Source organism: Scomber japonicus, chromosome 3 (assembly GCF_027409825.1).
Source record: "Scomber japonicus isolate fScoJap1 chromosome 3, fScoJap1.pri, whole genome shotgun sequence".
NCBI lineage: Eukaryota > Metazoa > Chordata > Actinopteri > Scombriformes > Scombridae > Scomber > Scomber japonicus.
The window spans coordinates 16097132-16238808 of NC_070580.1; the positions used below are offsets into that span (position 1 = coordinate 16097132).

A 141677-nucleotide genomic window follows, 5' to 3' on the forward strand; every position below is an offset into this window, starting at 1 on the left:
TCTTAAGATCAACTGTGCTGCAAACAAACTTTCCATTTCAGTATTATTAGACCTGACTGCAGCCTTTGACAATATCAATCACAACATTTTACACAGTAGATTGGAAAATTCAGTTGGCCTATCTGGCAGTGTCATTAACTGGCTCTCCACCTGTCTAACAGGCATTTTCTGTGTCTCTTGGTAACTATTTCAATTGGTAACAATTTCAGTGTCTGTTGTGGGGTCCCACAAGGCTCAGTTTTAGGTCCATTCATTTATGTATTATAATGTATATGTTTAATTTATATATGTTGTGATACAATATATCTTACCTGTCATATGTAGATGATACACAATTGTAAATTTCACTTTCCCATGTTAACGTCAGCCCTACAAATGCCCTTGTCAACTGTGTCAGTGACATTAAAGACAAAATGACCCAAAACGTTCTATAGTTAAATAAAGGCAAGACTGAGATCCTTGTGGTAGGCGAGGTACGAAACAGGAGATCTACTGATCTCACTGTCTCTGAAATCCAATGAGCAGGTTCAAAATCTAAGTGTTATCACAATACTAGCATAACTAGCATTTTCCCACCTAAAATAATTCCAAAGTTAAATTAGAAAAAAAAAAATTGGTTCATGCATTCAGTCCTGTAGGTTATACTACTGTAGTGGCTGTAGTGTCATGAAAGTAGCTGCTGAGTCATACAGATCTGTTTTACAATCCTATTCTGAGTGGTTCAAATTACAAAGCTGCACAAATCATTTGTGTACACACATCAGAACACAGCTCTGCTGTCCTGCAACTGAGAATAACACTGTTAGCTTTCTGAGAGCAAATGACAAAAACAGGGGACATCAAAATTAAATGAAGTATCCATTAATGAGCTAGTTGCATATGAAAAGATGAGAGAGTCAAGATGAAAGTGAATGGCTGATAGAAGAGTGAGAAGAGCCTCAGGAGGTAGGCCTGCTCCTGTTGTAGCAGAGACATACAGTTGACTCAATGCTTTGATAATATATTGCACTTAGCAGACACAAACATCATTACAAAGCTATGCGAGATTCACATTGTGCTACTTGTGTAATCAAACCACATGCTGTTTAAATACTAACAGCTTCTCTCTTCATCTTAATAGATGTGCTAAATATAATCTTGATTCTTCTTCCGCTTTTTTAGTGGAAAAAATTTGGCAAGCATTTCTGCACACTTTTTCTCCATCCACAGACGTTAAAGCCTGCAGTGTTGAACAGTACTTCCTGTTGCCTGCAGATTTCAGCAGCAGATGTAGAGTTTTGTTTCACCAACTGGCATGATGGAAAGACTTTGCTGGTGTCTGGAAAGGTTAAAGGTTGATTTCATATTTTTTATAAGTATATACACTGTCATCAGAGAAATCAGACATACAGGACATGTGTTTTGGTAGAACAAATAAAGACTGATTAAATACAGTTTTGCAGCTTCAGATATTTAGTCATGATACATTGTTCCTCAGTACAGTCAGTGTTGTTCCATCTGTGTTTTCTCAACTAATAAACATATTAGACCAAAACAAATTTCCAAGTAAATCTAAAAACACTGAGACAGAGGATGGGAGATTTGTTTCTATGGCAACTGTGCAGTAAGCCTTGCATAGCTTCTTGGCATGCGTGTGAGTGTGTGTGTTTCGGATCATGCATTTAGATCTATTAGGTCTTATACCAATATTAAAGATAGTCACCACTTTGTGCTTGTTATCCACCACTTTTATTCATTTCAGTTGCTTCCTAACCAGTTTAGTTGTTGCCTATGCTTCAGTAATGATGTAACAAACACTCCCTTCTTTGAGCAGGAGACTGAAAACGCCACACCTAAACTAAAAATAATGTTCTTCTTAATTACCTTTGATAACAGTCATGAACCTTATCTGAACAGTAAAGAGGCTACTCTCAAAAAGTTAGCATTAGTCAAAGTTATTGGGTGAACCACAAAATATACATGCATTTATATACTGTATATGCATTCCTATTAAAAATGTTAGAGATATTACATCCTTATATGATTTATTTGTAATCGTAAAAATAATAAAAAATAATCATGAGGCTCTCTGCTTTCCAAGATTTCCCAAAGTTTGTCCATTTAGGATTCAACCGGCTGATGCTACTTTAGGAGTTAATGTCCGTCTGTGACTGATTTGTACATTTCTGACTCTAGTGGTAGTATCGAAAAAGATTCTGGCAGCAACGCATCCCAGGGACACACTTCCAGGGTCAAATCTTTTTCTGCTAACAAAAGCATGTGTCATCACATTTTGAAAAATGATATAATCACATAAGGATTCCACAAACAGGGACTGAGTAAGGTATTGGACAACTGAAGCAGTGTGTGTGTATTTGTTCCAGCAGTAGCTACATTCACAGTCTTTCCCATTGTAGCCTTAAGTACAAAAGGCTGATAATATAAAAGCTCCTTGGGGTCTTTTTAACTGTTACATAATAAATAACATTTCTGGAACGCTATGTTCTAACAGGCAATGAATTTGAAGTACTGACATGAAATATTTACAAGCGACATGATTTCATCACTCCTGCATATTTACCTATCCTCCTGTAGGCTGAAAGTAAGACAAGCTTTTTTTGTCTCTCTTTCTCTTACTTTTTCCCCCTCAGTTCTCTCATTTAGTAGTCATTATTCTGTCTGTCTAAATGGGCTGCAAAGTTCAAGGCCAGATCTCTCTTTAGAAAACAGAGGTTCTCCTCTAAATACTTTTTCAGCCTTTTCAATCAGTTTTCATCCATCTTCTCTTCTCCCCAGCTTTTCTCAGCACCAGAGTATTTCTTGTTTTATGAGTCTGCATAATACATCCTCAAAAGCCTTGTTAAATTCCACAGACTCAGTTTAGAGTGGGGGCTGATGAGGTGCAATGCAAAGAAATAAGTGTTTTAGTGACACTTTTAAAAACTGACTGTATTAAATAGCTGTTTTGACTTTTTGGTCACTTTTGTCTTTCTCCTCTTATGTTTCTGACAAAGCAGTGAGCCGCCACGCTGCGAGCCATGAGTCCTCTACCTGTGGCCAGGATGTGAGATCGATGGTGTGACAACAAAGACCATCATTGAGCACTTCAATCTCTGTACAACCACTGCAATCAAAGTTATACAATATAAAACATGTTGGTATTGTAGAGCCAAGCTCATCTTCAAAAAGAACATACACATTTATTTTTTATTTTTCTGAAGCCACCGGAGAACACTTTCAACATTATAATCCCTTTTTATTTGGTAAGATTTTACAAATGATGACAATTAACCATCTGGCCTACCTTTCACAGTTTGCACACCTTGAAAATGTCAATATAACACACATATCTGGTCCACATGATTCATTTGAAATCCTCATAACAAACTCCTCAAGCCTTCGTCACCTCGTCTAAATCAGCTCTGTTCCCTGTGAGGATTATGAGGCCGACTTTAGTGCTTCTACGGTCACAGTGTCTCCTGTGTGTGTTTGTTAGTGTATGTGTGCCCGGGGTTGTGGGCTCGCTACCTCACACACTACCATGGCACGTCTCCTGCCCGGTGCGGTGTGTGTGTCAGATCAAGCCATGGTTCTCACCTGATTCTGTCTACCAGGAAGCTCCTACTGTGGACTGCAACAACCTGCTATTGACCAAGCTCCCGTTACCCATACCCCTAAACACACACACCTTGCGCCTGCAGAGTAACCTTATGTCTGAACTGGACACTGCAGTGCTGCATGGACTCCCCAACCTCACTGACCTTGACTTATCACAGAATCGCTTCAGCCGTGTCAGGACAATAATACAGAGTTCGTCCCTGCCTTCTCTGCTGTCTCTACACCTGGAGGAAAACCATCTTAGTCACCTCCCTGACGCTTCCTTCTCCTCACTGCCAGCTTTGCAGGAGCTCTTTCTCAGTCACAACAACTTACACTCAGTAGCACCAAGAGCCTTCACAGGCCTGGAGTCCCTACTGCGTCTGCATATTAACAACAACAGACTCACCACCATTGATCCTCAGTGGTTCATAGCTTTACCTCGCTTGGAAGTTCTCATGCTTGGGGGAAACCCTGTAGAGGCCCTGCCTGAGCAGGGTTTCCTGGCCCTAAAATCCCTCCGGAGTCTTGTCCTTGGTGGTATGGGTCTGAGGGGCTTAGCTGAAAAAGCACTGGAAGGGTTGGAGGGACTGGAGAGTCTCTCCTTCTATGATAACCTTCTGACCAAGGTCCCCACTCAGGCCCTGAGGAGAGTGCCAGGACTGAAGTTCCTTGACCTCAACAAAAACCGCATCAAACTGATCGAGACAGGAGACTTTCGAGACATGGTTCATCTGAAGGAGCTTGGCCTGAACAACATGGATGAGCTGGTGTCCATTGAGAAAGCTGCCCTGGAGAATCTTCCAGAGCTCACCAAGCTGGAGATCACCAACAACCCACTTCTGTCTTACATTCATCCACTGGCTTTCGTCCAGCTGAGGAGGTTGGAGAGTCTCATGCTCAACTCCAACTCCCTGAGTGCTCTGCACCAGAACATCATGCTCTCCCTGCCGAGTCTTCAAGAGGTCAGCTTACACTCCAACCCACTCCATTGTGACTGCCTCTTCCAGTGGGCTGCAGAGGAGGCCTCCCATCCCCATATTGATAGAGACACACAAACAGACATACAATCACCCCGTATGGTGCGTTTCATCCAACCTCAAGCCACTTTGTGCTCTGAACCCCCAGATCTGAGAGCTCGCAGGGTGAGAGAGGTGTCCACCAGGGAGATGTCAGCCTCCTGTCTCCCCATGATCACCACCAGCTCCCTCCCCTCATACGTAGGTGTAAGAGAAGGAGGAGAACTGGTTTTGCACTGCCGAGCTCTTGCAGATCCACAACCTGAACTTTACTGGGTGATTCCCTCTGGGCTGAGACTTGGTCCTGCTCCAAGCCATGCATCTAAAGGTTTATTAGCTCATTCTCCCTGCAACAGCCTGACAGCCTCTGAGGGATTCAACCACACATCTGCCACAAGCGTCTCCTCCAGCCATGCTCAAAATGATACCACCTGTAACCCTTCCAAACACTACCGGCTACTGCCTGAGGGAACTCTGGAGATCAACAAGGTCACCCTCAGTGAGGCAGGATTGTATACATGCATTGCTGAGAATGCTCTTGGAGCAGATACACGCAGTGTTACTGTGGGTGTACATGGAAGGGAAAAGAAAAGAAAGAGGGGGGTGGCTGCTAATTTTAAGGGATATCCATCACTCCAAGCAGATGCCGGGTTCGAGGTGAGGGAAGTCGGAGAACACTTTGCTATCCTGTCATGGCACAGCAGGCGCAACCTCCCCTCAACTCGCTTATCCTGGCAAGCCATATACTCAAATGCACACACACCTACATACACCACACGTATCCTGGCTGGCACACAAAGCTTTAACTTAACGCACTTGCAGGCAGAGACATTTTATCAAGTGTGTCTACATTTAGGGATGAATGAGGGCACCAAGCATGCCAGCAGGAGAGCAAGAGAAAGCAGAAAGCCTCAGTGTGTTTCATTCAGGACAAAGGATGCACCAGAGCCACAGCCTAGCCTGCAGCTTAGCCCAGAGCTGACCTCCACAGCAGTAACACTATTGCTCCTCGCACTTATACTGCTGCTGCTGGCAGGCCAGGGCTGGGACACTGAGCCCGGTGAAGAGGAAGGAAAGCACAGCAGTACCTTTCTCCAGGAAATCAAAAGTCAAAAGGCTCCAGTCATCAGCCAAAAGCCAGAAGGGTGCAACAAACATCAGCCAAAGCAGATGGCAAACTGCTATTAGATCAGAACTGCTGACTGCTAACCATTTGGGCACATTCAGATGCAGATAAAAACACTGACACACCTACACACACACACACACACACACACTCAAAATGTAAAATATACACTTTGTGAATCAGAGCTAGAAGAGTTGTAGATCAGAGCAATGGTGTAGGAAAAAAAATGTATTTATTTTATATACCTTATAAAGTATATATTTACATTGTTTCTGTGTTAAAATGTATTGTAAAGAATGCTTGTACCTTAGCCAGGGAAATTAAACTGGACAATCATACTCCTGCTGCACAACAAGTGAACAAAGGAGAAACAATTGAATCTGAGCTGCTGATGACTACTGGACTGAAACTAAAGAACACTGGATTCAATCCTGGGACCAATATTTACAGAAGAGAGCAGCTCAGACCCCCAGGGTATTTGTCATGTTTCCCATCTAGATGTTCTGCAGACTGAAAAGTACTTTATCCAAGCAGATGACACTCTGTCTTGAGGCTGATACCGAATGAAATTCCTGCTTGTTTTGGCTCTGTAAGTCAAAGTGATTGATGTAAACAACCCTTTTGCTTTGCTTTCAGTATCTTTGACTGGGTTGTCCATCTTGCAGTTGCAGTACATATATAGTATAGTCATACAAATTCCCCGCCTACTGTTCCACACTGTCTTTAAGGATAAAAGTAATCTAAAAGTGATTGTGTTAAATTCTATTTTGAGCTATTATACAATAAAATCTTTTTAATTTATACGATTTTACTGTTTTTCTCTTTTCTTACCACAAACTGTATTCAGATTATACTCAAAATACAATAATTATTTTAACCAGTAATTCAAACCAGTAGAATATAGTATATATATAATAGAGTATTTTTAAAAATTAAACACTCAAATTCATATATCACACATCCTATCTGCAGCTCAAACTTCCTATGCTTATGCAGTTGCTGTTGCTCTTCCATAAGAATCATAGCTCAGGACTACTCACACCCACTCAGTAAACACAAGACACAGTGTGTCCTCTGCTGGATAAGATCTGGAACTGAGTGGGGGCTTTAGCCAGGTTAAAGAATAGGATTTAGATATGTGCAAGTTAATCTTGGTATTTCTCACTTGCCCATTTGTATATTAAAAGAGTCACTAAAATATTTCTTACTGGAAGTTAGGAGATTTCCTCTCTTGGCATAATTAAAATCTATAATAAGAGTCAAAGTCCACATTGTAAAAAAAAATAGGTTTAGACAAATCATCTTCCAGAGGGTGTCTTTTTAGTTCAAAATACCCTCTCTTTGCTTCCTGAGGCACAAACAGGGAGTTTCATAATTTAGTAGAAAAAAAGACAGAAAATAGCCATTTAATTTGTCTAATCCAGACTGAAGCTTCTAGTGAGTTTAGGCTGAAATTTGGAGCCTGTTTGCACAGAATGAGGACTGTGGATTGTGTCCGTCATCTTTTACACACTGTAACACACTAGTAACTACAATAATCATCTTCCAGTATGAACAGGAGGAATGAGTACTGTGACCAATGGCATGTAAGTATTATATTTAAATAGACATGAAAAATGTAAATATATACTTTAAACATACCATGATAGGTACAAGTGCATTTACTTAAAATTTATACAACACAAGCTGTCTGCTTACCGTCAAGAGTGAAATGACTTGTAATGTTTAATGCAATGTATTTATTTCTTAGTGTTATAGTTCTTAAAACCTAATATGCATTAAGAGCAGAGTTGGTAAGCACAGGCAGCACCAGGGTCATGAGGAACTTGCCATTGCTCTCAAAATGATTGATGCTGTACATGGTCTAAGTTATTTTTTTCCGATGCTGTCCTTTTTTTAATTCAGTAATTCTAAATAACACCACAGTTAGTCCTACATACTAACTTATCATCTGTAAATCTAAAATGTATTCTGTTCAATTGTGTATGTGACTATACCTTACATCCATGTGGCTCTTAATACTGTTCAGTCTTTCCTATCACATTAGATAAAAAGGAGGATTGGTCAGTAAAAAAACAAGCAGCAGTAGTTAGACTTTGTATTTATTCACACAAAACATAATACGTTTTCTTCAATAAGGCAACACAATACTGTATATACATACAATAGTTTTTTTTGTTGTTACTTCTCAACTAACAACATGTCATTCTTAACTATAGCTAGCAAGTGTAAATAAATAGTTTAGCAAGTCATGTGAAAGAGTACCAGATGCAAAAACTTCAAGTCATACTGTTAGTACATCCAATGCAACAACCCTTTACTCACTGTGATGTTTTGCTGTTAATCTTCATTTTAATTTTCAGAGAGCAGCTTCAGGGTTTATGGGAAATTTAAAAAACAAACAAACTTTTAAGCAGTTAAAACCTTCAACAGCAGTTAAAAAACAAACAGAAAACATTTCAAATATATTCCTTTTCACAAACAGCATCAACAGCAATGGGATTTTCTTTAGCATTCCCATTAGCAGTATAAGATACATTAACACTGACATCATCATTAGGTGCTGGCATGGGTGTCATAACTAAAACTAAGCCGATATGAGGTGCATGTGGTTTGAAAATGTGATTGTGGCTCTAAAAAATGAATGTACTGTACAGAGTGACACAATGTGGAAATGCTGTTAGTTCAATACCCATTCTCTTCACAGCTCATAAGATTGTATAATCATTTACAAAAATATAAATCTATTCTGCATTAACAAATGACAGCAGTGATTAGTACTAGATTAATAGCTGACAGGACATTAAGTGACATTAATAAGATACTTAAAAATGTTTAAAACTAACACTGTGGGACCAAAGCAACAGTACTATCATTTATATCACTGGATACAAAGCACACAATACAGTGTGCTCATGGATAATGAGCAATACCAGATTTTCCCTATGCCCACAGGCATGGTTTTGAACTGCTTCCTATCATCTGAAAATGGTGCTTTTGGGACTTTAACTAAAATAGGCCAACAGGGCTTCTCTTTTGTCCCCTTTGCCTGTGCACAGTGTGTCAACAAGTCTTAAAAATCAAGTTCAAGCAGCAGCACCAGCAAACACACATGGAATGTAAAGGTACGTTTGTTTCAAACAAAACTACTATACTGAAGAAAAACACCACCATAACTTGTCACTATAATCTCTACAAATGTGGAAACACTTTATTCTAATCCCAACCCCAATTTATCATTTATACAAAGTATATAAACAACTAATAAATGGTTTATAACACACTGTAATGTAGTTGTAGCAAATATAAGGACATTTTAAGTCTTTATTACTGTCTTTGCGAGCAATTGTAACTCCTCCTAGGCACTCATGACTGTTGTATAAACAGTTTATGAATGTTTGATAACACATCATATATCACCATAGTTTCATAGAAGGAATTGTAAAAAAAAAAAAAAACCTTCATAAGCACTTAAAAATGTCCTTATATGTGCATTCAACTACATTATCATGTGAATAGATGTGTATATTTGTCATAAACTATCCATTTATTGTTCATATACTGCATATAAATGATAAAACTACTGTATATAGTGACTAATAAGGCAATGCAGTGACTATGATTAAACAAAAGTGGTTCAAATCATTCATTTGTTTGAATGCGTTAGATGTCAGAGCTTTGGAAATATGAAGATTGTGTCGGATTCAGAAACCATAATAATCCATAAAATTAATTTACATTATGTCTCAAACTCACACACACACACACACACACACACACACACACACACAGATACACACCCACACATACAGCCACATACGGTATGATAGGTAAGAGCGTCACAATCACAGACATTTAACAACATCATTGATGCAATGGGATGTATTTACAAACATCATAAAACAGGCTATGAAAATATGTACTGGGCCGAAAGTGATTCAAGCCACCTGAGGCAGCATGAATGTTGAGTAAACAAAAGACATGATGGATACATACTACTAATCACTTTTATAGTCAATTTACCGATAAGTCAATTGACAGACAAATAATCTGCAACGATTCTGATAATCTATAAATTGTTTGAGACATCTTTTAGAAAGAAATGCTAAGAATTCCAGCCTCTCGAATGTGAATATTTGCCATTTTTTTCCCACAAAAACAAACTGAAAATAGCTTTGGAACAGTGGTCAGACTAAACAAGCAATTTAAAAATATACACTTGGACCCAAGGAAACTGTGATGGACATTTTTTTGACTTTTTATAGGTTAAACAAATAAATTCCAGTGCCATGTTTTTTTTTCCTTCTTCACTATCAAATACTGCTAATCAGATATCTCAACATTGGGACCATGAAGGGACCAGAATGTTGAATTTCAGAGACTTTAACCGGAAATGTCAAGCCCTACTTAAGTATAGTTTAAACTCTGAGGCTCACTCACTCCACTCTGACAACAGGAGATGCAGACAATGTGATGCTTCAATGTGCATCCATCAAAGGAAACACAGTATAGAATCTGCAAAGCAAGCTACTACACCTTCTGTTGCCATGGAGACCACATAAATGGCTCAACTGAGCCACCATCTGATTACAATATATTCAAGTTAAGACTAATTTGCAGATTTGTACAGCTTTCCATCCATATTCACCATCCGGCACCATCATTCTTATCATTCTTGGCAGGTTTATACCTTTAAGTAGCAAAGAAAGGCAAGTCCAGATCAAGACGTTGCCTGGAGACTGCACTAAAAAATGAGATTCCTTCATTGAATTTACTGCTCTGTACTGGACTCTGACCGCTGACCTCTGTGTGAAGCTGTAAACAAACTTCTCCTCTTCTGACAAACCGTACAACATCACAAACACAGACAGAGGAAACTCCCCAGGATTCAGGATCCTGTCATATTACAAAAAAAAAAAACAACATAAAATAGGATTTCTGGATCACACACTTGCTGTTAAATTCATCAAAAGATGGAGAAAGGTTAACTCATTCATGACAAACACACGCATGCTTTGCCAACACGCACTCAAACACACTAGCACACATCTCAGCTGTAGTTGTAGGTGAAGTTATACGAGCTAGGCTCCTTCGGCACAGGGGGCGGGGCTTCAGGGATTGTGATGTTCTCAAGGTCGAGGAGGCGAAGCTTCATCTCCATACTGATGAGAGTATCTAGGTCACTGCGTGTCAGGTCACTACCCATCTCTCTACCCAACAGCGCACACAGTCCGTCAGTCCAGATGCAATACTAAACGCACACAAAGAAAGACAAAGGAGCAGCCATGAAAGCTGACAGCTGCAGTCAGAGTAGCTGTGTTTTGCTATGTAAAGTTGAAAGTTACATTCATTTGGACATACACATTCATGGATACATCTGAAATTAAATTTGCTTGGTTCTTCTTAAGCAGCTATATTTCCTCACCTTTGTCTCAAAGCTCTTCAGTTTAAGTTTTGTTAAGTTAAGTGTGTGATTTTTCTGTCTGCTGGGCTGTTAAACTAAAACAATGAGCTGAAAGACACACTAGCATGCTTTACAGAGTTGAGGGGTGGTGATTTTTTGTGGGTTCATCACTACTAGTCATCCCTTTCACATTAGACATATGAATTTGATCCATCCTTAATACAAATATATTGATTGGTACAGCATTAAACCTCACTGTTGCTCCACACCTTCCAGTCAACCAGAACCAGGAGATTTCAGTGGCAGTGATGAAAAAGGGTAGAATCATTCATGTAAATATATCAGCTTACCTCATACTTGTTGGGTGCAACAAAGTTGAGTGTCTCATCAGGATCGTAGAGGACAGAGAAGGCTAACTCCAGCACCTCCTGAGAAAAGCAAACAAGTCAGACAACATAATGTTCCTACACTGAATGACAGATAAGAATGAGAGAACAACTACTGTATGTCACTATAGAGACAAAGAAAAAAAATCAGTACCTTGTTTTGTTTCAGAGCACTTTTCTCTTTCATATGAGGGCAGTCCTTCCCAGTCACCACAGACTTGATATCAGAGACAGGGACTAGGAGCAATGCAAAAGAAACAATTAAATAACTTGAGCAGTTTAGTGACGTCGGCCTCCTGACAGTGATGGTGCCTTGATGTGTGCGTTACCGAAAGATCACTAGCTGAAAGAACAAACTAGCAGGAGAAATATGTCAGTTTCTTACTCTTGTCACTGAGTAGCTCAAAAGGCACTTCACCCTGAGGTGACTCATCCAAGTCTCCGTAGTGCAGCACTTTGTGATTGAGAGAGAGTCGGCAGAACCAAAACTTCTCTACAAAAGATGCAAGAAACACAATACTTAGTTCATAATCCACAGCAGCAACACTCTGTCAGCAGGAAAAGTGAAGTGATTGTGTTGATACGGTACCTTGCCTCCGGCGGTTCCCCAGCTTACGGAAACAGCTTCCCTCACACAGCCGGTTGAGTCGCTGCTGCTTGATGAGCTCCAGGATCTCAGGCTGAATTCTCTCCCGCAGCTCACTGTAGCAATAACACAGCGTGAGCAACAGGAACAAGCATGGATACACTTTGTATAATGTGTAAAACACGATTACTATAGTGCTTGAGCAGGATTTGTTTTTGAGATGGATTAAACAGTAACTTGTTAAATCCTTAGTGGCTAAGTGAGGTAATACTCTGCATATTTTGTCCAAACTACACTGCTGAATTTTACACGAAAGTCTAGAAATGAAAGAACTTGTTCAAACTATAGCAGTGGTTCAGAGACAGACTTACATGATAGGTGGAGACTGGAAGTCATCCTGGCTCATTCTTTCTGACTGTCGCAGGCGCAGAATCTCTGAATAGTTGAGGCCTCGCAGTTTATTCTTCAGCTGGTCTAGAGACGATGGCTTCATGGCCAGAGCCCTGGTGATCTGCTCACGGACCACCTGCATCACCTGGTCAGGGTTTGAGCACATACATGAGATGAGTCAGTAAAGGTGGCATAAAAACACAGCAGACTTCATAAATATATTGTGAACTACAGCCGTCCCTTTTAACTTTTTCATGACTACCTGCATTGCTTTTTAATGAACCAGTGAGTGCTGTTATTAAGTTTTAAATTAAGTTGTTAAATTGTAATTCACAGAGACATTATTTCCCCATTTAAAATCTAATTCTGTCGACAAACATCTTTCCACATCTTCAGGCATCAATATTTAAAATATATATCATATATATATTAAATGGTCACAGCTTTTTTATGACAATAGACCCCTTCTTCATTCCAATTGCTTTGAAATCAGAACATTAAGAATTTAATTGTCATGTATTATTTAATAAACCAAAAACCTTTTAGCTGTCTGCTCCAGTGGGCTGCTCAGTCTGTATGAATGCAGAGACTGACAGAGATCTCTGATCAATTTAAGGCAGCTTAATTGAAATATTTGGCTGTTTGGTTCTTACAACGATACATTTTAATGAGATGCTGACTCAGCACTCTGGCAACGCATAAACCATCACAATCTATCATCTATGTTTTACTGTTCCTGTCTTTTTCAAATAAAAGTTTACTGTGTTCTGGAGAGTGCTGCAGCAAACCCAAACTGAATTTGAGAGGAAAGGATTTTGCTCTGCAACAAAGTCAGCTCTATTTTTTTGTTATGGCTGTCATATGCACTGTTGTTGTACCGATGGAAAAATCCCATTATTTGTCCATGTATGCCACAAGCTATGTATGACACTACTAAAAATATATAGTCTGATTTAAGGGGCAAGTCACAGTGACAGTTGAGTCAAAGCAAGGAATTTTACAGTGTGTATACATTATAAAAGAATAGTAATGCGATTACTGTGAGAGACCTTATTGAAGTCCTCAGCAGTGGCCCTCATCTCCTTCCAGGTTTTATTTAGTAGTTGGATGCAGACACAGAAGAACTCCTCCCATGCCCGGTCATGGGTGAAGAACATGGGGTGATAGTCATTGCAGCCCTCATTAGCTACACAGAGGAAAATGTTTCAAAAAACAAGAAACAAAAGAACATTTGTCATATGTACACACACACACACACATATATCCTGGACTGGAGTATAGTTTTTAAAGTTTCTTCTACAGCAACAAAACCTACTCTACTTACGCAATTCTCCAACCTGGAGTATCTCACACAGCATCCGAGTGAGCTCAATGGCACATCGGCCGAACGGACATTCATGCTTATCCTCGCGGCTGCTGTTCTCCAGGACAATCTGTCATGAACGAGGAGACATGTAAGGTGTGGCTGACTTCTCTGTATCTGTGAGCTGTATGTCAAAGTCATGCCTGATGCCAAAACTAACCCTGATGTACGTGTCCTGATGAACTTTGGCCAGGTACAGCATGTTGTCCAGAGCCAGCATCCCTGGAGGAGTCTGGGTAAAATCCATGGCTGGATTCACATGGTTCTGCATACAAAAACAGAAAGGGAGCCAATTATTATTTCTTTTTAATTATGTAAAGAGCTATTTCTTAAAGTATCACAGGAGAAACTTAATTATGTAGTTGTAGACATGTAGACTCACGGTGAAACCCAGCATCTTGTAGTCCTTGGTGTACATTGCCTTTCTTTTTTCTGTACCGGTAGGATCATTTTCTCCATCAAAGGCAATCCTACGCAGCTCAAAAATGATGTCTCTCTGAGCCTGAAACACAACAAGCCAACGTGTTACAGGATATCACTCACACTTTTCACATGATATCATTATAATAGAAAACATTATTATGTGATTCTACAATCAGCAGATGGCAAAACATCATTTTTGTTGTAATGTTATTTTTGAAAAAGAACTCAGGAAAAGTTCATGGTTTTTTATTGCCCGTAGTACTTTTACAGGTTAATGTGAGACATGCAACATGTGCTTGCATATTCAAATATCACATATAAACTGTAAAGAAGAATGGATAATTGAACAAGAATTAAGTTTAAAATTAATTAAAATTAACTGATGAAATTATCACATTCAAAGCAGCTTGCATGGATGACAGTTATCCATGCAAGTGGTGTCTGATTATTATCCATTATTTTAACCAACCCACTGATTGCTTATATTTCTTTTGAGTAAAATTCTGTTCAGTTCAAACATCATCTGTTGCGGTGCACTTAGTAATGTGGGAAACAGTTTAAACTGGATTATGGTGCATTAAGGAAATGCACAATACCTTATATAACTTACTGACATTTTTACCTGATCATTAGGATCCATTTTAGTCATCATTCGTTCCTCCAAAAGGTTGAAAGTCAAAACCTGCAGCACATACAGCTGATGTGCCATTTCTGCTTTGATTGGTCGATTTCCTCTAATAACATGCTGGAAAAGAATAACCTTAAGTTTAGAGTAGAGCCACAAGTACGTTACAATTTTGTGCACCAATATCAAACCATGAAGTCATAGAACACAAAACAAATCTGCCCCTTGAGCTAAAAAGGAAGAAGCCTAATAAAATGTTTCAGAAATAAGACAGAAACTCTAATCATATTATATACTGTCCATGTAATGTTTGCAAAACATGGAAAATGGAAAATAATTTGACAGATGAGTTGATATCCTAATCATTGGAGCTGGTCTGGATGTTTCCTTGCTCCAGGAAGCAGGACTGCAGCATCTCCCTCGCTGACGTTTGCAGCCAGTTCAGTCAAGCGATTCCAGACAAGTCAGTGCCAAAAGAAATCATTTTCAGAGCAGACTTCATGCCATATCACATTTGCTGGTATTGCGTCATAGCTCTCCAAGTGAGTAAATATTTCCACTTACTGGTCTGCTGGTCTCAACCCAACAGAGGATAGTCTCAAATAAGGTTGAAGAGAAATATTTTGTATTTTGGAAAGATTTTGCATATTTTAATACGATATTTTTCTGATTTTAACAACACAGTTTACTTCCTTATCTAAGTATTCACAGTCATGTGAAGGCTTGATAACCAGTAGATAAGGGCATTAACTCTGGTGCGTATCAGGCTTCATACTCACATTGAGGATGATGGATCGCAGGTGCTTCTGGGCCAAAGTACTTGCCATTTCCTGAGAGTAAAGAAAGAGATGCATCCATCCAACACACAGCTCAGACACTTTACTACACACAGCAAGGAGGTGCACAGAAGTAACTTTGCTTGACTCAACTAACAGTCGATGGAAACTTTAGACGAAACATGAAATGCAGCAACTCTGAAGCTACATTTCCAGAACAGCTTTGGACCATTTGCCCTTCACACCTTCTGTAAAACATGATAACGCTTCAAGTCTAACTTCAATCTGTCAACACAGTCTGTCTGCTGCTGCGGCAAGCTATGGTTCTATCTTAATTTGCATGAATTATGCAATAGCTTCCCATGACACAGAAAGAACTAAAAAAGGAAGAGGAGGAGAAGGACTGTGGGGCGGAGAGGATGGTATGCGATGCTGAGGGATGTGTACTCACAGTGAGGTGCTGCTCCAGCGGGTTAGTATACTCCTCCTACAGGTTGAAGGGAGGGAGGAGGGACGTGGGTGTAGTAATGGAAACAAAGAGTGCACACACATGGACCATGAAATAAAGGGATACATCACCGGCACAGCATGCAACGAAATAAGAACATGAAACAGCATAATGTCAAATAAGAAAGTCAAGTAGTCACGACGACCACACATTTTTGGATTTATACACCTGGATTTTAAATTATTACACAAAACTAAGATTCATAAAATGTAATCCTGCCACAGAGGAACAGGTGATCTTTCAAATAGTTTTTACACATGAAAATTGCTGGGATGTCATGGTGGCCCTCCTGAATGACATGTTTATCACATAATCTTGATAACAGCTGATTAAAAACCAATTGGATTGTTGTTGTTTTTCTTTCACTATAAAAAAAACCTGTCCAATCATGAAAAACAATTAGAAAGAGAAAAAAAAACAAACAGTAAAAACAGTAACTGTGAAGATAAATAAAAGATAAATCTTCACACTAATGTACTTTAATAGGCTATAAAGTGCCATTCAGTACTGTTCAACTATCCAACATGTCCCTCTGGTGTCTTTATCTCACTCAAACTGACTCACTCCACCCTCCAGTGGCCGACAACAGCAGCTGGAGTTTTAAGTATGATGAAATGATATCTTTTTAATGAGCTGTAAGTGCCTGTCGTTCTTTAAATTATATTTCATGGCACTTACGAGACCACTACAAAATGTTAAGGGTTTAACCTGTAGGATGCAATTTTCAAACTTCTGCTGTTAAGTTTTCTATTCTCTCTATTTTCCTCCAGTTTAACTGGTGCATAGCAGGAGAATTGCTTTATAATAGAACAGTGTTACAAATGTCAGTATGTTAAATACATTAGTGTTTTAAATTAGCTTTACCTGACAAATCAAAAATGAATTAAGTACAATAAAGAAACCTCATTTAGAAACATGGCATCATACAGAGACAAGACAGTGTGTGAAACAGGATGAAACAGTGCAGTATGCTGGTGTATTATGTGATGTTACTTCTGCAGAGTGAGCAGGGCACAGACAAATGAGACATTATGACAGTGATCACTAACACGCTGCACAGGCATTCAAAGAAGCACCCGCCTCCTTTAGTTTTTGTACATTTGCCTGCGTTACAAAGATAATTCAGATTCAGAATTCATCTGTTTAGGATGTTTCTATCTGACACTGTTAAATCAAACTGGAAGATAAGAGAAGATAATGGTGTAAATATATCATTCAGATAACAGAGACCTCAACATTCATGCAACATGCTGAATAACATGTTACTTCATGATGTATTTTAGTGCATTTGGATGTATCTGAAGTATTTTTGATGTCACATCTGTGAAATTGTACACCCTGCAAAGTCATCTCAATAAGGATGTAACACTGGACAGTACCAATTCCCGTCCTTGACTTTACCAAAAAATAAATCTTTAAAATGACTGCATTATGAAAAGTGCTGGATCCTGTCCAAGCTCTCTGTCTGTTTGGCACTAACAGTCATCCTTCACTTATAGCTGGATGATTGGTCTACCTCACTACACTTGCCTAAAATAACTGCAGCATAACAAATGTGCAAACTTCAAAAGGTAAGCAAGCACTATTTTGAGTGACTGCATCATTACAGCAATGACTGCCAGAGAGAATCCCCAACATTACAGCTGGCAGACAGACGTCTACTTATGAGAGCGATTAGTAACTAACCAACAGCTACAGACATTAGCAGTCAGGGAGAAGCAATATTTGCAGCTCTCTGATACCAAAGATACAACTATCATGGATAAATGTATGTCTATCATGTATTGATGGCTTTATTTACATAATATGAGGATGAGACATTATTAGTATAGCAGTTACTGTAGGTCCATCTATAATTTCTACATGGGTGCTGTGCACTGACCTGCCGTCTGTCCTCTGGTGCCTTCAGGAAAAGAGCATTGATGAGAGCAATGGCATACGTCTGGATCTCCTGGTTTGACCTGAAGGAATATCAAGCAACGTAACAACCAGTTAGAAGCATCTTGCTCCACAAATCTCCATACAGAATTTAAACTACAAGCTAAATACTAGTCTACATTAAAATTAAAAAACTAAACTAAAAACTACAAGTTTTTGTACTTCTTTTAGTACTTCTACTAATACAAGGGGTGCGGGTGCAGGATTCTTAGACACCTCTCTTTCACACTATCAGTTTCAATTCATTGTATATAGATTAAAAAAAGACAGTTATTTCTTGTTTTGCAATATGGTCAGAAAAAGTAAGTATAGCTTAGAATATTTTTGTATCTTTCAATACATGCCATAAATAGATCAAAACAAACAATGAATTGATTCTACAGTATAAACATATTGACCAGGTGAGTCTAATATGGCTCATTCCTATCTTTCAGCTCATTCTGATCCCATACACCGTCCTACTGCCATAAATACTCACTAGAGCAACAAATGTTTATTAATCCAATGTTTGAAGTTGTATCTTAAAAAATGCAATGTTTACTACTTTTGCTAAAAACTACAGGGCCCAGCTGTTTAAGGAAATTACTGAAATTACTTTCTTCAAAAAGGACACTACACATTAATGATCCATTTTTAAGATTTACATCTTCAGAAGGAACAAATGGTACAGACAAGATGGGGAGTTAGAAAAGTATTGAGAGTTGGACTAGTGCATTGTTGGTTTTGGTCTTTTTATGGGATCTGTTGACAAGAATTAAAACAATTCAGAATAACGCCAGCTTTGGAATTTAGTTTTCTGAACATCCTGAACTCACCCTTTAAATAGCGCAACAAGGCAAATATCATGACAAATTTCACAACATTTTACTTCCTAAGTTACCCCACATGACTACATTCACTCCTCTGCCCCCCATATCAGAGTGCAGAAAGCCCCTGTGCATGTGTGTGTGCTCACACTTGCAGGTGCCCGATGAGCTGTCCAACGGTGATTTCCTGTGCTACTCGGTGGTAAAGGCTGTGGCTGTTGAGCACCATGCTCTCAAGGATGGCCAGAGAGCGCTGCAGGATGGACACATCCACCATGGGCTGGTTCACATAGCCTGCAATCTGTGTAAAGACAAAGAAGAGGCAATATTGAGGTAATAAAACATAACATTATGAACACAGACTTGTGTCTTCAACAGGTCAACGTTTTGGGAAACACATTCATGGTTTTAGCATGACTACTGTCTGTTTTTGAATTCAGTCCCCAAGCAAACATGCAATCTTCAAAAGATGAATGAAAGATTAAAACATGAAAAGTTTCAGGCTTTTTACTGGACAGCTCTTTAGTTGGTACTGTGCATCATGATGAGGGTGATGACACAGTGTTGAAAAAGCACATCTTTCTGTAAAAGAGTTCTGTAAGTTTGCTGTGAGTGACTGCAGAGGACACGTTGATGTTTTCACAAGAAAACTCACATACACAATGAGTGAGCTCAGGATAATGCGAGGAGTTGCTAGGCAACAGAAGCACCCACTCATTTCCGCCACGTAGGAAGGAAGAAAGGTTAAGTAAAGTTGAATAAAAGTGGGCAAATAAATAATAATGACCTTGAAATTTAAAACAGTGGAAATTTGTCCACTGTGGTCTCTAAGGATCTCTTAATGTTTGTGTCTGATGATTGGTTCTTTTGACGCAGGTACCTGTTTGATGAAAGAGAGGGAGATGAGGTCCCAGGACACAATGCCATGGTCCATTAACTCCAGGAAAGCAGTGAGAGTAAAAGCCAGCATTTCACCAAAGCTGAAGGAAGCAGAGAACAGTCAGTGCAGGCACTTTCACATCGTTTGACCTGATTTAACATTCCCATGTAGACATGAGAGGATTAGCCAGGCCTGGAACTTCAGAAAATACTTTTTGTCATAATGTGTGAAAAGGGAATATCAGTTTCAGAAAAAATGTGCTTACTGGGTGCCACTCTCAACAAGACGGGCCAGTGTCCCAATGCCCTCCATATTGATGAACTCTGTGGCAAAGGTCGGGTCTGCGGACAGCTTGGCTAGCTCTTTTAGAGCCTCCAGGCGAGCGTCGATACCATGGGACTGGATCCTCTCCAGGAGTTGACGAGCAGCACGAGCCTGTTAATCATGAAAAACATTAATTCAGTGACACAGTTAACCTCACCAACCTTGTCATCACAAATGTATTTGAACGTTTATGGAGCCAAAGACATCAGTATTACTGCCGAATATTGTTAAGACTATGACTTTAGGTGGTTCTGACCCATGTAAAGATATTTGAGAAAGTTTGTTCATTCTGTTGGTTCCATTTATTTGTACACTGGTGGGTTGTCTCCATATGTCATCACTGCTAAACAGCTATGATGTTAAAGTCCTAAACATAAATTAAATTTTTTTCTTTTCTTTTTCACTGTTTAAAAAGCTTAAAAAATCAATCTGGTGATTTTGCCCATCACTTCACTTTATTTGGAGATAAAACTTTAAGGCAGTGTGCTCAAAATATTGGTAATTATTGTGTGCACAGACCTTTGGTAAGGTAACTGAACGGATGATGGATGTAATTATTTTACGGTTTACCTTTATGTTTTCCTTGAAACAAGTTGAGCTTAACATGTTTGTTTGCAACATGCCTGATAGTCTGACTGCTTGTGTTTCTTGGAATGAAAACAACTACAATAAAACATTGGCATAATAAATAAAAGGCAGCCAAGTGTGCAATGCATTTGAAAGCACTTTTGGTATTTTCATGGTGGAGGACAGAAGGAGGGGGATGCACCCACAGTGCACTTAGAAGCAGGGTGGGATTGGAAACACATTATTATCATACATTATTAGTAGGTGAGAAGCTGTTGCTATCGACCGTGGTAAATCCCATAAGTTCCTCTCATTCCTTTAAAAGCAATGCTCTCCCCACCATGATATACTGACAGTTTGGTAATGGAGTCCAGACCAGCTTGTTTGAAAAGAAAATTGTCTTTTTGGTTGAAGCCACAATTCTAGATACACAAAAAGTCCAATCTGTAATCACCAAGTGCAATGATCCACACAAAGTAAGTGAAACAGCATATGCCTGCACAAAAATTAGAATCTGTTCATGTATTCAGACCTTTTCAAGTCACTACAAAATTAGATTGAGTGAATTGGGTGGAGAGTCCAAATATACATGAGTGAGTCATTGTACAAACAGACAGTTTTAAATCAATCATCCTAATGACACACACAAGAAAATAAGCAAAAGTGACTCACAGGAGAAATGGCCAATCGAAGGATGGTCCCGTTCTTGATTTCACTGCGGCTCTAAATGAGAAGAAAAAGGAATGTTGCCACATGTCCAGCACTCATTTACAATGTCATCATCATTAAAGAGAAGGAGCTGTAAGAAGGAAATAGCAAAGCTCACCTGCTCAGTGATATAAAGCTGGGGGCCATCAGCATAACGGAGGGCAAACTGCTCTGAGCCAGACAGAGACCAGCTGAGGATGGAAAGATAACATCTGATGAGAAGCAGTGCTCATTATATATAAAGATACTGACTGAAACACTTGTGTTTTTTAAAGGATATGTGGGAATGTTTTAATGCAGCATACTCTAGTATGCATGAACAAAAGGTTGCTGAAAGTCAGTTTGCTCCCTCCAGCTGCTGTATTTACACAATTGGCAAACAGAGATTGTGGAGGAGAAGTGTTCAGTAGGTGTTTACAGTAAAGTGCAAAGAACTTTCTGTTTCAAATGGAATAAAAGGAGGCAGTAGGTAGGTACAGCGACGAGGTGGATGGGTGAGAGAGAATTTGCAATATTCATCACTAAAGTAATAAACACAAAAGAGCAAATAAAAATGCAATGATACCAGTGATGCCTGAGTTAACACACAAGAAGAAATGATAACAGATAAAGTAAAAACAATCACTCAGAATGATTAAACATGTTTTTATGTGTGTGTGTGAACCACTGGAATGACAAATGTCTATAAAACTAGACCAGTGGTTAATGAACTGTGTTTTTTAGTCTTGCCATCCACACACTTGATATTAAAGTAGATTTAAGAACACTACACTTAATTGTAAGATAAAGATTGAAATCGCAATTCTTATACTACTCAAATTTTTTCATGTCAAGGACCCCTAAAAATTGACACAAATTAGACCACAGACCCCATTTGATAAGACATCGTCCAAGGGTGACATGTATTGCAGAAAATACATGAAACCCATGACCAAAACAGTCATAGATGTAAGTACAGTGAAAATAAATGATTCCCCTATTTGCTTAGTGCTTTACTTAGAACCCCCTCAAAGACCCTTGGAGGTCCCTGGAACTCCACTTTGAGAACAACTGCTTATATCCCACAACCCCCTAATTTATCAAAAACATAAAACTCTGGTTCAACTTTGACACAAAAAAACTTTTTTTTTGTTTTATCTCTGTGCTTCCTGCTGTTTTTCCTGGACCAGCATGAAGCAGAGCTCCTACTGGCGGAAACTCAAAAAGCTGGTCTGTCTCATAAACAAACAACTTGATACTGAATGTAGACCTGTTTGTGTTAATGTCTACTAACTGACAGATATAACAGCTGACAGAGTGTAATTTTTGTGTGTCTCTTGGTTGAAATCACACAAAAAAATCTTCTTTACTGATTTACAGCACAAAAAAAGAAGACTGCTTTTCTTCTTTCAAATCTATTAGCTTATTTCTGGGCTCTCACTATAACAGACTGAGTCAATAGACAACTAGATAAATCACCTCCAACATTATATGTCATTAGCAGTGGCGCCAAAGAGAAGACTCTACAAACCATAATGTACAATCTACCAATTATCTTGGCTGTGGTCTTTTGTTTACAGGAACAATGCAGAACTAATGATGCTAAAAATGCAACTCTAACCTTTTGTAAATAAGTGAGCAATATATCTTGCATTTGATAATGATCTGCTGTGCTAGTCTGTCCATCTGAACCACCAGAATGACTGAGCTGATCACAATTTTATATCATATGGTAATTAACAATATGAACATATGTAGACCATATTATGCTTACCCATCACATACTTCACGAATTATTGAGGTCAAAGGTCTTTTCTGAAAACACAAATATGCAAAATTATTTCAATAAGAATGTTGAAATGAAGCACAGATTATCAGTGTTTTCTGTGTTTGCAGCCTCTGGTGGGAGCGTACACTTTTAAAAATAGGGCTGAGCAAAATTACAATTCTTAAATTTATTCTTCATGAAAGGTTATTTGTCATGACAAGCTTTGCAGGCGCTGTCCTGTGTTACTCTCAGTATTACTCATACCCTCCATATTCAAAGATATCAAAGCAATGCGTAATGTTCCCTTTAACAATCAGACAGGCTAGCAGAGGTTATTAGAGGCAAATAGGAGACATCTTTAATGTCCTGAGGTACAGACCTGGTCCATCTCTATAAGTTGAGCATTAGCACCGGGCCATTCAATAGCCACCTTGACGATATCAGCTGGGGGTGGCATGGCTGTGTTTTAGTAGCACCCTACAAAAGGACAAAAAAAAATCCAATTTGTTATTCTTATAAAAATGTACTCGCACAGGTTGTCCAAGCACATTTTTAAAAGCACTTTTAAATTCACTTGAACAGTGAATTGCATTTAAATGAGGACATGGAAATAAATGTCACTAATGTTGTAAAGTGGGGACATTCATGTACAGTAATTGTGTTCAACTGTTAACTGTGTTTGTGATGCAGCTGAAGGCAAGTAAGAACAATCTTGAGTTTGATCATCTGTTAACGTCTGAAATAGAAGTTATACATCACCTAATGGAGAAGTGTTGATGGGGTCAGTCGCTCTCACAGCGCTGCTGTAAAAACCAGTGTCAGCTCCCCTGTGAACACAGAAACCCACACACTGGTCACGGAAAAGCAAAGCCTGTTTTCCTTAAACTCCAAGAGCTAATTTTCCCCCATCCCTGCATTTCTTCTGCTCTGAACTGAATCTGTCAGTGAACGGATCAATAGGCATGACTGTTTTACAAAACCACCCACATACACACACTCATCTTGACTGGGTCGAGGCTTTTGCTAACCAAGCTCTGGTGTTTTTATTGGGGTAGAATAAAAACGCACAATTTAATACTCAGCACAACTCTTATGGCTGGACTTTTATATAATAACTGAAGTAGTTCCCAACCAATATATCGTCATATTAGCTAATTGCAGTTATGCCCCAAAAACTGTGCACAGATGGTTACAAATGAGAACAAAATGGGAAATTGCTGTCTGGCCATCTGCTCTGAAAATATAATAATTCTAAAAATGATCATTCAATTTTTACGACTGTTTAATTTTCATATTTACATGCCAGCATTTCTGCCTATTTTATTACCTCCTTCAACTAAATTGTACCAGTGCACAACTTATTTCAATATCTGCAACGACCACTTTAAAATACAAGAGGCAGAAAAGCACAGCGGGGAACAGTCTCCGGCGAGAGAGATCCCTTTCTGCTCTGACATGAAGGGCGCATGAAAAGCTGTCTGACAGACTGTGCGGGTGACTGGAAGAAAAAGATGCCACTGTTCTCCAAATGGCTCCTTGAATTCAGGCTGAATTCATTATACAAAACACTTTGTACGGTTTAAAGCTGCTCATTTGAAAGGAAATCTTAATAATTTTTTTTTAAATGTTACGGGGTGAAACAAACCATGCTGAAACAACTGCCCCCCCTAAAGATTTACCTCATCAGTATCTTCATTTCTGCCAGTTTCCATTGACAACACCTCTGACATCTGACAACTTTATCCTTTGATCACTCATAAAATAAAGTACATTTTGTTCTCAAACATGTCTTTTTAAACAGAATCAGAGCATATTTGCACTGCTAGCTCCTTATGATGAAAACATCTTAAAATTGGAATAAAAATGTAAGCTGTAGCACTCTGAATATTAAGCACGCCTGCATCCTTTCAACTTGAACCACAGGACTCATATTGCATTTAATTCTTCAGTAACTGCATGTGATTAACATCAACTACAGCAAGTTAAAGTGAACTTGGAAAATAATACAGAGTGAAAGCTACCAATTAAACTCAGATTTCATCCAACCCTCTGATGGAGAGACAGCACCACCCCCGCACCTTCAAGCAGACTCTCCAACACATCTCATCATGTGTGATCTCTGAGGCTGCTGCCCTGCTCAAAAGTTTGTCCTTCCAACACTGGAAGAAAAGAGTTCTGGTACTAATTTGCAATTTTCAGCACCATCTAAAAGACTCACTAAATGTTAGGCAGAGTTATCTGGTTATCTACTATGCAACTCACTTCCCTGCCTGTGAGGCTGAGTATACCAAGATTACAATGCATTATGATAACAGTAAAGAATTGTTTCATTTCAGAATGCAGCTGAAATGATGAGTTTGGCTTCACAACATTATGTAAGAAATATCGAATAGACAGTTAAACAAGGTGATACAGCACATAAACAGGTAATGATATACAGGAGATCTTCATAGTATCAAGTATTTAATTTTTTATAACTTTAATGTCATAGTGTGCCCCTAAAAGTAAGCTGTCTAATATTGCAAAATAGTTTAACATTCATTTTTTATTTAAATCTAATTATTGTTATTAACATCAGACAGGACAGGGCCACACTGAAGCTCTATTAACTTACTGTATGTGTTAACTAAACTTTGAGACAACTACCAGGGGAATATTAAGCTAATTAAACAGCACCAAGTAATGTGACATTTATCAACCTCTTTCAGCCACAAGGGAAGAACAACTACAACACAATCAGGTTGTTGGTAAGGCTTACAATGGCTCATGATAGACATTAATGAACATTTTTGGAAGTGAGTCAAGGATCATAGTTTAAATCCAGAAAGATATGGCTTGTGAAGTGGTAACATATCACTGTGCAAAATAACTGAAAGCAAAATGTCTTGCTAGCCAATTATTGAAAGTCAGATATCACAGTAACTGACCAAAGACTTTATTAACCATTGTAGGCCATCACCTGGTGCACTTGGAAAAACATGGTTGGTGCACATCTGTTGGGCAGTTCTTTCTCAAGCTTAAGTTATAATTAATATCAGAAAATTAGACAACTTGGAGAAAGTTATAAATGCAAGCTTTGAATCCAAAGTATCTGAATAAAGGAGGGAAGCAGATGAATAAAACAAATAACAATTTGCATTTGCAGTTGAAAAAAACAACAACAAACTTCTGCAACAGGTACAGGTGAGGTACTTCCTCACCGCCACTAACGGCAGACACATCAGGCGACCAGAAAAACAGAATCCAGTATTGAGTCCAGTGCAATCCTACTCTAGACAAACTGATTTAATTGTGGCACTTTAGAGAGAGATTCATCAAGGTGCCTTTTGAGTCTGTACTTTTGTTTTGTGGTTGCATTGATCTGCATTATATTGTAAGGCATTTCTAACACTTCACTCACATGTAAATGAGTTGGACAAAGTATTAGAAATACTTTTAAATATAATGTATTCAGAGCACAGAGTATGCTTTCTCTGTGGCAGACATAAATATGAATCTGTCATTGCAGGAAAACTCTGGTGTATTTAACAATTTTAATAATGTCTGCAGTCTTTCAGTGTGCCAGTTCCAGGGCCTCTGGTATTCATATGCTGGCTCAGTCTGGAGTGGCTTACTGGTCACCTAATGAAACTGAGCCATCGTTAATGTTATTAGTCTGTACTTTCCCTGACGAGCCAAAATGTCTACTCTGAAAGAGGTCAACTTTAACTGAACTAAACTGAACTGAACATTTGAATTAAAGCAGTATACATTACAGGGTTTAAGACCTTATTTTATAGCTGAAATGTAGACTTGTTATAGCAGAAGTACAGGTGGAGCTGATTACATTAACAAATGCTGTTTCATTTAGGTGTACAGAATATTAGAGCTTAATATATGTAGCGCAATCTTTCCTCAATGCACTTTACCACCACTATTAAGCAGTCCTTGGCTTGGCTTTTAAGCTTGACACACAAGAATCTTAGGAGGCAGTACCTTCTGTTCATGAAAAAACTTTACTGAAAAAGTAAAAATAAAGTTACAAGATTATTCTCTATTGTATGGTCAAAAACAGTGTAGGGCTGCTTAACCTAGTCTGCTTAGGGGGCAGTGATGTCATCACCGATATACTTAAAGGAGCATTACACAATCTTTAAGGAAAAACTACTAAAACTAACAAGTATCAATATGGCTCTTACAATATATGTTATAAATATAACACACTCATGCATCATGCTTTTCCTGCTATGACATATAAAAATGTTGGCTCCATTTAATTCAGATATTCCTATTTTTCTGGTGATCCAGTGCAGTTTAATATAGATGCATGTGCTGTCGATGACAAATGCTTTAGAGGTCCCAGAAAAGTGAAGTGATGGGAACTGTTTTCTGTCCTTTGGTGCTGTTGTTTTTTCCCCTCTTTTCTGCAGCTCTGTCATGTGACCAGTATGTAAACTGGGCTCTGAGCTGCTATACTGGGAGGATTAAACCACAGACTTGTATCTTTCTATTCAGAATATGGTTTTTAACTAGACACCAGTAGCCACAGCGCTGTGGTAGCATAGCAACCACTGCTAAGGAGCTCCAGCCTGAAAAGAAAACCCACAATGAGGCCGGGGCTTCTTCTATCTGTTACCCGTCTCCACCCTAATGTTTCGGACGCAGTTTTACTATTCTTATAATGCGGTTTGGGCTTCCTCTTTAGGCTGCATCACATTTACCAAATAAATACACACACGGCTGCTGTGAAGTGCCCAACTTTCATGATAGCTACTCAAGCTAATTGAGGCGGTGCGGCGCCCCCTCTGGTTAACTTACATAACCCTCATAAAGAGATGGCTGCTCCATTTATGCAGAAAAAACTACTTTCCTTCATCATATTCGCGTCACATGATGAACTAATTATGTCTAATTTGCAGTATATTTTTGGAATGAAACGCCATAAGCTATCCTGTTGCATCCTGAGAGAAGAGCCGCTGGTTGACATGATCCAGCACTAACTTACTATTAGCTACCATCTCTCACAGTCAGACATTACTGTTATCAAAACACGGCTCTTGTATTATTGTTCTTCATTCAAAGTTATAAAATGGTTGATTAGCTGCTCATCGATCAGGCTGGATGGAGCTATGGTGACCAGAACGAGCCCTGACAGATGCAGCATCGGCGTCTTTTGCAACATTATGGTTTATTTAGCGAAATCAATCTCAACTCGTGATAACGTTGGTATGATAAACATCGGCAAACACACAGCACTAACTCTCACGGTCATTTTTTTTTAACTTAAGGTGACACTGAACAGCACACTCACTCGCTATTACAGTCAGTAGCAGCGTTATTCCTCTCAGAAGGCGGCTAATGTTATTCAGTCAGGCAGCCAGCCGCTGTCTGCTCCTCCATTGCAGTCATGATGCAGCTGCTCTCTGCTCCGGCAGTTCAGATGATGTCCTGATGCCTGCAGACTTCACTTTGACCGGCTCTGTGATTGAACTGAAGCGCTAATGTCGACGTTCTGTGTTGCTCACCCAGTGTGAATGGGCCATCGATGATGCTCTCACTACCCCCCCCTCCCCTCTTCAGATGAGATAGTTTTGGAGAGGAGACACAATTATTCCACGCCTTGGAGGCGGGACACAATGTAACATGTCACTGTCTGCAAATAAGGCAGACTCTTCATCTCTATCATTTGTGCACACTCAGACTGATATTGTCTTCATAGAGGCCCTCCAGACATGTCTTAAGATGCATATAAAACAGACATTTATATATTTTTCCACCAAAAAAGTTGAATTCCCTCGTTAAAATCCTAAAAAAAACTCCTCTCCCTCATTTGAAATACCACAATCTATGAATATGCAAGTATATGTCATTTCAGAAGTTTAGGTGCTTGACATAAGGGGTCTCCTGCTTCACTGTAAAGTTAATTATCAGCAGCTGTGCACTGCAGGTTTCAAGTGTCCATGTCACACTTGTGTAAATTGAATATTGGACTAGAATTGGCTTCAAAACTATTAGTGAGTTCAGGGCCCGTCCCCTGAATTTAGATTTTCAGTGAAAACTGAGAAACTTTCAGCAGAAAAATGTGAAAACAGCCTTTGGGTGTAAAACTGCATATTCATCATTCTGCACAGTGAAGCTCACACATTCAACAAGGAAAACACATTTTTGAATGGAGGGAGACTTCAAATGCACTCCGATATTGTACTGAGGCTGTGACTTCACTTTAGATGTCCAAGTGCTTGACTTCTGTATGAACAGTAATTGACTGTCAAATCACTGACTTGGGTGTTTCTGTGAGTTCCACACAGCACAGCTTCATTAGACAGAGATACAGTAAATGGCGGGTGTACTGGGGGAGTATTTATTTGCTAATATACAAATGTGGTTATATGTGTATTATTTTCCATCCCTGATTCATTTTCTTGATTATTTTATTCCTCTCCAAAGTGGGTTTGTATATTGCAAGCTTAAACCAACAAAATCTAAAACTGATGTCATAAGATGCCTAATCTGCAATATGTAGCCCACATGTTTTGCAGACGTGGGTCTGATTCATTTTTAAATGAGTATTTAATGATGCATAAATCTCATTCTCTTTGGTCATATTATATTATGAGACATGATTTCAAAGCTGTCAGCTGTAAAAGAAAGTCATAAGCTCCATCCATAAATAATATCCAGAGCAAATCTTGCAAACATTAAAGCCTATGTTTAATTGCAATATATATAGAGATGCATTGATATGGAATTTCAGCAAACTTAAGGTCTACTTTTTAGATTGACCATTTGTTAATTAGGTCATTGTTACAAACTCATCAAATATTTATAGTTATAATTTTCTTTTTGAAAGTATTGACAGGCAGCAATGCAATTCATTAAATTTCTACTATACAATATCCTTGTACTATAGCCTCATGCACCCTCTTTTAAAAGGATCTTTGATTCATAATACTGGAAATAGTCAGTAGTCACATGATTTTAGCAATGACATGCATGTATCTGCCTTTAACATGATTATTCGGGTGGTGTTTCTCATTTATTGGAGAGTAAAAATATCAGCCACTAATATACTGCAAACTGAAGAATGAGATTGTGCCCTACAAACTTCATCATTTAACAATTTGCTGGTGGGTGTGTATCTCTGGCTAACTAGCAACATTTTAAGCACTAATCAAAACAGAATCAGAAAGTAATGAAATGAAATCCTTAGGAAGAAATTGATAAAGTCATGAAAAATTGGAATGATACCCCAGTCAGGACTAAAACCATGTCAACATAAGCGTGTTGTGTATCATGTTTTCCTCCACATCATTTTCAATATGGGCTCCACATTCTGTACCACACAAACAGTTATAATGCTTTAACATTCACGGCACAATACAGGTTTATTTAACACAGAAACCATGTGTACAGGAAAAATATTCACAGTCTAAACTGTGTCGGTAACACTGGCACACTTCATGGGATGGTTGCTGGTGAAACTTGGAAGGGGCAAGCAGACAACCGCACTTAAAATCACTGAGGAAACGACTTCTGAAAGTTCAAAACAGCTGAATGTATTTTAGCTCCACGTTACATCTCATGCATGACATCAAAAATAGTATTTCTGACACAATAGTCATTTTAACAAACATTGACATACCCGATCTCAACAGGCACAGACACTGAGCCAAACTGCTGCTTTGAAAAGTTGAGAATTAGATGTCCCGATTCATTAATAGAAAAAAAAAAACATCACTTTATGTCAAGATCTATCGGATGCATTTCATTCAATAACACATTCAGAGATTTATCCACAAATCAAGTGTATTAGTAACCCAAACAAGACATTCACCAAAAAGGAAAGCTAATGGTTTCAAAGCTATAAGCTCTTTTACAGATTCCAGACAAGTGACTATTCAGACATTACCCTTTTTAAACTGTGTGATGTCACAGCTGTCTTCTTTTCATTTCCTGGCATTTGAAATGTTTTATGTCATGCCATCATAAAAGAAAAAAAATAATAATAATAAAGCTTCAGAGTGACAATATATCATTTGACATTATTTTAGATGATCATTTACTGACATGTACACCTCACTGCATCAGACGTACACAAGTAGACTGACATCAGAGTCAACAGAAAGCAAACACAGCTGTTTAAGGCTTTTAACACATGGCCGTACATGAACACGTGACTGCAGTTTCAGCAACACAAATGTTCCAGGAGTGATCTTTTTTTTTTCTTTTGTGAACATAAATGCATTTTCACCAAAAGAAAATAAACGACTGAATATTGTAGACCCATCCTTTGTTGCTTTGCTTAAACATACTTCTTTTAACAAAGACAAAATGGGTCACAGCAAATGAAACCTAATGAGATCTACATCAAAGCAATGCTGACATATTAAGAAACAATCATGTTCACTACTGGGTATTTGGCAGTAAACTGAACACATTTTAGAGGTAGGAAATAAGCATGGAATAAAGTTCCCAGGATATTTTATCCTGTAACAGTTAAAATCTTTAATAGTTAAATTACATTTTTTACCAACTATGAGACCCAATGAGGACCACCTATTTAAGTACAATGAATGTTAAAACACCCTAACAGACAAATATCCAGCCGTTATATTGCACTAGTGGACTGCTGTGTGTGCAGTTAATAATTGACTACTGACCATTGGTCACAGACGTCAAAGCCTTCATGAATCACATGAGTGATAAGATGTCTTCTGATATCAGTTATTTACTCCATCTTGTAATGTAAAAATTAAACCTCTGCTGGAACTGGTTCAAGTGTACTTAACTTGAGTTTGAGTGGTTTGAACCATCATGAAAACTGAGCATCGCTAGGTAACAACATGTACAAACAAATCAGACTTTATAGTATGACTAAGTTAGAGCATTTTACGTCACAGGGAATTGAAGGCCACGTCAGAAAATTAGATCTACAACTACTTCCCCAGTTCTAAACGTGAATAGCTCATTTAAAATTTAAGATAACCAGACCATCCAGCTTATGAAATGCTCAATTTCATCCTGATTACACTCCACTGATACTATCGTGTCTACAGTGAGCAATGTGCAGTAAATGCAATCTGACTGATGGATGTACAAGGTTGATTAAAATAATTCATAACAAGTATTTGAGACCATTTAAGAATTCAGCCTATGAGTCTCATTAACATTATTCCATAATTCAGATGTTAATACTCCAGTGTCAAGATACACTAGACACCAAATCCTCACAATTCATATTGACAGAGGTGCAATGACAGTTGACACAGATGAGAAGAACAGTTCATACAGTGTTACTTCATGCGTGATGAAATTTACAATGGCCCACAGAGGGTTACAGGCTCACAGGTTTGGAAGTTACAACACCATGCAATTAACAAGTCCAGTCTACAGTCCCCCATCTGTGTCCAGTTATCAAAGCACAACCTCCACACTCATATACAGTATATTATCCTGCAATGAGTGACTTTCACATGGAATTATCACTGAACTGTATAAGTGGTATTTAGACACCACTTACCTAAAATTCCCAAATGTGTTTTGGAAAAAAAGAAAATCTTAAAGAAACCACATACTGCTGATTCCAACACACATTTTTTTATAATATCACTGTTAATAATCACTATTTCTGAACATCAGCTGGATTTATAAGAGAATGCAAGTATATTAGGGGCCTGATATAACCTGAGCCTGATTTAAGTCGGTTTATACAAGTGAATATAGCATATCCTACCTGCACTTAACATTAATTTAAAGAGCACCAGCCAGCTTCAAGTTCAGAAAAAGAAACAAATACATTGTATAATATCACACCCCTATACGCTCCCTCAGTTGATCACAATCTAATGGCGGGTATTAAGTCAATTCTTCTGGATTTCATCTTGCAATTGATTCCTGGCATATTACAGCTTGACATTTTTCAATTGAAATTATCTAATTTCAAACTGTCTAACTGCAGTGAAGTAAAAAACAAAATATGGTCAATAGCAGTAAAGTAGCATAACAAAAAAGTCCTTATATGTTCTGGATGTGATTAAAAGAATACTTTAACTGCAACTGAAGTGAGTGGGAGTTAGAGAGGTCTTTAGCCCTTGTTAACAAAAGCTGGTGAAGATGAAAAAAAGTGGAACTAAATTTACAATATTGCATCAGTCAAAATGAGTGTCAAGAGCTCATCGATGTTCAAATCAAATCCAGTTTGACGATGGTTATTTGTTAATTTAAATTTTCATTTAATTTTATAACACTTTGTGACTACAGTACAGAAAATACTTTATTCTCATCAAAAATTAAATTCAAAATCTGTTTAACAAAACAAAATGTGCTGAAGGTCCAGGGACAGAATAAGTCGATATGAATGGCCGCACAGAAAAGGACATGGTTAGTGTTTAGTCAATCATACTGTATGTACAATGATTTTTATTTACAATATCCGATTTTGTAGCTCATGCATCTTTTTTTTTTTAATATAGCGAATTGAGTTCCAGTGTCACTAAAACCATTATACAGTATGATCACTGGCGGTATTAAGAATATTATACTTTGGGGGCTTGGGCAGTGATGTATGACCATATCTACACTGATTAATCTTCTTTATTTCCTGTGGTGAAGATAATTTACAGCAATATACATGACCGCAAGTCAATATAGTTTTTAAGAATATTAATTTCATCATGAGCTTGACTTAACCCAGAGCTTCATTTATTGTTTCTTGGGTGTTAGATAAATATAATTTGAATGCATTGACAGGAAGTAAGCTGAATGCAGCTCTTTCCCTGAAAGTGCAGTTGAGATGAACAGAGAGAGACACAGAGGGAAAAGGCCAGAGTGGGGAATAAAGGTGAAGAGCTGTATGGTTATGAGATCACTACCAGTCTGCATTATCCCAGGTTTCCTCAGCAGGTTTCGTGGGACTCTTCTTGGCCTTACCATCCGTGTTGTCCCAGTGGCTGTCCCAGGCTTCCCAACTCTCCTCTGTGCTGTGTTTGTTGTTGGAAGCTGCTTCGGAGCCCCAATTGTCCCAACTGTCAGAGCTCTTCTTTGCAGAATTATCTGCGATGGTCCAGCTGTCACTGCTGGGAGATTGCTTGGCCTTTAAGGAGTTGTTGCTACCAAAGGTTTCCCAGAAGTCCTTTGACACAGGCTGGGTAGAACTGCCCTGATATCCCTCAGTAGCATCCATGTTCTGATAGCTCTCTCCAGCAGACCTGAACACAATCAAAACATGAGGAAATGCTTGAATATGTCATGTTTCATATGATTAAATCACACCATAGAAGATATTTGGTATGTGGGGTTTCTAAACTGTATGAAGTTATCATTACCCATCTTCTTGTTTACCCATGAAGAGAGTACCCAATTTTGCACCTGCTCCCTGAACCTAAGGAAAGAGGAAAGAACACTTAAGTTAACATAATGCTTATACAAGTTTAACTTAATGTATGAAATATTTATTACTTTATAATAAACAAATGACTAATGCATTAAGTCTTTAAACTAAATGATAATTGCTGCAACTTTAAATATCAAACATTTAATATTAGCTACAAGTAAAGGAAAATTTCATTGCAATTTCCATCTTAGCAACGGAAATAAAAGCAGTAATAACAAAAATACAAAAGACTTATTTTTTAATATTTATGCCAATGTAGTACTCACCACCAGAATAAAAATGGCAGCAAGAAAAATGAGAGATTAAATTCAATTAGTATTCAAACATTCATCATCACAACAAAACCAGTCTCCTTTCAGGGGGACAACCACTGCACATTTGGCTGAAGAAAGTCAGGTTTACACTGGACTGTTAAATCAGAGTGGCTGTCTTTGCTTGCTCAGGAGACTGGTTTTGTACAGTATGGCAGACGTCTGCCCATCCTACCTTGTTTGCCAGCCCAGTGATGCCGACTGTCATTTCATCTAGCAATTTGCCATCTTTCACCTGGGTGAGCCAAATTGTTATCATTTAATTATCATATATATTATATTATCAAACATAATTTAAAAAAATAACCATCTTTTATAAATTAAGCTTGTTAAACAGAACATGTACTGAGCATCAATCATTTTGGTTGTGAGATAAGTGATTATGTATGTTTTTCCAAGGGCGCTGATAGAGAGTAGAAAAACTTTTTGTTAGACTAACAAAACAGAAGCTCTAAAATAACACAGCTACAACCATTTGGCAAGAAATAGAAAGAGTTAAAAAAGCACATCTATAGATACCTTCACCAATGCCAACTGTACATTAGACGACAAAAGCCAGATTTAGCTGTCTCTCTCAGTCCCTGTTTTTTTCCCTCAATCCAGCATAAAGGGTAAACCACTTTAAATGCTGAAAGACATTTGTTACTAAATAAAAAATGAGTCATGATTCATTTTATCTTCCTGTATTTTGATGAAAACCAGTTTCTCACAGCTACACACAAGAGCCAAGGCTTTTTAAAAACTCTCATTAAAAGACACATCCAGGAGCTGCTCACTTGACAGTGCGTGTTAGAGCAGTTATGTGGAAGCATTTACATATGTGGAAAACACTCACTATTACTTCAAGGACGGTGCCAAAAGGAGTAATTGTCAAGTGAAAAACTCCAAGTTGTGTCATTTTATATTTACAGACCTCCACAAGAACATTTTACCCAATGTTATTCTGCCTGAGGACAAAGACTGGCTCATTTCTTTTGCCAAGACACTTGGCTAAGATTGCTGGCCTTGGTTCAGACCTTTGTATTAAATATAGATTTCCTCCATTTGTGAAGGTGAGTGTGGGCCAGTTTTGAAGGTGCATTGAAAACTAATTTCTCAAAGGTTTAAAAGGATTACAGCATTTACTAACCCATACAAAATCCACCCATGTGATACTTCCAAAACAAATGATAACAGGAAGAACCTGACAGGAACTCAAGAGTGAAAACTGAATGCCTTGAAAGGCATCGTTCACAGAAATATTAAAATGTACTTTTAAGGCTTGTGCTGATAATTCGCACTGACTCACACCCTTTATGGAATACAGAGTATGCTTCTGCCATCACATAGTTAAGTCACAGACTGGGAGCAACAAAGGTTTAATTTTATTTATTCACTTATTTTTCCCATCCTTGAGACCATGGCTTTTGTCGTTTAGTGTTAGCTGGCATAAAGCAGATAAACTGGCACAGACAAGCGGTGCAGAAAATAGCACATTCACATCTGAAGCTGTTCTTCATCTAAAGCACTGCATCCCACCACCAAATCAACAACTTCAAACATCAATGTTACCTTTTCTTGGGTAGGTTTGATAACACTCTCATTTAATGTCTGTCCTAACTCTGTGGCCTGGTTGAAAGTCAGAGGGGAGAGTTCACTTGAATGAAACACAGTTTAACATTCACAGTAGAGCAAAACACCGAGCTGCTTGTTCTGCAGTTGCATGAAGTGACTGATCGATCCATTCGCTGTGACACTGAACAGGCACTAGAGGGTGTAATGGTTCAAAAAACTTGCATATCAGTGTGTCAGTCTTCTCTTTTGAGGCAACTCTGTATACACATTCAAGTCTGTGATTTAATTACTTTTCATTTACTAAAACTTGCCTCCTTCTGTAAAATGACAGTCTGGTGACTTTTCCTCAGCAGCCTTTTTTTGCCTTATAGCTAAGCTTCTTAAAGTCAATCCAGACCCAGCCTGTACCTCTTGTTATGAATACAAAATAATATTAAGTGTAGCATTTTCTATTTTTAAATACATTTTCTATTTCTACTTCTATTTCTCAGTTAATACACTGTTAAGGACATTGATTATACAGTGCAGACAGATATGATTTATAGCGATTCTGTCCCCAGATGAATGTGGTTCATCATTGACACTGTTGTCTTGGCGATGTCAACTGCTGGAGAGATTACTGTGTGTTGTTGCTGTCGAGTTCACACGTTAATGTTACACTGGAAAATCTGATAATTTGCTGCTGAATTGCAGACACAGAATGTGTCTCATCAGACTCATCACACATGAGCAGCCCAAAAACAAGAATGAGAGAGATGCATTGTGGCCCACTGTTGATTATGTACCACCCCCAGAACCTCTGACTTTGAAACTTTGAATAAAAAACATAAGTGCCGTATAGAGACAATAACAAAACAAACACACAAAAATTGCTAAATTTAGCTATATACTGAGTTCAAAATAAGGACTAAATGTTTGGAAGGGTGCTGATATGTTACTTTTTTTGCATACCATTACACCCCTACAGCACTGTTGGCAGTCAACACAAAAACGCATGCATGAATGGATAACCCATTATCAATTGATGTGAGTAAACAGTTCATGAAATAACATTTCTATATTAGCGGTAGGAATTATAAGTAATTCCTATCCTCTACTATAGTCCACATGATGAAAGTTTAGATTCATCAACTGTCTTCCACAGGATATCCATAAACTCAAAGTAGCACTAATACAACTTTGTTAGTGATATATATATATATATATATATATATATATATATATATATAAATATATATATATATAAATAAATAAATATAAGCAACAGCATGTGAGGATGACATCCACCATTTTGCAAAATGTTTGTTTCACCATTAAAAAAAATAAATTAATACTGGCAAACAGACATACATAATATGAATCTTAGAAAAAAAAAAGAAGAAGCATGATGCGGGAAAAGCGCCATGCACCTATTATCTGCTTTACCGGTTCTGGGGGCGCCTTATAGCCCCTTAACTACATCCAGAGTGAGCAAAGAGATATTAAAGTAGTAACAGTTATTACAGCTTGAATTTGTACATTATATGTTACGTGAATTACCAGGTAAAACTACATGAATGAATATATGTAATAGACACAAGAGGACAGAGAAAACTCAAATGTCCTGACAGAAAAAGTAACTATTATCCACAATTATATAGTCTTACCTTTAAGGTTGCTTGGTTTGCCAGTTTAGATGTCTGTATGAAAGGGAAGAAAGAGAAAAAATATAAGATATTCCTGAATAAACAAATAATAAATAAATGTGGTAAAAAAAAAAAGAAAGAAGACAATATAGCAGTTATTGTATAAGTTCACTTACATTATCTTTAGCAATAGAAGCAAACTTGCTAGCTCCAACTGCGAAACTATTCCAACCCTGAAAAAACAAAAAACAACAATCATCACATGGAAACTTTCTCCAATGAAGTGAAATACAGATCAGAAAATATATTGTGACCTACTGAATAAATTGAAGTCATGGCATTGTTCAGGAAGTCATCCTCTTTCTTCTCCGGGGTCACTGTGTTGCCAAAGCCAACGTACCGATTCTCTTGGTTCCCACTGTAACCCCCTCCACTAAAGAAGTATGAAAAAAAGAATTTTACAAGATTTTATTTAAATAAAATGACAGAACATTTCAAAACATAAGACAGCATGTGAAGAGTGTAAGGTTGTAACCTCTGATAGGAGTTCACATCGTCACTCAACCAGTCTTCAAAAGCTTTGTCTCCAGATGGTGCTGAGCTCTGTCCAGGTCCCCCAGAGCTATACAACAGAAACATGAATTCAGTGCTTTAATGGCTGTTCTCTAGTCGCCTGCATGGTGCAGTAGCTTTGAACAGGTATAAACTTTCCTTCACTCTTACCGATGAGAGGACGAAAGGCTGGTCTTGGGTTGAGGAGATGTCCAGTTTTTGGCAGAAGATGTCTCAATGGACCACTCCTTACCCTCTGCTAAAGTTGCAACCTGTCATATACAGAATCAAAAGAGGGTGAATCATTATCCAACCAGCTTAAATTTTCACAGACATAATTCCAGTAAACACACTTATTTACTGAGGGCTTTAAAAATCAAGTTCTCGCTTTGGTTCATTTTATAGTCAAAACAAAAACAAATGAAACCTTTGAAAAGGTTTTTTATGAAAAGCAGTTGGACATTAGTTACATTAGTTGGGGAAAACTAAAGTCTTGGTCTGCACTCTGCATGGAAATTGAGTATCTTTCATTAAGTATGCAGAGCTGACCTTGTCCCTGAAGAGTGCGGAAGCTCGGCTGTTGTATTTCTCCTGTAAGTTCCAGGTGGGATCATAATCATCTTGGAGTTCAAGAAACAAGCGGAATTTTCCATTTCCTCCTGCTTTCATCTTCTCAAGCTCAATATCTTTCCACTTGTCCATGGTGACTGAACGCACAAAACTGCAAACAGTCAGAAAAGATTCATCACTGAATTGACCACAGAATTAAAGAAAGAACTATACAGATTTGTGGAGGGATTTTTGATGATTTGGCAGGTAAGCTGATCTAAAAACTCAGTGTAATCCTATATATCCTAGCTATTGTAGCTACTTGTGACAATAAACGTAATAAAAACATAACACCTGAAAACATATAATCATCCTGCAAAAACTGTTATTTGAGGCAGATGAAATTAACTAATGCCAAATGTGAACATCACCAAAGTCACCAGTGTCAGGATAGATTTCAGCATTCGTACCTGAGATGAACTCCGAGGCCTCTGTGCTTGCCAGAGCACTCAAGACAAATCCAGATCCCATAGGTCACACTGACCCACTGAGGGTTGAAAGCCCCACACTCAAAGCAAAGCTGAGAAAAAAAAACAAGAAGCATTGGACCAATAATGAATTTATGTATTCATGTTTTTTAAATAATTACCAACATGGATTTTAGAGTGTCTCTACAATGAAGGTCATTTGTAGCTTGACCCTGTACTTCTAATGAAGATATTTTAAGACTGAGCTGTTACAAGATCAATTCAACCATAACAGTGTACATGAACATTTTCTACTGAATAAGTTTAGCACTTTTTAAAGACGTGTCATTTGAATAATACAGAATAATGTGTTTATTTATATAAAGCATTCATTAGAAGACATTAAATCTGTCCTACTGCTGTTGTCCCCACTCATTTTGTATGGGACTTAAGAAAGGTTACATACACATTTGCTACCTGCTGTGTGATTTGTAAGGTTGCGAAGAGCTACAATTATTTTCCCATTGAAAGCATGACCACATAATGATGCTCTGAGGACTTACATTATTCTCATCCTGGGTTCTCACTTCCTTCAAAACTCGTCTGGTCCTTGGACTCGCCATGTTGACCCACTAAAGAGAATTATATTGAAAAGAGTTATAATGGATTATCTTCCACTTATCAAGACAGATTATAGAAATATGCATTTAATGTGTTCAAATGAAATGAAACATCCTATACACAACTTCATGTTACCAATGTACATCTCCACCCTAAACTACAAGAGTCACGTTGGCAGGGTTTTTTTCATATTATATACTTGGGGCCAGTTGTGAATTTTTAACTTTCTCTCAAAATCTGAACTGCTATACAGACTGTGGTCCTGATGTCATCTACAAACACATCTATTGGCACAAATAATAGGTTAGTGAAGTGGATGTTATGAAGGATACGCCACTGGAGAATCCCATATGCTCAGTATTTTTGCTTGATAGATGTCTGAAATTATTCATCATCAAGACTGTTGTTGACTAATATTCTGTTAATAGACAAATGGATTAATTAACTAAAAGACTCGACAATAATTATGATAATAACGAATTCTAGTTTTGTATTTTAAATGGAAATTTGAGGTAATGAAGCCATAACCCTGTCCACCTGAAACGTATTCTTATCTTAAAATAAATACATTTCTGCTGCCACCTTGAGCTCATGAGGTTACTGCATACACTGGGGAGTGATTACCAGTGATGGTTTTACTGAGAGATGGGTACACATTCACAGCTGTAATCATTACCTTTTTTTTCCATTTGAGGCATCGGCCTCTTTCAATCCAAATATGTTGACGTGTAACAGGTGGAAAGGCTCAGGTGTAACTGATAATATTACTGATGGTTCTGTGTCTCAGTAAGCCATGTGACAGTGAGCCAGCATGCACAATAACAGCCATCATTCATTTTACTATTTATACCTGTGCCTTTCCCTCTGCAACATGTCAAAATGTCTTAGTCTGTAGTGTTTGCTCACAAATATACACACAAAAAGTGTCACCTATGGACATAAAGCACAAAGCATAAAGTGACATTTTATAAAAAAGACCAAATCCAAAAATGAACTGATCATATTAACACGTATTCCTGTGACTCTAAAGCTTGATATAGCTCTGTGACTTAGACTTTGATTTCAGTCCAAAAATTTATTAAAAATACTTCAGTGAGCCGCACTGCTTCACTAAGATGGCATGTTACATGAATACTGTTAGTTTGCATGAATCTCATATACAAAATCCTACTGCTGTGAATACTCACAAGAGAGCTAAATTAATTCATCCATGGCTGTAAATAGGTGCTTAATCCTGTTTGAGCAAAATTTACTAAATATCATCAGACAGCAGTTTAGGGAGTAGTTTTGTTTTGTTTTTTTTAGAAGAAAAACTAATATTTGAATAAAACATATGAAGGGTTTTTAAAGATTTACATTACTAGTTTGAACAAATGGGCATGGGGCTTAATGCCACAGACAGGGAAAGTATCAAGAGACAGAGAAATACACTGTTTGGGTATTTAATTATGAGATGACAAAAGAAAATACAAAATGATAAAGTTCATCACAATCAGCTGTTACATAGGGAAAAGGCAATAAATAATTCTGACAATAATTGTTTTATATCAGGTGAAACTGAAAAAGAACAAAGGGCAAAATAAAACCAGCCTTATTCTTTTAAATGTTGGGTATGTTTATTTATTATTTATATAGTTATCTGTCTAAATGTGAGAAAGAGACAAATATCCATTACAATGTCCCAGAGCAAAACATGACACTATCAAATTGCTGTTTCTATTTGACTAACAGTCTAAAAATCCAAATATGTTCAATTTACAACACTGTAATGATGAGAAGAGGAGGAAAGCCCCCAATCCTCATATTTGAAAAGCTAGAAACAGCTAATGTTTGTCCTTTAAGCTTGATGAATGCCTTAAAGATTATTCGACCAATGTTTGTTGATCAACTAATGATTTCAGCAATACTTTAAACACACTGCATCTACTCTCCAAAATGACGTAAACAGTGCAATACGTGGTTCCTCTTCTGTTTTAGGGTGGACTTTCTCGCAGACAAGTGAGATGTTTTCCATCATACAGCCAAGCAGAAATTTGTCTCAGTCAATTGGTATGTTTGCATTACTCAAACCTTAAACCTTTAACCTTTTTGAGCAACCAGAGGAAAAAAGATGGTAATCACCTCGACACATCTTTCAAATTTAAGGGATTCCCGGTGAAGATGTATTGATTTTAACAGATATTCTTACGCCTCAGCTGCAGCTTTGATAAGATTTTGCTGTATTATTTTTGCTCTCCAAGCAAGGCCATAATCATTAGTTAAACAACATATATTTTGTTTCTGAGGTCATGATTACTTCCATCTCTTACACAAATTGAAATCCCATTCATGTTTAGTTAAGACCAGGTTCCCACACGCACAGCTGCAGTCACATACATTATCAATATACTGATTAAACACTAATATTAATTTGCAGTGATTTGCCCTCAGAGGTGGTTTTCGTGATGGACAAACGTGAACAAGTGTTTTTATTCTTGGTGACTGGTAATGTTAGCATTAGCGGTGCACTGAGCTGGCGTTAATTGATCCGTTACCTGTTTGATTGATGAACAACGTAGACGCTGTTTCAGAGGGTCTGCCGGCTCCGCTCAGAGACTCTACAGAGACTTCTCCTTCAGCCGCAGACAAACAGAAAGTGTTATATTACTGTCACAGTCTGTGTGAGGCCGACAGAAGTGTATCGTGAAGACGGACTATTGATGCTAAACACCGGTAGCCATGTTCCTGTTTGCCTACGTTGGCAGTGCAATGCATCATGGTAGTAGGCAGTGCTTCTTCTTCGTCTGTTTTTTTCTCGATCTATTTTTGTCTCTGCTGCCTCTACTGCCTCGGAGTGTGAAGGTGGCCACTGATATCTATACATCTATACAAAGGTGAGAGACCATACCACCTCACCACTAAAATGGTTGCTTTTGAGCTGTAAACTAAAGTGACTATGCTGTAATGAGACACATCAATGTTGTTGTTTATATTGACATTGACAACAAATGTAATAAAAAAAACATCTGCTGTTTAAAATCAGCCCTGAAAAGGCAGGGCCAAGTTTCAAGAGTACCAAACTGCATACAAAAACAAAACATAAAAAAACAAAGACAAAGACATACTAAGAGAAAAATAAATAAGCTTATGACCAATGATATTATATTAGAAGATCAGAAATGAGTCCAGGATTAACTTTGGCTCTTTTATTGTAATTTATATAAATCAAACTTTAGTAAGGGATTGACAGATTAAAATCTGAATTCTTCAAACATTTTTGGGAAGATATTAAAAAGTTACTATATAGAGCATATTTGGAGTGTATTCAGAAAGGATGTTTGTCTCCCACTATGAAAACAGGTTTGATAACCTTGTTACCAAAACCCAAAAAAGACTTGTTGACTACACAGCTGGAGACCAATAACCTTATTATGCAATGACTATAAATTACTTGCTTTAGTTTATGCTAATTGCCTAAAGCAAATACTTGGAAAATTTGTAGAGGAATACCAATCAGCTTTTATTAAAGGAAGATATATTCACAACCATATTCAACTGATTCTGGGTATGATTGATTACCAATCACTTCTTCAGTCAGATAGTCTTGTGTTATTCATAGATTTCTTCAAAGCGTTCAACACTGTGGAACGTGATTTTATGTTTACAGTGCTCAAAAAATTCAGATTTGGAGAAGGGTTCTGCAAGGTTATTAAAATGTTTTATAATTATGTTTACAGTTATATCTCCCTCAACCCTGGAGTTACACCAAAAATTAAGATTTTACATGGAATCAGACAAGGCTGCCCAATTTCGCCAAAATTATTTATTTTATGTACACAAATGCTAGCATATCTAATTGTGAATCATACTCAAATTAAAGGAATTACCATTTTTGATTATGAATGTCGAATTAGTCAATTAGAAGACGACACAGTAATCTTTCTAAAGGATAAATCTATAATAGCGAAAGCCCTAGATATAATATCAATCATCTGAACTTAAACTTGAAAAAATGTGAAATATTAGCTCTTAATCCTTGTGCTGAGATAAATATAAACTCCATTCCGGTTAAAACTAAACTAAATTACCGAGGTTTAACAATGTCTAAAGATATGAATAAGAGAGAACAACTAAACATAGAAGAGAAAATAGATAGATAGATCTATCTATACTTGGCAGAATCTTGTTGACAAAAGCAGAAGTCATATCCAAACTAGTATATCCTTATAATATATATTATATATATCCTAGATAATACCTTAATTTGGCACAACCTGATTTTATATGGTTCCACATACCAAAGTGTCTATTCCAAACTGTTGGAGGGTTAGAATTTTTGTTGAGCTGTGACTTTGAAATATCTAGACTGCCAATCAAATTGTCTGACTTCCATAAACAAATGCTGTTCTACTGGAAAATGATGTTCACTCACAACTTCACACCACATGGCTCCACCTTGTGGAACAATAGAACCATCACTATTAACAGGAAGACTTTATTTAAACAGGAATGGTATGATTAAAAAAAAAAAAAAAAAAAAAAAAAGGTTATTTATGTTACTGAGTTGATGGATGAAAATGGCAATTTATTGCAATTTCATTCATTTGTATAAAAGTTTAGCTTAAAATGTTCTAATAGAGAGTTTAATCACATTTGTAGAGCTATTCCACTTCCCTTAAAGTTCATGATAAAAATATCCTTACACACTCAAATGTGTTTGTCAAACTGCCTGATTTAAAAATAGGTTAATTGAAAATTGAGGGGGAAAAGTACTTGGAAGTGTGCTAAAAGATAAGCTATTCCCTGATATCAAAAAATCAACAAAAGTAAAGATAACTGATAATGAAGCAAGATGAAGTAGAGGAAGTAGATCCTTCTGTATTCAGAACACAAAATTACTGAACATTTATTCTTTTCTTGTTCAGTCACAATGCTATTTTGGCAAGATTAAATATTGGGATCAACAATTCTTTGTTTAATAAGTTTGAGGTGATGATTTATATGGATGGACTGTCAAAGAAGATGTCCAAAACGGTCAACATAATTCCCATTATGGGAAAATATATACATAAGAATAAATGGAAGAACAGCAAACCCTTCATAGTCTGTTTTAAAAATGAAATCAATGAGAGACAAGAGAGAAGGTAATTCTGATTAAAGTGCAGTTCTTGCTCAAGGTGATGCAGTGTTAGATAATCATGGACTGTGAGGAGTTACTCTTTACCCAATACTATCACCAACTCTTATCTGATAAAAGAGAGGTATAAAAGGGATGTTGGTGAAGAGGGGGAGTCATTCGCTGGACTGTGAGTTGTTTGTCATCATGACTGCATCTACAAGTTTGAGGGTGCGCCTGCCGGTGCTGGTGGCAGTGATGCAGGCTATCATCCTAGTTCTTTTTGCTATGTTTGTCACTTACGATGACAATGCTAACGCTCAATTCCAAAACAATCAGACCAACCCGATGGATAACTCCCTATATCGTGACTACCCCTACTTTGCTGACGTGCAAGTGATGATCTTTGTTGGTTTCGGCTGCCTGCTGGCCTTCTTCCGATTCTACGGCTTCAGTGGAATGGTCTTCAACTTTCTCACAGCTACATTTTCCATCCAGTGGGCAATCCTTATTCAAGGTTACTTCCAGTTTTACCATGATGGTAAAATTCACCTGGCTGTGATCAACCTGTTGAATGCAGAGTTCGCATGCGCTGTGGTGCTCATCTCCTTTGGGGCCGTGATTGGGAAGACCAGTCCTGTGCAGCTCCTGGTGATGGCTTTGCTGGAGATCCCAATCTTTTCTGTGACAGAGTGGGCTGTATTGAAATACATTAAGATAAATGATGCAGGTGGCAGCATTCTTATTCACCTGTTTGCATGCTACTTTGGTTTAGGGGTGACATTTGTTCTGTACCGGCCAACTTTGAATCAGGGACATGCAAAAGAGATGACTAGTTACAATTCTGACATCCTCTCTGTGTTGGGAACCCTGTTTCTCTGGGTGTTCTGGCCTTCATTCAACTCTGCTCTCACCTTTAAGGGTGACGATCAACACAGAGCCATACTCCATACTTTCCTAGGTCTGAGCGCATCCACTATGACTGCCTTCGCGCTGTCAGCAGTGTTCAATAAGAGAGGCAAGCTCACCATGGCTGATATTCAGAATGTGACTTTGGCAGGTGGTGTGACTGTTGGGGCTTCAGTGGACATGATGATTTCCCCTGCAGCTGCATATGGTCTGGGCATCATGGGCTGTACTGCCTGTTACTTTGGATACAGGTACCTGACCCCCTTTTTAGCACGACGCATGAGGATCCAAGACCAGTGCGGTATTCACAATCTCCATGGGCTCACTGGACTCATATCATCCACAGCAGGGATCTGCGCTATCCTCCTAGCCACTGAGGAAACCTACGGGCCCAGCATGTACCAGATATTTTCCCATCGTGCTCCACCTGAGGGAGATCCAAAGCTCCTGGAGCTTCAGAAGCTGATTCCCGGGCTGAAGCCAGGATTGGGTCGTACTGCGCAGGAGCAAGCTCTCCAACAGGTCGCAGCTGTCTTCATCACCATAGCAGCTTCCGCTGTTGGTGGGGTGCTCACTGGGTTGGTTTTGAAGCTGCCCTTCTTGGCATCCCCGTCCGACGAGGACTGCTTTGATGATGAACTTTTCTTTGATATGCCCCCTGACTTTGCCAGTATAGAAGTGCTCAAGCCCCCTGCAAGCTGTGAAGAAAAAGGACAAACAAGCCCTATGGACACCAAGGTCTGAGTCTCCATACTTAGGCAGCCATTTCAAGCATTTTCCTAACAATCACTGTTGGTGTAAATGTATATATGAGAATTGTTGTCATCACAACTATTTCAAAAGGTATATTTGTTTTTTACCTTGATGTCCAGCAGAGGTGAAGGTTGATTAATTTTCCTATTAGGGGGATAAAATATATTTGGAATCTAAGCTGAAGGGTTCTTAAAAATTAACCAAAACTATTTATATTGTTTGTATGAATTTTACAGTTGGTATATGTATGTAAAATGGCAAAAGAATATGCAATGGGAAATGTAATGTATTATATTATATTTTATTAATTACATTTTAAATAAACTGATTTTTAAAGAAAGATCCTGATGTCTCCCATTTAATTGTTGTGGTGTATCACATTTTCCAGGTAACATATTCAGCTCATGATCACACTGGTTAATTAAATAAAATCAGTAGCTTCATTTCATTTTTCCATGTGATATATATATACTATAGAGGGCACACTGTGCTTTATTGTGCAGGCTGCTCCACCTATTTTTACACATAAGCATAACTTTTTTTTGATACTTTCTTTTTATTGTTTTTCTTTAGCAGTGTATAAATCTGAGAAATCTGAGATAGATCTGTAAAAGAACATGTTGGATCACCATGCTTCTACAGTTTGATCCTTTTTTAATGTCAATGTGATGGACCTTGTCCTGTCGTTCTTATGTATTCAGTCCATTTCTCCCACTTTCAGCAGCATTGATCCTCTTGAGTCCGTATTTCCGTAAGTCAGTTGTTCCATAATATGTATTTCGTCCATAACTTTCATCCATTCTTCCTGTGATGCTGCGTCTGTCTTGTACCATTTTCTTGTAATTGCCTTTTTACAGGCTACTAACATAATTTTCAATATGTATCTATCATCTTTCAACACAACATTTCCCGTAATGACACCAAGATATAATAATGTACAAGACTTGGATACACCATAACCCAAAATTCTGCATATAACTAAATGAACATCTTCCCAAAATGTTGTGATCTTAGGACATAGCCAGAACACATGTGAATGGTTCACATTTACCTCTCCACAGCTTCTCCAACATGGCTGTGGCAATGAAGTATGTTTATTCCTAATTTTGGGTGTTCCTAAGCATAACTTTACTAATCATTAGACATTTCACTCTATCTTTATCTGGACATTGTGGGTCTTGCCTGATGGTGTTCAATGTCAAGCATGTGACAGATGTTTTTATAACAAGGCAACATCAGATCAATTAACACATAAACCAGATTAAGACTCTGACCAAGTACTTGATAGTATTTGATAGCGATAAATACCTGTTGCTATGAATACAGTTTTATTGGTATGTCGTAAACAGCCCCAATAATACAGCATGCCATGCTCATGCTAGCCAAAGAGTGTAAAATATCACACAAAGCAATAATGTTATCTCAATTACTAAGAAAGCCCTGTTAATGGCAGACCAAATTCCTTTTCACTTACACAATTAAAACGCTTATTGATTTACACTTGGAGGGTACTTTGCATTGCAAGTAAAATTAACACACCTATGTCTATATTTTATTTATTGTGTTGTTTAACAAACTAATTAATTAGTGTGGCCCTCTTGTCTGACCCTCTTAAAACAAGATTTTTAATTTTTCTAAAATAAAGAGTTTGAGTCAATAAAACATTTATGATGTCCTGTATGATAAGTACCAGATTACAGTTGTTGGTTTTATCATCTAGGAGAGGGATTTGTAGTTAATTAGTGATATGGCATTAGTTTACAAAGCCAAGAGAGTTATTAGCATCTGTTACAAAGGTTTCTTTTACTGTTTCTTACGATGTAACAAGGATAATCGTCTTATCTAATCATGTACAATGGGAAAGTTTCCATGAAAATTGGAAAGCAGTCTTCAAAGTTACGAGCAGAGTGCTGATGCATCATTTTAGGTTCCTCCTCTGAAATTATTTACAAATGGCAATGAATGATTTAGGGTGAAATAAGCACAAATATTTTCAAGTGGATATGACTTATATATTACAATTTTCCTCTGTAATTTCATCAGCCTGATCAAGAACATCATGCCACTGTGACTGCATTGAAATTTGCCTTGACCTCTAATAAATTGCTACAGTAATCTACGTGGAAATGTGGTGCATCATCATTGACTCTGCTGCACAAAGATTTCAGTTAATATTCAGATTATTGGTATTGATTTCTTGCCTCTATTTATGTGAATTGCTCAGCCCGTTCTTTTTCTCTTTCAATAACTGTTTTTAAAATAAAAGTAATTGTGATACACATCACTAAAAAGACATGCATGTCTGTAATCAATGCTTTGTGAGGTTTTGACACGATACACAAGTGTCATCATTAATCAAAATGTTATTATCAAAATGCCTACATTGGTCTTTCTTCTTTATCATTCGTTAACCAGTACTTCTTAATCGCTGACAGAGACAGTATCAGATATTGCGCTGTCCTGTTGGAGGTCAATTACAACTGCCCTCATGTCTTTAAAAGTTTAGTATCTACCATACTGATTATTGCTCTCTTAACTGTAATTACTGCCATCATAAATAAGGCTGTATGATAGATAATACAAAGTACAGACCGGTCCGACGTGTCTTCCAAAAAGCTTAATTGAATGTTGTTAAGGCTTGAAGCGATGAATTAGGCATAGTGAATGTGTAAAAACATCTTTTGCTCTGTATGTGTGTAGGACATATACTGTATGTTATAAATGAGAAATATATAATATAAAAATTATAACAGCTAACTTAAAGCAGAGCATGCTTTTTACATTCAGTGCAACTTGTAGTCTTTTTGCCTGATCTCGTCAAGTGAATCAGTGACAGGTCAATGACCGTCGATTTCACATGTTTAAACATTGACTCAAGTAAGTAGTATTAATTGAACCTTGGGGTAAAAGAGCTGATTTTTATTGCACCATTTATGTAATCAGTAGAAAATTTGAAGTCAGCAAAATGTGTCTGGTCAGATATTTATCTATGGACACTTGTCCACTTGATGTATTTCCCCTCCACTCAAAAAAGTGCTTTGCTTATCATTACTTGCATGTTTGACTTTCATCGTGCAGAGTTTGACACTAGAAGCCTAGAAGTTTTCAAAAAGTTTGTCTGTGCTCATATTACATCTCAACTGGACATACAGTATGAGCATAATTTTTGAAATCCTGGTCCAGAATGCAACTTATATAACTTGAATGTGAAAAGTTGAAGCATCAAGTGCTCAAGTGCTTTACAGTGAATTAGGAGACATTTTGTGTTCAGCCATTAAACAGGTGAAATGAAAAAAGTATTCACAAATTAGGCTTCTGATTTATAGATTTTTCAATAATGAAGAATGAGTGTATACATTTTACTAATATCTAACTTGGTATTTGAACTTCTTGCTGAAAAAATATCAGACACAAATTGTTATTCAAAGCAGAGCATTTTTATGTCTTCCCCACAATCAGAATTATATATAGTTGGTACAGAAACATTAGCTGTCCAAAAATGCATTGAAATCTTCCTTTAAATGTACATTCTATAGTAATACTTGTAGCAATCAGTTAGTTTGCATGAGAGCTATGACATTTACACCAAAGGGCTGTTGTTTTCGATGTAATGAAAAACAGCGCCATCTTGTGGTAGCTGCTGAAGTTGAAAAACGGCCATTTTTGGCAGTTTAGTATCAGTAACAGTACCGCCCTCAGAGATGGTTGGCGTAACCCTCTCCACCATCTGCATCGTCAATGGTTTTGGCATGCTGAGTTTGCACAGAAGCATACAGATCAGACATGTTTGAGATGGTGTTTGTGTCGCCTTCATCTTCATTTGTCGGCTCCTCTAATTGAACTACATCTGAGTAATGTATCTGTGGAGAGCTGCGGCCAGACTGCACCCGAGGAGCCTTCAGAGTCAAGTTGGCATAGCAGTCCTGAGTTTTGGACTAGAATGAGAAACAAAAAACAAACATGTGATGTCTTCACACATGGGTGGATCCAATATTTGCAAAGTTATCAGTCACTGAAGTTCTGTAGCTCTTGAGTAAATGTTGGTTTTCACCAATGTTACGAAGGCCCTCAGAACCAAAAATGTATATGCACATATCCTAATGGGACTCTTCCAGTCTGATGGCAGTTAGAGTGAAAAATCATCATAATAATAGTCGATTTTTCTGATCACACATTTATATTTATATTTTCTGATACACTGTGTAACCACTTTTGATTTCACCTCTTTTCCACAATCCTTATTTTTTGTTTTCATGTTGCTTATGTTTTTTTCTATCCACTTTGCTTTATCCTTCTTGACAACATTTTCTGTGAAGGTTAGCAATGTGTGTGATTTAATAGCAGATGCACAGCATGATGTGAGCCTACATTAAAGATCTCTGTCTTAGTACAAGAGCGTAAAACACTACCTGTGAGTCAGAATTGACTCTCTGTTTATCCCTCGGAGGCTCGGCTTTTGTAAACACAGCGACGTCTGTGGAGATCAGCATCACATTGTAAACATTGTACACAAATATATAAAGGCGTAGTGAGAGAGAGATACACACACATACAATCCACTTACTTGTTTCCACGAAGCTTAAGTTTCCATAAATAGGATTTTCTTCCATCTGCCGAGTGCTCTGTCTTAAATTGGACATACAGAGAGGGCAATACATTTTTAGCCTTCAGTTTTTCATGCATGGAGTACTACAATGCAGACTATTTAAGAGAACATGAAACAATTTTTTTGTATTTTCCTTGGATCAGTGAATATATACCTTTGTCTTCCCCTTGGTCGACATGCCCTTCTTCCTGTGATAGTATACAATGAGGAAAACGTTTGCTATCAGATACAGAAAAAGTACATATATTCGCTGAATTTGTAATAGCAAATATTTTGATTACCTGAGCAAAGTTGTGTTACACAGTAAAAAATATTTAAAGACAGTGAGAGAATAAGCACTGCACCGATGGCTCCAAATAGTAGATATGTGTCTGTAGGGTTCAGACCTAAAATGCTTTTGCCTAGAAAGAAAGAAGAAAAGGGAATTATATTTATTATAGATCATCCAAAATAATTAAATATTCCCTCCAAGTATGTAACACATAAGAATTCTCTGCTTTGAATAATTATTTGTGATTGATATGTTTTTTTTCACAAAAACGCTCAATTATGTGGTTGGAAATTCTTAAACTGACATCTACTCCTCCGGTCATTGAGTTTGACTTCTCCTGCTTCAATGTCTACTGTAGGTTTATACTGAACCATGACTGGCTCCCAAACTTATCCATCCATCAATTAACTATCCGGTGTGTGATCGTATCTCTACACACAAAGGTGACAACACACAGACACGGACACAGCAAATTGAATTGTGAGGAAAAATTAGAGCATTCAGCAACCCTCACAGACATCAGGACTTGATGCAAACTTCCCACAGGGAGATCCCACTCACTGGTGTCAGAGCTAACCACTGTGCCAAAGGAGATTCAAACTTAATTTATTCCAGGAACCAAGGACAATGGCTTTTGCTCTTTAAATATGTGAAATTTCATACAGGTAGAGGCTATAAAAAGGGCAGCCCTGGTGGAGTCCAACCCTCACTGGAAACGAGTCCGACTTATTACCGGCTATGCGGACCAAGCTCTGACACCAGTTGTACAGGGAACAAAAGGCCCATATCAGGGGGGTCTGATACCTCATACTCCCGGAGAAACCCCCACAGGACTCCCCGAGGGACACGGTCGAATGCCTTCTCCAAGTCCACAGAACACATGTGGACTGGTTGGGCAAACTCCCATGCACCCTCAAGGATCCTGCAGAGGGTGTAGAGCTGGTCCACAGTTCCACGACCTGGACGAAAACCACATTGCTCCTCCTAAATCCGAGGTTCGACTATCCAACGGACCCTCCTCTCCAGTACCCTGAATAGACCTTACCAGGGAGGTGGAGGAGTGTGATACCCCTATAGTTGGAACACACCCTCCGGTCCCCCTTCCTAGAAAGAGAGACCACCACCCCAGCCTGCCAATCCAGAGGCACTGACCCTGATGTCCACGTGATGCTGCAGAGTCGTGTCAACCATGACAGCCCCACAACATCCAAGGCCTTGAAGAATTCCGGGCGGATCTCATCCACCCCCAGGGCCCTGCCACCGAGGAGCCTTTTGACCACCTCTGCGACCTCAGCCCCAGGGATAGGAGAGCCCACACCCGGGTCCCCAGGCCCTGCTTCCTTACCGGAAGGCGTGTTGGTGCGATTGAGGGGGTCTTCAAAGTATTCCTTCCACCACGTCCCGAGTCGAGGTCAGCAGCGCACCGTCCCCACCATACACAGTGTTGCTGGTGCACTGCTTCCCCCTCCTGGGACACCGGATGGTGTCCAGAGCCTCTGCGAAGCTGCCCAGACGGTCATTTCCATGGCCTCACTGAACTCCTCCCATGTCCAGGTTTTTGCCTCAGTGCCCACCGCAGCTGCTCTCCACTTGGTGGTGTCCTGGTGCCAAGTGCACATATGGACACCCTTATGTTTGAACATGGTTTTGGTTATGGACAATCTGTAACGAGCACAGAAGTCCAATAACAAAACGCTGCTCGGGTTCAGATCAGGGCCGTTCCTCCCAATCATACCCCTCCAGGTCTCATCATCTGCCAACGTGAGTGTTGAAGTCCCCCAGCAGAACAAGGGAATCCCCAGGGGAAGCACTCTCCAGCACCCCCTCTAAGGAGTCCAAAAAGGGTGGATACTCTGAACTGCTGCTTGGACCATAGGCACAAACAACAGTCAGGATCCTTACCCCCACCTGAAGGCGGAGGGACGCTACCCTCTCATCCACTGAGGTAAACTCCAACATACCAGCACCAAGCTGGGGGGCAATGAGTTTTGCCTCCAGTGGCAACTCCAGAGAGGAAGAGTCTCCATCCCCAGGCCTGGCTCCAGGCGGGGGGCCCTGGTGACCCGTATCCGGGCAGGGGAAACGAGGTACCATATGTTTTATCCATCATAAGAGGTCTTGTGAGCTACACTTTGTCTGGTCCCTCCCCCAGTACCTGTTTGCCATGGGTGACCTTACCAGGGCCATAAAGCCCCCGACAACTGAGCTTCTAGGGTCATTGGGACACGCAAACCCCTCCACCACGATAAGGTAGTAGCTAAGGGAGGAGAGGCAATAAAGCCAATAATAATAATTCAGTAAATACATTAATAGAGCAAGGACAAAGCAACAGGAAAACACAGTAAATGTAGGAGATACATTTGTGTACTGTGTCACCGTCAGTTTGCTGTCAAGAATGCATACATCACTGGAAAATTTACTGACAGGTGTGTTTTCTGTTGTGTACTTATTTACAGAGAACTGTAAGCTAAATTTTATTTTGTAATGATTGTGGCCTTTCAAATCTGGGACACAGTGGTCAGCTGACTTAATGTAGTTTCCTGTTTACAAAGTGCTTTGTCTAGTGCAAGAGTGGCTGCCGCTTGGTTCGTCACTCAAAGCCAGATATGAAGAAGGGGATGCAGGGCTGTAAAAAGGATAGTTCAACATGATGATAAATAGATGATTCACTTTCCTATTGAGAGCTCGATAAGAAGCTTGATATAGTCTTAATATATATGTTAATATGAGCTGTATAATATGAGTGTTATTATCAATGCCAAACTAAGATTTGAACTTAAATACTGAACATTTGACTTTGACGTTTTTCTCACCAATTAATGAATTATAAATTTATGTAGCTAAACAAGTTGCCAATAGCATGACTGAGATGTAAACATGTAGTCATTGGACAGTTGAAATCTGGAAAAAACAGGCCATTAAATAAATCATGAGCATACAACTGTAGTGCTCTTTGGGTGCTGTGGTGCAAGAGATTTGCACCCTACTTACTTCAGTTGATCTGCTCAGTAATCAGCAAGAAAAGATGCGGTTTCATTGATGCTTGCAAGCATGAAATGTGAATTGTGTGATTGCAAAATACAGTTGCATTTTCTTGCAAAAGTACATACTCAGCAAAACATGCTGGATGCCTTTCCTACCTCACACAGCATTTGCAAAACCTCGTGTCAGTCCAGTTTTTCAGTAGATGATCACACTTAAATCAAGTCAAATGTTCAATCAATACGCATTTTTTTGGATACAGCACTACATTAAATTTCAGACGAATTCCACAGACTTCAGCATGCAATGGTGTATTGGGTATTCTGTATTTTGGAAATTTGATAAATTGTGGTGTTGGTTGTGTTGCCACAACTAAATGGTTTAAAAACTGACAAGCAGTAGGTCCGTTTTGAGGTAACAGAGGTTAAATACCCGCTCAAAAAAGGGACATGCACTTACATTACAAACAGACTGCGTCTCTCTGAATATTATCTAATGAAAAGGACCTCTGTTATGAATATAACTAATACAATATGAATATTGTTTTTCATGTTGTGGGGGTGTGAAGTGCTGTGTGCATACTGTTGCATGTTGCTTTTGGGCAAAGACAGCATCAACCTAATTAACCCACAGAGTAATACTTAAGCATGCCTCTGAGTGATAAACTGACTCCTTTCATTCATCAGAGTTTCTGAAGGATATAATTAATCACATTGTATTGTTACCATGGTAGCGTCACATTAGAGTTCAGTATCTTGTGCTGGGTAATTGCATTTACATTAGAGTAGAGATTTTTAGCATCAGCTACTTCCAAGATACATGGAGAAGGAAAGGAGTCTGATGGGGTGAAGACTCAAGTCAAGTCAAGTCAAGTCAAGTTTATTTATAAAGCACATTTAAAAACAACCCCAGTTGAGCCAAAGTGCTGTACAGTTATTAAAATACAATATAATCACACACAATATAATAGTAAATAAAACAATAAAGGAATAGTAAGAGCTCAATTTAAAAACTAAAATTAGAATAAAAACAAATAAAAGTAAAATAAATAAAAAAGTAGGAAGCCAAGGATTCTTGCCTAGCTGGGACGGAACGCCAATGAAAAAAGATATGTTTTTAATAGTGTTTTAAAATGCTCTACAGACTGTGCAGCTCTAACGTGGAAAGGTAGGCTGTTCCACAGCTTGGGGGCCACCACTGAGAAGGCTCTGTCCCCCAGAGTAGAGAGTCTGGACCGAGGTACAGCCAGGAGCAGCTGGTTAGTCGACCTAAGAGCTCTGGATGTACTGTGAGGCTGTACAAGCTCTGATAAATAAGATGGTGCCAGACCATTAAAACACTTAAAAACAATTAATAAAACCTTGAACTGGATCCTAAAATGAACAGGCAGCCAGTGCAAAGATGCAAGGACAGGACTGATGTGATCACGCCGTTTCTTTCCAGTCAGCAGGCGGGCGGCTGCATTTTGGACTACCTGTAAACGGCGCAGTGCTGACTGGTCGAGACCAACAAACAAAGAGTTACAGTAGTCTAACCGTGAGGTAACAAAGCTATGAATGACTTTCTCCTGATCATTCCTGGGGAGATAAGCCTTTGCTTTTGCTATTAATCTTAGCTGGAAGAAGCTTGTTTTCACGATGGAGCTTATCTGTTTATCAAACTTGAAGTCACTGTCCAAAATAACACCAAGGTTCCTTGCAGATGGGTGACAGTGAGGCTTCAGGGTGCCAATGGCGCTGTCATAGCCATCTAAGAGATTTTGTTGCCCGAATAAAATAATCTCCGTTTTATTTTTATTCATGGAGAGAAAGTTCACTTCCATCCAAGATTGAATGTCCTTGAGGCAGTCTAATAAGACCTGGACAGAGGCTTGGTCATTTGCTTTTAAGGGCATATAGATTTGCACGTCATCTGCAAAGCAATGAAATGAGACATTGTGCTTTCTAAATATGGATTCCAATGGCAACATATATATCGAAAAGAGGAGGGGGCCCAAAATAGAACCCTGAGGCACCCCACAGCTCAGGGGGGAAGTGGCCGAAGTATACTGGCCCGTCCAGATGAGCCAGAAACAATTGTAATATAAAAAATATTGCACTAAAATGTGTACTGACACTGGTGAAGGCCACAAGCGGAAACACATTACTAAAGGTAAAGGTAAAAATGTGTGAAAACTTTTAATCACCCACAAAAAATGTGCAAGCTGATCTACTAATGCATACTGAGGGAATTACATTTTTTTTTTTGTTATAACTCAATACACTTGTTAACCTCTTAGAACCTGATCAAATTAAATTTCTGCTCGTCCAGACTCTCCATTCAGACACGCAAAACCCTCATTTAAACTTATACTGCTGTCTGTACCCTGTTGCATCTGTTTTCATTTATTCTAAGTAGCACCCGCAAAATGCACGCAAACTAAACACGCAATCTATTGCACCGTGAACGCAATTTAGTACCCTTTATTTGGGATCTTAGAAAATCAGGCCCATAGTGTTGCCAGAGACCACAAGTACACCCATGTGCAAATTTCAACCTCAATTATTTATAGTTTGTACATTGTATTAGTTAGACATGAACCCTTCTTAACTGTGGAACTGGGTTACTGTTGTTTTACACCCCCGCATGCTCTGTTGTGACAACAGCAGAGTTGTCAGAGTTGAAAAGAAAATGGGCAACTGATTGGTAACCAAAGACCAAAGTTAAAGAAGAATTGATGCAGTGCAATGAATTTGTTTTTTGGATTTGGCTTTATTTTCCTTATAAAACTCAAATTCTGCCTCTTATACATTCATCTGAATCACCAGTGGCAGATCGATTGAGACTTCTGCTTGATCTAAACATACGGTGTCCCTAACTAACTTGTAGTGACCACATAGCTCCATGTTTTCTTTTACATGCGATATCCTCACTTTACATTGCATTCTGAAGATAAGAGGTAAAATAATCCTTTATTAATCCCACAGTGGTGAAATTTGCAGTTACAGCAGCAAATGGGATAGTGCGATAGCAAGAAGCATCAGTAAAAAAGCATGGTGTAGCAGGAAGGAAGGACCTGCAGTGTCTTTCCTTTACATGCCACCATATTTTGTCTAACAAACACATCCTTTCCTCACTCTAAAAAGTATAACTGATTCCTCTGTATTATTTCTGTGTAAATATGGTGTATAGAATGAGTTCCTAGCTGTTCCGCTCACACCTCTTGCACTTTATATACAATTTGATTACTGCCAAAATCCTGTGATGACCAGATGTTCTTAACTGTGAACACTGAGAATCTCTGTTAGACATTTGAGCAGAAAAAGTCATAATTGTCCTTTCAATCTCCCAACAACCCTCACATCAAAAATCAAGTTGCAGCTCACATTTAGATGACATTCTCTTAATTCAAGACTTACCTCTTGTGTCATTGCAATTGGGTCCCATGACAACGAAGCTTTGACCAAGGACACTTCTCTCTCTCTGTGTATGTGTGTCTCTGTCACCGTATCTGTGATAAACACGTCGACAGCATCTGTTGTCTTGTTTAGTATGAAGCTATACAGGTGGAGCAAGTGTTCCTTCAAAGGGACTGTTAGAAGTCACAGGATGTGTGCTTTTGCAGAAAACCACAAACTGTTTTTAAACTGAGTATAATCTCATTTTACTGAACCTCTTCTGACAATATTAAGGAATACAGAACTGAAAACAGCATTCTTTTAATTTAATTTTAATTTGACTGATGTTAGTATCTACTTAATTTGTCACATTTTAGAATTAAAGAAAAACAAAATCAACACAGATTGGAAACAGGTACATCCATAAGTCAAAGAAAATGATGCATGAACTCATTAGCCAAATGCAGTCATACATTTCCTTTTATTCCAGTGGACACAGATCTCTTGACACACCTGTCAAGGCAGCTATAAAATTAAACTAACCATTGAGCAAGAAAAATTCCATTAACAGCAGAACATTTTCACCTCAGGAGCAAGTTGATTTCTATATATTTATTTATTTTCATTCACAATGAGCTTATAAAACTAAAGGAAACCTTTTCTGTGGAACTGAACTGGCTTGATCAGATTATACTGTTGTTAAAGACTGTCTCTATGCACACCATTCAGGGCCCTCATTTTTGCAACATGCAAGCTGCGACTTGCAACATGACTTCATTTCCTCTCACATTCATTTTGACACACGTAACTAAAGAAAACACTATGTTTCCAACCAGTGCGCAAGAATACAAGAGGAGTGAAACATTTGTGGAAGGGGCAATGGTTTTGATATTACACTTGATGTTTACATGGACTTTTAAGAAAGCATGGCTTCTCAGCTGTGTGCATGCATCACTCAAATATTATCAAGCTTTCTCATCATGCGTTTGTGCAGCCATATGTTTGGCTTTTCCACATACTTTAAATCTCTTATTTATGAGTGCTCTTGTCATTTAAGGATGAACTCAGTTTGTTTTCTGGACTCTGCTGTTACCACTCTGCTAGATTTATCATTTTTAGCTGATCACCAACATTAGAAAATGAGAGAAACATTACTTCCTTCAGGTCATATCAATTTTATTAATGTTAATCATCCTGCATTTAGTTTTATTGTTCAATTATTAAGTAGCATGAGTTGAAGAATTACATCCACATAAAGTGACTAGATAAGATGTTTACACGCCACAGTACTCAGGTTTTCAGAATTAACATTTGATGTTTACACCAAACACCAGATCATAACTGGGGTGCTGCACATGTAAATACACTCAGTGGTAATCAATGAATGTAGAGTGAAATATGCCACTCACTGTATCACAGTTTTGACAATCTTTCCAATTGTTCCTGTCTTCTAGTCATCATTATTTATCACATTCTTTCTAAAAACCCACAAATGATCCCTTTAAGTAAAGGCTATTTAAAGAATAGAGTTGCATTTGGTTGTATTGGACAGTCACTGTGACAACAACACGAGAGAAGGGAGACTAAATGTCATGAGAGTGGACCACAACCACAAAAGCCCCCAGTGCTTTCCACCTGCCTTCATTTAAAAGTACAGATAGTTCATAAACACCTTTTTTTCACTTCCACCCTTCAATGATTACATTAAGGACTGCTTATCTTGAAAGACAGATTGAAATGTTGTAGTTTGTATAAGACAGATAAAAGATAACAGGAAAATGTTTCATTCCTATAAATCAGATGGGGTTTTTTTGTCCTACACATATAAACTTACTTATATTTGAAAAAGAATAGTGTGGATTCCGATTTCTTCAAAAGAGTTTTCAAGGTTATTTTCACACATACCACCCGCCAACTGCTTCTTGACAAGTGGTGGTGGTGACTAAGTTGTAGATCAAGACATCCACCTTCACATTAAAGTGAATAATTTAAAGTCAAATATCCTTAAGGCTTTATAAGTAAGCAGTCAGGATTTGTGAGTTTTTAAAGGAAATATAAAAGGGCACATGGGACAGACTACTCCAATGCATTTATTTAGATGTGCTGAGGTTACCAGAAGCAGCAGAACATTTGTATCTGGAGGCACTATTAGTATTGTTTGGTGCATTGACCAAAAACCCTGTAAAGCTCCACTGGTCACTGTGCATTAGTCATTTTGCTGTAAATTTCCCAACAGCGATCATGGGATTCTCCTGTATTCAGCTGGTATTTAAAACATGCTGCCTTCACATACAGTATGTTATGTATTTCCTCTAAATGAGCTACAGTGACATCCTATGGAAGTGTATTACATTCACTTGAATAAAAATAAAAAAAATCCGGTTTTTCTGAGTAATTTATTTTTTTGGTCTTTTTTCCGAGGTAATTATTTCTGTTTTTCTGAGTAATTTTTTTTGGGATTGTTTTTTTTTTTTCGAGGTAATTATTTCTGTTTTTCTGAGTCATTTTTTTTTCTGTTTTCCAGAGTAATTTTTTTTTATGCTTGGTTTTTCGGGGTAATGTCTTTCTTTTCTGTTTTTTCAGGCTTTTTTCTGAGTTTAGAGGGCATTCAAAACGTTGGACACATTCACTCTTTATTGAGAGCTCGATGTAATGGAAGCAAACATGATCTGCTCGTTTAGTTTAATCAAGTTTTACTTTGATCTGGGTTTAAGATACTGGGAGATTGTCCTGTCTTTAAGTCATACAGATGGTATTACTGAAAAGAAAATTGGCTGATGAGCTGCTAACCTCACATTTAATTCATATAAAGGAAGAATATGGAGATATAACCAACTAGTCTGATGAGTGTAGAGGTGTGTGTGGTTGTACTGTAGCAGCCTGGTGTCATCAGCTGATTTAATAAACAGTGAGTGGCTGTGCGTAATGGCACTGTGCTCTGTGCAGCATATCAGAGGCTACAGACTTTCAAAGGTTGTTAGGACTGTCCGCAGCGGTACTCTCCATTTTTTACAATTAAATCTGATAAATATTATGACTAACTAATATGACATGTATTTTTAATATGTTGCTGTACATCATAATAGGAATTCACATTGCGGTCCTTTTATTTGTAATGTTTTGCAGGTTTGTGTGCACAACTGTGTGCACAAGCACAGTGTCTGTGTGCAGCGCACCCGCCTATATTTTTGGTTGCGCCACCAATGCGCCTGACCACACTTCATTTTGAGACCAACATGCCCATTTGCTATTTAGACAACGTGGGCACAGGGCGAGAAAATGACAACTGCGGCGGGGGAAACTAACAAAGACACATGTGCCACGTCTGCCATCCGCTGTGCGCCGACCGCAAGATGGGGCCATTGGTGTCTATTAATATTAGTGGGCTGATATTGTTCATATCCTGTTGCAAAGTGATAAGTGGTGGAAGAAGTAATCAGATCCTTTGTCACAGAGTAAAGAAAATTGTGATATTCAAAATTTTACTTCAGAAAAACGTATGAAAGTACTATCAGCAAGATGCATTTGAAGTATTGTATTAAAAGTAAAAATAATCATGCAGCAGAGGAAATGCTGTTTGCTGTATATAATTGTATTGTCTTATATTCCTGATGCACTAACATGTAAATGGTATTATAGAGGGATCTAGTATTAACTACTTGACATATTGTTGGGGAGTTTGTTCTACAGAGAAGTATCTTAGTCTGTAAGATGTGCAGACTGTGCAGTTTGACTAAGGTTTTTTTCACATTCATGTGCTGTAAGTGGAAAGTTTCATGTTGACAGATCACTGATGAAGCTGTTCTACCGTGCTTTTATTGAGTCTGTCATTTCTTTCTGTATGGTGGCATGGTTTGGCAACGTGTCTTTAAAGAGCAGGAACTCACTGAGCCAGGTCGCCAAATGGGCTAGCAGGACGATCGGTCAGACACAGCTTAGCCCAGAAGCCCTGTATATAAGACAGCTGCAGCGGCTCACTGGTTCCATCTTAGGGGACAGGTCTCACCCCCTCTATAGTGACTTCCTGCTCCTCCCATCTGGCCGCAGGTACACCGTACCTAGGACCAAAACTAAAAGGCACAGGTCTAGCTTTGTCCCTGCAGCCATCATACATCTTAATAAGAACTAGTGATCCCTGGTTGGGGAGTTGTGGAGTTGATGATGATGATGATAGTGATGATGATGTTGATGTTGACGATGATTGTGTATATGATGGCGATGATGATATGATGATGAGTGCACTTATGCACTTTATGCCATGCACTTTTAGGGTAGCCACCCTACATATATAATGCACTTTATGACGCAGCATGGGGATGATGACGAATTGTGTAGCTATTTTACTGTTTTCATTTTATTGTATTGTATTGTATGAATGTCTCTCACTGCAAGCCAAATGTACCAGCGGGTACAAATAAAGAAATCTAATCTAAAATCTAATCTAAGTTTGTTTGTGCTCACTGACAATCTGATTTAAAAGGGCAGACGTATGCAAGCATGATTTGTGACATCACTGTGACTAGTTTTGGAGCCAATCCTGGTTCAATAGTCAATTTACACAAGTGTGATGTGGAAGCTTCAATCCTCCAACACTGAGAATAGACTTTACAGTGAAGTAGGGGACATGTTGTGTCCAGCACTTTAACTTGTGAAATTAAATATATGTGCATAGTTGTAGATTGTGGAATCAGTCGAAAGAAGTAAATTTAAATTTAAGGACTGAACAAGATCAGACACAAATTAGTATTCAAAGTAGAGTATTTTAAATAGCCTACATCTTAAAACATGTCCGCAGCGGATCTTTACACACAAGTGCAAATTACATTATATGGAAATACTCAGGATTTCACAAGGAGAGATTGCCAAAAGAAATAATGTGCCACAGTGCAGTCCAACCCTTACTAAAACTACTGTATGGCTGTAATTGCAAATTTAAATCTGTGCTGACAAGTGCAAAACTCATAGACTACATAGTATGCAAACTGAGTGTAGAATGAGTATCTCAACTTATTAAAGTTTGCACAGTACTGTGTGGGAGCAGAAGTTTGAGCGAGTTGTCAAATGTTTGTCAAATGTTATTTTACCAGTATCACTGTGTCCCATGTACATATAATCTTGATAACAGTAACCATAGAAAGAAATGAATGAAAAAAATGTTCAAATTATGTAAATAACTGCTTATGCATATGTTTATGATGTTAATTAATACAAGAAATAATTAACCAGTGAGCCGCTGCAGCACTATGAAATGTACACAAGGGCATATTTACTTGACAAGCAGCATCAGGTCCATTGATCCAGATCCCCTGATGGTGTCACGGAGTTATAGACGTAGATCTGCTGCTGTAATTGAACCCAGGGTTTTCCTATCTTGATCACTGCGCGCTCACATAAAGGGGAGGTGTTTGCAGCGTCTGGCCAATCACAAACATGGAGAAACCCTGCAGAGCAGACTACTTTACCCCGGAGGAGCAGACAATTATTCTTCAACAATATGAAGAATTCAAACACATCATCCAGGCCAAAAGCAACACTGTTGCCGCAGCAAAAGCCAGGAAGGAAAGCTAGCAGAAAATTGCCAACATTAAGTTTAATATTCAACATTCATTTCACATTCAAAATACAAACCTATTATGCGCTTCAACTATTTGAGTGAATGATGATGTGTCAAACCAACTGTATAACATCCAGACTAACATCCCTCATGTGCCACAAGGATTCTTTTTTAAATATATATTTTGGTCAGCACAGGAGGCACAACTACCCTGAATTATTATGCTACCTTCGGCTGCTCGTGAGCACGAGACATGTTTCTTGTGTTCTTGTGAGCACGAGAAACCAAAGTTTTTTTCTTTTTACCATGTCCCTTCACGGACTCCGTACGCTACAGCAACTCATAAACTTGAATCGCTGCTTCTGCTTCTTCATTTTCCGCGGAGTCAACGAGCGGAAATACAGACAGCGCCAATCTTCTATTGAAATCCACACTGTGGTCGGAGGTGGAATTATATCCGAGGCTCACATTGCGCGCGCCCCCCACCTACAGGCCACAGCCGGGACCCCTCTCCAACAGGCGGGTCTAACGACTTCTTATCCCGCCCCCTTGCTCTGCTCCTGTCCTCTCTGCTCCTGAACGCTGATGTGTTACTAACTTCAGCCATCAAGTCTGCAAAAATGTTCAATTTCGGATCAAAATTGGTGCTGCTGTTCCTCCTGGCCTTCCCCTGCGGATTACTATCCATCGGTAAGTCATGTTGGCTCTGTTTGACTCGGTTTATGTTTCCGCCTGTGTAAAGTTAAAAAGTTTGAACACAGCCTAACATATTGACGTGGCATAGTCAGAGAAGTATAATTACTTAGGCTGCCGTCTGTCTTCACGGCTGCTTTGCTAACATGAATATAGAAACGTTTTCTACATTAATTATTTATAATTATGAGGCAGACTCGATATTCTGAAGTGAATGAAAATGACTGAGTCCTTCCAGCTGCTGCCGCTTGAAGAAATAAGTTAAAGTTAAGTTGAGTCAAAGAGTCTCAGTTTTCTGCGGTTCAGAGGAGATATCAGGGCCAAACAAAAGTTATACATTTTGGACAAAAGTGTAAACGGCTCCCTCTGGCTGGGACACGTCACCATAGATAAGATGGTAACCCGTGTTTCACATCTGTAGGGGAGCTTCATTGTTCTGCTGACTGACTACAGTAAATGTTAATCAATAGTTACCATGAGTTTGAAAATAGGCTTTGTTTAATCTAATGATTTATTTAAAACTGAATTTGAATGGTTGTGACTAGTACTACCAGTTGAATCCATTTTAAACTGTTACATAATATTACTTGTCTGTGCTTTTTGCATTAGTTATCTTCCAAATGAGTTCTGACTGACAGCAAAAAAAGATTCACCTCTTTACTGCTACACAACAAAAGGCTTTCCCCACAAGTAACCACCTGAAATGAATACATATATTTGATTAAATGGCTTGGTACAGACATATATTGATACATGGAAATATTTTATGGATGATTATTAGTCTTGCCAAAAAACATTCCCACACAGACTGTTTCAACAAAGAAAATATAAATATTAGCAATCTGGGTTTGACAAACAAATGTTGGCATTTATTCCAAACATTGCTAGATCTGACAATACACTTTTAAAACATTTTTTAAAACCAGAAAAACATATTTCATCAGCATCATGATGTTCACAAACAGTAATTTAATCTTATAACATGGTACTATGTTGAAGCTTTCAACCTCCCCCTGTTGTCTCCTCGCAGGCCATGTCTCTGCAGAACCAGACTCTGCTGAGGAGACTGATCCAGATGTTGCAGTAGATGAGGAGGAAGATGAAGAAGAGGTGCTTGTTGAGGAGGACCAGATACAAAACACGGTATGTATAGGTTATCATACAGCAGCACACGAAGCAAAACCATCGTTTTTATATGCAGACCGTTAAGTTACTAAGTCAGGTTGTATTGATATTCAGGAAGGAGACGACGACGACTCTGAAGCTGCTGATAAACTGATGACTTCTCACCCTGATGCCGACACAACCATCATCTTCATGACAGGAGAAGGTTGGTCTGGCTCTCTTTTGCTTTGGTTTATCAATTGTTGAGATTTTACAGCATTAACACTCATAACATTTGTTGTCAAAAATTGAAGCATAAAATGCAAGATCCTTTGACTATAATTAATATGTATTTACATCTATTATAACTTTAGAGTTCCCTGCCAATGAAATTGTGAGGTTCCTGGTGGGTTTCACCAACAAGGGGAGTCTGGATTTCACCGTTCAGTCGTTGGAGGCGTCCTTCCGTTACCCCCAGGACTTCCAGTTCTACATCCAGAATGTAAGTGGGATCTAAAATAAAATCACCATCAAACATCTCTTTTCATCTGTAGCTGGATACGTAGCAAAGTCATTTAGAAATGCAATCATTTGTTGAATATGTTTTGACTTTGAGATTATCAAACATATTTCTGCACCCTGTCTCAAAGTTAAGGATGTGGTCGTAGAACGTTATTTTTTAATGTCTTTCTGAATGATGTAGACTAAGGCTTATAAAATGCTGATTTGTTGTAAACTCAAACAATTAAGGCCAAATAATCCAAGGCTTTCTTACAATTTCATGTAATCTCTCTAATCACTTTTTTAAATAGGAGCTACGTTTGCTGTCTGTCCTGCCACCTAACAGAATAAATACTACTGGAAAACATGAACCATGTGTTAGTTTTAAAAGTCTATTTTTTTAACAATGTATGTTTGTGTAGTTCACAGCTTTGCCCCTGAGCACCATTGTTCAGCCTCAGGCTCAGGCCTCCTTCGAATACTCTTTCATCCCAGCGCAGCCCATGGCTGGCCGTCCATTCGGTCTTGTTATCCTCCTCAACTATCTTGACACTGAGGTAAGAAAGTTTTTCATCATTTTTGGTTGGTGCTAGTTGTCTGTTCAGGTTTTTAGAGGCAAAAACATAGTGTGATAATGTTAGACTGTAACTGTCAGGATGATTTATGCAAATGTATACCTGCAGAGACAATTTTCAGCAAAGCAGTTTCCCTCAATGTAAGCCTTCACAGCTGTATTTTTTTCCATTTTTGTGTAATTGAGACTACTGCTGGCATCTTGCGGTCATTCAGCCTGCTGAGCTTTGACTGTTGTTTTCATGCTGTTAATGAAGGACGTGAAGACTGCTGAGTCATCTGGGCAAAGAAAGTTCTTGAAAGTTTAAGGAACTTGTTTATTAAAGGGTAATTATTTAATGGTTGTTTCAATTTTTTCTTTAGGGCAACGTGTTCCAGACTGCCGTTTACAACCAGACTGTCACCATCATTGAGAAAGATGAAGGACTGGACGGAGAAACGTAAGGCTTTATGGGTTTATGTTTTATGCTATCATGTAAATACCTAATATCATGTAAATACCTGATAATAAGAATGTGCTTTCAGATGGTCAGTTGCTATTTATATTACATTACTGCAGTTTTATACAGGAAAGAGTGCATGCTAAAGCACCAAAATGACTGCATCTTAACACTAACTGTGGGAAGTGGGTGGAAAGCACGTTTAATTACATGGGTCAAAAAGTACACCTATTTCTGCATCCAAGCTTTAAATAATGTTTAAATCTCAGTATTTTTCCTACATAATACCATCAGAATCCAACGTTCTCACTATGCCAGCTTCCCCAAACTACCAAGCCTGTAAACGGAGGTGTGAAATTGGCACAAAGTGATTAGTTGTCAGAATTGTGCAGCTGGTGGAGACACAGGAACTGTCACCAGCAAATTAGTCAAGCAAGAGAAAATGTTTTCCACCTAGAAATCTCAAATCGAGGCCCAGTTTTGTTTCATTAGTCTTCAGTCTGAAAGTTCTTGCTAAAAAATCAATCATTTGTACACCTTATTTAGTCAATTAACTGCAGACAAGAGGTCATAGAAGTGTTTTTATACCACTCTCCTCAACTAGTCCAGTGATGAAAACTGTTCTTTGTTGCTAGAGATGTTTAAATAAAAAGCAAATTCAAAATCAAGAAGCTATGGAACTCGTTGATTGATTTTTATCCACTGATTAAAGAATTCACTTTGCTTTATCTGCAGGATGTTCATGTACGTCTTCCTGGTTGGACTGGTGGCCCTGATGCTGTTTGGAATATACCAGGTCCTGGACTCAAGGACGGTACGTGTTTATTTCAATCAGATGTATTTGTAATCATTTTGTTTTGTTATTACCAATGCAAATGTAAAATCCATGTAAAATCAATAGTTTTAAACAGGACAGACTGAGATTGAGGCAGGATATTCGATTAGGTAGATTAAATGTGATGTGTTTAACTTGTGTTTTTCAGAAAAAGAGACTGTCAGCGAAAATAGAGAAAGGCACCATCGGGATAAACGATGTGGACATCAGCTGGATCCCTCAGGAGACTCTCAATGTCATGAGTATGTTCATTTTTATCCCGACTGTCACAAGTAATGACACAGAGAATCCTTTTCACCTCTTTGCCTCAACATCCATTTCTCTTCCGTTCATCATCAAAGGTGATCTTTTGCTCATATTACTGTTCAACTCTGCATATAAACAAGGATCTGTACATTCTGTCTTACAGACAAGGCTTCCCCTAAAACATCTCCACGTAAACGGACCAAGAGGACAGCCGGAGTAGATCAATAAAACTGTCGCTTTCCATCCATCATCATACTGTACATCAGGCTTTCAAAGGCCATTTCCTAACCACAGTATCCCAGTTCCCATTCACAACGGACCAACATTTCTGGAGTCCTATTTCCAGCCTGAGCAAAGTGTTTAAAATGTTTCTATGGATTTCAGCCTGCTGCTCTCTTATCACAACCACAGAGCATTCTGGACACGGCTGCTCTGATTAGAATGACCATTTACACACTAAAACAACTGAACCATTGTTCATTTATAAAGGGATTTTTTTGACAGTGTTGTTGTGTGAAAGTTAATTAAAGATAAACCAAAGTTATTGAAATCGATATGTTGCGTAAAAACATGGGAATGTGGTCCAAACTCACCTCAAAAAGGTGAGAGAGGTGAATACATCAGTTCTGCCTATATGAATGCTGTGGAGTCATAATAATTACATTGGAGATTTATGCTTTATTTGTTATCTGCCATATTAGGATCAAATTGATTTTATGACTTAAAAGCATTCATATGTTATCTGTTGAATAAGATGAATCCTCCTCCTCCTCCTCCTATGTTAATACCATTGTGCCTTATCTGTACCGTATGTGAGGGGCCATGCAAACACCTCCTGTTAACAAAAATAGATGCAATCCGTTAAAACGTTTTCCACTGATGACCGTATGTTTGTGCCATTCAGTGACATATGGTGTGAGGTTTCTTAAAGTTTTGGTTTCATTACAGTGGGGCAATGGCAGCTGCAATCATTAAATAAACATTAAAACAGTGTTCTCTTGAGGTTTCTGCAGGCTAATCCACCTGTTTTTCACCAAAGAGTCTCAGTGGAGCATTTCAGACTCTTTAATGACTGCAAATGGTGCCGTCATTTGGATTATTCATGATAATAAACACCTTTTGGGGAAAAAAATAAAAGGGTGAACAAAATGTGTGTATTTTGTTAGTTGTTCTCTTGGCAATGTCATAAAATGTGCTTCATGCAGTGATGATGTAATCTGAAATATATGACAATGGATGATGCCTTCAGGAAATAAGGAGAAAAACTGTTTTAAGGTTTTTCAGAGCTTTTGGTATTACTTTATTCTACAGGTATGTAAATCTCAAATCATTTTTTAAAGAAAAAATATAAAGTATTTAACAGGAATACAGATAATTAAAACAGACCGTTGTAATTGGTACACTGCAATTCATACGAATACATTCTAGTGTAACCTAGAGAGCTTTTCAGCCAGTGTACAGCAGGTCAGCATGCAAAAATGTGCATTTTGACTAAGGGCAAGCATACTATGCAACATAAATGTTCACTTAGGCTTAAATGGAGCAGTTATTTAAAGAATATTCCTCTGAAAATCCACAACTGCTTTTGTGTGGAGCCCCAAAGCTGTTAAAAGGTAGTAAACATATCAGATGAGTCAAATATAAATACCTGAAAACATCAATAAATAATGCAGGTACTTAGTTAGATGATTTAAAAATGGAATGTAAAGAGAAATAAATGTGTGCACCTTTCCAATTAACCTGTCAGTTTTCTTTTTATTTATCTTTCAGTTCCTCCTTTTTTGGGGTTAGTTTTTTTTATTGCATGTATTTGTGTCTTGAAACATATTGGATCATTATCTTACTTTTATCCCCGTGCAATTTTTCTAGAAATTGTCCTTATGTTCATAAAAATAACAGTCTCATAACTTCGTCACCTCCAAAAACGTTTTATAAATAGAAATAAGTCAGTTTGTGATTGTTCAAAGTTTTGTCACCTTCGCTGTGTGTTGTGGACAGCACTGCATCAACCACATGAAAGAGCAGGATTATCATCTATTAAGAGAGTATGATGGATTAAGACACATCAAGTGCGATGAAATGACATATTGGGAGTGCTCCGTGCGTTGTATGAGGGTTGCAGCAGGGTTGCGTGGTGGTTCCTCCTCGGGGAGGTGAGAGCTGTCCGGTGCTGAGAGGGGGAGATGAGCTCAGCGCGCGCCGGGGGGCAGGTAACGTCAGCAGTCGGCCGGAGCAGAGAAAAAACTGAACATACACCCACCAAGTGTGTGTATGTTTCTTTCTTCTTCTTTTTTTTTTTTAATCGCTGCTTAATCACTGATACACACCGGCACACATTAATAATGGGCAGCTAATCAGCCCCGCGTGAGTCAGCGCCGCCTTTTATTCTGCTTTACCTCGGTTGCATGATCCCGTGCGCTCCGCTTGGCTTGAAATGGGATGATATGGGATTTTTCATGTCGACGAAGATCGGAGGGATTCTTGCATTTGCCTTGGGTAAGACATCTCTCTGTCCTCCGTGCTCTGGTTTCAGGCTGCGGATCACCTGGGATGCTTTATCAACCTTTACATCGTGTTATCTACCTGCATCAAAGATGTTACAGCTATGATTGCATCTTTATTTATTCCCATCATGGTTGTTGGTGATGTTGCATGGTTAAGAGACCTGTACAGCTTGGAGTACACCCATCGACGAGAGACACTAGGTGCTACAGTGGAGTGCAAGCTTTTTGACATGCAAGAAAATGTACAGAATTGTGTATATTAAACAAGTTTTACTATTTAAATTGCAAACAGCTTAAAACAGAGCCACTGTCGATATATATATATATATATATCTGTAAGGGCTGCAGCGGTCAGAGCACTGTTCTCAGCTTTCCACCCACTGACATCTGGTTTAAGTGAAGTTTAGGTGGCAGGACTACAGAATCTTTACTTAGGCTTAAGACATGTTTAGGAAATGACAGACCAAATCAGAAATCGAATGCAATATAATAATGATGCAAAAGCAGTGTTTAAAGCTCTAAGTGTGGAGATGAAGGAAAAAAGGAGCCAGATTGAAACTACCAGATGGCCTGTAATCCTAAACAGGATTGATGCACCTTTTTTTAAATTGAAAAATCACAAAGGCATCTGATAACTTTGCTTGTGTGTGGATGTTGGTGCTGCTTTATCTTTCAAACTAACATTTGAAAGAAGAAGAAGAAGCAGTTTAAAGGCCAAACATCACACACTTGTAAAGCCTGATAAAAATAAATAAATAAACTGTGACCTCACCTGTGTCTTCTTGTTTATTTCAGTGTTCCTGTCCCTTACCGTGTCAGGAGACTCAGCAGATGTGAAGTGTGAGAACATTTATAAGGACTTTTCTGATTGTGTCCTGGAGCTGGGAGACAGCATGGACAACTATCAGGAGAATGTGACCAGTGAGAGGGGAGTTGCAGCAGTGTGCAGGTGATAATACCTTTATCAGTAAGAAAAGAGTGTGTGAACCGTATGCAGCATCCATTGATTGTGCACACTTGACTTCTGCATTAATACTAACATATTTTCATGAGTTGGATTTTATTTGAAAAAAATACGAAAAAGACTACTGATTAGTTCACTTTCATCCAGAGAGTGTAAGAACTGCACACTTCCAATCTTCACTGATCTACAGCACTGTGCATGAAATCATGTTATTTGTATGAAATAGTGCATGATTGAGGAGAATAATGCAGACATATGAAGTATGAGATATGCATCAAGACAAAATACTGGAGAGGAAAAGAGCAGCTGCCATAATCTCAGAGGGAGAATACAGAAATGAATGGTGCTGAGACACTGAGCTATTGTACTAAATAATTTATGACTTTGCTGCAGCAGTAATGAAATTCCGGGGACGGTTTTTGTCATTGTTACTGCACACAGTCTACATCCCCAGCACACTGTATTGAAGACAAAGATTTACACATAAGGCTTCTGTTGAAAAATGCCCACTTGCAATATCATCTGTGATATTGTTTCACTCTGATACAGTTTCCATGGTAATCAAAGCTCAGTTTGACTTACTTGAAGCCACCGTAGCCATCTGAGTGATAGATTATTGGCAGGCAAATTAATCCACGACAGCCAACGAGCACGTCTGCATACTGTATCAGGGATGAACTCTTGAGTGAAATGGCAGAGAGGCATGTGTTGATCTGATGATCTTTTTGTTTGCCACAGCCACTGGGAAGCTTTCCACACATGTGCCCTGACGGCGCTGTCTGACTGTCAGGAGGAAGTCAGCTCCATCTGGGAGACACTGAGGCAGGACTCCAGGAAGATGCGCTTCCAAGGGAGTCTGTTCGACCTGTGTAGCCCCAGCTCTTCTCCCAGCATAAGTTCACCTCTTGCTGCACTTACCCTGCCACTGATAGGCATGCTGATCACGACTGGGCCCTGTTGGTCCTTAGTATAAGTGGGGACTGAAGGGGAGTGGGGGGTGTGTGAGGATGGCCTCAAAATCCCCCCCATGGGGTTCAGTCCTCCTGAGCACAGCTGAAACTTAAAGCCACGGATTTAAGAGGAACGAATAATTTAATAAGGATTATTTTGACACAGAGCCACGGATGTCTGTGGCAAGTCAATCAATATTTGCTGTGATGAATAATGTTTGAAAACCTCTCAAGATACTTCAGCTTGATCTTCCCTTATGTCTAGAAGCTGGCAGAGTTGGTGAGAAATTACATTTATGCCAATTTATCAGTCCACACAGGCTAAAGCAAACAAGTATCCTAGGGAGTTCAGATATAATGCGAGCATAGTTTGATCAGCAGAGTTTACAGTCAGACAGACACCTGTGGCTCTGAGTTGCCTAGTCTATAAATATACAAGGGGTGGACACAATATCATGAAACCTGTCAAATCCGCCCTGCAATAAATACTATATTTGTGAAGATTATCATGGTCTGTTTTTGTGGATGTGATTTTTAAAGCATCATTTGTGTTGGAGTTGTTGTAGCTGCTGGTTTCATATTGAAGACAGTGAGGTGTTCCTGGTATTGTGTCCACTTTCTGCTCTAAATGAAAGAAATAGTTCAACATCTTGGGAGTTAGACAAGATTGATATCACCCTCCTTCGGTGAATAAGTGTGTCTCTCAAAATGTCAAACTCTTCCTTAAATTAAGAGCTATAGTTTATGTTAGCACCAGACAAATTTTAATCTCCAGTGAGTTTATATCAGCCAAGCCATCACAATGTAATTAGCAAACACATTGCAAGAAAACTTTTAAAGATGCACTTAAGAGCAATATTTTAGCAAATCTCAGTCTTAGAAAACTATTTTGTTCAATTTGAGTTACTGTATATTACATTAATCTGAGAGAATTAACTACACCAAAGGTTGAACCTAACCAATGTTCGCATATACAAAACGGTGAGAAGCCCCCTTGTTTCAAAGTGTAGTTAATGTTTGTGTAAGTGACAATCAAGCCACTTGTATACAACATTTGACCCCTTTTCCCCCCAAACACTTCAGCCCACCGAGGCTGATGTTGCACGGCTGCTACAAAGACACCAAAAAGAGACATCAGGCATTACTCGTTTTCACTTTTCCAGCTCCACTCTCGCTCTGTCAGAGGCTCACCCCATGCTTTGGTTAACTCTCACGCTCTCTCGTAAAACCTCTGACCTGTTGATGTTTGTGTAAAAGAGAATCTCAAGTGTGACTTTTCATTATTGTTACGCAAATGTCAGTTACACTAATGTCAGTATTGATCACTTTAACCCCAATGGGAATTTAAACTAAGTACAATAATATGCAGTAGAGAAAGTAACAGCTGTTGTTTGTTTAATGAAACAGCATATTTTTGAGAATACAATGGCTTTTGTATCAATTATCCTTCAATTAAAGATCTATCCCTTAATGCATTGGATAATTATGGTGCTTAAAGTACCTATTTCTTGCATTTAATTGGTTTAATTTCGGGAACCATAGACTTGATTTTACACAAAAATCACATTGAGCAGAGAGAAGAGTGAGTCTGTATTCATCTACATCAGCTCAGGAGTGCTACAGTTATTATGGTATCACCACAACTCATCTGACATGTTTAGCCAATAAACCATGTGAGATATCACTAATCGTAATAGTATTTTAAGTATAGTAATTAGGTTACATTTAATGTAAGAATATTTGATTTTGTCAGTTACTGCAATATTCAAAATTCAAAACAAATTAAGAATTAATAAGCAATAGAGTCAGTTTTTTTTTCCAAAACTGTGTCATCATTTGCATATTTCCTTCAACACTGACTATCCTAACAGGCATTGTCAAAACGTTGACATTGACATCTCTTTTATCACAAATGCATGATAAATTTTTGTGACAGTGCTAGAGAAAACAATGGCCAGTCTGTTGATTTTACCTTGCACAAAGTGTACAGTGGTATTGATCTGTGCATGAAGTTATCGGCTATTTTCCCCCCTGGTGTATCAGCATCCTTTCTTACGCTGTTTCATTACCCACCCACCCTCATCCGCCTTACCCTCATTAGCATGTTTGTTGTAGTTGTTTCTATTTATTTCATGTTTCACAAGTGGTAGCATAACGTCATCCATTGTGTGTCTGGTGGTGAGAATACAAAACGTCCTCAAAGCATGAGCAATATGTATGGTCACTTCTTAAGAGAGGACTCTTATTCCTTCATATGCTGTTGAAGAAAGCATGAAAATGATTGTGTTATCAAGAGCATTATACCACAAGAAATTAACCATAATGACAGTTTAAACATGGAAAGAACTTCTGAATGTAAAATCAAGTTCAGTGTCCATGTGGGGTTTTTTTCAGCTGACTGACAGAAAAGCACACTATTTACAAGACTGTATAAAGCAATATATGGCAAAGTAATGTGTTTGTAATAATAAAGCACCATGTTTAAAACATACAGCTCTTGTATTCATCACCTTTAGCAAAATAATGAAAAGCACAGATCTAGAAAATGAGAAGAGGTGGAACATTGGAGCATGTAATTTAATCAATGACCCAGAAATGGCTTCAGAGAAAGCAGCGAGTCCAGTGCTGTACGACTCATTTGCGACCGAGTTTCTGTTTTTAGTCTTCCCTCAAGAAAAGTGTTGGTAATGAGACTCACAACTAGTGTTTTTCAACTCGTTAGTGTGCTCCCATCTGCTTCTTTCCACCTGGACACTTCCAGCAGAGGCAGCAAAGGGAGAAAATGAGGGATCAAGGCCCGGGGTGGAAAACCTTCAGAGAACCAAAGACTGGCTTATGCTGTGCCACTCATTAGAAGACCCATCTTTAACATCTGAAGCATAATGGCCAATTATTTTTTCACCTACTATTTCCTGACTGAGATTTACATTTCAATCAATATGCACTGGAGGTGTTTTATTAAACAACGTTTGCAAGACAGTACTTATATTGTACATTAAGTCCTTCAAACACCCTACATTTCAATTTTGGAAAGAATGTGGAGAAAAAAATAGATACACCTCATCTGCAATGTTTCAGCAATAGAAACAGGTCCAAGAATTTACTCACATAAACAGGTCCATCTCTCCATTTGTATTTAAATCCATTTCAAAAAAACAAAGTTATGTTACAAAGGTGACATTGCATGTGAAAACCTGCAGAGCATCCACTGCTAGAAAAAGATGAAATATTAGCTCACCCTGCCTTAGGAAGAGTAGTCATGAATTTGGACATAACTTTAAGGAATAGTTTCACACTTGCTTACTTCCTTCCTGAGGATTAGATGGGAAAGTTGATACCACTCTCATGTCTTTACAGTAAGTATGAAGCTAAAGCCAACAGCTGGTTAGCTTAGATTAGAATAAAGACTGGATAAAGATAACGTGGCTCTGTTCAAAGGCATAAAAGAACACCTACCAGTACCTCTAAAACTCTTGTTTGTTTTAATGGGGCACAGTGACTTCATAGTGTCTTTATCGTCAGCATGAGACAAACATAACTTACTGTTTTTACAATTTGTTCATTCTGTACAAAAAACTCCGGTAATTAGTGAGGGGTGCTGTAGAGGTGCAAAGTGCTTCCAGTCTTTATAATAAGCTGAGCTAACGTAACATAAAGTAAAACTTCTCGTCTTACTCTCTGCAAGACAGTGAATAAGCTTATTCCCTAAAATGTCAACTATTCCTTTAAATCCCCTGTAGCAGAATGATGTACATTTTAGAAACTGAATTTTGAAACAAGACACTGCATAGTCCACACCATCACTGTTGCAAAGGTTTGATCTGACAGTCGCTGCACAGAATGTGAAGCTGAGCAACTGTAATACTAATAATAAGACGTTGTTATTTTAGACAAGGTTTTAAAATCCATCAGGAAGCTAAAAATGTTCCAGAAACCATCAGTGCTGCACATTTTGTGACTGTTGACGTCACATCCCCACAAACAGTGATAGTGTTTTCGGGAACACAGACACACAGCCTGCTGTCAGAACACAGCTGGTGTCTGACAAACGGTCCCCAAACTGGCCACCTTGTCTGCATAATACATCATGACACAAAGAGATGGAAATGAACAGCACTAGTGGCGCAAAACGCTGTGCAAGCTTGACAGGGAAGGCTCCAGAAATGTAAAAATGACTTACTTCTGACTTCTTCTGATTATGTAGGATATTAGGAAACTATAATATCCCAGTTGGAACACTGGGATGCAGTCATAAGAAAAAATGATTAAAAGCTTCAATAGGTAAACTTGCACACTGGCATCTCTAATTTGCAGTGAGGTGTAAGTGGAAGATTTTTAACTTAACAGCTCATAATTATACCGACACAAAGAGAGGCAGCAATGTCTGAAGTTGGAATTTGCTCTCCCATATTTGCTCTGAAGATTTCCTTTTGGTGTAAAAGAGAACAAATATCATCCATTTTAAAATGTCTTTACATCAGGATATAGGATGCTCATGCTAATGCACTTAATTTTCACACACAAAAAATTAATTACTAAGAAAAAAACCCATAGCTATCATCAGGTTGAGAGAAGGGTGTAAACTGATATCTCCTTTGATAAGCCTTAAAATCTGTATCTTAATATGCTACACAGTTAATACTGTCCAACATTTAAGTTATGAATAAATAGGTCAGTTCATCTGGTGTATCACTTGACATTCAATCCAACATACATATATGTATGTATATATGTTGCCAGCAGTGAAAAAAAGAAGCTTTTGAGCAAGTTCCTCAAGGGTTAAATGTCCATTGATTTTCAGTGTAGCATCAACAAAAAATCAAAGGTTAGACTTGGGTCCGCTGTTGACTGGAATGGCCCTGAGCTCAGTCCGCATGCACAGGTACTCTCCAATAACAGCCATCAACGCCATGCAGGCCACATTGACGAGCCACCAGGACAGAACAGCTGGAAGATGAGCGTTATAGATCCAGCAGCCGATCATATGGAAGAAGTGCACGGTGACTGTGAAGTCCAGGCACTGTTTCCCTCGACGGATGAAGAACCACAGACCAAGTGCGCTGCAGGAAACAGAAAAACTATGTTATCAACCATGCTGTACTCTGCTTTCAGATAAGATTCCTGTAGAGACAAAGATGCACCTCCAGAGTTGTTAAAGTTCAAGTCTTGCTACAAACCACAGTTATAGAAATGATGATAAATGATTGCAATTTTTTTAACTTTATTTAAAGAAACAACATCTAGCAGTGCAACTCTTTCACTTTTGCAGGAGTGAATAAATATTGAAACCTTTCAACATATTTAAAAGTGTTGTCTATGAGATACTTAAATAACAGCATTTTAGAAAGATTAGTCACAGGTTCATCACTTTGGTTTGCAGAGAAAAGATTGTCTCTTACCAGGTAAGTGAATTCAATATGAACGCCATCATTGAGAGCCTGCCCTGTATTGTTGCAAACCCAAGGGCCTGCCAAAGCACAGCAAAGGTTTAAATAACATTTCAGGAGTACACAGATTTGGCACAAACCCCCCCCCAAAAAACAGGTTACACAGACAAAATGGATCCCATGACTTACTTCATAGTTAAAGATCTGGTCTAGTGACCGATTCGTTTGCACCAGACTGTCCACTCCTGCCAACCACAGACCCAGGAAGCTGTAGTAGATGCACTGCATCAGCACAATCTGACTCACAATGAGGACTGGGTCCCAAATGTAGCTACGGAAGTTACTGGCCATCGTGAACCGATACAACACGCAGAGGCCAAAACGATGTTAACAGCTGGCCCCTACTGTTACCAGCTGACCCATCCAGAGTGTGAGCTCAAAATCTAAAAGAAAAATAAAAGAAAGTTAAAATTAATAAAAGGCATTATCATATTTTATTTCCTGGGTATAAAACCTTGGTCGTCCAGATTGATCACAGAAATTGACAAAAACTGTCAAAGCAGCTTTTTTGAAACTCTACTGTGCTGCTGTAAATAAATAAATAAACAAGACGTCCTTCAAGTTGGGGTCCAAAGTTTTAGTGTATGCTGAGGTAGTAAAATATAATAACCTCTCTTAGCTCCTAATGACAGTGTGACACTTAAATATGAATGTATTTTATGTTTTAAGTATTTGATGAGTGAAAGACATGTGATTAGTTTAGCAGTGCAAACAGTCTTGATTTAACCCAAGCCCCCACAGAGAGTAAATACAAGTCATTATCAACAGGCCAGGAATTAAATCAATACATTGTCTGTTACCCTGTTTCATATTACAGATATCAAACTAGAGCATTGAATACAGCTACACACAGACTGTTTCAGCCATCTGGATTACAAAAAAAAACAAAAAAAACAGTCAGACTGAAGATACAGAAGATTGTTAACTAAAAATCTTTCTCATGATTCAACAAGTGAAAAACTTTTCATCCAGATGGTTAGAAGAGTCTTTGGGTATTGTGGCAAAACCTTCAGAATAGGACTGGGCAATATATCAAGATGATATCACGATATGAAACAAAGATATCACCATATTAAACTAGATATCATCTTAGCTTTTGTATAATATTGGAGATATGGTGTAAGTTTTAAAGGCTGTTCTGGCCGTTTTATTGCCATGCCACGTTGTTGAGGATTAGTCATCATTGTGTAAATATTTGGTGAAAGCACCCTCAGTGGTCATCCCTAGATTACCACTGCAATAATGATAGAGGTATTTGGTCAAAAATATCATGATGTTTGCGTTTGTCCATATTGTTCAACCATAGTTCAAAACAGATACACGACAAGCACAAACTAGGGTTAGATTAGCTGTAGCTAGGTAAATATTGAGTCAGTTAAGTATCGGTGGGTAGCATGACGTTAAAGGGAAGGAAAGTGTCCTAAATGTGGCGCATATCTGACCCTCGTTTAGCTATGTGACTTTTTTATTTACCATGAGTAGCAGGCTAATAACCGCAGCTTGTTCACTGTCCACCAACACACACACACAACGATGAACGCTGATTAAATTAAACAAAACCCGCCATGACAGTCAGTAAAAGGACTAATACAAGCCAGGAAGACTCAGATATTTAACCTAATTAATCTGATGAGAGTAACAATGAAGTCTCTAGTAATGTTACCGTCTAACGGGACAACAACACAGAGGATTGGTTACATCATGTTAGCTCCAACATGGCGGCTTTCTTTAGGAGTAGGACTTTCAAAGACAGACACAGACCTGAACCATGAAGTGAGGAGACGCTCCAACAATATAATCGTCGTTTTCTTTCTGTGTTCACAACATCTACTAAACCGGGCCTTGTGATCGACTGGTCAAATCCTGATTAAAAACACGGAAGTCACAGTAGTGAACCCGGAGATAAATGTAACAGACAAGGGATTATTTTCAATATAAAATACCTGAGAACTGCTGATGAATTAGTTCTCATGGAGAAAATGTCTATTACGCTATTGCATAATGTCTATATTCGTGGGGTTCACGTTAAATTTTTATTTTTTCTCGTCATGAACCAAATGTGCTGGAAGTTTTTTCTTTCTAACCAAGAGCGACACTTATTTTGAAGTTATTTACTCGTTTCCGGCGGTTGCAATAATCATCTCCTTTTCAAAATAAGCTTTAATTGACTTAATTAATTAAATGACAATCAAACAAATGGAAGAAGACAATATAGATGATAGTGACACAATCTTTTCACACACATTCATTGTTGTTGTACTACTAATGGCAGTCTTATGGTGTAAGAGGGTATAGCATGTGTGAGACCTATTTCTAAGTCAGTTTTATTTGTATAACACTTTTTATGTAATGGCAGTTCAAGGTGCATAAAATGTGCATAAAAGCTATTTATCAACATGATACAAATCCTTTTAACCTGTTAAGCAACTGTATCCCACCCATGGGACATTTTAGCCTTGATGGCATTATTTTCAAGATCACTTCTCTTTTATAACTTGTAAAATATAAATATTTACCTTTTCAATGAGACCAAAGAAAAATAATCCATTCTGGGTACATTATTATAGACACTGTGCACAAAAATTGTGTGCCTGTGTCTTACTGTGTGACATGGCTATAAATCTATAATCAAATAATAAAACATTGGAGCAGTTATCATGTGTTTTCCTTCCAGTTAAAAGAAGAAGCAAGAAATAGTAGTGTTTAGTAAATGAACCTGTCTGCAGCCTGCAGAAAGGGGCGTAAAAATAGTGTATATAAATGTAACCAAAAACCCTAATAAATAATATTCTGACTATAAATCTGAATATTTAAATATGTAATATATTCACTTCCAGTAAGTACATCCTGCAGGAAAGTGGTAATAACAGTGTAGCATATAGTGTGTGTGTATATATAATATGTATAATTTGTAATATAAAAACATAATAAACTGCACAGCTAATGTCAGATAATTTGTATTTTGCACATTTGAGTTGAAGATAATCAGAAAAATGAGTACTGAGGCACATTGATCCGACAGGCAATGTTCATTCCCTCTGGCCGGCCATGGAGGCTCCTCCTCCGGGCCCGACAGTCAGGAAAGCTCGGGGATCTGCAAGGCCCAGGTACTCCAACCGCTTTCATTGACATTTAGCCTCGCCCACATTCATTCATTTCAACCAATCACAATCACATATGGGCGACGGGTACACTTGGAAGGAGGAGCTGGGACATGAGTAAAAAAAGAGGAAAGACACTATTCCACAACGGAAAGCAATCTTGGATGCAGCCTGAAGTTTCTGTCATCCGGACGAACTTGCACTGCCCGATAGTTTTGCTGTGTATGGTAAATTAAACCTCTTGAATGTAGCGAACACATATCTGTATAATGTATTCTGGTCAGCCTCGTTGACGGTAAGTTTGTGTGTGTGTTTGCCTCCATATGGTTTGTGCTTTATTACATTATTTACATGTCGTATCCATTAAATGCTGAAGCTGTCGAAAGTGTCGGGCCAGTGGTCAATTTTATGTTTTCAACATGTGTCAGCATTGTACACAACAGTATTCCTCTTCACCTTAAATCTAACTTTCTAACATGCATGCTTTATGAAATCACAACTAGTTTGGAGCCAAACTTGAATCTTCTAGTGCACAAACACTGAAAATGGACTTTACAGTGAAGTAGGGAACATGTTGTGCCATTCATGTTCAGTTAGAGAAACAGAATTGAGTTATTTTGGTTATGAATCTAGTAGTCATCCTAAAATTTTTTGACTAACATTGAAAATGCCCCAAAAACTCAATCAAACTAAAAAAATCCACGTTTTTCAGGACTTATCCAGTTGCTAGGCAGCATGTGTTTCCTTATGTAATTGTGAGCCAGGGAATTATGCAGGACAAAGGTCGGAGGTTCTTTTTTAACATTTGAACAAAAGAGTGCAGTTCACCCCTGGATCAGTTGTAAAACTTAATATTCAACTCTGCACCTGTGTGGGCAGAGCAACCTGTTTTAACTAGATATACATGGCACATTATTGTTTTATGCATGTTGGTGTTTAACCTTTACTTATTTTGATTTATAGGGCAGACAACGACAACATAATGGTCAGTGTGCACATGAACATGGTAACACTACGGCAGCTTATAGGCATGAAGATGATACCGTGCTTCACTCTACACAGGAGGCTGGCATGTTTGCATGGTGCAGTGGGTAAGAATATTGTGTTGTATGTGTTTTTAAATGGGTTGTTTGAAGAACCTGGGTCTGTGTTGAGCAGTGAGCTTTGAGTTAATTTTCTCATGTAGCTCTACGACAGCTGCATGAAGTTTGTAGTGTGAATGTATTTGTGGAGTTCGCTTTGATATACTGACATACTGCTCCTGAGGTGTTTGAACTTCTATCACATATTGTTTTAGGCCCTGAGCCTAATGAATGAAAGAGACTGAGTTGATGATTGTCAGTTGTTTCTAATCCTAACACAATGTCAGCACATGCTCATACATCGAAACTTAAAATAAACTGAACCCTTACTTGACTTTTTTTCTATATTGTGTCATCATCGCAGCAAAAAGAATACTAATACTACTAATATAGATCATATAATATGGAAATTAAATTTGGAGGATAGATGTATCTTAGGTTAACTGTATTGTATTGTGGTTGGAAGATGAGAGCAGTGTCATAAATGCAGTCCGTTTGTTGATTATTTTCTCAATAAAGAATTAGTTGGTTGGTCGATACAATATTAGGTAAAATGGTGAAAAATTTCAATCATTGTTATCACTGTATTGGACTTATTTTGTCCTATACAGTCCGCAACCTAAAGATATTCACTTGACTATCAAAGAAAACTAAATAAACCAGGAAAATAGTCATATTTGAGTCATATTTGACCTTTTTTTCCTCAAAATTGCTCAAAGTGATTAATCAATTATCACAATAGTTGGCAACTAATCAGTTAAACAAAAAATGGTTGCAGCTTAAATTAAGGCAGTGTGAAATGTCTTGCTTTGGCACCATTTGGTAGAAATATCTAGAATGACACTGTGGCAGACTGAAAAGCATGTTGATACTGTAGGATCTTTATCCTCCTTTAGACACAAATGTGACACCTAGACTTAAGTACTTCTACAACATTGTGTCCTCTGTGAAACTTCACAGAGTTGAACATCACAAGTATATTTTCCTTCTAGGTGCAGTTCGATGGAGGAGCAGCTATAAACAAGCCCCTGTACTAACAGCCACACCGGATCGTGCCCTCATAGATCAACCCATCAGTGTTAAAGGACGTTTCCTGACACCACACTCTCCAGTTACAGTGTGTGCACAAATGCACAGTGAAGATGAGGACCTGTGGGAGGCATTTGCCCACTACAATACAAATGCAGATGGCACTGTCGACTGTGAGTCAGAGTTTGTATGACAGTAAATTCACTGCTTTATTTTAATGCTTTTGTGATAATTTAAATACCAAAAATGTAATATATTAACATGTTACAATTGCTGAAAAAAGTGTGTAATTGTCATTTAATTAGAGTTTAAAATGACTGATGAAAGTTGGATTTAATCAGTTAATTGTGTGCGACACCTTTTAGAAATACAATTATATTAACCAGGAGGATGTTGATTTTGTCTCTTCTCCCTCTGTGTCCTTTTTGTCTCCAATAGTGGCCAGGGATCATTCAGTCGGGGGTTCATATTTGGGCTGTGAGCCAATGGGACTCCTCTGGGCACTGCAGCCAGCACCGGGTGCACGAGAAGGTTTGAGGCAGGTTTTTAAAAAAGGCTCTATTGAGAGCTGAACAAGATGATTTTTAAACTCTCTCTCAGATATATGGCCGTTTAGCACTGAAATTACTATTTCTCTCTATCTCTCTAGCCTCCACCTGTAATTTGAATACAGCATGTTTGTCAAAGAGTTCATTTTTATTGAACTGTTGTGAATTGTCCTTGAACATCACTAGAGTGGAGCCACGCTGGCAAACTCATATGCTTGTCCTTGTTGCTATCAATGTTTAATGGTTGATGAATTTCCTGTCACAATTGTGCTGTTTTCACACAGACTGAGGAAAAAAAATGTAGAGACTCCATACATAGTGCAGATGTCTTTAATGGAGGGCCACGTGTCACCCAGTGAGCGACAGAGCGCTGAGCTGGCTACTGTGACTACTGAGCGCTGGTATATGGCACCAGGTGTAAAGAGAATAGACATTCGCCAAAATGGAGTTGTAGGAACTTTGTTCTTGCCGCCTGGTGAGCACACAATTTTAAGCATTCACTCAAATTTTAATTTGCTTGAAAAATGAGTGTCTCTTTCTCTGAACAGCACCTCTTATACCGTTTCCCGGCAGGTCCAGGCCCATTTCCAGCCATGCTGGACCTGTGGGGAATGGGTGGAGGACTAGTAGAGTACCGCTCTGCCCTGTTTGCATCCAAGGGCTATGCTAGCCTTTCCCTCGCCTACTTTGGGCACAAAGACTTACCTCCCCCACAGAATACCATCAACGTTGGTGATGCATATTTCAAGGTAAGAGAGGAGGCTTTATGTTATCTTATGATTTGTTCATTGGTTTTCTGCATCTCTCACTGAGAAGCATACACCAGCCATTTATTGTCCATTTAATAAAAGTTCATATTTCTGTTAATTGTTTGGTCATTCCTTTATGTCCTATTATCTTGTGTATGTTTGGACAGTCAGCATTCGAGCTGCTCCGTGATCATCATCAGGTCTGTGCCGACAGAGTTGGGATCATCGGTCTCTCCTTTGGAGTCTACGTGACTCTTCAAATTGCCACTCAGACTGGTGTCAAAGTACGTCAGAAAGTTCAGTGTCTGTTTCTAAATGTTACTGTCTGATCAACACATAGCCTGCACCTTTTTATTTAGAATATGTAGATATGAATATATAATATAACTGGATGTCTGGAAATGGAAAGTTAATTGTACATTTTATGAAGTTTTGTTAGTTTGACTAATGTTGAATGAGGATCATTTGATCAAAATTCACAACTGATGTTCTCCTCTCCAGCCATCCTGTTTGATTTGTATCAACGGCCCAGTAGGAAGTACCATCAAGCTCCCAGACTCAAATGGACAGAGGGAAATCTTTGAAAGGTAAATTCTAATTTAAGATTAAATGTATTTAGGTCTAGACTTTTAGTCTAGACTCAAGCACTAATTTCAGACTTATAGGTTAATTGTTAACTGATTGTTATTCTAAATGTCTTATTGGTTGAGATCTTGTAAATATTACCCGGATTTTATAAATTTGCTGAGAAACAACACTGTTGAGTTGTGCACCCAGCAGGAAATGTGTATCATTGAGGTTATTGTCAATTATTTTATGGCTGGTCTTTCACCAAAGATTGTGAAAAAATTATATGATTTTTTTCTGTTACATTATCTTTTTAGTGAAGAGAAATATTGGACTTATGATGATAAAGGCCACGTCAGTTTTAGAGATATTTCCTTGCCTGCAAACCTTCACCCTGAGAGCAAAGTGAAGGTGATGTGAAAGACTTAACAGACCACCACCAACACACACACACACACACACACACGAACATGCATAAAGAACATCACAATAATGTGCGTATGAATATCAGTGAGATGTCTGATCTGATCTGTGTTTTGCAGATTGAGAAAGTTGCCTGTCCACTAATGTACATAGTGGGTGAAGACGACTTGAGTGCTTCGAGCATTGAGAATGCAAATGTGGTACATTGTCTTATTTTCTTTTCATTTCCAGCATTACACATCGCTGATCTTAGAAAATGTTTATTGTGTAATACTGGTTAGACAAAAACACACCATGTTAGCAGGGATATACTTTGTTGCTCTTGTATGCAGTCGTTTGAGGACTTGCTGTACAGTTACAGTTGTGAAATCACAGTTTTTCTGGTCATCAGATCGAAGAGACCCTGACAGCTGCAGGTAAATCCCACCTGTTTACCCGTTTGTCTTATCCCGGTGCTGGTCACCTAATTGAACCACCTTACTCACCAAACGTAAGAACGTCGCTGTGGAGCGTCAAACCAAGAAAACGTGAGCTTTGTACCTGCATTTTGAGCTTACTCACTTTATACTTATTACATTTTAACTGTGAGATTGATTGGAACATGAAGTATATACTATTGTGTAAAGAAATTATAACTAAAATGCTGCCCTGATATGTTTTCCCTGCAGTCATCACTGTGTGGGGAGGTCACCTCGCACTCCACGCTGCTGCCCAGGAGGACGCCTGGAAGAAAATCCTGGATTTTATGGAAAGTAATCTGAGGGGGTGAAGTCTTGTTTTGTTTGAGGACTGCACATGCAGAAAACGTGCATGTTTTATTTTTAAGATGCAGAGTACTTCCTGCAACTGCCGTGCAACTAATTCAAAAGCGGAAATGCACCAAAAGCTAGAAGCCAAAGCCATAAAGAAAGAAGAAGGACTAATTCAAAAACTCACACACTCACTCATTCACATTTAGCAAGCTGCAGATCCTCCACAGGGTGGGGGTGTTCAGTCACTGTCAGAACACTACTTTGCCCGTTAACATACACTTCATACAGGAAGGAGAAGGCAGATCAGCTGCTGCTTAGACCCCTATGTTATGTTGCCAGTTGCTACAGGCACATGCAACTTTGACACTCCACAGGTAGTTTGGGCGCTGTGATCTTCAGGAACTGTTTTCAGAGTGAGTCAGTGACCAGAGTTGGTCATTGTAATCCATTTTAATAGGGGTGTGACGATGCACTCAGCTCACGAGACGAGACACGATATTGGGTTCACAAGATCAAGGTGAGACGAGATTTTAACAATAAGAAAACTTCAATGAGGAAATACGTGACTCTTTTATTTGAAATTCACAAAATGGAAATTGAATTGAAATGTTTTAACTAATCATCTTGTAATGAATCACTTTAGTTCTACTTTCTAAATATGTAATTATCATATGCAGTATGCAGTATGCAGCACTGTAAAAGGTTTCTCCATATTTTATAGATGGATAATTTTGGTATTTATGGAAATAACAACCAGAAATACAAAAGTTAGATACAATCACAAATACTAAAAACTAAATTATAAAGAGTAGAAACAATTCTAATATATATATATATATATATATATAAATTAAATAAAGAATCCAATTATCACAAATGATAACATATTGCTAATAAAAAAACAGAAATAAAAGTAAATTGCACAAATCCTGTATCACATAAATACACAAGTAGAACAACATATAAATTGTGTTATAATTTGTTAGTGTGACTCATTTTACTTTTGGCATCATTAGGCTTCCATAGCTGCTCCTCCTACCCATAGACTGTATACCTCAGGCTCTCAGTGTAGAGACCTGAGGTCAACCTGCTGCTCTCCTCCTTTCATACTTCTGTGAGATCTTACTGTGGATTTTCGTAATTTAAGTGAGTCCTTTTAATTTTATTCAACTTCTGTCTGGTCTCGAACAAATTAGGGGCCATACTCTGGACCTTGTTTGTTGCTTAGTGCGTCAAACCGTGCGAAGTGCTTATTAAGGTCATTCAGGAATTCAGTGTTGTCATCACAGGATAGGGGAGTGGTTTTATAGTCTGTGACAGACTGAATTCCCTGCCAGTCTCCTGGTGTCTTTGTGATCCTGAAAGTGATCCTGAATTCTCTGACCATGGGCTCTTTTTGCCAATCTAATTGCTTTGTTCAGATTGGCTCATGCAGTCCTGAGGGCAGCCGCATCACCAGATTTAAATGCAGAGTTTCTTGCTTTCAGCAGGGCTCGAACCTCAGCGGTCCTGCAGGTTTTCTCATTTTGCTAATAGGGTCTTGTTCAATCCTTTAACACACATTGCTTTTGGATATAGTGGTTCCGTGTAAAATGTCCCCTCCATAAATTCTCCCACCAGTTAAATGACACAATTTATTGTTAAGGCGTACATGTCGGCATGCAGAGCAACCATTGGAAATCCATTGAGCTTTATGGCTTAGTACAAAGACCTTCTTAACTGAGTTAAACAACATGGTTAAAGATACGAAGGCTTCTTATTTTGGCAACTTTATTTCCACCAGTAAACACAACCCCAAAGTCCTGTTGGACATCAACAACATTGTCACTCCTGCACTTCCTGATGTGCCTGTTTTGTCAAATAGCTGAGCATTGCAATCATTTTTTCTCCGTCTTGGTAGATAAGATTAGAGATGTCAGGACTAGTCATTTCCCCTCTTCTATCCCCCTCTCCATATGACGTTTAGCCTGTTTTAGCTGGTTTTTAATTAGATTTCATTTATTTTTCAAATCCTGAGACCTGAGTAATGCATCTTGCTCACATGTCTGACATGATGACTGACAAATAGAGCATCTTGAATCTTGAATCTTGAATGCAGTTCAGCTATCAATGTTGGACTGTTTTCTCCCATTTCCTTGCAAGACGTCACTGATCTGGTGGGCAGCATGAAACCCTCCTCCAGTCCTGACTCACATCACACCCATTTTATGAAACTTTCTTCCTTTAGACATGAGGTCTGCAGTCTCTGTACAGGCTTTTTAAAAACTGAAGACCCATCTTTTCAAATTGGCCTTTGTTTCACCTTAAGATGTCTAGCAATTGTCCTTTTGTATGTTTCTTTTAGGGTTTTCTGTTACTTGTATGTTAAAATGATCTACTTAAGTATTCTTGTGAAGCACTTTGTGAATTTTATTTCTGTGAAAATTGCTATACAAAATAAAATTATTTATTAGTTTAAATGTCTATGGATTGGGAATATTTCACATCTGCACCATGCAGTTGCTGTTCATATTCTCAGTGGCATCAGGCAGGAAATGTAAATCCAGAAATACAGGTCTGAGGCTGCAATATGTAAATGTCGTAGTGAATGCATGATTGTTCATGTGTTGCCAAAAATAAAATACACGGTTTCTGTGTTCCTCAGATCTTTAATGGGTAATAGGTACACATTCTCACTATTAATTAGTTTGGCTTGAAGAGTTCATGGCATGCTGAGGTGACCATGGCAATGAGGGTAATGAACTCTTGGAAGTCAATCTCCAGGTCTCCGTTCTGGTCGAGGTCTGCGAAGAGCTCATCCAGGGTTTCGTTCTCATGTATTTTCTGTTCATTCAAGAGTGAATAAGAGTTGAAACATTTACAGCTATGTAACTATAATTTAATACAACTTCCTTTTAAAAAATGTTAGTGGCCATATTTGCAACAGCAAGAGGTTGCAATACTCAATAAATACCAGGAAACAAAATGGTTAGATACTGATGGTGTTGTAAGAGGAATGTGGTTAGTTTATCCTCTGTACATTAGCCATTTTATGATGTTGCAGACTCCGCTGGTCAGCACAGAATCATTGATTAACACAAGTAAGCTGTAACTTAAATATGTGTACTAAAATGCCACATGTTAGCATGCTCTTTTAGCATCAAGCCAAAAATATGATTGGTGGGTCATTTAAAGTCGATATATGTTGTCATGCATCCAGTATTGTCATGATATTTCACTCTAAGTTATGTCAACAACCAAGAGTATAAAAGCATTAGTATAGTTTTTCTCAACATATCCAAAGATTTAATTGACAACAACACAGATTTGAACCGCGGCACACCGCTGTGTCAAAGCAGAAATTTCAAAATGACCCATGCTTGTTAAATGTCCATTATCTGTAAGTTGTTTTTACTGTGAAGTGCTACCATGAACATGCCAATTTGTATACTTTCAGGTACATAACTTACCATTATAAAGTGACTCATCTCATTGTTGATAAGCTCTTTAAGCTCTGCTTTCTTCAGCTTGCATTTATGACCCGAGTATTTGTGAAACACTCGGATGATGGTAACCATGCCATTCTCCAGGTCTGTCATATTCTCCTTTGGCATCTGAAACAAACAATTCAAATGAATTCCTACTAATGTGTGTTACTCCCTCATGAGGATATGATAGAGATATTTTCTTTCTGTCTGTTTTTAAATGTAAAAAAAAAAACATATACACGCATTTGTAGGTTATCATATTATTATCATGATGTATGAAAATGATCTTAGCTTGTCTTACCTCCATCTGAAGAAACTATCTGTCTTGTAAGGATCCTAAATGCAACTGGCTCACCCAGCAGTGTGCCGACTGCCTCTCCCAGTTTACTGTGGACACTAAACTGTATTGATCACCCAAGTGAGGGCTTCTCATCTGCAGTGAACTGTGTAATGCACAACTAATGGATATCAGTGGTCAGCCTTGACTGAAATCTATTTACTCCGAAAATGCATCAATTTAACATGATCCGGTTTCACTTAGAGTGAGAGAGAGAGAGAGAGAGAGAGAGAGAGAGAGAGAGTGTGTGTGTGTGTGTGTGTGTGTGTGTGTGTGCGTGTGTTTCATTCTCACCACTGCCACTTGTGGTCTATTTCACCACTTAAGTGGGGTCCACACACTACTTTAATTTCTGTAAACTTCAGGGGATTCTTGATAAACTTCAGATAATGACTTGCATATTCAGCGGGCAACTAAAAAAACACAATACCCACAGACTGCAACAAATGCCATGGATGGATTTTGATTAACAATGCTTTTATGAGCTCAAATATCTGGAGCTTGTGAAATTATGTTCAGATGTAGTTTTTAAAGTCTGAGGTAACATATTACCCTTTTGGGTAAAAAAATCAAAAATTAGTTGGTGAATATGTAGATAAGATTTGTGTCACAACTTTGGTGTCACTGTGTGTGAGCACAAACACACCTGAACTGAAGTTACAAATGTGATTTTTTTTTTATTCACCTCTGATTTTAGTAGTTTCTTTCGCTTTCCTCCTGATTTTGGTTGTAAAAGCTTTCAGGTCTCGCTGTTTTTCCATCCCAATACAGCTTTTGCAATATTCCTCCAACATTGTAACTAGCACTTAACAGTGTATTTATAGTCTTATAGAAACAGAGACTAAGAGCTCCTAGTGCTGAGCTGTGGCTCACAGAACGTTACAGTAAAATGTGATTATATAACATAGAAACAGCCAAAGCTGGACACAATCTCAACATTAACAAAATGCCAGCCTTAAAGTCTGCCCAGAGATGAGACTGTTTCCCTTTTCTTCATTCTTACCATTCGGAAATATGATTACTGGGGCTTAATTGATTCCCTTAGTTATTGCATTTGTAGGCAAAATGATTGGGAAAATCTGAAATACAATTTCCTGACAATAAGCCACCAGCATTCACATTTCATAGAACTGCAGAGACTCTAACTTACCCACAGAACAAAATGCATTCCATACATTAATTATGCACTTGTTATTATACACGTTACTATACCGTTGGTTTCTCATTCAGAGCTTTCTGCTACAAGATGTGACAGTTTAGAGGCTGAAAGAATCCATTGCAAAAACAATTGGTAACATGGCTATATGCTACTGTTTGGCTTGCCATTATTTTATTTTTGTATAACTATATTAGTTATGTGTCCCCCAGTCCCACCTATTTTAATTGGCATGCATCAATCACATCTATGAAGCACTGTATGAAAATTATTAGAAAGTGAGTTCAGAAAAGGAGAAGAGTCTCACTTCAGGTCTATGCCTATTCTATTTCTGCCATCGCATGTGAGATTTGGTGTACAAAGGAAGAACATCAACATGATAGCTTTAATGTGCACTAAGGGTCATAAATGCCATATGCAGAGGAAAAAATCAGACAATAAACAATCCCTGTGCAATAACAATGTATTACCAATACTTCAGCTGCTCATATATGCAAATCACATCCAGTTTATATTGAAATTGATTGGGAAGAAATTGTATATACACAGAATATAGGTTATATAATAAGTCCAATGTGCATATACGGTACGTAACCCACTGTATGCACCCAAAGTAACACTATTTGCACTACTGTATAACCAACTACAACTACAAATTTAAAGTGACTGACCTGTAGCTATACATTGTAAATGTTGCTGTTGCTATAAATAAAAATAAATAAATAATAACAATGATAATACTGGGGGCCCTATTCAAGGGGCATGTATAAGTCCAATAAAGAAAAATGTTTTGGTGCTTTGTTTTCGTGTTAATTCATGACGTAAATCGCGACGTTTCGCTTGTTTCCGGGTCCAACCCGGTCATGGCTCCCGTCTTTTTTTTAGCAGTGTATCTTGTTGTTGTTGCCCCATGTTTATGTCTGCTTATCTCCCGTTTAGCCTGCTGCTTTCTTCATGCAGCACAATAACAAATGTCACCAAACACGAACTACGCTTATATATACAGTTGGTGCATGTGAAGGTGTAAACGGGCATGAAACATTATACATGGTGATTTATGGCTTTACCGTACTAGTAAAAATCCGTGGTGGTGACATTTCTGAGCTGTAGAGCTGCGCCTGAACGCACCGCGGGGACGCTTCCTGTTGTCTTTACCTTGAACAGCCTGGTGACCACGCTCTCTCTGGCTGCGTGCCTGTCCGCACCTTGTGTCTGTCGGCCTTGATGTGAAAGGAGCGGCCGCCTTTCCTCCGATAGGAAACTCGCTGTGACGTAACGAAACCAGAGCAGGCAGATATGTGTTAATGAAAATCTTTTGACTACTGTTTTATTGCACACCTGAAACTCGACGTCCTCTCACGTCCCTGTTACACTGAATTATCCGTGTTTGGTGACTGCAAGTCGGACAGGAAAACACGGCTACACCGACAGAGACAGAGGGGAATAAACAGTGTGTAACCTGGGTTAGGTAAGATTTCAGTCATTTCACTGCACTTTTTGCTCCCTTCACATTCCTTCGCTGCATTATCTTGTTAACCTCTAAAATGGGGCGTTATGAGCAGTGATAATGTTGACTAGAGTAAGGTTGAGTACAGCTGCAAGTCAAAAATGACTACATTGACATTATGTAGGTTTACGCCTGTTCCACCAGTGGATATCTTGTAGCTACTGCTCTGTTGCAACATTACTAACAGCCCTCATCAGTGTGTAGGCGGTACTCAGACATCACTTTCTACACATATCATTTTGCTTTTTCTCCTGCTGTAACTTTTTTAGAAGTTGTGCATATATTTATTTGAAATGTTGGACTACAGTGTGTTTTTGGAGAGTGGTTTGAAAACTGTCATTCTAACCGACGTTTGACTTAAAGCAGAGATACTGTGCTGGTGCAGAGCTGTGAAGACCACATCCTTACCTTGCAGGCTTGTCTTTTTTTTTTAGAAATGCCCTGTTTTCATTTCATTTGAGACTATATTTAGCTCAGTGTGTGCAAGGGTGACCTGCCTCTCTCTCTCTCTCTCTCTCTCTCTTTCTCTCTTTCTCTCTCTCTCTCTCTCTCTCTCTCTCTCTCTCTCTCTCTCTCTCTCTCTCTCTCTCTCTCACACACACACACACACACACATACACACACATACACACACACACACTTGTGTTTCCATCACTTCAGGGGAATTACATTGACTTACAGTTAACCAAAACCACTCACATGTCTAACCCTAACCTTAACAAACTACCAAACTTAGCTCAACTTTACACCCAGTCTTTACCCTAAATGTAATGATTATTTTAAGTGCCCCCCCCCCCTATTTACATAGACCTATGTTCATTTTCTGGCCCTAACCTGTACCACTGACCCAAAAACCCGCATTTTACCACTTGAGGACACAGCTTTCATCCTCAGTTGTACAAGCCATTTACCTGTTGTTCAGCCTGGTGTGTGTCCCTGAAAGTGACTTAAGTCATACCCACATATATACATACACACACACAGTCACACATTGACTCATTTCTTGGAGACTTATACTAACCATAACCATAACAACCACACGCCTAAACCTAACTTTAACATGACCCTAAATGTACCTAAACTTTAAACCAAGTCTTCACTCTAAAATTGATTATTTTTCCGTGAGGGAAACAAGTCCACCAACATGAGGAATACCTGACAGACACACACACACACACACACACACACACACACACACACACACACTGTGTTTCCATGTCTGATCTGACAAAAACCCTCTCCTCTTCCTCCCCTTTGTTCAGGCATGGCTGATCTGCTAAGGCTGCTGCTTCGTGTGGCTGAGAAAGCGGCTGATGTGGCTCGTGTCTGCAGGCAGGAGGCTGCCCTCTTTGAGCTCCTCGTTCAAGAAAAAACTGGAGATGACAAGAATAAGAAGTTTGTCCAGGACTTCAAGACGCTTGCGGATGTTGTGATCCAGGAGGTGATCCGACATGACGTCGGTGCTCAGGTACGAGGAATGAGTGTCACATGTGAAATGAACTGTGAGAGCATTTTATGGTCATTTTTTTTCACGTCCTATTTGTTTCTTTGTTCAGTTCCCTGAAATGGTGGGCTTCATTCACGGAGAGGAGTCCAACAAGTTTGAAAATGGGCTCGGTAATGACTTCATATTGCACTTCACACAACAGATTCAAGAAGATTTGAAGAGCTTTTATTGTCAAATAGACAGCATCACAGCACATGGCAACATTGAAGGCCATTTGGCTTCTTCAAGCTGTAGTTTCCATTAGAGTGAATAATGAAATATTTAAAATCCTTAAAAAACGTGAGAGAGAAAAGAAAGATAAGACAGAGAAATTTAAATATATACAAATATATATATATATTGCACATTCATGCGCAGGTGCAGAATTGCATATAAGTGATAAACATTACAGTATATTTTGTTTACTTTGGATGTGAATTACTTTATGATGAAAGATGACTTTATTCTTCATCACTCTTATGTTTGGGTTCATGTAGATTATTTGGGCGAGTACTATAATCCATCTTTGAGTCCCGGTGCTCCTTGTGCTCTTCCTACTTTAACAGTTTCTCTTGGAAGGTGTGTTATGCCTTTTATTGGACAGACAACATTAGGGAAAAGACAGGGAATGAGAGAGATAGAGAGAGAGATAGAGAGTGGAATGCAACAAGGGCTGCTGATTTTAGTTTTTTTACCTTTTATATAATCACAGCATAGACTCATTGAGCAGCATCACTGGAGCAGTTGGGTAAGAGCCTTGCTCAAGGGCACCTTAGTGGTAGTAATGAGGGAGGCTCGAAACCAAACTGTGTCTTTACTTTCCATTCATCTAAAGGATGTGGTTCATACCAAATTTTAGGCATTTAGAAGCAAAGATGCAGCTGATTGCTCAGAGCGGTGAACAGAAATAGACAACCTGCCAGTAACTAAAATAACCTGGTGACAGTTTCTATCTGTTAAAATAATACAAACAAGTGCTTTATGATAATCAGCCCACCTTCACATAGGTACACTAAATATTAGAAGGGTTAAATATTGACTTGACCTAATGATCTGCGCTGGAACCCCACAATGGCGAGTTATCTTTCATCCAAAATTATCAGAACTTAACGGAAACACATCAGCGTGTCACTGTGCTAATATTTAAAGAGTGTTTCACTATGTAAATGTCATCATCTGTGCTCTGTTGTAATCCTCACTGACTCTGTGTCACGCAGGTGAAAGTGTGACAGTCACCGTGTGTGGCAAAGAGGAGGAGACTGCTGCACTGCTGGCCACTGTGCTGGACGGTAACCACACAGCAGCGTCTCTCCTGGCACGCGCCATTCACCAAGACCCAGCAACGATTGATGCCAAAACAGACGGTCTGTCGGTGCCCCTCACCCCCTCTGAGCTCGCCATCTGGATCGACCCTATAGGTGAAAGGCTCAGCATTTTCCTCACTGCTGCAATGAACTCGTTCCAGTAGCACACTGCAGAGAGCAGAACTGTACATTAACATCTGTTTGTCTCTGTCTTCTTTTAAATTAAGATGCCACCAGCCAGTATATAGAGGGCCGAGAAGAGGTGCTGGAGGAGGGCCACCTGTCTCCTTCAGGTCTGCACTGTGCTTTGGTTCTGATTGGGGCCTACCTCCGGAGCACGGGTGAACCCGTCATGGGCGTCATCAACCAGCCGTTCAACCACAAAGATCCAGCAGGTGGAGCGTAAGTTAAACGGCTAGCAGTGTACTGAAACCAGCAGCCACTGCATTTATGTACATTACAGACCTCCTTAATCATATATATAAATGTATTTAGCTTTCCACTAGAAATGCACAACATCACATTAGTCTTCAATTAAATTGTGCTTGTGTTATTGATCTGGATATAATTTCCTCACAATTCATAACTTCATGCTCCATTATTTTAGCGTTTCCTTTCATGCAGTTAGTCCTTCCATACTGACGCATTCTTAAAACTTTTTAAAACAAAACCCCTAAAGCTCATCTGAATCAAAGTGTGATTATATTTTTGCAAAGATTGTCAAACTTTAAATGTGTGTAAGTGTGTGATGGCATTCAGTTAATCCCTGTGCTGTCTTCGGGAAAGATGACCAGGTCTGATCTAGTAAGACTATTGTTGTGACTTACAAAAACAGGACTTAGTCATGAAACAAATATGTAAAATCACTGTCACTGGTACACTTTTGTGGCTCACAGGTTAAGACACTGAACATGAACTGCATTGTTCTTAGTTTGAATCCAAACAGGGATCTCTGTCCCTCATCTCTCTCTACTAACGCTACCTAACAAAGGCATACAAAATGGACAAAAGAAAATGCATGTATGGCTGAAAGGGAAGGGTCTTACACAGTATGAACTAATGTCTTTGATAGTATCTGTACTTCTCATTCTGTTTGTACTTGTCTCTGGATCTCTTTCTTGTAACTTCACATAGCCAGATATCATCTTGCAAGTTAAGTTTTTGCTTTGAGATTCAAGATCTGTAAAACATTAAGTGAGAAGTATCCAGTGATGAGTCTGACCAGATACCCCACACGTCAGATCAATCATCAGACTGTGGAGACTGTTTAGATGATGAAGTGACTTGTGACTTAATGAAACTCCTGAACTTTTGTGAAACAATTACACAAACAAGATGTTTGAAATTAGAAACTGATTTTACTGCAGTTGAGGATAAATTCAACATTAATCTCCAGACATGTTTTTGCAGACATTTGTGAGGATTCTTTATTTTGTTTTGTACTCCCCTGAAGTAAACTATTCCCACATCACCACTGATTAATTGTGTTCACAGCTGGAGGGGGAAGCATTTCTGGGGCGTGTCCTTTGGTGACGTCAATGTCTGCTCAGTGTCTCGGCCCAAAGACAGACCAGCAGGTGAGCGAGGGCTGTCGGCGGTGCTGAGCTCCAGTGAGAAGCAGGTGGTGAAGGAGACCCTGACCTCACTGTGCAGCCCCAACAAGCTGATGTACGCCTCTGGAGCCGGCTACAAAATCCTTTGTGTCATTCAGGGCTTGGCTGATGTCTACGTCCTCTCAGAGGGAAGCACCTTCAAGTGGGACTCCTGCGCCCCTCATGCCCTTCTCCGAGCCCTCGGAGGGGGGGTTGCAGACCTGACAAAGAGTTTACAGTCCAACTCTGCTGCACAAGATCACCAGGTAGAACTGACCTATCACCAGCCTTACACCGAGGGTAAAGGTGCAGACCGCTGGTCGAACCACGGAGGCCTGGTGGCTTACCGAGACTGTTGTCAGCTCAGCAGCATCGTCAGTGCTCTGAAAGGCAAACTGTAGTTCAAAGCAGAGTGGATGTAATCAACACAAGCTGACACAGTTATTGTTGCATATATTATCATATTCATGTTTTCTATATTAGAGCATAGGATGAAATATTTTAATTATAAATCATACTGTCTTATTTTTAACCAGATATATATGCAAATGTGTATATAACAAAGTAAACATCAGGTCTGAGCTAAATAAAATTTGCAAATACTGTTTGTTTCCAAACTGGAGGTCGGCTTCAGCGGGAGAAATGATAAACCGACCAATGATCCAACTCTGATGCTGGTGATCTAGATTTAGGTTTGCAATATTTGTTCAGAAAGCACAACAACAGGAAAAGTGCGAGAAAAGGAAAAACATATCAAACATGTCAGTCAAATCCAAAATATGAAGTTCATAGTCAACAAACCAAGAGAGAGATGTGCTTCTTGTGACAAAAACCACACAGAAAAAGAAGCATGCAGTTCACTTTCTCAGTATTATCAATTAATGAAACATAATAAATTGAAATGTTGGGAATTGGGGATCAAAATGCCAGAGACAGAAAGTTTGGGAACATCTGGTGTCCATCTCGATTGGATGGGAGGATTTTGTCTCAGGATGGTGGGATGGAAGGAGAAGGTTTAGACAATCATAAGAATGTTTTATAACAGTCATCGGAGAGTGATCATTTTGTCGAGGTGTGATAATCCAATTTGTTGACTTCCTAGAAGCTAAAACAAGCTTTATTTGTGAATTGTGTTTAACTCAGGCCTGATAAGCATTTATTAAATATTACTAAGCTTTGTAACAGTTTATCTACATAATAGAAGTTATAATAGTGAGAAGAACCGACAGTGCTCACTGCTGGACAGCTGAGGAACACTTCACTGCCAGAGGAAAAGGTGATGTGGCATCAAAAGATTGCTTCTGTCCCCATGTTTTCTCGAGTTAGTCACAATTGTTGCTATGAAATAGGAAAGATTTAATCAAATGAATTATGCCCTATTTAATTTGTAAGGTTATGAATAATTTAAGTGAGTGAATGAGACTCAAATCAAGCTGTATGCAGGAATCTGCACCTCTTTGAAACAACTCCTTGTAAGGAGCAGGATACACATGCCCTGCCCTCTTTCCATGGCTAGAGCACCATTGGTTAATGAGGTCAGAGAGTGGAAAAGCCATTTGAGGTAAAACAATGACACAGAGAACCCTTTTCAGCAAGGCTTTACAGTCAAATGAAATATTGTGCTAGTTTTATGGGTTGGACCTATTTGAGCTCCTGTGTGGAAAATTCTTATCAAGATGTTTGCAGTGTAGGTATGTGTAACCTCACTGTCATTGTCACTGTGTGTGTTTAAAATGGTATAACTTGGATTGTTTAGTAACTCAGAAATCATTTGTGTACTGAGCACAGAACAGAGGACACCTTGTGCATATAGGAAATCATCTTTATTTTTGAAAACCAGAGAAAGCAGGGGAAATAAAACCCAACAGTGAAATCTTAAAACTGTTTTGCCAGCCAGGGAACTCGCCTCATAACTCCTTACGAAAAAACCCTGATGATTGTCAGATATTTTTTTTTTTTTGCAATATTTCTGCATATTCTGTTAAAACCTTTCAATGAAAACACAAAAACAAACAACTGAAGTATTGGCTCTTCCGTTGACTTCTTGGACTTCGAACTGCTACCTTTTTCAAACACACAGCACTGTACATTCTCAAGTCAAGGTGGACGTGTGGAAAACAACGCGCTCTGCTTATCGTGGTTACAGCTGTGGCTCCTGTTTACGAGACACGGAGTGAAGGAAGTCTTTGACAGTATGTCATGGTACAAAAAGCTGTCTAAAAATGCAGTTAAGAACAAGGCCTTAATGAGTATGTAATAAGAAAAATTGCACAAATTGAAAACAAATCTTTAATAAATGTACTAAAAAGCCTCATTAATCCAAGTAATCTTCTACCACCAGTTACAATCTGAATTTATCCATTCCCCCTCTGAGGAGCCCTCAAGGCTCTGGCATGGCTTTTTAATCTTCCTTTAATCTTTACAGGAATATTTTCACTTTAATTTGATCAATTCTTGATCCAATTTTAATTTACAACTGCTTGATCCATGTGTAGAGAAATGGTCAAATAGATACAGTAAGGAGAAAAAAAGCAATTTGACACATGAAGAGAAACATGGCAAACACAATATCCTGTTTTTAAATGGACAACAAAGCTACCACACAAACCAACATTATGCATCACAATGCCATATAATGTTTCTTATACTTGGGCTTTCTCCAAGAGTGGTAACCGGTCATGCAATTCAAATGGTGTCTTTGAAAATCTGTAACTCCTCTTTTTAACTTCAAATTCTACCAAAACAAACAAACAAAAAAAAACCCAACTTGATTTGCAAATGAGCTGTTAGCTGAGCGAGCTACACCTCCTACTCAACTGCAGCTGGAGGAGTCTGGTTGGGGATATATCACTGATGACTGTTCAGAAACCCTCTGGTGTTATAACTGGGGTGGGTGTGCAAATTAACACAAAAGAACAAAAAAAAAAAAAAAGTCAATATAAAAAAATAGCTGCTATCATTTGCTTTCTCACACAGAATTGCTGTTTCACTACACTCTCACAATCTTCACATATCAGGTGTAAACAAAGAACTTCTTTTAAATTAACCTAGGCTGAAAAATAAACATGTCATTTCTATGCAAGAACTACATCAAGAAACCAAATCCAATATATAACTGGTTATTAGTTTTGAGATCCTTCATGTTGTTACGTACAGCAATGCAGAGGAAAGAAAGAAATGAATTGTTTGCCCTTAAATGGATTTTTTTGTTTTTGTGATATTGACATTTTGAAAGCTTATTTCTGTCCAGGTGGAAGTTTTTCTATAGATACAGGCAGCCAGGAGCCAGAAGAGACGATACCAGAGCTTTAAAAAAAGAAAAAGAGATAATTTTGAGTGTAATAACCAAGCAGGAAGCACTCCTATTTAGAATACTTTTTTGTAAGAGAGTAGAAGTCTTGGCTTAATATGCCCAAAAACATCATGGCTGACATAAAATGGCACTTCACTAAAAGAACACACTTAAGAAAAAATGTGTAAAAAAGTAGACAACTGGAATACATGTTTTCAGTCTGAACCATATAATAATTAAAATGTCATGATGAATGAAAAAAATAGAAAGTGCTGAAAGAAAAAAAAAAGACAGCACTGTCAGTTTCAATCCAGTTCAACTATGCTTCAATATTTGAACATGAGCACATTTTTTAACGTAATCTTTACATCAATTTAAGACCCAGGTGCCTCTCAGCTGTTGTAACTGTCAATCAGCTCTGACATTTTCAATAAAGCAAACATCAGAAGGCAGATGGGAGGTTAAACAGCGAATCAACAGGGGGCAGTAAAGGCTAATCCTACTGTATCTTATTAACCCTGGTAGAGAAAAATAACATTTCAAAATGTCAAAGCGTCACTTTTCACAGCAGCTCAACTGGGGTTCAACATTAAAAGATCACGACTGATCTGATTCCTGCTGTTCCATTTCAAACCTGTGCTGTAATTATTGTCAATCTGAAGCTGAAACTAATCAAGAGTGAGCAGATTTTTGAGTCAGTTTATCCCACAACAAAAAACAGCCCTTCTATTATTTTTACTTGTTCATGTCCAGATTTGACATCTCGACTACATCACAGGTTCACTATCACTTCTGGCCGAAATCAATCTTCTTCTACCTGTCATGTAAAGATAAACTTCTTTGTAGTGTGTCTGACAGTGCAGATGTGATTCTCTGGTAATCACAACACAAATATGATTCTAGTATAACCTGTCTGAATGAATAGACGTGATAAGTTATTACAACTATGTGTAATATCTTCATTCTTAGAGGTTGTGTAATATCTTAACACTGAAAATCAGCCTTTTCTTCATGAGCACAAATTTGTCATTTGTCCACTAGAGAAAAATGTATGTAAGTAGAGGGAAAAACAAATGCTACTTGTGTCAAGATTCTTAATGCTGGAGGTTGACTGTGTGACATCCACTGAGGTATGTATACACAAATATCATTTTGCCCTCTTGTGCAGTCTGTACAGCTATTACCAGAGAACCACACCACTGATCTTCCTGGGAAAACAAGCCGCTCTCAGGCCAGTTTAACAATAAAACTGTGTCAGCTTTTCAAAATGTGCAGCTTTGTGTACACAAATGATTCTGCAGATGTTAAAGATGACCGCATATTTAAATAAATCTGATGTTTTTGTAAATGTAGTTAAGTTTGGCTTGGCTGGTTTGGATTTATTTCTTGGCTCTGGAAGCAGATCCACAAGCCACTAAACATGAGTAACAATGACACAGTGAAGCTGCCCAGATCATTATAGTCTTCATGTTGATTATGGTCAACCATAAATCTGTTACCCCAATGTCTTAAACTATCCTTACACAAAACATAAACAACAAAAGTGAAAGAACTGAAGTGATAAAATGCAGGTGAATAAATCATGCATTGCAGGATTTGGCAGGAAATTATGAAAGGAAAACGTTTTATTACAGCATCCTGATGAGGATTTCAATGCCAAGGCTACAGTTGTCTCAAAGACAGACAAAACAATAAGGTGAACTGAGAGGTAAAGCACCGTCACTGCCACCTCTTAAACCCTCATTCAATACTCTGACTCAGTCAACCGGCTCCTCTTCATGATCCAGTCTCTATCTCCTCTGACTGATCTGACCACAGCCTTCCCGGCATGCCAACAGGCACGCGAAAGACAAACATGGCCATTATTTATTGTGTCCCTGTGTTGCTAAGTTGACGCACGGAGAAGTCAACAGACTTCACCTCTGGAAGGGTTTGCGGACCTTCTTCCTCCTCCTGGGGGGTTTGCCACTTTCAGCCCACGTTTCGCCGGACTCTGGCCGTTGAGCCCCCGGCATGAAGAAACCCGTCTGGCTCGGTGGAGGGGAGAACGGGGGCGCTCCAGCACCGGGTGGGTGATGAGGGGGCGGACCTGAGGGGAAGAAGCCCCCATTGGCAGCCATGTCATTAGGAGGTCCTCCCTTGAAGATGCGGTTGAAGAAGTCCTGCAGGTCTGCAGGGTTGGTTGGACCTGTGGCGGGCTCTGGGGGCGTCCTGAAAGTAAGCGTTGAAAAGTTAAATCATAATGTTTATTGCTGCTTAATTATTGACAGTCTGCTTGTTAGATGACCATGTGACAGCAGCATGAGTGCAGTACATTAAGTATCTCAATAAAAACGCAAAGAGTATCATTGTGTTACCATTACTCACACAAGACAGAACACAAATGCTTCTCCTTCACCGACAAGAGCAAGAAGCTTGGAAATATACGGGGGGGGGGACACAAAGAGTTCCCAGAAGCCATTTATAGGGGTGTAGTTATTAGATTTGCTGCTATTTGGGACTGAAGGGAAGAAGATTTGCCAGTGTGGAAGATATCCAGGAAGAAGGCTCTGGACACTGTGACAAACAATGACTACAGGAAATGTTTCCAGCAATGAGACAAGTGTATCACACCTCAAAGGGAGGACTTTGAGAGGTATAAGACTGGTTCAACTGAAAGATTTATTATGACAATGGAAGGTGATGCAGAGACTAAAAACAGATAGTGGAAGAACCTGTACATTTATTATTCAAAATAGAATTTAGTCTTTTTTTCTGAAACATTATGTAGTACTGTCCTAATTTTGTTTTGGCAACTGATATATCAAGAAAATCTTCATGTCATCACATGCCCATAAAGAAGATTTTAGTCTACTGTGGGTCCTTGCTTTATATTTTGAAACAGATAAACCATGACAGATGTTGTAGAAAGTCAAATTTTCCATAACTATCAGCCAAGATCAGTTTCTGAATGAATCTGAGGCAAAATGTAGAGAGGAAGAGCTGACAGATGAAGGGATGTACCTGTGTCGTGTGGGGTTGCTGTTGTTCTTTGAGCCAAAGGAGATGTGATACGGCACACGGTGTGTGTCGGGAGAAATTACTATTCTTTGACAGCCAGCCCACTCTGAAACACACAAGCATTATAACAAGTCACAGAGAGATAAGTTATCATTTTTAAAAATCATTAGAAAGTGTGCTCAGAAGTTTTTCTTTCAGCTGTGGATGCAGACATTGAGCAGGATGGATGCTGCTAATCATTTATGGGCTCATGTTTTGTTGTTGATAAGCAGGACAAAAGCTGACATTCACCTGTTATATCGTACACCTTGCCATCCATACAGGCAAAGTACGTGATGCGTAGGCCCAACATGCTGGACTCCGCCCAGAGGTCCCCCTCCTCAGCACTATGGCAACGGCTGCATTCAGCACAGAAGCGGGCCTCAGCTGGTTCACGATCCATCTCGAACCGCCTGAACAGACACAGGTCACAAAAGGAAACATGACTGCTGCGATAGTCGACAACACGAGACACAATACAGCTGTGTGTAATGTTTAAACTTCAGGCGTGTTGATGCTTTGGGGTGTGCAGCGACATACTTGTGCTTGCCTTCACACTTGGTACACATCATGGTGTTCATGGCTTCCTTCAGGTCATCCTGCAGTTTAGTGAGAAACTCATTCATGGACTTGGAGAGCTCAGTTGCTGCCATGCGCTTCCTGTGTGGAGACAAAACAGAACCGCTTGGTGATGTGTCAAAACACTATGCAAATCAAACCACTTTAAATCAGTATTTAACTTACTTAAAAAACAACAAACTGAAACTGTTTCTAGTAATTTATTGGTAGAATATAAAATGTTGCTATTGTGCATGAATGGAAAGTGAAGGAAACTTTAAAAGTTAAAACAACTATCATGTAAGGCTAGTTGGACCTTGAGTGTGAGGGACTCCTCAGAACAGTAGTTACAAATAGAAGGTAAGAAATTAATGTAGAGCTTAGAAAGAAACTCTACCAGACTAAACTGCAAAAGAACAATTGTTTCAGTGCAACTGGTAAAAAACTGAAATACTTTTTAAAAACAGGCCACTAAACAATGATCATTTTGGTTACAATAACTAGTTAGTTGTATGTATCTTTTGTCCTGTGATCACCATTTTCTGTGTACTCACAATTCATACTCTCGTCGTGTCTCTGGGTTACTGACAATATCCCAGGCAGCCCTCAGTACTTTGAACGCCTCTCCAGCTCGTGGGTGTTTATTCTTGTCTGGATGGACCTAAAAGAGAAAGGACAGAGAAAAAGGTTGGATGAGTAAAGGCGCCTCACATACAACTTATTAGTCATTATTGGAGGCATCCAACAGTAATATTTTAATTCTTTCACACAAGCACAGCAGACACACCTGGACAGCCAGCTGTCTGTAGGCCTTTTTCAGCTCGGTCTCTGTCGCGTGGACCTCCACACCGAGCACCGTAAAGGGGTCGAGCTCATCTTCCGGGACCTCAGCCAACGCAAGCAGTCTTTCTAGCTCCTGGCCTGGTTGGTTTCTCCCTGCTCTGCCTGGTGACTCAGGGGTGGACGGTTGTGTGTGGCCATCCCTCCTGAACCGGCTCCGGACTTTCTCCAGCAGGAACGTCACCCTGTTCCAAAACCTTGAATCCTGAAAAGCTGCCCAATAGCGTTTCCCCCTCTCTCCTCCAAGCCGGACTAACGCACCCTTTAGCCACTGGGACCCCAGAATTACCAAAGCACAGAAAAGTCTGAAACTAGTTAAGGCAGCTGTCTTTGCCCACTTGGCTGACCTAACAGTTTTATCCACCAGGTCTGCTCCAGTACATTTCGTCCATTTCAAAATTCGACCAGCGTCCGCCTTCAATCCTGGTATATCTGTGATCTTTACAAAGAGCTGCTGCCCAAAATTGTAAAGTTTCACCCCTCCAGTCTCCACGCCGACTCCACAATTATGAGTTAATGTGACGATAATCTCAATCATCATGTGGACGCAGGAGATGCACCAGAAGCTGAGAGACCCTGACAGCATTTCCTTGAAAGCTAAGACTAGCTGGTTTCCTGTCCGCCGCCGGCCCCGATTCTGCTGATGGTGATGGTGGTTACGTCTGCGGGTCTGCTTGTGCCTGCCGCCACTTGACACAACATTGCCTTTTTGAAAGGAGGAAGATGAAAAAGCACTAGATGAACTTTGACCGCTCTGTTCTGAAATCGATCCACTGCTCCTCAGTTTGCACCTCCGTCCAGCTCCCGCGCTCCTCCAAACGGACTCCCCATTCATGTGCTGCTCCTTTGCAGCTTCATCCTCCTCTTGATTTATAACCTGCGAGCTCTCATGATCTTCGGTGCTCTCATGCTCTAATTCATCTGAAATCTCCTCAGTATCCTCTTTGGCCTCTGTCGATCCACAGTACTCTGCTTCACCGATGCCAGAGTCTTGTGGAGTGGCTGGGTTTGGGGTGTCCTGAGCGTTAGATTTGCGATAGGCTGTTTCATCCTCCGGCTCCTTGTAGTCATCTTCAGTCTTTCTGGCCTCCCAGTGACAAGACTTGGTCACTGAGGTGGGGTCACCGTCAGAGACCTCGTCATCAGTGTCTGTAATGCCGTCCATCTCCCTCTCTTCTGCCTCTCTCTCCATGTTCCTCACTGATACTTGATTGAAGAGCTGTGAAAATGGGTTCTCATGGAAGATTATATCCTAAATCCATAATCTGTGCCAACATTTTCCCCAGGCTCTCATAGAAAAGTGAGGCTGGGGTCTCTTGAGGGTCTTTCTCAGGTCCACCATATCAGCAGTTGCTTCAGGGTGTCAGAAAGGTTTTACACAGCTCACATTGTGGATTGGGTAAATATCTGAAAAGCAACGTTAGAGCTATGAGTTATGACAGACTGCCTGCATGCACAATTAAATTAAGCAGAAGATATGCAATACAATTCCATATATTCATTATCAACCCTCCCAGATTTTACCATACTGTTTATACTATGGACACTACTCATTTAAATTCTCTAGGATTATTACACCATTGTGAGAGGGTGCAAGATTGATTTATAGTGATATAATCAATCATCAATCAGTGTGTGTTGAATTACTGCACTTTTTCAGGCATTTCATTTGCTGAATTTGTCAAAAACAGACATTCCCATCTGATTGTTGTATCTTTAAAATGTTCAATTAAATTTGTGCTGTATGACAGAGTATATCAATATCAAGATAGAAAATTACAAGTAACTGTCATGGATGATTTTATCCATATTATTCACCAAAGAGCAATAGAGCTGAAACCCTTTAGTTTGTTAAAGAATGTGTCAATCTTTAATCAAAATTGAAAAACTGTTTAAATCAATGATCCAGAAAAAAGTGTCAAACACTCTCTGCTTCTTCTGATGCTTTTTCTGTTTTGTATTGTTTTACACTGAATATCTTTTGAGTTTTGTAGTACCTCACCTTGAGCTGTTGAAAATTGCAACAAGCCTTTTTCACCACCAGACTAAACAATACATTGAAAATGTGTCAATCTTGAAAACAATTGCTGTTTACATAAAGAGCATTTCACATATATGAAATCTACACTAAATGTTGCACAATATGGTTTTTAGTTTAACAATTCAAAAAAGGCTCTTGAAGGCATGAGGAAAGCTGTGAATTCAGTATGTTCACAAAAATAATAAAAGGTAGACTAGGTGTGGGGACAAAAAAAAATACAGTTTTTACTTTACACTACAATGAACAGGAGATCAGATCTGTAGCTCGATGTTATGCCAGAGCTACAATATTAATATCAATATTCGGCTCTTTTTCACAGATAAGACAAACTTCGGGGTTTTAGAGTTGTTCCTCAATACAGGATTAAACTCAAGACGACTGAAGGAAATGTCATTCATTAATGTTTAACTTACACATGCTGCAGCTACAAGGCATTAGCTATAGAGCAGAAGTTCATTATATGAGTCTCAAATCTGCTTGAACACGTACATGACGAGGCTCAGAGGAGTATAATTATATAACAAATATCAAACATAGTTTTGTTGTTGGCTAAGCTAACTCAGCTAACCAAAGAGAAAGTATGTAAAAGACGGGCTGCATAAACAGACGTCTGACCCCCTTTTACCATCGATCAAAAGCGGAAACCCCGCCATCAGTGCACGGTCAAGCCTGTTTGTTAAACTGGCTCGGTGACATATTTCATGTTAATTTAACTCTGATACCAACACCAGCTGTTTCAAAGGAGGCTAATGTTAGCAGACGGCCAGGCTATTAGCATGAGGAAGCAGCCAAGCCAAGGCAGGATGACAGACACAGGCTAAAATTAGCTTGCCTCTAGGTGGCTAACCAGACAACATTTTAACTGAATAAAGTCTCAGATTACAATTAAAAAACACAACACAGCTGCTAACTAACCAACCGAGAAGCTAAGTGTTAGCTGATAGCAGTACGGAGCTCATATTAAAGCCTACTTTCACCTTCCTGTGAGCTTTCACCAGCAGCATAAGATATGTTTTGGACACCGGACGAGTCCAGTTAGTAACTTAGACTAATCATTTCTACATATGCATTCAGACAAATCAGACTTCACATGTACCTCTCAGATAACTGTGTAACCTTGTTTGTTCACAGACAGCCAAGTGTCCGTGTTGTTTTTCTTTTTTTAGCCACTTCTTCTTCTCCTGCTCCTTTTTCCACTTTCTTCCAGTTTCTTCTTCTTCTTCCTCCTCCCCTCCTCCTCCTACTCCTCCTCCTACTTCCTCCTCTTTATTTTTATGACCGTCAGCAAACAACACAAGTGCACCACTGCCACCTACTGATCTGGAGCCATAGTTGATTTTTAACAACTTTGTATATTTTATTTCAATGTAATCCTCCTGTTAAATAACATACAGTAGCCATTATAGTATAGTATAGTATAGTATAATAAAGTATAGTATAGTATAGTATAGTATAGTATAGTATGATATAATATACTATAGTATAGTAGGCCTATAGTAAAGTATAGTAGCCTATAGTATAGTATAGTATAGTATAGTAGGCCTATATGAAATTATAGTTCAATTTGAAAGTAGTAGGCCTACTAGTATATCATTTCAGTTGTAGCACAGTCTTAAACCCTATCTAACACATCTAGGATGAACTGGATCCACAACTAGGCCTATGAACCAGGCCCCATGCAGTGACCAACGCTTTTGTGACTGAAGAGGAGAAAATCCCTGCATCCAGGTCCCAAAATCTTGCGGAAAGTCTCCCAACAAGAGTGAGGTGTATTACAGTATTAAAAGTGGATGTACCACTTATATTAATGCCACAATTAATCTCATATGAGTGTATTGTACAGGTGCTCACATTGTTTTGCCATGTAGTGGATCACCCCATGTCAATTACACGTCAATTTCTCCAGTTTCATGTACGAAACTCTCATTCACTTGTTCTACAAAGACAGCCCTGACTCTGGTTAACTGATGAATCAATCATACTATTGGTTCACATGACAAAACACACAGAGACAACATGCAATTCATAAGTATTAAAAGTATTACTTTGTGCAGTATGATATCTAAGTAGCATTTGAAAGCTGCAAGTGAAGCAGGTGCACTAATACGACCACATATAATTATTAGTCTGTGTCGCATTTGGTAGAATTGTAATTATAAAACAGAAGTACAGCCAGTGCTGAGAAATGGATGTACCCAGGCCAGAAAACGCATTTTGTTTTATGTTGTTGTTAGGGATGATATATTTGGAGGAATTAGCCCTTTAAACTTGTAAAGAAATAAACATATAAATATAAAACGTACTGGGGAAGTTTCACCTGTACTCTCCGAATAATTTATAACCACCCACCGCCTACATAAAAACAGAAACTCTGTTGGGTTAAAGCCACATCTGTATCACACACACTGTGTCTATTGTTCTCTATACAATGTTGTTGTGCTTACTGCTCGTTTCAGGGGTCTTTGACATGGAAAACTGTGGGAACCCCCCCCCCTCAAGCCTCTGCATAAAACAATCTTGAAGATGTATAGGGTTAATTTCAAGCCCCCACCACCACCACCCACATCTCCAATTTGAAAGCCGCCTCTCTACCGGGAGAGGAAGGCTCTTTTTCGGTCAGATGGCGTGCTGCAGTCCGCCCCCGTCATTCTCCAGCCCACACAGACAGCAAAAAGGCAGCCAGCAACCAATACGGTGCGCCGGAGGAGGATTTCTGCTTGTGATTTCAGACGAGGTACGATACGCAAAGGGGATTTACTACGCCAATCTGAGCCGGGGAAGCTTTCGGTAATAGGTAGCAGGGTTGAGAAACAAAAAGGAAAATAACTGCGAAGCGTCTTTCTAACATCTGGCTCAGAAACACTTGCCTCCAGTCGATTGTTTTATCTGAACTGGAGCCAGTAACCCAACTGTTTCTGCTTCAGTCTAAATGTAACGTGTTTGTTTTTTTTAATTGATCATCCGAAATTAGTTTTTATTTCTTTTCATCAGTTTCGAGCTGTGATATCGATTGATTGGAGAAAGACATTTGCGTCTCCCTCTCTGCACACCGTCTACCTGACCGAAGAAGGTAAGAGAGGTTAATGTACTCGTTCAATCGTAGAAAGGCTTAAATGAAAAATATGTCTGTAGCTTCCATATTCAGGGGTCGCCTTCTGCTTTAAAGTGTGCATTATTTCTCTTAATAGAGACATACTATCCAGATAGAAAAGTCTTTATCTAAATAAATAACTTGTAAAGGATTTCTCTACCTGCAGGTTCATGTCTTTCATTTCTCCTGCCTAAACTTTCCAGTGCAGTGTGCCATGTCTCTGCCACGCACACTTGGGGAGTTGCAGCTCTATCGGGTGCTGCAAAGGGCCAACCTGCTGGCCTATTATGAAACCTTCATCCAGCAGGGTGGCGACGATGTGCAGCAGCTCTGTGAGGCAGCGGAGGAGGAGTTCCTGGAGATCATGGCACTAGTTGGCATGGCCACCAAGCCACTGCATGTGCGTAGGCTGCAGAAGGCCCTACGAGACTGGGCGGCGAACCCTGCCCTTTTCAGCCAGCCTGTCTCAAATGTTCCTCTCGGGGGCATCCCATTGTTCAAAGTTGATGGGACGGGCACAAGTGGGCCCAGGAAGTCTGTGAGCAACGGCCAGCCGGGGTCACCGTGTGAAAAAGAGGATCGGGCGTGTCTTACTCCAATGCACAGTGGTAGTCCAAGAAGCCCTTGCTCCCAGGCCTCCCCACAGCCGCCAGACACACACTACAGGGAAAAACTGTCACCCATGGACCCACACTGGCTCAGCCCAGATTCTGATGGGAACTGCACTTTGGCCTCTGCATCTGGAATAGAGGAGGAGCCGCCTAGCCCTCCTCTGCTGTCAACATGTCCTCCCGGTCCCTCCACATCTCCAAGTTCCTCGGCTTCTTTTGCACCAGCAGCTCTGTCAGCCTGGCCCGGAGGACAGCTGGACGCGGAGACAGCCCGGGCGGTGGTGGAGACAGTGGAGAGACTCCTCAGGACCCTGCCCAGGTCAGATCCTGCAGAGGTGAAGAGTCTCTTGAGGTTGAACAAGAAGATGGCAAAGACTGTGGGGCATATCTTCAAAATGGGATCACAGGATGTGAACAAAGAAGAGGAGATCCGAAAATACAGTCTGATTTATGGACGCTTTGACTCCAAGCGGAGAGAAGGCAAGCAGCTCACACATCATGAGGTAAAGGCATCATGTTAATATACTGTACATGTCAAGCAATCTCTTGAGTTTCCATCCATCCTTCACTCATTGCTTTTCCCTCCTCAGTTGATCATCAATGAGGCTGCAGCTCAGTTCTGTATGCGAGACAATGTCCTTTTACTGAGACGGGTAGAGCTCTTTTCTTTGGCTCGGCAGGTGGCAAGAAAATGTGCCTACACCTCCACACTAAAGCATGCAAGGTAAGGGTGCCGCATGTGGAGAATTTGATTGATTTGTCAACCAGCAACTGATGACCAACACACTTCACACATGCTGGGTCTTGATCATGCCTCTATCACAAGGAAATATTCCCTTATTTTGGAGATGAGCAGTCTGGAAGTCTGGATCCTCCACAGCACACACGATGGCAATGTTATCCAATCCAGAGTAGCACCATGTTATGAAAAGCCACATGTGGATAATTGTGAATGAAATCTGGAAAAAAAACACCTTGTGTTTAGCATATTCTACGTGTGCCAGGTGGTTTATATTAGTCATCTGCCCACCAGCGCATTGATTTTCAGACTAAACATGGTTCATATCACAGTGGGAATTAAACTTCCACCTTTGCAGTGTAATGAGATAACTTTGGGGTCTGACAGGAATACACAAATCCCCACCTGTTTGTTAATGTGCACAAAATGTTTTCATGAAGCTTTATGAAAGTAAACATCAGCAGTGTTTCTGGACACAACGCCCCTCAACAAGGGCACAGGAATATTTTTTGAAGTAATGATTATATTAAAATACTGTCAATACTACAGTATGGTAAATTTAAAAAGCCCCTTTTCCTTTTTTTCAAATTAATTAAATTAAAAATGAATCCTAGAGAAAAATTTCTTAATCGTGAAGGCCTGCAAGGTAACTGGGAAATGACCAAATATGTGAATGCAGAGACAAAGAAAGTAGTGAAGGAGAATCCCATTCTAAAAAACGAAATAATTTGAATGCAAAATTTGACAAGATGAATTAAAGTTGTATTCAGTTTGACTTTTTGCGTGTGCTGCAGGTCAAATGCCGATGAGAACAGCGTACTGTCCCTGAAGAGAGCGAGACATGAGGTGAGCTAAAGCTTTCCTGCAGCGTGAGTGGATTCAAAGTTCACATCACTTCTCTTTTGTTTTGAAGTGACTCACCTGGACTGAATTGACAATATTTAATGTTTTCTAGGTTATTGTGCCTGAGAGTGTCTCATCACTTCTCGGAGTGGAGGGCTCAGAGGCCTTGACTCAGAGAGCAGATGATGACAGCTTATCCGCAGAAAGCCTGGATAGTGGATCACATGGTAAAGACGTAAAACTCATTCAACATCTCTTCCTGTTTCTATATGAGCATTTAGTGAAACCAGTGTTAGAAGATGGCATTTACACCCTCATCTGTCTGTCCTTTTAGACATTGGCTCACAGTGCAACCAGTCTCCATCTCCCCGCCCTCCCACTGACACCTCCAACCCAGCCAACTGGAGTCGCCATCTCATACAGCAAACGCTAATGGACGAAGGGCTGCGATTGGCCCGGATGGTGTCACATGATCGGGCTGGCAAACTCAGCTTAGGGTCAGAAGGAACTCACTCCACAGGTGACTTTTCAAACACAATATTATGTGCTTGATAATGGACACAGAATCTGTTTTATAGTGTTTACCCATGGCTGTGCAGGTTAAGGCGAAAGTTCAACATTTGGGAAATATACGCGGTGTATTTGCTTACCAGTGGTGAGTTAAATGACAAGATCCATAACCACACTCTCAAATTAAGAACAATCTTCAATCAAAATTCTCATTTAACTCTCAGGAAGAAAGCAAATAAATGTATTTCCCAAAATGTCAAAGTACTGCTTTAAGTTAGAATCAGAGAGAGATATTAAAAAACAAAAGAGGACTTGATGTTGGGGTTGAATTGAAAATGGCAGACAGAGATTCCCTAACCTCTCCTAGCAATGAATATTTTATAGCTCTACAGCTTGAACTCTAGTGAGTCACAATCTCTCTGAGGTGACGCCTCCCACTATGCACAGCTGAACTTCACCAGACTGTAAATTATAGAGAATAGAAGTTAGAAGGGGAAACAGAAGGAGGTGGAAAGAGATATACTGAGAGGAAAAGAGTGAGAGAAGGAGGGGAGAGGAGTGTTACACTGTTATCGTACTTCCTTTATAGCCTGTTGCTGTTGCTTTTTTTCTCATGCATCACAGTTCCTCACAAGAAAGAGGGAAAAAAAGCAAGTGATCTGGGCAAGTTAGTCGTTCTGTGCTGTGATAGCCAGTCAAAGAGATGAAGCAAAGAGGAGGAAGCCAGAAAAGACATGAGGGGGCGGGGAGGGAGGGAGGGCAGGAGGGAGAGGAGGGGGGGGGATAGGAAGTACTCTGTGGGCGGCTGAATCGGACCCCCCTACCCTCCCCTCCCTTCAGCAGCGACTGACGTCAGAGTGTGTTAGGTGCGTGGGCTGAAGGGCGGGATGGATGGGGCGTGGGGGCGAAGGAGTGGGAGGTAATTGGAGGGGCGTTGCATTGACTCACCAAGCGACAGTGTACAAAAATAAAACCTGTGGGTTGTAAAATGGCACAGTCTTTTTTATACATCTTCTCCCTCTACCAAAAGGACTGCGGAAATAACAAAAAATGACATATGTTTCATCTCTGACGTAGATCTCCCTCACTTTGTCTTCTATCTCACTCATCCAAGTTTCCTACTTATGTCTCTCTCATTAGTCAGAGCTTTCTTTCTCTCATTTCCTCTCAACGTCACATTACTTGTCTTTCGCTGTTTATCTCAACAGGATATCATCTCTCACACATTATCTTAACACAATACAAAGTCATCGATCTGATAAATCCACTATGTGTTTTTTTTTCATGTATTTTACTGAATATGTGCTATTAAATTCTTGTGTTACAAATAAGATTGATTATATATTATTATACTGATGCATGCTGTTATAACACAAGGACACTGAGGGACGATCAAGGAGCAAATAAATGAATGAATAGTCAATAAATGAATAATACTTGACTTATGAACACACCTGGGGAAACACCTCACATGTTATTGATTTATTTCAAACAGTTAGATCATGTTGTGAAGTGAATGCTACAGAGCTGACAGGTGAAGACAGAGTAATTCACTAGTTAGTTCACAGATTGTCTTTGAAAGCTAATGAATGCAATACACAATAAACTTAACCTGAATCAACTTTTATTTGATTCATTTAGCCATCCTGTTCACTTGATTTCTTGACTTCACGACTGCCTTATCACCAGCCCAAAAGTCTTTATCTTTGCAATAAGACTTTCTGTTTTTCAACAGCTCAGTATGGTCATATGAACAGTGATGACTTCACTGTATGTGGGAGAGTTTCTTGCTGAATTCCCCAAACTATTATTCAGAGGTCTTAAAAAAACTGGTTGCATCTTGATTACGCTGACTCAAAACAAATGTTTAGCCTTTATCTCAGGGTGATTGTCTTTCCGGTCATTGTAAAGCTCTGCGTGAGTTAAAATAACAGAAATAAGAAGTGTGCTTTAGAGAAAAACATTTGAGAAAGAGGTTTTAAAAGTAAAGATATATGTATATTATCTTCCTTTAATCCCTAAATCTTCCAACTAATTTAAACTCACCATGATCAACAGTTTTAATTTCAGGGCATTGAAGATGTCTAAATTGATCTACTCATGATTTCAAGAACCACTTGAAGTTGTTGTTATATTACAAGTTAGTCCTAAGTGCTCCTTAGATACTAGTCAGTGCTTTTTTTTTAAACAAGTATTTATTTTAAGATGACTTTAAAGCTTTTGGTGACTCCTACATGCAAGCGCATGTCTCATCTTCAACTTTCCCCTCTCTCCATAGACCATGACATCAAAGTAGAGAGGCGGAGCTCGATAGCAGTGTGCAGGAGCAGCAGCCCTTGCATCACCAAAGATGACTCCAACCAGCGGGGGAAATGAGTACACTAAGCAGCATCAGGGAACTTGTGCTCAGGCCTGCCACTGAACTCCACTCAGAGTTTGCTGCACAGGCTGTAACCGAGCAGATTTCTCCACGTGTGCTTGCATCACTGACATCAAGAGCATCTGACGTGGTGAAGGCTCTCATCAGCATCAAAATCAATATAGTAAATGTCAGAATTTACCAGTGACTGATATTATAAACCTGCAGTGACTTATACACACTCACAAGTCGTGGATCAAGCTCGAAATGTTCTTTATTCAGTAAATATGTAGGGGAAACAACCTTTTCAGCTTTATTTCTAAAACAGGCAGACTTTTTGTCCTGCAGGTTTTAACTGATAGTGGGAAAAAAAACCTTTCATTTTGTTGAATTAATCTGTTTGTTGTGAGCCGTGTTGTGTGTCAGATGTGCCACCTGTTTCACATGAAATGGGCTCGACACAGCAGGGGGCACTGCAACTTTGGAAATTGACTTAACTCACTCTAGGCTGTGTAACACGCTGCAGTTATGTAGGGGAAATGTGGTTTCATAGGGAGAGTTTTATTAACGTTTTCAGCAAGCTACAATATAATAAGAGTTTGATAACTATCTCTGCAGCTCATCACCCTCAGGAAACAAACAGAAGTGCTGGTTTTTAAAGACAATGTGTGATATTCTTGATCATCCAAAGATAAAGAGATAATGATGGAATAGTGGGAAAAAATGAGCATGTATGGCATATGTTGATTCAGATTTTCTCGAGCATGTTCAACCATCAAGTTCAGAGGCCTTTTATTTTGTCCTTAACTGTATAACAAGTCCTGGTTTGGCTCATCCCCTCTTTCCCATCTTTTACATAATATTTTGCACCAATGGCTGATACTTTAGGCTTATGTTGTCATTCTAACTTTAATTTAACAGTATGCGAAAATATACTCGGAACACATTTGTTGAACTCACTGGCATGAAATAAGATAACAGATGTTTTATTTATTTCCAGTGAAAACTTTTTACTCTCCTCTCTACATGAAAGGTTTCAGGTTCAGATTCATAGCAGCAGGGTTCAGTGTCTTGTGTCTAATGGGTGCCGTTGTATAGTCTCCAATGAACCTGTGTTCACAATTACATTTAAAGACCAGATTTTAAAAAACAACAAACATTAACAATGGTATTTTCAGAGAATGTGGTGATTAGTGTAGATTTTTGATACAATTTTTTTGTTAGGTTTTAGTAGAAACCTACAGTGAGGCGGTGTGTTTTTGGGATGTATTCTGTAGTCTTAGATATCAACAAAGTGAACTCTACAGCATTTCAGTTTCCGATGATAAAAATAGGCGTTTTGTCTTTTTGAAGCTTTATAGCAAAAAAAAACTTTACTTTCTAATCTTTAGACAAATAACATTTAAAAAAAGAAACACAAGCAGAGGTTTATAGAAAGAAATTTCATGGTGCTTGACCTCTGACACAGCAGCTCCTACCAGTGACGTCAACATATTCGGCCCTCGTGAGGAATTGACTTTATATAACGACACGCTCATGTTGATAATGATTTTTTTGTATACTTAATCAAAGAGTATGTCAGTAAGGTAGTTTGCTGTGCATCAGTTACACCTGCCTGTCTCTTGAGCATTAGTAACCTCCTTCGTTTATTATGTTGCAAAACAGATTATTTATTTTGTTACATCTCAATAAATGTTATTTTATTGCTTAAAGACGCAGCATGTTGCATTGTGTTTCCACAGACTCCTCTTTTTTTCTTTTTTTTTTTTTTTAGTCCTGGCAGCTCTGATGTGTGGAAGAGGAGCTGCGTCACACAGCCAGCAACACCTCTGCTGTCATCTTGTTTGACGCTCTGCACTGAGCCTCACTGTCGGTATGACTCACCTGTACCAGTGATGTCATCAGCAGGGCTCATCCACACACAGACACCAGAGAACATGAAGTCGCACAATCTAATCCTCAGAATAACACCATTGTATTCAGCTATAAACATTTAAAAAACACACGATTGTTAGTTTATTTGACTGCAGTTACTGCAAAGTCAACACGACATCATAAAGTGTTGGTATAAATAAATAAATGTTGAGGTAAAACATGATAGCAGTATTGAGTTACACTTCCTCCACGGTTGGACCAATTTTAAAGATGTTAATGGAGATGTTTATGTAAAAAAATGCCTTTGATGATTTGATTACACAGGAGCAATTATAACCAACTTGGTTTTCCTCGAGGTGATTATGAGAGCAACAGTCGGCGTGGCAACAGATGAAGAGAGACAGCATCATCAATCAGCTGTCAGCACCAGTAATTAGGGAGTTGAATCTATTCTTAACACATGCTCTCCCCTCATACACCCGGAGCTGAGCAACAGACAGCTGATTAGTTTAATGCTTGATTGCAAACATTTAGAAAGTAGGAGAATGGCCATTCAAGAAGTCAGGAGTCTAACTATATGAATTTTAATTTTTTTATTTTATTTTGAGAATTAGCCACATGAACATTCAAATATCTCCATTACATACTTTATATTGAACAATATTTAACAGCAAAGACCACTACTAATGAAGTTAAAAAATGTATATATATATATATATATATATATATATGTGTTTTTTAATTGAGATATAACACATATGCTTTTGCAGCTATTTCTGCCTCTGATGATGGTGTTCCTTAGAACACACAGGGACTAACAATGAAGATGTCAAAATCTGCATCTAAAACCAGTTACATAGAGGTTCAGTATTCACCGTTAGTAACTACTGAACCCATTTCTTATCTTTTTGCAACAAGATAAGAAAACAAAACAAGGTAACAAAAACATGCTAAAAAAATATTGATCCAGTTTTAATAATATAGGTTATGCTTTGTACAGATTGTGAAGCCCTTTGAAGCAAAATTCTCAGATTGAAAAGTATAATACCTGACCAATTTGCCTTATCACAAAGTTAATCACAAATTGACCTTTTTTTTCCAATTATTCATTCACTGAGCATGAGGGTCTGGATGTTCTGAAATGACACGTTAAGCCCTCACAGCAAGGCTTATGTTTTTATTTGAGGCAGTAAATTCACCAAAGGAGAAATAAAAACTGTTTCTGGTGCTGAAAGCATCTGGTGAGGACAAGCATAAAGTAAACATGCATTTGGATGAAGGATGGATTATAACGGGAGAGAGAATATGAGGTGATTGCAAATTGAAACTCGAGATTCAATTAGCTGTTTTTTGTCTTTATGAGGCACCTGCACTATATTAGTATTGTACGGTATTATACATTTTTTCTGCGTACTTTAAGAATTTATTGTACATGGTGGTTAAACAAATGTATTAAAATATAGTGGTAGTTACTAGTTTTGGAATCATTTTCCCTGATTATGGTCATATTAAATTGATTATTCAAAGTAACAGGATGCTGTTTCTGCAAAGAGACATCATTTTTCAATCCTATGATCATGCTATAAAATTCTTTTCACATTCATCATAAAACCATGGACATAAAATCAGACAAATATCTCAAAACATAAACTATTAAAACCGTAACTATCTATATAAATTGACACTGAAGATTTTTTTTTCTGTAATCTCTATCTTAATACTGTCACATAGCATCAGCATTTGCACGGTTAATCAACAAACAGCTGACCATATGAAGAACAGGGTCCATTTCAATGCTGTTTCCAGTGATCTGCTGAACTGAATCACAGCACATCATATTAACCCGTTTGGAAGGAGAAAAAGAAGAATTTGTTTAGTCTAGCTGACATGAGTGTAGAGATGTCGCAAGAACTCTCCTCTGGTGGTCGTGTCTCCAGGAAAAACCGCCTGGCAGAACTCACAAACATGAGACTGCATCGCCACATCTGACATCATCACCCCACCACACTGGTGGTGATCTGCTCCAACAAGAGAGAGACCATCTGTCATAAGCACCTAACACAAAGAGAGGGGACTTTGTGAGGAAGAACATTAAAAAAAACATAGAAAAGAACTGACAGACTGGGATTTTTAGCCAGTTAAGGCACTCACCCTTCCTGGATGCATGGTACTGTCTCCACCAGGTTGCCTTGTTTTCCTTGGATTTGATGAATCCAGGGTTAATAAATGTTTTTGCTCAACCTTCCCACCGTCCTTTCTCTGATGGGTCGCATTCATGCCGAGCTTGGACATATCTTCAGCGAGGAGATCAGAAAAGGTCCCCACATTTCTAGAGAGTGGATCAACACCACATTGTGATGCAGGGTTGTGTGCTGTCACTGGGTTTTCATGAGGACGTAGAGGGAATTCCTGGGTGCACTGGACAGGGATGGACGTCAGCTCATCCAACTCTCCATGAGACACAGCAGCACCTGCAGACAGACAATTGGAGGTGAATCATGACACTACATCTATTTCTGGGTAACCTACTAGTTTTAGGTTTTATGCACACCTTGCTGTTTCTGCAGGGCTGTTGTGAGTTGATGCAACAGGGCCGCCTGTCTCATGCAGAGTGACCTCAGGCGAAGAAACTCCTGGTACAGTTCAGTGTATGCTTCCTCCATCTCACCAGTTCACTGACACGCAGCTGGGAAATATCACAGAGGAAATTACACAGTACTTTTTTAAACAGGCGCAAACAGAGGAGAAGTTTGTATAAATACACTGATTCGCCTTCTTGCTGAGAGTTAGATGAGAAGATCGATACCACTCTTGTTTATGCTGGCTAAATGCGAGGCTACAACAAAGCAGTCGGTTAGCTTAGCTTAGCAGAAAAAATGGAGACAGGCGAAATAAGCTACCCTAGCTCTGACTGCAAAACCAGCACCTCTAAGGCTCCCAAATCAAAACTTGCAAAATGTAAAAAATGATAAAGTGCTATTTTATAGGGAATTATTTGCTGCCTGGAATTCAGGGGGAAACTTATTTATTGCTTATTTCTGGCCTAAATGGCTAAAACTACCAGAATCATCTTATGAAAAAAAAAAAAACATGTGTAAGTTTTCTTTCTTACAAAAACTCACATGACCTCAGTGTCAGCGTGGTCTTTGCAAATAGGGAATTTGGCTGTGAAAGATTCTTTACTTCTAAGGGAAAATACATGCATATGAGAAGTCTTCTTCCTTACAAAAACCCCAGTTTGGGAATTTGTCAAAAGTGTTTTCATTTGACAAAGTTACATTTTTTGGACACGTAAACCATGGGAGGAGCTCTTTCACTGACACTGTTTTAAAATATGCAACAATCCAACTTTCCACGAAGCCTATAAAATGCCTTGATCTTATTTCTTTTGATAAAATAAAACCTCCCTCTAACAGACAGGAAAGTGTCATGTCTATCAGCACTGATTTACTTACCCCTCATAAGCTCATTTGTTGCTGCTCCGAAAATGTATTTCCTACCTGTCGGGTTCAAGGTCTTGTCCTGCAGAACCTGCTCCATCTCAAACAGGCTTCCTGTTATTGTGAGGGAATCAGAGGCTATCTCAGCATTTACATTCGAAGCCTGTTCACTGAGCACAACAACAAATGTGTAACTGTGACATCCATTCTTCAGATGACACTTCACACACGTCCACTGTGATGACAAGGCTGTTTCCTCTCGGATGTCCTACTTGAAATTATGTTCGACTCATGTAAAATAACGTAGGCCTACTGTGTTTGGAAATGTTCAACAAAAGGAAGTCGAAAGAAACAGGGAAGTGAAACCTCTTCAGTACAAAAGGGAACCTCACTATCTCCTTGTTAAACTGTAACATGAGAGACTTTTCACCATAAACTCTAAAGAGTGAAAAGCCAGGCTCTGTTTTTAATGTAATACAACAGCACAGCCATCGTCTCAGGTGATGATCGTTGTCTGGTCAATTCTGATCAATCTTTGTTCCTAATTAATCCAGAGGAGTGTTGCAGGAATGTCTTTAACACATATGATCCTGCTGTGTCAGACAGGAAAGCTACTGAAAGGCTGAAACTTTCTACTGTCAGTAATAGCTGTATTTTGGTTTTGGTTTGGTTTTTTTCTCCAAGTTATTGTCTTCTGATGAGCCTCAAGCTATTTCAAAGGTGTTCAGAAACAACCGAGACAAACCCTCCATTATGTTACAGTTCAGTGTGGATGTGCACTAACATGTCAGTGATGTTATATAATCGCCTCATCATCAAATGTGCAGTAGCAATAATGTTAAAGTCAATTGAAAAAGTGAAAGTCTTGTAGTTAAAAGGATAAATTAAGAGCAAAATATATTTAATGTAATTGAAGTATTCATGTAGAAATCACTGTTTTATCATCATATCACCCTGTTACATTCACCATTACTTTTGTGTACACAGCATTTAACAGAAGTCTGCTGAAGGAGATCATTTTAACTACTTTGTAATTTACTTAATAATAATGCATCACACAGTATTTTACAATACATCATCATCATACATCAGTTTTATTTTTTATCATATTTGATTATTTTATTCTATGTTGACTTGGTATTTAATGTGTGTGTACAGCACTTTGTAACAGTAGTGCTATATAAATAAAGATACTATTAATCTATAAGTTAAAAAAAACTAGAGTTGTCAAATGAATGTAGTTGATGCAATAGAGGAAACGGTATCTGAAATGCAGAGTACATGACTTAAGTAGCATACAATTGAAATCTAATGAAAAGTAAAGCGTATTTAAATTACTTGATTACCTCACCAGACTGTTAGGTCTAATCTGATCTGTATACTTAAAGTCTGTCCATGTATCCTGTGTGAAGACTAGATATGCAAACATACATGTTGGTTCAGTTTACGGTCTCCCTTCATAGAAATGGTTTCATATCCCCCATCCATCAGATCCTGGATAATCTCTGTCTGAGAGATCTGTGTTAAACACCTCCTTCAATAACACGCAGACTGTCACTCAATTTATTTCAGCTGCTAAAAGCTTAGCTTTACCAGCCTTTATCCCACTCAGGAATCACAGCTGTGTAATCTGCGGTTATGAGGAAATGAGGAGTCACTTTAACTTGTTTGTTCAATTTTACTGAAAACGAGAAACTAAGAACGAAACTTTTCTTTTGTTTCCCCGCTGTGAGGCAACATGTTTTGAAGTTTCCCCCCCCTGTGAACACACACAAGTCAAGTTTACTTACACTTCAGGTGGATCGATCATTTCCCAGACGGAAGTGGAGAGAAAGGCGTTGATGAGGATTATTTGGTGAACCCTTTCCTGTCCGGACAGATCCGCATTTGACTATAATGACGCCATTCTCCTGCGCTATTGAGTTCACCTGCGTCACAGGTAAATGTGCCACAATCAAACTTCCTGTTTGACAGGACTGACTTCAGAGTAATAGCTCTGTTTTGCTGAGACATGCATAAAGTAAAAAAAAAAAAAAAGTTCAATAAAGAGATCTTAAGTTTGAAAACTGGTTTCATGCAAATGCACCTTGTACAGTAAGGACAGCTGGAAAACCAGGACAACCAGAGACTGCTTCATCAATTGTTAATTACTTGCTTATTTTTAACACTAATATTTGAAGCCAAAGAGTCCAAAAAGTTTGACCAGACACCCAAAAGACAGTCTGCTTAAAAGTCTGGGTTTTGTTGTTGTTGTTTAAATGTTGTTCATCTTTTTTATAGGGTATACATGTCTCCTGCACACTGGTCAGAAACTAATCAGTTTGGGATTTTTTTTATTTATTTGTTTGTTTGTGTAGCCAAATGGAATACAATTTTAACTACTATATTATAGGTAAAAATACAGAAACCATCCCATAAAATCCATGTGTTAATTGTTGTAACCTTGGTGTGGTCACTGCAGCAAAACATTCTCAAATGATATATTGAATAAAAGATGGTGAAACAACTTGGGTAAGAGTTAAGAGTGGCAGATCTTCAGTTGTCCTTACAAATGTTATTATGTTAAAGATAGGCTTTTCACAGAAATGTGTAATAAAGCAACTGTGCCACAATCACAGTCATTAAAAGTTATTACCAATATTTATTATGAGAGGGTACATCTGTCTGAAGACGTGTTAACTGTGCAACAATAATATCATTTTTTGAGCACCTTTTAACATCTCGGCATAGGTAGCAGAATTAAAATGAACCTTCTGGTTTGTCATGTAAGGCCACATGCTGGAGTTGGCCTGTCATGCTGTCAAATACAGAGAAATAAGCATATATCCCATAGCAGCACATGACCCTGCTAAGACTGTTTACTGCACATCCACAGGCTGCATGTGTGCACCAATTTCTGCCATAATTAATATATTGTACACATTATGCATCTCCAACTGGCAGCCAAAGCTGATTTCAGCACTCAGACCTTATGTATCTGTACAGTAACATGACATCAATAAACTGTACTCACCTAAACCTCATCTTTGTGATGACTAGTGGTTGCAGTTATGACTGGAGAGTCCAGCTTTCTTTGAACAAAGCACTCTCTTATTGCTTTTTCAGAGAAAAGCTTCAGATATTGGTCTTTAAACTTCAGCACAACAAGCTGTAAACACAATATCAACATTTAATCACACAAGTTTTTATGGTGAGCATTTTAAACAATTGTCTGTTTACACATATGCAGCAACATTCACATTGTATGGATTTATATCCACCTGATCTGAACAAATCCAATATTCTCTCTCCTTTTAGCTTTTGTTAGTATTACCTAATTACTAATCGCTAATTTTATTTGTCTGCTGTTTGGTCCTCAGCAGGTAGTCTAGTTCTTAACCAGGAAAGACCTCCTTCCCATATTTGATCCATTGTTATGTAATATAAAATGGTAACCGAAGAGTGCCAGGTTCACTAGATCTGTACAGTGAAGATGGCAGCGAATCTACCAAAAAACAGGACTTTGTCATATAATCTTGTATTATGCTTAATTTTAGTGGATCATAACATATTAGGTATTGAATTAATGTGCAGATGCCATAATTCAAGGTGAACTTATCCATGGATATCAGTTTTTGAGCCATAACAAAGGCCAAAATGTAGCCGGTCCAGAAGTATGCAAGATTAGCTGCGACAGATATACATACTGACACACATGCACGCATGCATGCACACACACACTCACACTCACACACACACGCACATGCATACACATACACACACACACACACACACACACACACACACAGACACACACAAACCTTTAAGTAGCCATAAGCAAAATGTATTACAGTATCTCCACCAGGCATAAGCCTGGAGGGGATTGTCTGTGTGTGTGTGTGTGTGTGTGTGTGTGTGTGTGTGTGTGTGTGTGTGTGTGTGTGTGTGTGCCTGCGTGCGTTCGTGCGTGTGTGCGTGCGCGTGTGTGTGTGTGGCCTTTTGGATGTTCAGTCATGTGTTGAATGTGGATGATATTGATTTAAAAATAGGCCCACATTAAAGCAGCACAGTCCTGTGGTTTGGAGACTACCTTTCATGCCATCCATACACTTACAAGGAGCTGCAGATTTTGTCCACCATGTCAACCCCTGACAGCTGACTTCACAGCCAGCACCTTGTGATCCTAGCAGGCTGCCAGTTCCCTCTACTTCAGACAAGTTATGTAACTCTGCGTGAGGGATAAGGGCTGCCCTCAACTCTCTGATCCTGAGGGGCTCATGTCTTTATCATGTCACTTCTCATCCAAGAGGTTCTATTTATGTTGCCTTATTTCATAGATGATGATGATGAAGTCAGAGCTGCAAATATTTTCACTGTAAATAATAATACTTGTAATATCTTTCTATGCGTTATATAAGGCCTATTTACATGGCATAATAAAGGAATAGTTTGGCATTTTTGGAACTTTTAAGTCTCTGCTGGCAACCATATTCTACTACTGTAAAACACAACTTGTAAAAACAACTTTTTTACTTTTTTGTGTACAGATTTTTAAAAAACCCAAATAGAACATAATGAATAGTATAATATTGAGGTTGGCTGGTAGGTGTTTTCCCTGTTTCCAGTCTTTATGCCGGCTAACTAGCGGCTAGCTCTAGCTTGATATTTACAGTACGACTGGTGTTAATTTCATAATTTAACTCTTAGCAACAAAATGGCTTTTTGTTATTTAAATACTGTCATGATATCAGATCTCTGTGTTACAGCTCAAGCTATTCGCCCATCAAATGTGGTGTCACCAATATATATCCATAATACATAGCATCACCTTTCGTTGTTTGCAGATGATGTTGTGGTGTTTTTGGAAGATCCCTCTCAGTCTATACCTCACCTTTTATCCATATGTGATTAATATTGCAGTATGTCAGGTTTTAGAATTAACTGGTCTCTGCTAAAAATTCAAGCATCCCTGTTAACATTCCCACAGTTGAACATTTTAAATATCTAGGCATTGACGTTTTCCCATCCTTAAACCAAATTGTTAAGCATAACTACTCAGCTGCTCTGTCCAGTGTTTTGAAAGACATGGAAAAATGTCTGTCTGTTCAAGCCCGCATCTCTGTGATAAAAAATGTTTTACCTAGGATTAATTATGTCAGTTCTATGCTCTCTCTTTCCCCTTCATCTGACTATTGGAGTAAACTGCAATCAGCAGTATCTAAATTTGTATGGAAAGGTAAGCGGCCACGACTAAAGATGTCCACTTTACAGAGGAGGAAGGAAGAGGGTGGTCTTTCTGTCCCCAACTTTAAACTATACTTTTGGTCTTTTGTGTTATGGCCTCTCCTTACCTGGTTTGACCCAAATACCCCTGTCTCCTGGCGTGCCTTAGAGAGCACTATGACGGAACCATGGTTGCTCCAGGATGTTCTTTTTGCCAACATTTTGAATAAGCAATGCCAGCTACACTTTGGCCCCATCATCTCTCATCTTATCAAGACTTGGAGATTGGTTGAAACATATCACCAGTATCTCATGCCACTGGCATACTTATTCTCCAATATTTAACAATAAAGCATTTCTGATTGGTGGCAGGCCTCAGTGGGAGCAGAGGGGGTTTCATTATTTAGAAGACATTTTTAATGAGGTTGGCTTGTTACCCTTTTCTGATGTACAAAATGCATTCAGTTTGCCACGTTCCTCTTTTTTCTTTTATTTACAATTAAGATCAGCACTTAAGGCGCATGGTGTCCCCTTGCAGAGACCTTTGCCCACCCATCCTATCTGAAAATTGTTTATTACACAGTCAAAAACCAAGGGTATGGTATCTAGGCTCTATCAATTTTTGATGATACTTGACTTGGGTGCGTGATTACTCAGATCTGAACCAAGACTTTGATTGGCACGCTGTGTGGTCTAATATCCCAGAGGTATCACGTAACCCGGACCATCAGCAGATTCACTGCAATTTCCGACTGAGGTTAACGTAATGCTCCCTGCAAATCTTCAACCTGCTCTGAACACTTTGTTTTGATGGTTTTCCTACTTTGCGGAAGAGCTGAGGTCAGCTTAGTTGCTTTGGTTGTTTATTTGATCTTGCGTTGTTTGCGTTTTGCACTCACATATTTCTGAAAAGATTTTTGTTCGAACATGTATGGATGTATTGGAAAAGTTTACATTTCATGGGAAAAAGTAGTGAAATCCTAATACGATCGTTTGTTTGATTGTTCATAGCCTCTGCATCTGGCAGATGTCTGCTGAGGGGTAGAGAGCTGACCAATCAGAACAGAGTGGGCTCCTCGGGAGGGACCTTTAAGAGACGGCCTGTTTGAGTTGAGCAGCTGTCCAAAGTGTCAGTATGAGTTAAATAAGGAGGTGTTTTTAACTGTAAATCATGCAAAAATATTCCAGTTGAGCCACAGTTTAAAAATAGAAGACCTGTTAATGTGCACAATATGGCTCCTTTCACTCACTGTTAATTATTACTGTGTATTTATTTGCTTTAGTAGCTTTTGTACGGTGCACTGTAAACCAGCTGAATGACACAACAACCCAGGAGTGAGAATAAGAGGAAGAAAATGGCTAACATAATACAAACTCACGCCATTTTTTCTAGTAAAAAGAAGTCAACAACAACAGAAGACATTGATAAATGTACAAATAATTTACCAAAACTCTCATCATACTCTTTCTCTGCACTGTGTGAAAGCTTTTATGTTAATTTCTTTTTTTAACAGCTCCTCATGTTCCCAAGGACATGTGATGCTTTATCACTTTCAAAGCCCCCTTAAGATGTTGCACATGTTCAAAGAAGTTTATTTCTTATAATGGTTACAAATCCGGTGGAAATACAGTAAACATTAACAGTTAAAGATGTGCGTTGTGTATTTTTAGCCAAGTGGGTTAATTTTTGATTAATTTGTATGTCTGTTTTCCCTTTGACAAACCGCCTTCGCTAGTGTGTTTGCTGGTTTGCACCATGTGTTTTCTCTGACCTTGAACCCCCCCCCCCCCCCTCACCACACACAGACACACACACACACAAACCCTGTCCACCAACCCCCCTCCTCTACCGCCATCACTTTACACTTGATCCCTGTGTTGGGGCTCTCTAAGTGTGTGCGTGTGCGTGTGTGTGTCGGCTTTGCTGTGAATAACTTCCAGACATGCAGCCAGGAACTGTCATCTGCCAGTGCAACACTATCTGTCCTGTCAATCTTGTTTTATAATTGTAACATTCTCATGTTCTCCGGCCGAGCAGAGAGAAGTTTCTAACATAATGAGACAGACACACACACAGAAAGACAGGATGTCTTTTTTTTTTTATTGCTCAGCGTGACTCTCTCTTCACAGCATCTTCTATTCTTCAAAGCTGTCACATTATAATAAAGATTTAATCATTCTTTAACCTCAATTCTCTGTATATATTCACAAACTCAGTCTTAGGTTAGCAGAAGTGATGTTCATCATAATTCAACACACATAATGTGAATATATCAAACATGCTCTAATTAAGACTATATTGTATTAGTACATTTTGAGGGATCTTTTTATTGCAGTGTTTACTTTTTTATTATTAATAGGCACAAATACACGCAAAAGAAGTGCTGCTTCTAAGAATGATTCATGCAATGTTTTTTGTAATGTAATAATACTCTTTTTTTGGGTAGTTCAAACATTTGGGACTAAAAGCTACATTACTTTACAACATTTACTTTACTTTACAAAATTATACTTTACGGTTTATTTTACGTCTTTCTTTCAAAAGACTATAATCCTAATTTTAAGGTTATCAGCTGTAGCGAGATGTCAGATCAGTGTTTCAGGTGCAGCCCTGAGCGGCCAATATATTGAGTTTCTACCCAAGGACACAACAACGACAGCCATTAAATGTCCGCACGGTGCAAATAAGTTCTTAGCTTCCCTTCCTCTCACACACTTGAGAATGATAATTCACTTATAAATTTAATCCTGCGGGGACTTAAAAGAGCTTAAGACAGTGATGTGGGGCGTACAGTTATCACAGGGATGGCAGTGACGTCTGCCAACTCATTTATCACCAGACTCTCCTAGCGAGGGAGACCAGATCCAATTACAGAGGTTTCTATGGGCTCAACAATGGCCTGCTATAAATACACTCACAGAGGGTTTTCCACACTCAACAACACACCCACACACACTAAGACTGTTTCACAGATACACAGTATATGTACAAATTAATGTGTTTGGATACACTGTGTGTTCATCACATCATTATTTTTACCTGAAATGATCATAACAGCTTCCTTTAGACACCTTTAGTTTTGTCTTAATCTGAAGCATATAGAGGGATTTAACACTGTGTTGAGATGCTCTGTAAAAAAAAGATGAATGTCTGTGCACCTGTGTGTAGGTGTGTGTGTGTGTGTGTGTGCATAACAACAAGGTATAGAGGAGCCCCCACAAAACAGCTGCACAAAGTTATTTACAGCTCATCTCAGTCTCTCAATAACAGACAAGTGCAAACAAACAAACAAACAAACAAACAAACAAACAAACAAACCTATTAACTTTCCTCTGTCTAGAACAATATCCTCTCCAACAATCAGCTGCTCTCTGCCTTTGTCGCTTTCACTCACTCACTCACTCACCCACTCACTCACACACACACATACACACACACACACACACACACGGGTCCCTGTATGTGCTTAATTTATTTATCCTCATCTGTTTTCAGCAACACATTATAAACAGTGGAGTACTCAGATTATTTTTTTGAAGTATAAGTAGCAACTTAAAATACTCCATAACAAATCCTGCATTCAAAATATTACCTGGGGATAAGTATATTAGTATTAACAGCAAATTATACTGTTAGTATCCAGTTAGAGTAGTCATTATGCATACAAAGCCCCTTTGTCTGTTGCATACTAATTATGCAGTATAATAGTTTACTGAATTATTTTTTGTAATGCAGTTGTAAGCAGCATTTAATATTGTAGTCAGTCAATGTGGAGCTAAATTTTACTTCTTTACCATGTTGGGTATTTGCCAGGAGGAAAGAGAAGGAGAAATTTGACACTCACTACTCTTTAGTCAACTCCAAAAAACTGAGGCGAACATGGCCCATCTAAAAAGTTGTTTCAAACAAGGATGTGGCGGCCAATTAATTAAATGGCTTTTATGCAAGGTTTATAACAGCTCATTTCTTGTGCTCTACATGTAATATCTGCATATGACTGTACAAGAATCATCATGGACCAGCATGTACTACAGAGACTGCCGTCATGCACCTGTTGCAGCAAGGACTCTGGCCTGGATGGCATCTCTGGTTTCCTGCTGAAATCATGCAGCAAAGAGATGGCAGAGGCCTAGTGCTCCATCTAACTAGGAATCTTTGGACTTACATAGAGTTCCTTCCATCTGAATATTCCCAATATTCCTAAAAAAACATACTGTAAGAAAAGTATGACTATTGAACAGTTGCTTTAACTTATGTAGTTATTAAATGTTTTGAGAAAATCATCAACCTGAAACTAAAAGTCAAGTCAACTGTTCTAAAGATCCTTTTCAGTTTACTTACAGGTGTAATAGAGTTGTATGTCACAGCTTTGGTGCATTTTATTTCCAAGCACTTAAAAGATTTTGCTTCTTATGTTTGTCTTTCATTTGTAGATTTGTGTTTAGCGTTTAATACTGTACAGCTCCCTCTAGTTAGAAAGTTGGATGACCTGAATGTCCAAACTCTCATTATTAGATGGTACCACTCGTTTTTGACCAACCATAAACAACAGGTCAGTGTACATGGTATTCTTTCAGTACCCTGAATATAAAAGGGTGTCTTCTTTCACCTGAGCTGCCAATCTAAGAACAAACTATCTAAGATAATAGTCTTTGCCAGTAGTCAGTTCACCTCAAACCTCTTTGAACCAAATGTTCACTGAGAGGACGAGGAAGAAAGCGAGGAGCATTATCGCTGACAGCTGTCATCCTCTCTCTGGCCAATTTGAGTTTTTGAGCTCTGGGAGGCGCTACAGAGTTCCTTTGGCAACCAAGCATATTTATAAGAAGTCTTTTATCCTAAGTGCAATTCATATTTTAAATACTTCCAAGTGATCAATATGCACTCTGGAACTGATTTGCACTTATGCTTTATACTTTACATATTTTATGTATTTATGTATTTATGTGATTTCTGTACACTGTGTGTCTGTTGATTGGTGAGTCAAAGACATTCTATTCTATTCTATTCTATTCTATACACTAATGAGTTTAGAAGCAGTTACCCTGAAAACTCATTAAATTCTTAAATAATACTGTCATGTTAGGTTCAATGGAGCTTTACTGAAAGGCTCATTGAACAGATCTTTTGCGTGCTAAGGTCTGTAATTTTATTTCTCAAACCATCTGTCATACCCATCCCTAATGCTTGTTCAATCATAATTTCCAGGCTGTCATTACCATCGTCAATTAAGACATCAGCTGTTCACATCTAACCAATCGCACGGTGACACACCTTCATTGTCAGCCTACCACATTCTTAAATATGTTTTCTCCCTTTCTGCTTTAGTGCTTTGGTGCCATCACCGCCCCAGTCTTTGCAGATGCATCTGTGCATCATTTCATAACCTCATCAGCCTGATCAGTCTCAGCAGTCATCAGCTACCACCACCTGTGTCTGGACTCTATGGGGGATTTATTTTCCTACTGCTCAGGGGTGATGTCCCTCAATTCAAAATCTCCCTGTAGATTCTGAGCACCAAAGACTTTTGTCAACACTTAACCAATCATTATCATGTGTATAATAAACTATTCTTTTTGCATCATTAACTTCTTTCCTGATTGAAATGATGACAGACAGCGACATTATTAGTAATATTTAGAAATGCTAAGCCTTGTAGCATAGTGTGACAATAACCACCTGACCGTGACAAAAAGACATAGGAGATGGCATTTGACCCTAGCGGAGTGGGTGACCATGGCCCAATCTTTACCTTAGTGTTTTTATTGACAGCTCGATGACCTGGAGCACACATGTTGACAGTCTTCAACAATGTCTGCACTTCTTGCAGCGACTCAGAGTTCATGGTGTTGATCAGAAATGTATGGCAGTCTTTGACAGTCAAATTAGATACAGCATCACAGCTTAGTTAAGTCCAAAGTAGCCTGACTCATGCAGAGTGCACTGAAAATAATAATAGTAAGACAGCATCTATCCCTGCAGTCTACTTACAATCAGGCTGTTAGGGGCAGAAGATAATAATAAGACAATAACACTCTCAGGGTCCCAGCTATTGCCATCAGGAAGGAAGTTTAGAGTACCAAAATGTCGATTGAATAGTAATACTTCAATTTTTTTAAATGTAATTGGTGGCAGATGAAATAAGGATGAAATCAATATTTAACACCAACAGCGCTTTTTTTAAAAACTCAACTATTGATGATTGACTATTTTCAGTTTTAGCATTTTTCTGTACTTTTGTCTATAATAAAGGTTTTTATCTATTTAACATCAGTGTATGTTTTCTCTGTCTTTAGTACTGTAAGTTTTATTATTATGTTATTGGAGATGTGGATGGAAGCCTGATTCAAGTTTCCTACAATGTGCAACAATAAAGTAAATCTCGAATCTTGAATTTTGCATCTTATTTTAGAATGCTCATCATTGGTTTTTGTGCAAAATGTGATGATGCAAAAACTATAGGTGTTTAATAAAGGTAGTGGAGGAAAAACAACAAAATGTGCCTCTCAATAGGAGTGAAGTGGAAAAGTCCTAAAAAATTGTACTCCAGTAAATGTAACAAAGACACAATAATCTTGAAACACTTTATGAGAGAGTGAATTTGCTTTGCTGTACTCTAATAATATTGCTCTCTAATAATATTCACACTGTACTACATGTTCTTTTCTTGAACAGAATGCGCACAAGCAACACCAACCGGCATGTTTATGCCACAAATCATTATGACTGATGAGTCACAAATTACTGGTCAGAACATGATGTATCGTGTTCGGGGTGTAAGGCTACAGTTTGTTCCTGAATGCAGAGTGTTGCGTGTCAAGGCAGAGGTCAAATGTTAAGGGGCCAATGGCAGCTCCAGATGGTACCTTTCCACTTTTGGAAAAAGAAGATGCCAGGAAACGCCGCCAGATCAAACACTGACATATTGACAGGGGGGGATGTATTTTGAGTTTGTTGGGGTTGGGGCAGTGTAAAAGGGTACAGGGTCGGACCTGTCATGGGCACCTGACTATAAAGACTGAAAATCACAATGAAAGTCATAAGTTATGAAACAGTACTGGTCTGCTGTTCACATTACATCTGACTTGGGCGGCACGCCTGCCATTTCATAACATAATGAACATCTCAATGCAAGCTAGCTTTCGTGTTGCCTCCTCCTCTTTTCTACCCTTGTCCCTTTTTTCCACTACGTCTGCCAACACCAAAATCCAGATGACCGGAACGTGGTGTACAGTAGGATCAGGTGTCGTGTGGCTGAATGCAGTCGCTGCTGCAGTCTGCTGTGGCTGAGAGTGGCATGGTGTCGTCTTCCTTTGGTCAGGGGTGTCGCCATCATTAACACCATGTGTGACAAAACAAAACAGACTCAGTGAAAAGGAGATGGACTTTAGTTGTCCTGTTCAATGCTGTATTCTGTAATTTGTCATCTATTCTGTACCCACAACATCTATTGCATGTCAATCCATCCTGGGAGAGGAATCACTTCTTGGTTGGTTCCTGGGGTTTGTTCCACCCCCATTCCCATCTCCCATAGGGAGTTTTTCTTTACTGTACAGACTGTAAGGGAAATTTGAGATTTGTGATATTAGCTATACAAATAAAACTGACTTGACTTAACTACTTTTTATCACTTTTTATCACATTATTAATATGTAACAAGCTGCAGCACAATACATGCTGTAAATAAGGTTTAACCTTTGTGTCTTGCACTGCATGAGTTGCCTGGGCAACATTTTCTAGATTTCTCTTAAAGGTCCAGTAATATTCTATATTGCTAAACAAATGAGAAAACAACAAAATATTGATTCCACACGCTTCTATAACAGGTTCTGTGAGGCTGCATTGAGCTAAAAACATGGAACGTCAGGGGATTGCCAAGTTATTACCTTTCATCGTGAGTGTCTGTATCAAATGTCACGGCATTACAGGAAATAGTCATTGAGATATTTTAGCCTGGACCTACCAACCGACTGACCGACAGACCAACATTGCGATCATAAGAGCCAATTAAAGCCACTGGCCTGCAGCCACATCATTGCACTGAGTACCCACTAGTACAATAAATCCACCAATGAATGAATAGTTCCCAATAAATTCACTATTTACCTGTTTGTGTAATGTTTACTGAAAATGAAGTGTCCAAGTCAAAGTGGCCATCTACTCTAGGAATTACAAAAATATAATCTCCAGACATTTGGTAAATGGACTGTACTTATATAGCACCTTTCTAGTCTTCTGAGTGCTCAAAGCACTTTACACTACAAGCCATTACAATTCACTCATTCACACACCATTGGTGGCAAGCTACCATGCAGGGTGCTGGCACAGTTTTTTGCTGTTTAGTATCTTGTCCAAGGACACTTAAACATGTGGACTGGAGGAGCTGAGAGTCAAATGATCAGTCCTGAAAGTAGCTGACAAGCGCTACCTCCTGAGCCACAGCAGCCTTTAACTATTGTTTAAACATTTTTGCAAGTCGATTCCTTCAAATGTACAATACAAAATATTTGTATTTTTCTCAAATTATTTGATATTAATTTCAAACAGCAATAACAGTAAAGCAAGAGTGAAAAAGACAAAGAAACAAAATTCCTGACAAGTCCACATAACCAACAGAAAATATACAATCCATTTCCAAACATGTAAATAAAAGCAGACGGTGGTGTATTTTCAAAAAATGTATTATCAAATATTCTCTGTCTGAATACTTCTGTACCATGTTACGAAAGCCCTGGCAGTATGTTCAAAGTCCACACTGACATCCCAGACAAAACATGTATGGTTGGAACACTGTTTGAGGTGCTCTTAGCTGCTCATCTTGTCATCACATCCCACTGTGATTTCTTAAGATATTTCTGTAGTTCATATTGAGATGAAAATACAAAAAAGAGAGAGAAAAAACATAAAAAACTGCACAGTTCAAAAGAATGTGGAAGACAGTAGCAGACACTTTTACAAACACATAGCATCAAAACACATGAAGGGTATTTGAATATGTAACAACCAAGGCGGGAAATCATTGCATGACAAGCATGTGACTTTTCAAGCATTTTGGGAGTTTTCATGCAAATCTTAAAGAGGGTTTAGACTGTAGCATCTAATTGCGGATACAAGGAAATGTGCTTTGACTTGATTTGACTGGACAGCTCTAGTGCTGTTATGAATTTCCCTGCCTCAGGAACATGTGAACATTGTAGGTCCTAAACCACCTGTCATCATGCCCTTTGAATTGAGCTGTATGAAGTGTGTGTCCAAGTATTGTATGCTCATTATAAAACTGTACTGACACTCATATGCCTCAGGCACTTCATATCAAAAGCTGGCACAGACATGAAATCATAGTGACCATGAATTTGATTTTTTTTTTCATGTCAGTAAGAAATTGGGCTCACTGTAGATGATATTTGGAATGAAAATTCACTTAGTGTCACTTTGTTTGGTTTAAGGATTGCGGTTTCACAAAAGGCACTTTCATTTCTTTTCACTTTTCACTGAACAGGTCTCTTTTTGTTCTTAGAAGTTATGTCAACAGGTACACTGCCAGCATTAACCTTTACAAGGTGTTGCAAGTGGCAGCACAAGAGTTATGGCAGAACATTTTGTTTAGCTTAAGGCAATAAGGTTTGTAACTGGTAGTATCAAAATCAAGAGTAAAATTTGGTCCAAGACCTTCCACAGGAGCACGATTAGGACTACAACTATCATTTTGTGATAAATATTTCCCTTTTTGAAAAGTATGACTCCACAGTTCTTTTGAATAAACAGGACACATGAGGCCGTCTGTTACCATGTGCTAAATATTCCACCATCTCAGCTTCTTAGTGGGATCAAAAAGCAATTTTTAAAACGTGCTTTTTAAAGAGATTAGTGTGTTTCTTTCATTTCAGCTGAGTATGTAACACTGCATCGCATCAAGCCAACTTTTGGTGTCTTTACATTTGCATAGCAGGACAACATTCACACATCTAGCACAGCAATAAAGTCATTTTACAAATGCACACAAAAATATATATAAACTATATCCTGAACTGTTAATACCACTTCAGCTCCATCGATGACAAGTTTCAATGAGCTGAAATTATCTTTATGGTGTCTTATTCCATTCAGGTACCATAATCCATTTTAAAACTTAATGTTACAAAAATAATGGTCAGCTGGTCTTTTGAACAGTCAGACATTTGTCAGCACGCAGGTCATGTGATAGAAGGAGGAGGTGAGGCAGACAAGTTCAATGATAAAATCTCACGTTAGGTGCTCTCCACCTCCTTTGTGTAAATGATTTGTACAATAATGCATTTGTGTTCATTTCTTTTCAGAATGGGAGGGTATCCATGAAGATTTTCTCTACAATCGGTGGAGGGGGGACCAGGTCCTCCAGTTTCAGGTAAAAGATGCGCTGTAGGCCCTGTGTACAGAGAGTCCTCAGTTCAGGGAGTTTACCCAGAAGACGAGAAAGATAGCTGGGCTGGGTCCGGCTTGTTTCTGATCTGTTTCCACTCACGTGTTCCCTTAAACAAGTAATGAGGTGGTTTTGGAAGTCCTCGACACGTTTGGGCTCTTTGAGGCCGTGGCGATCTAAGTGTAAAAGATGTTATCATGAGATGCTGTCTTACAAATAACTACGAAAATCAAGTGCAAACAGCAAACACAAGGTCTCACCAGTGATAATGACAAGTGCTGCGAGGCAGGAAAAGAAGGAGATGTCTAATTTCATCCGGTGAAGGCTCTGGGAGAAATCCATTATGGAGTCGATCCAGTCACCAAAACTGCGAACACACTGCATTCGGTGGAGGACCATGCCATTGCAGAAGATCAGCTTGCTCTTCTCTGGATTTGACCTGCATGATTTCAAGCTATGAGTACAGTAAACATACTACAACATGCACATCAGACTAATGAAGTAGTGGTTCACATGGCATGTTTTAACTAATAAAGTAAGCCAACCTGTACGCCAGTCGGAGGATGAAGAGCTCGACGAAAGCAGATTCAAGGAGCAGCTCCTGGTCCTCTGTGCAGAAGTCTGTGAATCCTGGGATGGCTTCAGCCCAGGATTTTATCACGTCTAAAGAGCCGGTCAGCAGGTTGTAGAACTGCTGAATATCACCGACATCCTCCTTCTCTGACGGGTTGTCCACTGTCTCCTGATACTGAGGACGAAGAGAAGGGTCAAGGCTACAGGAAGGATTTTTTCTACTGTTGTTGCTTTCATTTTACATCTTCTGTTTTTGTAACAGCTGTAATCAGTGCAAATTAGACTCTTTGTACCTTGGAGTAGTCAAGCTTTTCAATGGTTGGGCTTGAGTCTAAATGTGCCTTGACAAGAGATGTTATGATGTTGACACTGGGGGTCGTGGACGAAGCCTCAACCACAGTCTTGGGTTTGGAGGGCAGACGGCCTCGGCGCCCTTTGAGGCTGTCTGTTCGAACAACTAAGGCAAGAAGGGAGGAGAAAAAGGAGAGGAAGACTTAAGCACACGTTTGTGACTGTCACATGGTAGCTGAGCCCCACACTTTAAAAAACAACTGTTGTATCAATTTCAGCTTCCCTTTTTTTGCAGCTGGCACTGTAAAGCTTGGGTTACATACTGTATATGTCTATCATTCCTAGCTTTGGTTTGTCATTACAAACCCTGTTTTCCTGTCGTCATATATTAGTCACTGAAAGCTTTAAGAGAATCTGACATCGTATTACCTTCTTTGACCATTCCCACTGCAAGACATTTCTGGAAACGACAGAACTGGCATCGGTTTCTCCTCCTCTTGTCCACTGGACAGTCCTTATTGGCGAGGCACACATACTTTGCATTTTTCTGTACAGTTCGCTGTCAAACAGGGGAAAAATTTAATTACTATGGGTTTATAATCTTATACACATGTGACGCTGTAAATGACAGAAATGTGATTGAATTATGATCACTTTTACATGATTTCCCTTATCATTGGCATATCCAAAAGGCTTCACTTGTTGTGCACATGCATTTCTATTAGGCCTCTCCAAAACAGAATTGCAAAACTCTGTTTTAACTAATAACCACTGATGCATTACTGGCCAATACTCAATATGAATGTCCTATATAATATGAGTAACTCAGTGGTATAGTCCAACTGATACTGGACTTTTGAGGCCGAAACTGCGTGTTAAAGAAATATAATTATAATACCAATATATCTGTGCTAAATCTGCTGTTATGTCATCGGTCAGGCTCTACTCAGTAAGAATTAACCTGCAAAATGTTCATCAGCTCGTTACCTTGAAGAAACCTTTGCAGCCCTCACAGGTGCGGACTCCGTAGTGCTGGCAGGATGCATTGTCGCCACAAACCGCACAGCGGCCCTCACTGGATCCTGGATTGTGGGTTTTAGGAGACGTCATAACCCCATCCACTATCCTGGGGCTCTCCAGAAGCCCTTGCTCCAGGGACATGGGGGGACAGGGAAGTGAGGAGACATGCTGCTGAGGAGACAGGAAGAAAGGGTCGTCCTGGCCTGGCTGAGCATCCTGATGCTGCCCCTGGGGAGAGTGCTGCTCTGGCATGGTACTGAAGGTGAAAAAGGAGAGCTGCTGGGCCATGGCAGCCTTATCAGCCACAGATGACGGAGGGGCTGAAGTGTAGGGGCTAAAAGGGGAATCCCATATAGGTGCAGGCTGGCCCTGAAAGCCTGGTGTTGGAGGAGAAGCAGCGGAATATACTGGGCTGCCATAGTAGTCAGAGCCACATGACGACAGTGTTTCATCAAGGCAGCTGAGCGCGAAGGAGCCTGGGTAACAGCCATATACCTGGAGGTCATCCAGCTTGAAGGCTTGGTTTTGCATCTGAGAGCTCTCAGCTACCGCAGCATGGCTGAATGAAACCGTAGAGGCCGGAGGAGAGGTGGTAATCTTGCAGGAATAAGCATCAAACTCCCCCATGTAGCCATTTCCTACCAAGGTGTTGATGCTGGGCAATGAAGATGTAGACAGCTGGTCATTTTGGCCAGTGATGTCCATCACCAGTTTGGCACTGAGGTCAGGATTCAAGAACTCAGAGCTGAAGTAACTGTCATGGGGCAGGGATGCATACTGGGTTTGTACACAGGGCATTGCTAGGACAGAGAACAGGAACAATTACCTCAGGAGAAACTTAATATTTTTTAATTTTATTTTTAAAAATCTATATGCAAATTACTGACGTACTTCCAAATTTTGTATTTTAAAATAAATGTAATGTATCTGTTGTAACAGTCATTTATCTATAGATGACAACTACAAGTGTAAGTTTTATGATAACTATTTCCAAAAAAGAAGTGAGTTAAATCACTGGCAATAACTTGGGGCTGATAAGTGGTTGACTGGTACAGTAATAGTACAGATAAAGTACAGATGTCAAGGTATATCAGATATTGCCAGTCATTTAGGCCATAATTTTGTAATCCTCCCTCTGTAACCACCCAAAACAGTAGCCTACAATAACACTTTGAATGTTACAGTCTCATTTCCCCTACATGCCATTTCTCCAGCTTTGGGTCCAATCAGTCCTCTGAATGCAGAAGCTGGTGGAGCAGTCAGTTGCTGTCAGATATTGTGTTACTGGCTGTTAATGCTCTGAAAACCTCCTTTAGAGGAGGTGGAGGACAACCATCCTTCACAGGGAGTGTTGCAGATTGTATTTCAGGGTGGGCTGAACGCCAGCTGAAATGGAAAAGGTGGCAAAGCCTGTTTATGTGTGTGGTTGTGCATGTGTGTGCATGTGTGTGTGTCTATGTGTGTACGGCTGGGTGAATGGGCGTGTATTCACAAGCACTATCTTCCTCTCTTTATTTGGTTTTTCAATACAAAAACGAGAACACCTGATTATCTCAAACTATTTTACTAAACTTATAGGCAGAGCACACTGCTGGGGTGTGAAACAGGAGTTGTATGCCCTATAAATATATCCTACTGTACTGTATTCTATGTTTGCTCATATAGCAACGGCAAATTTACTCATACACAACATGTAAAGTGATAAAGATGAAAACCTGCTAACGTAATCCCTAAATTTCACATTTTACTGGAAAGTAGTTGTGAGATTTTTCAGTCAAGTACTCATACAACAGTTGTATCAGTGGTGTCATTAATATCATAAGTCTCTTTGAAGATTACATAATCAACTTTAAGAATCAATCATCACATAACAAGAGCTAGTTTGGTCTTTGATAGTAAATAGACTCAGTTGTCAGTTTATTTGGTAGGCCTATTCAAACCTAAAGCAATCTGATACAACATCCCTGCAATAAATCAAACCTTCATGAAGGTTATATTTTTCAGTTACTGTTTACACTGCTTTAGAGAGGTGCTGATTCAGTTTTATAGTCTTCTCAGAAACAGTAGTTTGTGGTGTTGTGGTGTGTTTCTGTCCACCACAGGTTGGCTAATGGATCAACACCTCTCTGAAACACTTTCAACAAAAACTGAGCTGCTTTCATGTTCAGTTTTAATTGCAGAGTGTTGTATTAGACTGCATTAATGTCAGCTAGGTGTAATTAATCCACTTGTTACTCATAGTGTATAGTTTTGACTACTACCTGAAGAGGCCTTTCTAAACATTATTTTTCATTAAACCATCAAACTAATTTAAGTATAAGGTTACAAATATGGAATTCCTCTCTTTGTAGTTCTATCAGTTATTGCTTACTATAACATAAATAGTTATTATGAAGCATAAACAACCAATATTGGCATGAAGGTGAGTAATAATACACAAAACATATGCAGACAAACATCACCTTCACTCACCTGGTTCGTGTTAGTATCCGGATTTTGAAGCTTTTCGTTTATTCCATACGAATGAAACAGCTGCATGTCACATCTGCCAGCTGCAGCCGGCACACACAATCACACTAACACACTCATACACACACACGCACTGGGTCAGATCCGCGCAGACGGACTGCACACAGTTTTTATTTTGGCTGCGTCGAGGAGAAGGCGGGCCCATGCCCAAATATGGCGAAAGGGCGGTGGAACGTTCCGGAGCGCGAGCCAATCAGCGCCGGGTTCGACGCAGACGTTCTTCCGTGTGACGCACGTACGGGATTCCATTGACGCAAGAGCCGGGGGAGCGTGCGTTCTAAATATAATCCAACAGCGGCGTTCACGTGGGGCTATTACTGGATGAAAGAGCTAAAAATAGGCGCAGTTTGGAGGTGCAGAGGTGTTTATGACTGGAAATGTAGATATTATAGACGTTTACAACTGGCAGATGTGGTATCGTTGATAGACCAGGAAAAAAACAGGCGGTTTTTGTTTTTGAAGTAGATGTAGAAAAAAAAAGAAACATAAACCGTCCTCCAGACATTCCTCAAATAATCTCTGGAGGATAATAACACAAATCCATTCACCATCTAGATTTAAAATACTTTTTTTTATTAATTACACACATTATTGGAGCACTTTTAACAACCCGCATTGACGTGTCTTCACTAAAGTAAATAAATAAAATAAAAGTTGATTTGCCAGCTAAAAATTACATACTGTAATACATTACAGTCTTTGTTGAACTAACTTGCTCATATATGTTGTAGTACAATGGCACATTTTAATTGGAGAGATGGATCATCTTTTGGTCTTCTACAAACCATTCCTTAGTAAGTATTTTGTATCCTACTTCAATGTGCACACACACACACACACACACACACTGAGCAGAACTTGTGTAGAATTGAGTTGTTTGAATGCACATGGCAGAAATGAAATATAATATTAAGCTTAAACTTTCATTAGTGTTTAATCACGTGAAAATACAAATCATTGTGGTTTTGATACCTTAGAATAAGCCCTTTTTATCTAAACAGGGAGCAGGTCCCCTTCCGTGGAGCTCACCATGTTGCATGCCATTTTAGATAGATAGACATAGATAGATAGATGACAGACTACAGTAGTCCAGAATAGATTAATGACTTTTTCAAGTTTTTCATGAATTTCACGGCAGCTTTAGGTTGACCTACATGTTTTGAAGGGGAGGGTTAGGGGAGGGATATTCCGTTTCTAGCAATCTGCAACCTCACCACTATATATAGCACTACTACACACTGCACCTTTAGTATAAGTAGCATCACCATATCATATTCATCATATTATCATTGTGTTTTATTTTGACCTTGGTAATACA

The 141677-nt window shown here is 39.0% G+C and overlaps 14 protein-coding genes across 15 annotated transcripts; 7 read left to right on the top strand and 7 right to left on the bottom strand.

Moving 5' to 3' along the window:
- Window positions 1–3419: 3419 nt before the first annotated feature.
- LOC128355542 (leucine-rich repeat neuronal protein 2-like) lies at window positions 3420–15181 on the top strand. The gene is made up of 3 exons (XM_053315833.1): window positions 3420–5732; window positions 6168–6195; window positions 15162–15181. The coding sequence occupies exons 1-3, from the start codon at window positions 3420–3422 to the stop codon at window positions 15179–15181; spliced, it is 2361 nt and encodes a 786-aa protein (XP_053171808.1).
- On the bottom strand, window positions 10129–23971 carry elmo2 (engulfment and cell motility 2). Of its 2 annotated transcripts, none has more exons than XM_053315836.1 (22): window positions 23912–23971; window positions 23532–23629; window positions 23159–23199; window positions 21524–21596; window positions 21370–21420; window positions 20072–20241; window positions 19807–19906; window positions 19076–19227; window positions 18065–18143; window positions 16126–16161; window positions 15678–15728; window positions 14896–15018; window positions 14233–14352; window positions 14011–14115; window positions 13812–13920; window positions 13537–13673; window positions 12469–12632; window positions 12101–12213; window positions 11897–12004; window positions 11666–11748; window positions 11476–11553; window positions 10129–10972 (listed from the first exon to the last, which is right to left on the bottom strand). In XM_053315836.1, the coding sequence occupies exons 2-22, from the start codon at window positions 23607–23609 to the stop codon at window positions 10772–10774; spliced, it is 2172 nt and encodes a 723-aa protein (XP_053171811.1). In that variant the 5' UTR covers window positions 23610–23629; window positions 23912–23971; the 3' UTR covers window positions 10129–10771. The 2 variants fall into 2 exon arrangements, with proteins under 2 accessions (XP_053171811.1, XP_053171809.1); XM_053315834.1 differs by having other exon boundaries at window positions 21524–21617.
- A 6443-nt stretch (window positions 23972–30414) lies between these two features.
- arfgap1 (ADP-ribosylation factor GTPase activating protein 1) lies at window positions 30415–42921 on the bottom strand. Its single transcript, XM_053316042.1, has 13 exons — window positions 42737–42921; window positions 40145–40213; window positions 39585–39694; window positions 39115–39286; window positions 38737–38837; window positions 38549–38635; window positions 38332–38446; window positions 38190–38246; window positions 38035–38067; window positions 36386–36442; window positions 35010–35069; window positions 34456–34511; window positions 30415–34338 (listed from the first exon to the last, which is right to left on the bottom strand). Exons 2-13 carry the CDS (start codon window positions 40202–40204, stop codon window positions 33999–34001), a joined length of 1248 nt encoding a protein of 415 aa, XP_053172017.1. The 5' UTR covers window positions 40205–40213; window positions 42737–42921; the 3' UTR covers window positions 30415–33998.
- Window positions 42922–45504: 2583 nt separating this feature from the next.
- On the top strand, window positions 45505–46950 carry LOC128355247 (ammonium transporter Rh type B-A-like). The gene has a single exon (XM_053315495.1). The coding sequence runs from the start codon at window positions 45505–45507 to the stop codon at window positions 46948–46950; it is 1446 nt and encodes a 481-aa protein (XP_053171470.1).
- A 17332-nt stretch (window positions 46951–64282) lies between these two features.
- LOC128355556 (translocon-associated protein subunit alpha-like) lies at window positions 64283–69278 on the top strand. The gene is made up of 9 exons (XM_053315847.1): window positions 64283–64439; window positions 65473–65585; window positions 65682–65772; window positions 65921–66048; window positions 66470–66604; window positions 66984–67060; window positions 67796–67874; window positions 68044–68137; window positions 68305–69278. The coding sequence occupies exons 1-9, from the start codon at window positions 64370–64372 to the stop codon at window positions 68367–68369; spliced, it is 852 nt and encodes a 283-aa protein (XP_053171822.1). The 5' UTR covers window positions 64283–64369; the 3' UTR covers window positions 68370–69278.
- Window positions 69279–70585: 1307 nt separating this feature from the next.
- LOC128355248 (neuritin-like) lies at window positions 70586–72582 on the top strand. Its single transcript, XM_053315497.1, has 3 exons — window positions 70586–70637; window positions 71441–71594; window positions 72348–72582. The coding sequence occupies exons 1-3, from the start codon at window positions 70586–70588 to the stop codon at window positions 72580–72582; spliced, it is 441 nt and encodes a 146-aa protein (XP_053171472.1).
- Window positions 72583–75505: 2923 nt separating this feature from the next.
- sys1 (SYS1 golgi trafficking protein) lies at window positions 75506–79881 on the bottom strand. Its single transcript, XM_053315770.1, has 4 exons — window positions 79768–79881; window positions 78136–78389; window positions 77959–78026; window positions 75506–77619 (listed from the first exon to the last, which is right to left on the bottom strand). Exons 2-4 carry the CDS (start codon window positions 78295–78297, stop codon window positions 77379–77381), a joined length of 471 nt encoding a protein of 156 aa, XP_053171745.1. The 5' UTR covers window positions 78298–78389; window positions 79768–79881; the 3' UTR covers window positions 75506–77378.
- Window positions 79882–81357: 1476 nt separating this feature from the next.
- On the top strand, window positions 81358–86800 carry LOC128356051 (peroxisomal succinyl-coenzyme A thioesterase-like). Its single transcript, XM_053316482.1, has 11 exons — window positions 81358–82198; window positions 83182–83391; window positions 83657–83756; window positions 84051–84241; window positions 84340–84515; window positions 84683–84799; window positions 85017–85102; window positions 85400–85493; window positions 85625–85705; window positions 85897–86032; window positions 86174–86800. The coding sequence occupies exons 1-11, from the start codon at window positions 82090–82092 to the stop codon at window positions 86272–86274; spliced, it is 1401 nt and encodes a 466-aa protein (XP_053172457.1). The 5' UTR covers window positions 81358–82089; the 3' UTR covers window positions 86275–86800.
- A 2072-nt stretch (window positions 86801–88872) lies between these two features.
- Window positions 88873–92397, bottom strand: LOC128355221 (protein S100-B-like). Its single transcript, XM_053315470.1, has 3 exons — window positions 92373–92397; window positions 89707–89850; window positions 88873–89080 (listed from the first exon to the last, which is right to left on the bottom strand). The coding sequence occupies exons 2-3, from the start codon at window positions 89848–89850 to the stop codon at window positions 88940–88942; spliced, it is 285 nt and encodes a 94-aa protein (XP_053171445.1). The 5' UTR covers window positions 92373–92397; the 3' UTR covers window positions 88873–88939.
- A 28-nt stretch (window positions 92398–92425) lies between these two features.
- On the top strand, window positions 92426–97908 carry inpp1 (inositol polyphosphate-1-phosphatase). Its single transcript, XM_053315469.1, has 6 exons — window positions 92426–92685; window positions 93987–94192; window positions 94281–94341; window positions 95428–95628; window positions 95742–95916; window positions 97009–97908. The coding sequence occupies exons 2-6, from the start codon at window positions 93989–93991 to the stop codon at window positions 97505–97507; spliced, it is 1140 nt and encodes a 379-aa protein (XP_053171444.1). The 5' UTR covers window positions 92426–92685; window positions 93987–93988; the 3' UTR covers window positions 97508–97908.
- Window positions 97909–101520: 3612 nt separating this feature from the next.
- On the bottom strand, window positions 101521–108108 carry dnajc14 (DnaJ (Hsp40) homolog, subfamily C, member 14). The gene is made up of 7 exons (XM_053315814.1): window positions 107973–108108; window positions 104783–106242; window positions 104550–104656; window positions 103978–104097; window positions 103690–103850; window positions 103402–103504; window positions 101521–102609 (listed from the first exon to the last, which is right to left on the bottom strand). Exons 2-7 carry the CDS (start codon window positions 106025–106027, stop codon window positions 102315–102317), a joined length of 2031 nt encoding a protein of 676 aa, XP_053171789.1. The 5' UTR covers window positions 106028–106242; window positions 107973–108108; the 3' UTR covers window positions 101521–102314.
- A 2073-nt stretch (window positions 108109–110181) lies between these two features.
- Window positions 110182–115046, top strand: nab2 (NGFI-A binding protein 2 (EGR1 binding protein 2)). The gene is made up of 6 exons (XM_053315823.1): window positions 110182–111081; window positions 111169–111302; window positions 112112–112163; window positions 112273–112387; window positions 112495–112680; window positions 114949–115046. Exons 1-6 carry the CDS (start codon window positions 110182–110184, stop codon window positions 115044–115046), a joined length of 1485 nt encoding a protein of 494 aa, XP_053171798.1.
- Window positions 115047–118556: 3510 nt separating this feature from the next.
- On the bottom strand, window positions 118557–119634 carry zgc:113184 (uncharacterized protein LOC553745 homolog). The gene is made up of 3 exons (XM_053315829.1): window positions 119456–119634; window positions 119056–119375; window positions 118557–118959 (listed from the first exon to the last, which is right to left on the bottom strand). The coding sequence occupies exons 1-3, from the start codon at window positions 119565–119567 to the stop codon at window positions 118783–118785; spliced, it is 609 nt and encodes a 202-aa protein (XP_053171804.1). The 5' UTR covers window positions 119568–119634; the 3' UTR covers window positions 118557–118782.
- A 15901-nt stretch (window positions 119635–135535) lies between these two features.
- LOC128355528 (probable nuclear hormone receptor HR38) lies at window positions 135536–140418 on the bottom strand. The gene is made up of 7 exons (XM_053315815.1): window positions 140303–140418; window positions 137798–138630; window positions 137240–137369; window positions 136813–136976; window positions 136492–136694; window positions 136207–136385; window positions 135536–136122 (listed from the first exon to the last, which is right to left on the bottom strand). The coding sequence occupies exons 2-7, from the start codon at window positions 138626–138628 to the stop codon at window positions 135860–135862; spliced, it is 1770 nt and encodes a 589-aa protein (XP_053171790.1). The 5' UTR covers window positions 138629–138630; window positions 140303–140418; the 3' UTR covers window positions 135536–135859.
- Between the last annotated feature and the right edge of the window lie 1259 nt (window positions 140419–141677).

Coding starts and splice junctions, on each gene's coding strand:
- LOC128355542 (XM_053315833.1), top strand. CDS start 3,420: ATGAGGCCGACTTTAGTGCTTCTACGGTCACAGTGTCTCCTGTGTGTG. Junction 5,733..6,167: donor CTCCAGTCATCAGCCAAAAG/CCAGAAGGGTGC, acceptor GGACCAATATTT/ACAGAAGAGAGCAGCTCAGA. Junction 6,196..15,161: donor GAGCAGCTCAGACCCCCAGG/GTATTTGTCATG, acceptor AAAATGTTTCAG/AAATAAGACAGAAACTCTAA.
- elmo2 (XM_053315834.1), bottom strand. CDS start 23,609: ATGCCACCCCCAGCTGATATCGTCAAGGTGGCTATTGAATGGCCCGGT. Junction 19,907..20,071: donor CTTGTTGAGAGTGGCACCCA/GTAAGCACATTT, acceptor TGCTTCCTTCAG/CTTTGGTGAAATGCTGGCTT. Junction 12,214..12,468: donor TTCCAGTCTCCACCTATCAT/GTAAGTCTGTCT, acceptor TTATTGCTACAG/TGAGCTGCGGGAGAGAATTC.
- arfgap1 (XM_053316042.1), bottom strand. CDS start 40,204: ATGGCGAGTCCAAGGACCAGACGAGTTTTGAAGGAAGTGAGAACCCAG. Junction 39,695..40,144: donor GAACCCAGGATGAGAATAAT/GTAAGTCCTCAG, acceptor TTTTTTTCTCAG/CTTTGCTTTGAGTGTGGGGC. Junction 38,838..39,114: donor CCGCACTCTTCAGGGACAAG/GTCAGCTCTGCA, acceptor TGTATATGACAG/GTTGCAACTTTAGCAGAGGG.
- LOC128355247 (XM_053315495.1), top strand. CDS start 45,505: ATGACTGCATCTACAAGTTTGAGGGTGCGCCTGCCGGTGCTGGTGGCA.
- LOC128355556 (XM_053315847.1), top strand. CDS start 64,370: ATGTTCAATTTCGGATCAAAATTGGTGCTGCTGTTCCTCCTGGCCTTC. Junction 66,605..66,983: donor TCAACTATCTTGACACTGAG/GTAAGAAAGTTT, acceptor TTTTTTCTTTAG/GGCAACGTGTTCCAGACTGC. Junction 67,875..68,043: donor AGGTCCTGGACTCAAGGACG/GTACGTGTTTAT, acceptor TGTGTTTTTCAG/AAAAAGAGACTGTCAGCGAA.
- LOC128355248 (XM_053315497.1), top strand. CDS start 70,586: ATGGGATTTTTCATGTCGACGAAGATCGGAGGGATTCTTGCATTTGCC. Junction 70,638..71,440: donor GATTCTTGCATTTGCCTTGG/GTAAGACATCTC, acceptor TGTTTATTTCAG/TGTTCCTGTCCCTTACCGTG. Junction 71,595..72,347: donor GGAGTTGCAGCAGTGTGCAG/GTGATAATACCT, acceptor TGTTTGCCACAG/CCACTGGGAAGCTTTCCACA.
- sys1 (XM_053315770.1), bottom strand. CDS start 78,297: ATGGCCAGTAACTTCCGTAGCTACATTTGGGACCCAGTCCTCATTGTG. Junction 78,027..78,135: donor ACCAGATCTTTAACTATGAA/GTAAGTCATGGG, acceptor GTGCTTTGGCAG/GCCCTTGGGTTTGCAACAAT. Junction 77,620..77,958: donor ATATTGAATTCACTTACCTG/GTAAGAGACAAT, acceptor TGTTTCCTGCAG/CGCACTTGGTCTGTGGTTCT.
- LOC128356051 (XM_053316482.1), top strand. CDS start 82,090: ATGGTCAGTGTGCACATGAACATGGTAACACTACGGCAGCTTATAGGC. Junction 84,800..85,016: donor CCACTCAGACTGGTGTCAAA/GTACGTCAGAAA, acceptor TCTCCTCTCCAG/CCATCCTGTTTGATTTGTAT. Junction 85,706..85,896: donor GCATTGAGAATGCAAATGTG/GTACATTGTCTT, acceptor TCTGGTCATCAG/ATCGAAGAGACCCTGACAGC.
- LOC128355221 (XM_053315470.1), bottom strand. CDS start 89,850: ATGCCAAAGGAGAATATGACAGACCTGGAGAATGGCATGGTTACCATC. Junction 89,081..89,706: donor AGATGAGTCACTTTATAATG/GTAAGTTATGTA, acceptor TTGAATGAACAG/AAAATACATGAGAACGAAAC.
- inpp1 (XM_053315469.1), top strand. CDS start 93,989: ATGGCTGATCTGCTAAGGCTGCTGCTTCGTGTGGCTGAGAAAGCGGCT. Junction 94,342..95,427: donor CAAGTTTGAAAATGGGCTCG/GTAATGACTTCA, acceptor TGTGTCACGCAG/GTGAAAGTGTGACAGTCACC. Junction 95,629..95,741: donor CATCTGGATCGACCCTATAG/GTGAAAGGCTCA, acceptor TTTTAAATTAAG/ATGCCACCAGCCAGTATATA.
- dnajc14 (XM_053315814.1), bottom strand. CDS start 106,027: ATGGAGAGAGAGGCAGAAGAGAGGGAGATGGACGGCATTACAGACACT. Junction 103,851..103,977: donor AAGTGTGAAGGCAAGCACAA/GTATGTCGCTGC, acceptor GTGTCTGTTCAG/GCGGTTCGAGATGGATCGTG. Junction 103,505..103,689: donor CAAGGTGTACGATATAACAG/GTGAATGTCAGC, acceptor TGTGTGTTTCAG/AGTGGGCTGGCTGTCAAAGA.
- nab2 (XM_053315823.1), top strand. CDS start 110,182: ATGTCTCTGCCACGCACACTTGGGGAGTTGCAGCTCTATCGGGTGCTG. Junction 111,303..112,111: donor TCCACACTAAAGCATGCAAG/GTAAGGGTGCCG, acceptor CGTGTGCTGCAG/GTCAAATGCCGATGAGAACA. Junction 112,164..112,272: donor TGAAGAGAGCGAGACATGAG/GTGAGCTAAAGC, acceptor AATGTTTTCTAG/GTTATTGTGCCTGAGAGTGT.
- zgc:113184 (XM_053315829.1), bottom strand. CDS start 119,567: ATGGAGGAAGCATACACTGAACTGTACCAGGAGTTTCTTCGCCTGAGG. Junction 119,376..119,455: donor AGCCCTGCAGAAACAGCAAG/GTGTGCATAAAA, acceptor GTCTGTCTGCAG/GTGCTGCTGTGTCTCATGGA. Junction 118,960..119,055: donor GTACCATGCATCCAGGAAGG/GTGAGTGCCTTA, acceptor TCTTTGTGTTAG/GTGCTTATGACAGATGGTCT.
- LOC128355528 (XM_053315815.1), bottom strand. CDS start 138,628: ATGCCCTGTGTACAAACCCAGTATGCATCCCTGCCCCATGACAGTTAC. Junction 136,695..136,812: donor AAAAGCTTGACTACTCCAAG/GTACAAAGAGTC, acceptor CTTCGTCCTCAG/TATCAGGAGACAGTGGACAA. Junction 136,123..136,206: donor AGCACTTGTCATTATCACTG/GTGAGACCTTGT, acceptor TTTTACACTTAG/ATCGCCACGGCCTCAAAGAG.